Source organism: Amblyomma mixtum, chromosome 1 (assembly GCF_055824585.1).
Source record: "Amblyomma mixtum isolate Tamu chromosome 1, ASM5582458v1, whole genome shotgun sequence".
Lineage (NCBI taxonomy): Eukaryota > Metazoa > Arthropoda > Arachnida > Ixodida > Ixodidae > Amblyomma > Amblyomma mixtum.
Window position 1 is genome coordinate 65,176,001 of NC_143012.1, and position 120,603 is coordinate 65,296,603.

At 48.4% G+C, this 120,603-nt stretch overlaps 4 protein-coding genes and 1 non-coding gene across 15 annotated transcripts; 3 read left to right on the forward strand and 2 right to left on the reverse strand.

The window, feature by feature from the left end:
• The first annotated feature begins 29,252 nt into the window (after positions 1-29,252).
• On the forward strand, positions 29,253-82,291 carry RhoGAPp190 (Rho GTPase-activating protein 190). Of its 11 annotated transcripts, none has more exons than XM_089551367.1 (22): positions 29,253-29,547; positions 35,889-36,648; positions 43,284-43,473; positions 44,525-44,772; positions 46,797-47,145; positions 50,759-50,928; positions 52,481-53,345; positions 54,043-54,509; positions 56,747-56,922; positions 58,634-58,890; positions 59,941-60,079; positions 60,891-60,995; positions 63,049-63,084; positions 66,002-66,123; positions 67,992-68,135; positions 69,653-69,764; positions 71,899-72,105; positions 72,945-73,036; positions 75,271-75,366; positions 77,432-77,822; positions 78,953-79,058; positions 79,757-82,291. In XM_089551367.1, exons 2-22 carry the CDS (start codon positions 35,942-35,944, stop codon positions 79,953-79,955), a joined length of 5,178 nt encoding a protein of 1,725 aa, XP_089407493.1. In that variant the 5' UTR covers positions 29,253-29,547; positions 35,889-35,941; the 3' UTR covers positions 79,956-82,291. The 11 variants fall into 11 exon arrangements, with proteins under 11 accessions (XP_089407493.1, XP_089407495.1, XP_089407494.1 ...); XM_089551369.1 differs by having other exon boundaries at positions 75,274-75,366; XM_089551368.1 differs by having other exon boundaries at positions 72,948-73,036.
• TRNAI-GAU (transfer RNA isoleucine (anticodon GAU)) lies at positions 79,483-79,556 on the forward strand. The gene has a single exon. It is a non-coding gene; the product is annotated as a tRNA-Ile (tRNA).
• Positions 82,292-86,214: 3,923 nt separating the features above from the next.
• LOC149366541 (uncharacterized) lies at positions 86,215-88,077 on the reverse strand. Its single transcript, XM_089571247.1, has 2 exons — positions 88,004-88,077; positions 86,215-87,250 (listed from the first exon to the last, which is right to left on the reverse strand). Exons 1-2 carry the CDS (start codon positions 88,075-88,077, stop codon positions 86,215-86,217), a joined length of 1,110 nt encoding a protein of 369 aa, XP_089427373.1.
• Positions 88,078-91,255: 3,178 nt separating this feature from the next.
• Atg101 (autophagy-related protein 101) lies at positions 91,256-104,300 on the reverse strand. The gene is made up of 7 exons (XM_089562306.1): positions 104,136-104,300; positions 102,339-102,416; positions 100,098-100,181; positions 99,204-99,302; positions 97,282-97,393; positions 93,531-93,697; positions 91,256-91,463 (listed from the first exon to the last, which is right to left on the reverse strand). Exons 1-7 carry the CDS (start codon positions 104,163-104,165, stop codon positions 91,374-91,376), a joined length of 660 nt encoding a protein of 219 aa, XP_089418432.1. The 5' UTR covers positions 104,166-104,300; the 3' UTR covers positions 91,256-91,373.
• Positions 104,301-117,490: 13,190 nt separating this feature from the next.
• On the forward strand, positions 117,491-119,935 carry LOC149366543 (anaphase-promoting complex subunit 10-like). Its single transcript, XM_089562317.1, has 4 exons — positions 117,491-117,611; positions 117,711-117,854; positions 117,946-118,108; positions 119,650-119,935. Exons 1-4 carry the CDS (start codon positions 117,605-117,607, stop codon positions 119,933-119,935), a joined length of 600 nt encoding a protein of 199 aa, XP_089418443.1. The 5' UTR covers positions 117,491-117,604.
• Positions 119,936-120,603: the final 668 nt, after the last annotated feature.

Here is a 120,603-nt window from a genome sequence, read left to right on the forward strand (position 1 = left end):
GTCCCTTGTGAGCACAAATGCACTAACAAGAATACTGAGCGCACATCTAAAAATTCGCGACTTCGAGACGAGAACGGGGACATTAAAGGAGAGTTGGTATCCCATGTTATCTTCGAAAAAATTAGATCGGCAAATAAAACAATACTGAAATAGATCATGGTGTTTTGTTTTTAAGTGTTTCCATAAAAAAGTATGGCAACAGATAAGGAAAGGCTTAGGTGATCGTGATCGAGGAGGTTAGACTGAATTATAGTGCAACAGCTTGAAACAGGTCTTCACATCATTCATATATACTAGAACATTGCAGGAGCCCGGACAAAGCAAAATTACACAAATTACGTTTGAATAGAGATTATGGCAGGAAAGTGGATGAAATATAGCTAAAAGAAGAATTGTGAACCGAAGCAAAGTATGTAATGAGCCAGAAATATGCATATCAAAGAAGACACTGCACTGAGAAAATGGACAGCATGAAATAAATGAGCAGCACAAGTGCAGCGTACAGGCCTTTATCAAAGAATTTATTTTTTGTTTATTTACCACGTCCTGGTAGTGTTAGCTCCATAAAGCATTATCAAAATTATCACAATTTTCAGTTTTATTTCTTAGGAGAACGTTAGAGCAATAAGAACTTGGCTCATAAATGCACCTCAAATATTGCCATAAATCATCGTACTCTTCGTCCTGGGCCACAAGAGCTGGGGCTTCATGAGATAATTATTACGGTGCATTAACGAAAATTTCAACATGCCGTCAGCATGCAAAGATTTTATACTGGCGCTGAAAAACCCGCATTTTTTTAATTTTCGCTGGCAGGAGGGAGTAACTTTCTCGACTGCGCTGCTTTCTTCCTAAGCAAATGAAAGACGTGTATGCCGAGCAAAAACAATTCGAAAATATGTAGCGTAAGATATAACACTAATGCACTGTGAAGCTTGATGCCTTATTGGTCCAGTAGAGTGGAGAGCTGGGCGAGTTAATTGGTTCACGATTGTAGAAAGAAAACCAGCGCAAAAGACGGGGACACAGAACTCGGAACACAGAATACAGGAACACAGAACACAGCGTCGTCCTGTTTTCCATTTGTGCGTCTCCGTCCTTTGCCCTTGTTTTTTTTTTCCTTAATTGGCCATGCACTTGTGGCAATTTAAGTGCACTTCCTGTGAATTTTGCACAAAAGTAGTGTATTTTTGCATTCACCTTTTTTACACGCTGAGTTGTTTTATCTTTTGGTCACTTCAGAAGGGAGGAGTTAGTATAGAAGTAATTTACTTGGAGAATACAAGGAAATATATCTTGCGATGAATTTTCTCATATTTTAATTCTGCCTGATGGGAATGCATTACGCGCCATACGGTGTTACTCACAACCAAACGCCCAAGGCTCTAAGTTGGGCAAAACATGTATCATATATGTGGAAGTGCGAATATGGCTGTGGTGCGCTGGGCGTCTTGCATGCACAGCAGGAAGTGATTTGTGTCTAGACCATCCAGGAGGGCATGTACAAGGACGGGAGGATAGTACAAACGCTAAAAAAAAAAAAAGCTAGCTGGGGCTAGAAACGCATTTTTCGTTCTAGCAAGTACCAACGTTGGGGCAAAGCAACCAGTTTTGGGCGCCTTGTAAGAAGAAAGGATGGTTCTGGGAAGCGGAGGCAGGGCTGCGTACGGCGCACGCGAGGTCGCGGGGTCACGGAGTAGCGCTGCAGCAGCACATCGGGAAAAGGTTAAATTCTTCCACTCGCCACTCGCAGCGCACCGCAGAGCCGGCAGCCTTCTCTCTTGTCCGCCTACCCGGCAGGTTCCGGCCGGGGAGACGGACAATAGTCGCGGGCGAGAGCGAAGGAGGGGGGGGGGGGGGGGGCCCACCACATGAAAGGCATTAGAAGAATGTCACTGGCGCCTCCACTACGGCTCAGCTTGTACTATTCTGGCGCAGTGCTGCGTTTCGCCGTAATCGCTTGTCAGCAAAGTGAACACAGCACCGTGCCTTCCCGTGAATAGTAGAAGCAGGGACGTCGCGGCCACATCGGCATTCGCAGTATAGCGCCGCCCTGTCGCTTATTTGCTCGCTTATCCTCTAACAAGTCAAAAAGTCTTCCTGTTGTGGCACGCCATCCATGGCTTACGACACCACGTCTGTCATTCCCCTTCATACTTCAAGCGTTTCTCTTGCTATGGAAGTATTAGCCGTTGCGGCCACCAATTCAAGCAGCGAGAAAAATTTCAGCGCCGCAGGATTCGTAATGAAAGAGCGCCGCTCTTGTTTCGATCAAGCCATCATCAATGAACAACTTGCATATTTAGAGTGATAAATCTATACCTTTATGCGTTGTGTCTTGTGTATAATCCCAAACTGTGATCTGGAATGCGAGGTCAAAATTTGAATGTCATTGAAATAAACTCATTTTCCTGAAATTCTCTTTTTGTGTCGTCGCCGCTTTGCAGGTCGGGCCGAGCACGAGCGTGCTCAGGGTCCTTCAGTGTCGGGCCGGGCTTCCTGTCGGTAGGTTAAGTCCCGGGCCGGGCGCGGGTTCGAAATTGCGGCCCGTGCACAGCTCTATTCAGAAACCTAATCACATTTCCTTTTGTGAAAAAAGAGCTATGTGCAGAGTTTAAATGGTGCAAGTATGAAGCTACAATGAAGTCAATTACCAAACACATCGAAACATCAGTTGTGATGCCTGAAAAAAGATGTACTGCAACATATAAATACTTAAGTCTCGATAAGCAGGAATACTGAAGGGGAATAAAAACAGTTTTCTTTTGTTCGGGCTCACGCACCTGCTACAAACATATTCTTTATACATAGCAATAAAACTTGAAATAACTGTTTAAGAAGCCTTTTGGTCAAAGTATAGCTAAGTATGACTGAAAGGAGTCCGCAAGAAATGCACGGAAGCAGGCATGCAGTGTGACAGCGCAGCGCGACAGGTGCGCTTTTTAATCTCGCGCGCGCACTGAAGAACATGGGTTTATGGTTTATTGGGGTTTTAACGTCGCAAAACGAGTCAGGCTATGAGGGACGCCGTAGTGAAAGGGGTTCGGAAATTTCGACCACCTGGGGTTCTTTAACGTGCACTGACATCGCACAGTACACGGGCCTCTAGAATTTAGCCTCCATCGAAATTCGACCACCCCGACCGGGATCGAACCCGCGTCTTTCGGATCAGCGGCCGAGCGCCATAGCCACTGAGCCACCGCGGCGGGTCGAAAGACATGACGGGGACACGCCGAGGAGGCAACGCTGCAGTGCACGCTGCCTCCTCGCCTCTCGGCTCCTCGCGAGCAGCCCCGTCCGCTGACGAGCGGTGGCGGGGGAAAATCTAGGGAAAACATGCCTGTCCCCAACCGGACATGACGTCATTGAATATCACGTGACCTATGACGTCACGCGTATGACGTCATATTTTTTTGACCAATCAGCGTTTCCAGCCTGCCGTCCCGCAAACGCTTGTCTTTTAATAGCCTCTCCAGTTACAAGCGTTTGCGGGACGGCAGGCTGGAAACGCTGATTGGTCAAAAAAATATGACGTCATACGCGTGACGTCATATGTCACGTGATATTTAATGACGTCATGTCCGGTTGGGGACAGGCATGTTTTCCCTAGATTTTCCCCCGCCACCGCTCGTCAGCGGACGGGGCTGCTCGCGAGGAGCCGAGAGGCGAGGAGGCAGCGTGCACTGCAGCGTTGCCTCCTCGGCGTGTCCCCGTCATGTCTTTCGACCCGCCGCGGTGGCTCAGTGGCTATGGCGCTCGGCCGCTGATCCGAAAGACGCGGGTTCGATCCCGGTCGGGGTGGTCGAATTTCTATGGAGGCTAAATTCTAGAGGCCCGTGTACTGTGCGATGTCAGTGCACGTTAAAGAACCCCAGGTGGTCGAAATTTCCGAACCCCTTTCACTACGGCGTCCCTCATAGCCTGACTCGTTTTGCGACGTTAAAACCCCAATAAACCATAAACCCATGTTCTTCAGTGCGCGCGCGAGATTAAAAAGCGCACCTGTCGCGCTGCGCTGTCACACTGCATGCCTGCTTCCGTGCATTTCTTGCGGACTCCTTTCAGTCATACTTAGCTATACTTTGACCAAGAGGCTTCTTAAACAGTTATTTCAAGTTTTATTGCTATGTATAAAGAATATGTTTGTAGCAGGTGCGTGAGCCCGAACAAAAGAAAACTGTTTTTATTCCCCTTCAGTATTCCTGCTTATCGAGACTTGAGTATTTATATGTTGCAGTACATCTTTTTTCAGGCATCACAACTGATGTTTCGATGTGTTTGGTAATTGACTTCATTGTAGCTTCATACTTGCACCATTTAAACTCTGCACATAGCTCTTTTTTCACAAAAGGAAATGTGATTAGGTTTCTGAATAGAGCTGTGCACGGGCCGCAATTTCGAACCCGCGCCCGGCCCGGGACTTAACCTACCGACAGGAAGCCCGGCCCGACACTGAAGGACCCTGAGCACGCTCGTGCTCGGCCCGACCTGCAAAGCGGCGACGACACAAAAAGAGAATTTCAGGAAAATGAGTTTATTTCAATGACATTCAAATTTTGACCTCGCATTCCAGATCACAGTTTGGGATTATACACAAGACACAACGCATAAAGGTATAGATTTATCACTCTAAATATGCAATTGATGATGGCTTGATCGAAACAAGAGCGGCGCTCTTTCATTACGAATCCTGCGGCGCTGAAATTTTTCTCGCTGCTTGAATTGGTGGCCGCAACGGCTAATACTTCCATAGCAAGAGAAACGCTTGAAGTAGGAAGGGGAATGACAGACGTGGTGTCGTAAGCCATGGATGGCGTGCCACAACAGGAAGACTTTTTGACTTGTTAGAGAATAAGCGAGCAAATAAGCGACAGGGCGGCGCTATACTGCGAATGCCGATGTGGCCGCGACGTCCCTGCTTGTACTATTCACGGGAAGGCACGGTGCTGTGTTCACTTTGCTGACAAGCGATTACGGCGAAACGCAGCACTGCGCCAGAATAGTACAAGCTGAGCCGTAGTGGAGGCGCCAGTGACATTCTTCTAATGCTTTTCATGTGGTGCCCCCCCCCCCTCCTTCGCTCTCGCCCGCGACTATTGTCCGTCTCCCCGGCCGGAACCTGCCGGGTAGGCGGACAAGAGAGAAGGCTGCCGGCTCTGCTGTGCGCTGCGAGTGGCGAGTGGAAGAATTTAACCTTTTCCCGATGTGCTGCTGCAGCGCTACTCCGTGACCCCGCGACCTCGCGTGCGCCGTACGCAGCCCTGCCTCCGCTTCCCAGAACCATCCTTTCTTCTTACAAGGCGCCCAAAACTGGTTGCTTTGCCCCAACGTTGGTACTTGCTAGAACGAAAAATGCGTTTCTAGCCCCAGCTAGCTTTTTTTTTTTTTAGCGTTTGTACTATCTTCCCGTCCTTGTACATGCCCTCCTGGATGGTCTAGACACAAATCACTTCCTGCTGTGCATGCAAGACGCCCAGCGCACCACAGCCATATTCGCACTTCCACATATATGATACATGCTTTGCCCAACTTAGAGCCTTGGGCGTTTGGTTGTGAGTAACACCGTATGGCGCGTAATGCATTCCCATCAGGCAGAATTAAAATATGAGAAAATTCATCGCAAGATATATTTCCTTGTATTCTCCAAGTAATTACTTCTATACTAACTCCTCCCTCCTGAAGTGACCAAAAGATAAAACAACTCAGCGTGTAAAAAAGGTGAATGCAAAAATACACTACTTTTGTGCAAAATTCACAGGAAGTGCACTTAAATTGCCACAAGTGCATGGCCAATTAAGGAAAAAAAAAACAAGGGCAAAGGACGGAGACGCACAACAGGAACACAGGACGACGCTGTGTTCTGTGTTCCTGTATTCTGTGTTCCGAGTTCTGTGTCCCCGTCTTTTGCGCTGGTTTTCTTTCTACAATCGTGAACCAATTAACTCGCCCAGCTCTCCACTCTACTGGACCAATAAGGCATCAAGCTTCACAGTGCATTAGTGTTATATCTTACGCTACATATTTTCGAATTGTTTTTGCTCGGCATACACGTCTTTCATTTGCTTAGGAAGAAAGCAGCGCAGTCAAGAAAGTTACTCCCTCCTGCCAGCGAAAATTAAAAAAATGCTGTTTTTTCAGCGCCAGTATAAAATCTTTGCATGCTGACGGCATGTTGAAATTTTCGTTAATGCACCGTAATAATTATCTCATGAAGCCCCAGCTCTTGTGGCCCAGGACGAAGAGTACGATGATTTATGGCAATATTTGAGGTGCATTTATGAGCCAAGTTCTTAATGCTCTAACGTTCTCCTAAGCAAATAAAACTGAAAATTGTGATAATTTTGATAATGCTTTATGGAGCTAACACTACCAGGACGTGGTAAATAAACAAAAAATAAATTCTTTGATAAAGGCCTGTACGCTGCACTTGTGCTGCTCATTTATTTCATGCTGTCCATTTTCTCAGTGCAGTGTCTTCTTTGATATGCATATTTCTGGCTCATTACATACTTTGCTTCGGTTCACAATTCTTCTTTTAGCTATATTTCATCCACTTTCCTGCCATAATCTCTATTCAAACGTAATTTGTGTAATTTTGCTTTGTCCGGGCTCCTGCAATGTTCTTTTTATTTTTATTTTATTTAGAACATACTGCAGGCCTACAGTAGGCCCAAGCAGGAGGGGCGAATACATAATATATGCAAAAAAGAACAGGTTTAGCAAAATTGAAAAATGTTAAATACAAGTTGTAACACAAAATACAGCAATAAATACAAGGCTCAGATGCAAAAGTATATATGAATGATGTGAAGACCTGTTTCAAGCTGTTGCACTATAATTCAGTCTAACCTCCTCGATCACAATCACCTAAGCCTTTCCTTATCTGTTGCCATACTTTTTTATGGAAACACTTAAAAACAAAGCACCATGATCTATTTCAGTATTGTTTTATTTGCCGATCTAATTTTTTCGAAGATAACATGGGATACCAACTCCCCTTTAATGTCCCCGTTCTCGTCTCGAAGTCGCGAATTTTTAGATGTGCGCTCAGTATTCTCGTTAGTGCATTTGTGCTCACAAGGGACTATAACAGCCAACGCGGCTAATACGCTAGATTTAATCCTGACAAATCGATCTGACATAGTCTCACCTATTACATACCTGCCAGGCATCAGCGACCACTTGCTAATGCACTATGACATTAATCTAGCCACTCCGAACACTAACAAAAAGAAAAAAAATAATAATACGAGACTACAATGGAGCAAATTTTCAGGCGATAAATAATGAACTATTTTTTTTTATCGATGCTTTCCCATACCTTTGGTGTCCGCAGCATTCCAACCAACTGGAGCATGTTCACAGCTATAATCACCCAACTCACAGAACAATACACTCCTGAACGCACTGCTACCACCCACTCAATAGCTCCCTAGTGTAATAATCACATTAAACGTTTATCTAACAAAAAGAAAGCCTCTACCGCATCGCAAAGTTCTCGCCAACTAGTGAGCGATCGGACTTCGTATTCAGCGGCTTCCAACATGTATGTTCAGGCGCTCAAAAGCGCTAAAAGCACTTCCACTCACATGTAACCACCAATGTCAAAAATTCTGGCGGGTCATTAATCCTTCCACCGACGATAGTTTTGCGTTATCTGACCCGTTAGGCGACCTCATCCCTTCCGACGTTCGCGTCACGATTCTTAACCGCGTAATCACTGACAACTTTACACCCATATCTGATGTATACATATGCCTACAACTCACCACTTCAACTATGTTTTCATGCCACCTATAACTGTTGCTCCTACTGGTGTGAATAAGCTTATTGATGGACTCAGTGTTCATTCCGCTCCGGGTTATGACTGCGTTACTTAAAAAGCACTGCAGCTTATTCGCCCATTATACTAACCAAACTTTTCCAGCATTGACCAGTCAACGCTGCTACTGAGTGGAAGATCGGAAAGGTGGTTACAGTCTACAAATCCGGCAGCAAAGCATCCCCTATTAATTATCGTCCCATATCCCTTACCAATACTTGACCCAAAATGTTCAAACATATAATATTCACCAACCTTGTTAACTTCCTTTCATTGAACAACTTTTTATGTCAGCGCAACATTGTTTTCGAAAACTTTACTCTTGCGAAACACAGTTAATATAGTTTACACATGCATTGCACTGTATTCTAGACCTATATATCATCACTAACTGGCTATATATTTCTAAATTTTTCAAAGGCTTTCGACGATGTATGTCACAACCTTTTGGCTCACAAACTAAAACATCTTAATATTGACTGTAACTTATTGAAATGGATTGAATGTCTACTTAATCGCTCACAATTAGTTATTGCTTACGGTTATAACACCTGTTTTACAGAGGTGTCTTCCGGAGTTCCACAAGGTTCAGTTCTTGGACCCTAGCTACTGTTCCTGATCTAACATTAATGATCCCCGCTCTCTTATGGATTCTCATATTCACCTATTCGCTGATGTTTGCGTCATTTTTAGAGAAATAACCAACACTAACAACCTTACATTACTTCAGTCAGTGGCGGTCACAGAGAGTGGTTTTAGGGGGAGCGGACAGACTGCTGTATATAAAAAAAGAAAAAATAGAAACAACGATTTTTCATTTTATTTGCACAAAAATTTTTTTGCGCTTTGTTATTGAAAAATAAATGGCGAAAGGTATAGACGTTATACCATTATTCAATCTTTGAATGTTAACGCTTACGCGAGCAATATTCATTTCGATACCAGGCGAAACGAGTCGACGTCTGAGATAATTGCCACGACATGTCCACTAAGGTCAAAGCACCTGCCCGGACATTTCACCAGTGGGGTTAGCGGCCTTCATTTATCAGTTCTGGGAAGTGGCTTAATTTGTTCTGCCCTCAGTCCCCAAGGCGGCTGGTCGGCGCTCCTTGTCAAGCCAGAAAGGGATGGTCCCCTCGCTTGCGTCGCTGTGTCCCTGGTGGGATAAAGACATGAATGGGTGGCTCCCCCCCCCCCTCCCGCCGACGAGGTTGCTGGCCACCGCAACCGCAGGTAAATGGCACCGCCGTCGCCGCCGCGCCGGCGGCATGGCAAGACAACGGTGGCGGGAACTTGATTACTTTTGTATTTTGTAAATAGTGTACAAAGCTCTCCCCTGTCCTTTCTTGCTGTCGCTCCCCTCTATACTTCTCCTTACTATCCTCTCCCTTTCCCTGTCGTTTCCGCCGGCTGCAGCTCGGGTGCTTAAGATATTAGATAGCAATTGCCGCAGCCGGCAACACTCTTTTGCTTCCTTTTTTTTTTAAATAAACCACTACCACCAAGGCAGGAACACGATACCTATCAACGTGTAGAACGTGGAATTGTGTGAAATAAGACAGCCGCTAACAAGGTGAACGTACAAAGCAGGGGACTACTTGACGAGACCGCCACTGACTTCAGTGCGAAGAATGGTGAATGCAGCTATATATGAACAAATGCAAAGTCATGCGTGTATCTAGAAAAACTTCCGTCCCACCTCACTACTACATCGATAACATTTCGTTGGAATCTGCCTCATCATATAAGTGCATCGGCGTCCACATTACTTATTATCTTAACTGGTCTCTTCATACCGAGAACATAATTGAAAATGCTAATCGCATGCTTTGCTACTTACGTCGCAACTTCTTTAACGTTCCTTCCAATTTGAAACTACTGCTTTATCAAACACTAATACGATAAAAACTCGAGCATGCAACACGTGTATGGCACCCTGCTCATGACTTCATTAATGATCTTGAGCTGGTGCAAAATAACTCTGTGCGTTTAATCCTTGTTAACCACAACCGCACAGCTATGAAGTCTAATATCTGCCTCCCATAACTGACATCGCGTAGAAAAGTGTTTCGTATCACCCTGTTCCACAAGCTGTACCATCATCCCGCTATTCGTGATCACCTCATCCCCCGTACAATTTCTGTATCCCGCCGCATTGATCATGATCACAAAGTTGGAAGTATGTCATGCAACAGAAAATGCTGCTCGCAGTCATTCCTGCCGCGAACCTCATGCGACTGGAACCACCTTACCGCAGAAGTTGCCGGCACTGAAAATTACGAGCAGTTCCGCGTAGCACTAGCTAATATTGTATTTTCAGGCGCTGTTTAATGTTCATGTAATCAACTGTATTTTTCTCTCAGTTTTAGTATATTTACCATTCCCCCTGTGTAATGCCACTAGCCCGTTGTGCTCTAAGCGGTGCGGGCCGGGCTCTATTATTTTACTTTCCTTTTAGACAAGCCCACCCTAACATCTGTGTAATGCCACTGGCCTTGAGGGGTAAATAAATAAATAAACAGAGTAATATGCAAGCCTCTCACACAACATTCACTAATATTTCTTTCTTTCTGTAATAACAATTTGTAGACAGCCTAAAGGCTCACATTTCACTGACGTGAACGTTCATTTTTCAGTCACAGTTCCATACTGTAGAGCGCAGGATAGCGCTTGTGCTGCATAGTTATTCTTCTGTGTGTGTCATTGTAGGCGCTATTGTTTGTTTTCTCAAGTACTATGCACCGTGTATCCCAAACTGAAGTTCTTCTAAATCTTCTTTGATATTAGCAGTTGCAAATTCAAGCCTTCTGCAGGATTTGAAGGAGGCCCAAGGAGACGAGGACTAATTTTATGCATATGCAAATGTAAACAGCTAATCTATCTGTACTATTGTAACTTGCATTCTTTTTTGCTTTATGTGCTGTTCTTATATTTCGTGCCATAATGCTGAATGTCGTGATTTTTGTATGTATTATAGTGTAAATTGATACTGTATGTCTGCTGTCAAAGTGTTTTCTTTTTCTTTACTGTAATGCGCGATTGTAATGTTTATCTCTTATATTGTTTGGTGTACTTTCCATGTTCTTTTAAAGTACCAACTTGTTTTTCCTACGTTCAAAACTGTCATCTAATGGTCCCCTGGGCCTTGTCAAGCTGTGTGCACAGCTTTTAGCCCAGGGTGACCAGCGAGATTTTTCTGGTAAATAAAGTGCATTGACTGATTTATTAATTCATTGATATGCAACTTACAAATGATTGGAAATGAGGGGAACATGTGCACAGGGCGGAAAGCGCGTGGTCTGCCAGGAAACACTGAGGTGGCCCCGAGAAGGGCCTTTAGTAAGGACGACATCCGTTTTGTGCCTCTTCACTAAGCAGCGACGACACGGCGTGCGCAGTCCTCGTTTTGCACGAGCTGTCGAAGCAATCCTTGGTAAAAAAAAACACGAGGGAACAAAGTCGTGCTGTGTATGCAGATGCGATCGCCTCGTGGTTCCATTCACGGCGAACAACCATCCGGCAAGCCTGGCTCTTTCGACGGATTCAGGAAACGACTGAAAAGAACAAAAGTAAGGAGCGAAGAAAGGTGCACTGCTTACAGGTTAGAACACAAAAACAAAGCTAGGCGCTGCACTCGGTTAACCCATTCAACGAGGCGTGGCGTGAGCTTTAAATCCGATTTCGACAAGGCGTGAGAAGTCGCTAAAGAAGCAAAGGCACACTGCACTGAATGAATGATATAGATAGACTAAGCGCAAGTCATAACTTCTCTAAAGCCACACTGCACTCGTTTAACCCTGCAACGAGGCCTAGCTCGGGTTCTGATGTCTGGCGCCGATTTCGACAAAGAGAGGGAACACGGCCGCGAGATTGATGCCCGCAATCTTCCAGGAAGCAATGAAGCGGCCCTGAAAAGGGCCGTTTGGAGCAGCTCTTCAACGTCAACCTACAGCGGCGTGGCGGCGAGCAGTAGGCCCAGCGTCCGCGGCGAACAATGACATCGGCTTCCGAGAAGCATATCCAGGGAACGACGCTGCAAAAAAAAAAAAAAAGTTTCGTTACAAGCACCGCAATTTGGTGAGTCCTCAATGCACGAGAAAACTTGCGACAATGTAGTTCAGTCCTTACCTCAGGGTTGAGAATGCGCACCCCCGACAAGCGCGTCAGCGTAGCTGTCAAACGGCGGTCCTCAAAGCGCGCCTGATGCGGATCCTTGTAGTGCCGCGGCAAAAACTTTAAATACGAGCACGACACTAGCCACGTGCTCCTGGGGAAACGGCGAAAGCCGCAAGCAAAAACTGCACAGAAATTTCAGCTGGCTGTCGCCGCCGAGCGCACCACGCACGAACGCCATAGCTGCACACGCCTCGAAACGAGCGCGCCGAGGATCACGAAACGAATGCGGCATGCCCGCTCACCACGCACGCGCGGCGCGGCGGGTGCACCTAGCGATTCCCCAGGCGCTCTAGGGAGAGGTCGAGAAAGGCGCGCTGACGCCACGTCCGGTTGAGAACGAGGGCGAAGTCAAAAAACGTCACGGAGAAGCGCATCCCATCGACCAATCAGCGTTTCCAGCCTGCCGTCCCGCAAACGCTTCTCTCCAGTTGACTATAGAAGCGTTTGCGGGACGGCAGGCTGGAAACGCTGATTGGTCGATGGGATGCGCTTCTCCGTGACGTTTTTTGACTTCGCCCTCGTTCTCAACCGGACGTGGCGTCAGCGCGCCTTTCTCGACCTCTCCCTAGAGCGCCTGGGGAATCGCTAGGTGCACCCGCCGCGCCGCGCGTGCGTGGTGAGCGGGCATGCCGCATTCGTTTCGTGATCCTCGGCGCGCTCGTTTCGAGGCGTGTGCAGCTATGGCGTTCGTGCGTGGTGCGCTCGGCGGCGACAGCCAGCTGAAATTTCTGTGCAGTTTTTGCTTGCGGCTTTCGCCGTTTCCCCAGGAGCACGTGGCTAGTGTCGTGCTCGTATTTAAAGTTTTTGCCGCGGCACTACAAGGATCCGCATCAGGCGCGCTTTGAGGACCGCCGTTTGACAGCTACGCTGACGCGCTTGTCGGGGGTGCGCATTCTCAACCCTGAGGTAAGGACTGAACTACATTGTCGCAAGTTTCCTCGTGCATTGAGGACTCACCAAATTGCGGTGCTTGTAACGAAACCTTTTTTTTTTTTTTGCAGCGTCGTTCCCTGGTTATGCTTCTCGGAAGCCGATGTCATTGTTCGCCGCGGACGCTGGGCCTACTGCTCGCCGCCACGCCGCTGTAGGTTGACGTTGAAGAGCTGCTCCAAACGGCCCTTTTCAGGGCCGCTTCATTGCTTCCTGGAAGATTGCGGGCATCAATCTCGCGGCCGTGTTCCCTCTCTTTGTCGAAATCGGCGCCAGACATCAGAACCCGCGCTAGGCCTCGTTGCAGGGTTAAACGAGTGCAGTGTGGCTTTAGAGAAGTTATGACTTGCGCTTAGTCTATCTATATCATTCATTCAGTGCAGTGTGCCTTTGCTTCTTTAGCGACTTCTCACGCCTTGTCGAAATCGGATTTAAAGCTCACGCCACGCCTCGTTGAATGGGTTAACCGAGTGCAGCGCCTAGCTTTGTTTTTGTGTTCTAACCTGTAAGCAGTGCACCTTTCTTCGCTCCTTACTTTTGTTCTTTTCAGTCGTTTCCTGAATCCGTCGAAAGAGCCAGGCTTGCGGATGGTTGTTCGCCGTGAATGGAACCACGAGGCGATCGCATCTGCATACACAGCACGACTTTGTTCCCTCGTGTTTTTTTTTACCAAGGATTGCTTCGACAGCTCGTGCAAAACGAGGACTGCGCACGCCGTGTCGTCGCTGCTTAGTGAAGAGGCACAAAACGGATGTCGTCCTTACTAAAGGCCCTTCTCGGGGCCACCTCAGTGTTTCCTGGCAGACCACGCGCTTTCCGCCCTGTGCACATGTTCCCCTCATTTCCAATCATTTGTAAGTTGCATATCAATGAATTAATAAATCAGTCAATGCACTTTATTTACCAGAAAAATCTCGCTGGTCACCCTGGGCTAAAAGCTGTGCACACAGCTTGACAAGGCCCAGGGGACCATTAGATGACAGTTTTGAACGTAGGAAAAACAAGTTGGTACTTTAAAAGAACATGGAAAGTACACCAAACAATATAAGAGATAAACATTACAATCGCGCATTACAGTAAAGAAAAAGAAAACACTTTGACAGCAGACATACAGTATCAATTTACACTATAATACATACAAAAATCACGACATTCAGCATTATGGCACGAAATATAAGAACAGCACATAAAGCAAAAAAGAATGCAAGTTACAATAGTACAGATAGATTAGCTGTTTACATTTGCATATGCATAAAATTAGTCCTCGTCTCCTTGGGCCTCCTTCAAATCCTGCAGAAGGCTTGAATTTGCAACTGCTAATATCAAAGAAGATTTAGAAGAACTTCAGTTTGGGATACACGGTGCATAGTACTTGAGAAAACAAACAATAGCGCCTACAATGACACACACAGAAGAATAACTATGCAGCACAAGCGCTATCCTGCGCTCTACAGTATGGAACTGTGACTGAAAAATGAACCTTCACGTCAGTGAAATATGAGCCTTTAGGCTGTCTACAAATTGTTATTACAGAAAGAAAGAAATATTAGTGAATGTTGTGTGAGAGGCTTGCATATTACTCTATTTATTTATTTACCCCTCAAGGCCAGTGGCATTACACAGATGTTAGGGTGGGCTTGTCTAAAAGGAAAGTAAAATAATAGAGCCCGGCCCGCACCGCTTAGAGCACAACGGGCTAGTGGCATTACACAGGGGGAATGGTAAATATACTAAAACTGAGAGAAAAATACAGTTGATTACATGAACATTAAACAGCGCCTGAATATACAATGTTAGCTAGTGCTACGCGGAACTGCTCGTAATTTTCAGTGCCGGCAACTTCTGCGGTAAGGTGGTTCCAGTCGCATGAGGTTCGCGGCAGGAATGACTGCGAGCAGCATTTTCTGTTGCATGACATACTTCCAACTTTGTGATCATGATCAATGCGGCGGGATACAGAAATTGTACGGGGGATGAGGTGATCACGAAGAGCGGGATGATGGTACAGCTTGTGGAACAGGGTGATACGAAACACTTTTCTACGCGATGTCAGTTATGGGAGGCAGATATTAGACTTCATAGCTGTGCGGTTGTAGTTAACAAGGATTAAACGCACAGAGTTATTTTGCACCAGCTCAAGATCATTAATGAAGTCATGAGCAGGGTGCCATACACGTGTTGCATGCTCGAGTTTTTATCGTATTAGTGTTTGATAAAGCAGTAGTTTCAAATTGGAAGGAACGTTAAAGAAGTTGCGACGTAAGTAGCAAAGCATGCGATTAGCATTTTCAATTATGTTCTCGGTATGAAGAGACCAGTTAAGATAATAAGTAATGTGGACGCCGATGCACTTATATGATGAGGCTGATTCCAACGAAATGTTATCGATGTAGTAGTGAGGTGGGACGGAAGTTTTTCTAGATACACGCATGACTTTGCATTTGTTCATATATAGCTGCATTCACCATTCTTCGCACTGAAGTCAGTGGCGGTCTCGTCAAGTAGTCCCCTGCTTTGTACGTTCACCTTGTTAGCGGCTGTCTTATTTCACACAATTCCACGTTCTACACGTTGATAGGTATCGTGTTCCTGCCTTGGTGGTAGTGGTTTATTTTTTTAAAAAAAAGGAAGCAAAAGAGTGTTGCCGGCTGCGGCAATTGCTATCTAATATCTTAAGCACCCGAGCTGCAGCCGGCGGAAACGACAGGGAAAGGGAGAGGATAGTAAGGAGAAGTATAGAGGGGAGCGACAGCAAGAAAGGACAGGGGAGAGCTTTGTACACTATTTACAAAATACAAAAGTAATCAAGTTCCCGCCACCGTTGTCTTGCCATGCCGCCGGCGCGGCGGCGACGGCGGTGCCATTTACCTGCGGTTGCGGTGGCCAACAACCTCGTCGGCGGGAGGGGGGGGGGGGAGCCACCCATTCATGTCGGGGGGGGGGAGCCACCCATTCATGTCTTTATCCCACCAGGGACACAGCGACGCAAGCGAGGGGACCATCCCTTTCTGGCTTGACAAGGAGCGCCGACCAGCCGCCTTGGGGACTGAGGGCAGAACAAATTAAGCCACTTCCCAGAACTGATAAATGAAGGCCGCTAACCCCACTGGTGAAATGTCCGGGCAGGTGCTTTGACCTTAGTGGACATGTCGTGGCAATTATCTCAGACGTCGACTCGTTTCGCCTGGTATCGAAATGAATATTGCTCGCGTAAGCGTTAACATTCAAAGATTGAGTAATGGTATAACGTCTATACCTTTCGCCATTTATTTTTCAATAACAAAGCGCAAAAAAATTTTTGTGCAAATAAAATGAAAAATCGTTGTTTCTATTTTTTCTTTTTTTATATACAGCAGTCTGTCCGCTCCCCCTAAAACCACTCTCTGTGACCGCCACTGACTGAAGTAATGTAAGGTTGTTAGTGTTGGTTATTTCTCTAAAAATGACGCAAACATCAGCGAATAGGTGAATATGAGAATCCATAAGAGAGCGGGGATCATTAATGTTAGATCAGGAACAGTAGCTAGGGTCCAAGAACTGAACCTTGTGGAAGTCCGGAAGACACCTCTGTAAAACAGGTGTTATAACCGTAAGCAATAACTAATTGTGAGCGATTAAGTAGACATTCAATCCATTTCAATAAGTTACAGTCAATATTAAGATGTTTTAGTTTGTGAGCCAAAAGTTTGTGACATACATCGTCGAAAGCCTTTGAAAAATTCAGAAATATACAGCCAGTTAGTGATGATAGGTCTAGAATACAGTGCAATGCATGTGTAAACTATATTAACTGTGTTTCGCAAGAGTAAAGTTTTCGAAAACAATGTTGCGCTGACATAAAAAGTTGTTCAATGAAAGGAAGTTAACAAGGTTGGTGAATATTATATGTTTGAACATTTTGGGTCAAGTATTGGTAAGGGATATGGGACGATAATTAATAGGGGATGCTTTGCTGCCGGATTCGTAGACTGTAACCACCTTTCCGATCTTCCACTCAGTAGCAGCGTTGACTGGTCAATGCTGGAAAAGTTTGGTTAGTATAATGGGCGAATAAGCTGCAGTGCTTTTTAAGTAACGCAGTCATAACCCGGAGCGGAATGAACACTGAGTCCATCAATAAGCTTATTCACACCAGTAGGAGCAACAGTTATAGGTGGCATGAAAACATAGTTGAAGTGGTGAGTTGTAGGCATATGTATACATCAGATATGGGTGTAAAGTTGTCAGTGATTACGCGGTTAAGAATCGTGACGCGAACGTCGGAAGGGATGAGGTCGCCTAACGGGTCAGATAACGCAAAACTATCGTCGGTGGAAGGATTAATGACCCGCCAGAATTTTTGACATTGGTGGTTACATGTGAGTGGAAGTGCTTTTAGCGCTTTTGAGCGCCTGAACATACATGTTGGAAGCCGCTGAATACGAAGTCCGATCGCTCACTAGTTGGCGAGAACTTTGCGATGCGGTAGAGGCTTTCTTTTTGTTAGATAAACGTTTAATGTGATTATTACACTAGGGAGCTATTGAGTGGGTGGTAGCAGTGCGTTCAGGAGTGTATTGTTCTGTGAGTTGGGTGATTATAGCTGTGAACATGCTCCAGTTGGTTTGAATGCTGCGGACACCAAAGCTATGGGAAAGCATCGATAAAAAAAAATAGTTCATTATTTATCGCCTGAAAATTTGCTCCATTGTAGTCTCGTATTATTATTTTTTTTCTTTTTGTTAGTGTTCGGAGTGGCTAGATTAATGTCATAGTGCATTAGCAAGTGGTCGCTGATGCCTGGCAGGTATGTAATAGGTGAGACTATGTCAGATCGATTTGTCAGGATTAAATCTAGCGTATTAGCCGCGTTGGCTGTTATAGTCCCTTGTGAGCACAAATGCACTAACGAGAATACTGAGCGCACATCTAAAAATTCGCGACTTCGAGACGAGAACGGGGACATTAAAGGGGAGTTGGTATCCCATGTTATCTTCGAAAAAATTAGATCGGCAAATAAAACAATACTGAAATAGATCATGGTGCTTTGTTTTTAAGTGTTTCCATAAAAAAGTATGGCAACAGATAAGGAAAGGCTTAGGTGATCGTGATCGAGGAGGTTAGACTGAATTATAGTGCAACAGCTTGAAACAGGTCTTCACATCATTCATATATACTTTTGCATCTGAGCCTTGTATTTATTGCTGTATTTTGTGTTACAACTTGTATTTAACATTTTTCAATTTTGCTAAACCTGTTCTTTTTTGCATATATTATGTATTCGCCCCTCCTGCTTGGGCCTACTGTAGGCCTGCAGTATGTTCTAAATAAAATAAAAATAAAAAGAACATTGCAGGAGCCCGGACAAAGCAAAATTACACAAATTACGTTTGAATAGAGATTATGGCAGGAAAGTGGATGAAATATAGCTAAAAGAAGAATTGTGAACCGAAGCAAAGTATGTAATGAGCCAGAAATATGCATATCAAAGAAGACACTGCACTGAGAAAATGGACAGCATGAAAAAAATGAGCAGCACAAGTGCAGCGTACAGGCCTTTATCAAAGAATTTATTTTTTGTTTATTTACCACGTCCTGGTAGTGTTAGCTCCATAAAGCATTATCAAAATTATCACAATTTTCAGTTTTATTTGCTTAGGAGAACGTTAGAGCATTAAGAACTTGGCTCATAAATGCACCTCAAATATTGCCATAAATCATCGTACTCTTCGTCCTGGGCCACAAGAGCTGGGGCTTCATGAGATAATTATTACGGTGCATTAACGAAAATTTCAACATGCCGTCAGCATGCAAAGATTTTATACTGGCGCTGAAAAAACCGCATTTTTTAATTTTCGCTAGCAGGAGGGAGTAACTTTCTTGACTGCGCTGCTTTCTTCCTAAGCAAATGAAAGACGTGTATGCCGAGCAAAAACAATTCGAAAATATGTAGCGTAAGATATAACACTAATGCACTGTGAAGCTTGATGCCTTATTGGTCCAGTAGAGTGGAGAGCTGGGCGAGTTAATTGGTTCACGATTGTAGAAAGAAAACCAGCGCAAAAGACGGGGACACAGAACTCGGAACACAGAATACAGGAACACAGAACACAGCGTCGTCCTGTGTTCCTGTTGTGCGTCTCCGTCCTTTGCCCTTGTTTTTTTTTTTCCTTAATTGCCATGCACTTGTGGCAATTTAAGTGCACTTCCTGTGAATTTTGCACAAAAGTAGTGTATTTTTGCATTCACCTTTTTTACACGCTGAGTTGTTTTATCTTTTGGTCACTTCAGAAGGGAGGAGTTAGTATAGAAGTAATTTACTTGGAGAATACAAGGAAATATATCTTGCGATGAATTTTCTCATATTTTAATTCTGCCTGATGGGAATGCATTACGCGCCATACGGTGTTACTCACAACCAAACGCCCAAGGCTCTAAGTTGGGCAAAGCATGTATCATATATGTGGAAGTGCGAATATGGCTGTGGTGCGCTGGGCGTCTTGCATGCACAGCAGGAAGTGATTTGTGTCTAGACCATCCAGGAGGGCATGTACAAGGACGGGAAGATAGTACAAACGCTAAAAAAAAAAAAAGCTAGCTGGGGCTAGAAACGCATTTTTCGTTCTAGCAAGTACCAACGTTGGGGCAAAGCAACCAGTTTTGGGCGCCTTGTAAGAAGAAAGGATGGTTCTGGGAAGCGGAGGCAGGGCTGCGTACGGCGCACGCGAGGTCGCGGGGTCACGGAGTAGCGCTGCAGCAGCACATCGGGAAAAGGTTAAATTCTTCCACTCGCCACTCGCAGCGCACCGCAGAGCCGGCAGCCTTCTCTCTTGTCCGCCTACCCGGCAGGTTCCGGCCGGGGAGACGGACAATAGTCGCGGGCGAGAGCGAAGGAAGGGGGGGGGGGGGGGGGGCACCACATGGAAAGCATTAGAAGAATGTCACTGGCGCCTCCACTACGGCTCAGCTTGTACTATTCTGGCGCAGTGCTGCGTTTCGCCGTAATCGCTTGTCAGCAAAGTGAACACAGCACCGTGCCTTCCCGTGAATAGTACAAGCAGGGACGTCGCGGCCACATCGGCATTCGCAGTATAGCGCCGCCCTGTCGCTTATTTGCTCGCTTATCCTCTAACAAGTCAAAAAGTCTTCCTGTTGTGGCACGCCATCCATGGCTTACGACACCACGTCTGTCATTCCCCTTCATACTTCAAGCGTTTCTCTTGCTATGGAAGTATTAGCCGTTGCGGCCACCAATTCAAGCAGCGAGAAAAATTTCAGCGCCGCAGGATTCGTAATGAAAGAGCGCCGCTCTTGTTTCGATCAAGCCATCATCAATGAACAACTTGCATATTTAGAGTGATAAATCTATACCTTTATGCGTTGTGTCTTGTGTATAATCCCAAACTGTGATCTGGAATGCGAGGTCAAAATTTGAATGTCATTGAAATAAACTCATTTTCCTGAAATTCTCTTTTTGTGTCGTCGCCGCTTTGCAGGTCGGGCCGAGCACGAGCGTGCTCAGGGTCCTTCAGTGTCGGGCCGGGCTTCCTGTCGGTAGGTTAAGTCCCGGGCCGGGCGCGGGTTCGAAATTGCGGCCCGTGCACAGCTCTATTCAGAAACCTAATCACATTTCCTTTTGTGAAAAAAGAGCTATGTGCAGAGTTTAAATGGTGCAAGTATGAAGCTACAATGAAGTCAATTACCAAACACATCGAAACATCAGTTGTGATGCCTGAAAAAAGATGTACTGCAACATATAAATACTCAAGTCTCGATAAGCAGGAATACTGAAGGGGAATAAAAACAGTTTTCTTTTGTTCGGGCTCACGCACCTGCTACAAACATATTCTTTATACATAGCAATAAAACTTGAAATAACTGTTTAAGAAGCCTTTTGGTCAAAGTATAGCTAAGTATGACTGAAAGGAGTCCGCAAGAAATGCACGGAAGCAGGCATGCAGTGTGACAGCGCAGCGCGACAGGTGCGCTTTTTAATCTCGCGCGCGCACTGAAGAACATGGGTTTATGGTTTATTGGGGTTTTAACGTCGCAAAACGAGTCAGGCTATGAGGGACGCCGTAGTGAAAGGGGTTCGGAAATTTCGACCACCTGGGGTTCTTTAACGTGCACTGACATCGCACAGTACACGGGCCTCTAGAATTTAGCCTCCATCAAAATTCGACCACCCCGACCGGGATCGAACCCGCGTCTTTCGGATCAGCGGCCGAGCGCCATAGCCACTGAGCCACCGCGGCGGGTCGAAAGACATGACGGGGACACGCCGAGGAGGCAACGCTGCAGTGCACGCTGCCTCCTCGCCTCTCGGCTCCTCGCGATCAGCCCCGTCCGCTGACGAGCGGTGGCGGGGGAAAATCTAGGGAAAACATGCCTGTCCCCAACCGGACATGACGTCATTAAATATCACGTGACATATGACGTCACGCGTATGACGTCATATTTTTTTGACCAATCAGCGTTTCCAGCCTGCCGTCCCGCAAACGCTTGTATTAAAAGCGCTCGACACGTTCATCGAGCAGCGATTTCCTGAGACACTTCGCAGTTTTTATTGCGAAAGCAATACTAGTTGCACTTTCAGCCCGTCGCGTAGCGAGGCCGGTAGCTACCATATTAGCATATTGGATTGAATGGGATTGGATTGTATAACCGATGCATCACCACAAGTCTAACCACAAGCACCACGACCAGCTACCAGCTCAACCGTGGCGTAGCTACGGATATTGCTTTCGCAATTAGCAGGCTTAACCAAGCTAAGCGACAGCCATTTTTTACTCTGTTGATATTTGTAACTATGTTTGTCACTTATCGTGTAAATATGTAAATACAGTTTTTCTCTTGTTTCCCTTCTACTCCCCGTCTCCGGCCCACGTTCCTTCCTTCATCGGCACAGCGGCGGTGTTCCTGGAACTGATGCCTGGTCAAACACAACTAGCTCGGCAAAACATATCACCGCGTTTTCGAAATTCGAAAAAGTGATACGGATATTACTTATGGTGGGATACACGCCTCTCAGAGCCTGACAGTTATAGTTAAAAAGTTAACTATTCAATATTAGTTAACCAGCATGCTAGTAAGCACGTCTTTGCTGTATTGTGATGTACTACACCGCTTACAGTTTTATGTCGAAAAAAGCGCTCTTCCAAACCAAGAAGCCTGTTTTTGAAAATTGTGTAAAGTCTTAGGAGAAACACCCTGTATATTGAGTGGGCGCGGATTGTTTTTTTAAGCTCTTTATTTTATAGTTTACATGAGAACCATGGAATAAGAGTGACGTGAAGTGGAGAACCGCACACACTATGTCTTGTTCCGTCGGGCGTGTTTCTGCAAGGACTAAAAAACGCGTTGATACCACAGTAAGCCTGGCCACATAAATGCACAAACAGTACAAGCCGGCTGACCTCCACTATAAGAAGGAACAGTAGCGCAACCAAGACGAACACAAGAGAGGACCACACAGGACTAGCGCTAACTGTTCCTTCTTACAACATGCACCATCTAGCCCAACAAAAAGTTCTTCTAGACCTCCACTACGGCACCTCTTTCTCTTTCTTCTTTCACTCCCACCTTCCTCCCTTCCCTTACGGCGCGGTTCAGGTGTCCGCCGAGAGATGTGAGACAGATACTGCGCCATTTCCTTTCCCTTTCATTTCATTTTATTACCCTCAAGCGCAAAAGCATTGCAGAGGGGAGTGGTACATACATTATATAGCGAGAATAAACAGAGCACAATGAAACCTAAACCAAACGAAAAGGCTAATACAGAACAGCAAATATAGAAGCACATAAATAAAGAAAAAAATACATGTTAGGAATATTAACTGAATATGGGAATAAACGGCAAAAGTATACAGTAGCACAGCAGATGGAACAACCGTAAACAGAACAGGTACACACATAGAAAAACAAGGAGCATGACACAAGATAACTGGATGCTAGGAGAGATGTCAAGAATCAGCTTTAAAGTACCTTGAAAGTGTTGCACGAAATAAGCCAATTAAAAAAACCTCCTTCCTCAAAAAACCAATTTACCGACCAATTTTACCGGCTGAAAGCGACACTTCGCATTGAACCAAATGACATTCGATAATTAGGGAGCGTTATGACTACAGCTGGCAACGCGCCGTCTGACCACCCGAAGATACGAAAGAATGGTGCCGTGCTGAGAAAGAGCCTGCGGGGTCTTCCCACGCTTCTCCGGGCGAGGATGACTTGCCGGCGAAGGACGCCTGGGGACAACGGAGGAAGAAAGGGTGGCCATTCGGGGAAACAACGGGACGGGGGCCATTACCCTCAACATGGACAGCTCGTCGTTGGTTTTCAGTGGACGGCCGCGGCGTCGCGCGAGCCATGTGTTTTTGAGGAGTGAGTGAGTCAACAACTTTTAAGCTCTAGATTTGCTTTTCTTCTGCGGCTGTCAGATGGCTTCGTCCATCTGCTTGTACAAAGGTCGGTTGCCCTTGGTCCAGGGCTCCGCTGGAAGCTGCTGCCAGTTGTGCTCGCCGAATCAGACCTTCTTGGTCGACTCGGCGATCGCTGGAGAGCACTCCCTCCCATTGCTCCGCACTCGGGTTTGTTATAACTGGTACCACGCTTATCCTCTGGCATGCCCACGTTATGTGGTAGCGTGGGTGGTTCTTGGCACCAAGGGCATTTGTCAGTGTATTGTGTGGGATACATTTTGTTGAGTACGTGTAGGTTCGGGTACGAGCCCGTTTGTAGCTGCCTCCACGCGACAGAGCTTTCTCTGATAAGGGAGTTGTGTGGTGATGGATACCGCTTTCTGCAGCCCTTGTAATAATTTAGTATCGCCGAATAATCTTGGGGTACAGGTTCGTTCTCCTCGAGGTCGGCTACTTCGGATGCTCGGTAATAAGTGTACCCTCCCTCTTGGTTCCCTGTTACTCCCGCGTGTCCCGGCGTCCATACTATCGTATGCCTGATTGGTTCTTCGTTTGGTTGTCGTTGTGTTATGTGGCCCCCAGAGCGGAGTATGCGGAGCGCTCTGTGCCCTATTCTGCCGCGTAGGTAGTTGCGGCATGCTGTTTGTGAATCTGTAAGGATTGTTAGAGACCGTTTAGATCGATAACCCTCCGCTGCCGCTAGAGCGACGGCCGCTTGAGACAGTCGTCTGCATCACTGTTGCTACTCTACAGAAGTTAACAGCGGAGTTGCTACCTTCACCCCCGCTCCTCACAGTGGTAAAAACCTTGTTATTGCTGTGGAGGTGAAACTGGTAAACCGGGCTAAAGCAGCAGTTTGGGTCTTGCTCTTCCGAGGAAAGTTTTTGCATGCATTTTGGTGTTGCAGTATGGTCTTGTAATACGTTTTACTGTTCTCCCCTCCTGCTGCTTGGGCTTCAGGGCCTGCAGTATGTCATAAGTAAATTAAAAAAGAAAGATAAAAATCGAACTAAATGTCCCGGCCCACCGACGCGGTACGTGGAAGAGAGATATTGTGTCGCTGTGCGTGTGTCTGTTGGTGGTTGGAGCCATTCTAAGCTGTTTCCTGGGAAACAGAGGCATAAATGCATGGCTTTGCAGTGGGTTATGTAGTGCGGTCGGAGAGTAAGCGGTGACGGGCGTGTTAGTTACGGCGGTTCCCAGCGGCAGTTCCCCAACAGCTGGGGTCACGGTGCTCCGAGCGGTTGGATGTGGGCAGCGGATACTGGAGTGGCAGTACGGCGATAAGACAGAGAAACAAGCAGGAAGGAAGAAAGGCCGATTTTCAAAGTTCATTCTTGCGAGTATAATGAAGGCCATGATGAACGATAGGTCCGGAAAAAAAGGTTGCGGATATAAAAACAATTAAATCAGCATTCTTTGTGCCATGAATGTAAGACATCATTACGCAATTGGTGCTCCAAAAATAGTGTATGAGCTTTTATTACAAAATTGAATAAGTAATAAGTTTTTACTAACCGTTTGAATAAAACTGATTTGATTTGATTAAGTAAAACACATGTGCACTGCCCCTACACGGAAAGGCTTTGAGTCGGCCAGTATGTCCGAGGGCGTTTACTACGTCGGATACAAATTAAAAACGAAGAGACAGGCGACTCTCGAAGGAAACCCTCCAGCTAATGGCGCCGACCGATTCTCCCTCTTGACTGATTCTCCCTCTGTCTTTCTTGACCGATCCCCTTGGAACCGCCAGCGTGAAATCGGAGGGGGTGGCAGTTGAATAGGGAATAACCATTGCTTAATCGGGTTAACCGCGGCGTCAAGGGAGTCGGTCGAAGCCATCGGCAGGAGAGTGTCCTATGAAGGGCATATCTGCCACTTTGTTCTTTAGGTGTAGTTAAGTTGAAACACTGGTCATCCTGGTCACGGCACCAGTTAAATTTCTCCTCCGGATCGCCGTCGGAATAGCCGGTTCGTCTATGATCGCACGTGGTTAGCAGTTCGAAGGGCACTTCGCGCCTTCGTCCACTCGTCCGGCGACACGTTGCCGGTTGGGGCAGCAACTCCAAACTTCTTGAGAAGCAAAACTAGTTTATTCAAGACGAGACCAAAAATTCAAGTAGTAGGAGAAAAAGGCGGTTAAACCAAAAAGCAGTCTAAAAGCGGCCGAGACGGACTCGGCGCGATCATCCCCGCTCTTTGTTTGCAGCGGAGGCTCTCGCCCAACTGCAGATACAAGTGGGCGGAGCCCAGTGCTCGCCAGAGCTTGACTCTAGAGGTGCCAGCAAAGTCCACTGCTTAGCTAGACAGTCGGGATTTTCAGAAGTCGCCGACCTTACTGAACCCCCCCCCCCCCACTTGAGAGCTAATCTCTTTCCAATAGGAAACGGTCGTCGGCCCCTTGGTCCCCGTTTCCTGCGGCCTTGGAGAGCGTCCGAAGAGCACGACGCGACCCCTCCCGACTTCAGAGGGACACGGTAGGGGTAAATTAGCTACTGGCGCCGTAGGCTTCTAGCTTAACAGGTGTATCCGACAGTAGGTACGGTGTCCAGTTACCAGCACGAAGTAAAGAAATATATAAAAAAACAAGAATATCGTAAGGCGGCCGTCGGGCGGGGGTATGGGAGAATGCCCAATGAAGGTAGACAAGGAAGGTTGCTTGGGCTCAACCCCCTCGACTTCCCTGCTGCCGCATTTTCCTCTGGAAGGACGGGAGGAGCAGCTTTTTTTTTTTTTTTTTTTCCGCCCTTGCGCCAGGGCAAGGACGGAGGCTCAAGCGGAGGCGTTGGATGCTGCCGCAGTGGTGGTGGAAAACGTTTATTTGCTCTATTTTACAATATTTTTTTTTTGCGGGTTTAAGATGGAGTCTTCCATCTTCTCTTCAGGGTCGGTTCCCCTAGTCCAGGGCTCCCCTGAGGGCAGCTGCCCTGCGTGCACGCCGTACTAGTCCGTGTTGGTCTTTCAGGATGTCGCTGGATAGCATCCTCTCCCACTGTTCTGCACTCGGGTTTTCTATTATGGGTAGCTCGTCTATTTTCTGGCAAGCCCATGTGGTATGGTATAGGGTTCGTTTGTCTCCACACCACGGGCACTCGCTCTTGTACTCTGTGGGGTAGATTTTACTTAGGATGTTTAGGCACGCGAATGTTCCAGTTTGTAACTGTCGCCATGCTACGGCGTCTTCTCTTTTAAGTTGTTTGTGTGGGGGCGGGTATTTTCGTCTGATCCCGGCTACCGGCCCGGGTTCCTCAGATCAGCGCAGCGGGGAGTAGTATAGTACATGGGCGTCCGGAAGAGGGGGGGGGGGGGGGGGAAGGGGGGGCGGTCCCCCCCCCCCTGGAATTATGGATATTATTTATGCACTAGTTCCGTTCGGTGCTAACCTACCACCGCCCCCATCCCCGGACATCGGGTGCCCCCCCCCTGGAAAAAGTTCTGCGGGCGCCCTTGGTATAGTATACACTCTTATAAAAAAGGTAGTAGTACTTACTAACTTTTGGGGCAGTAACTGGTTGTCACATATATGTTACTACCCTCTTAGTAACTGCAGTTAGTAACGGGAAGGTTAGTAACACTTACTAACCCATTGAGTTAGTAACGGCTGCTTCCCGCAGTTAGTAACGGGAAGCTACTAGTATTTACAAAGAGAAGGAATAGAAACTAGCGTATGTTGCTAGATTCATCGTACGATGGGCTGGCGTGGCTTGTAAAATTTATGCGTACTCGAAAAATAAAAAGCTTCACAGCCAATTCGACAAATTCTGGAATCCAAACAGAGCTATCAGAGCGTGCTGGCCGTAAATCACGCACGTATGTTTAAGCTTATCGCGCATGACATGTATAGATTATGCGAGGTGATGGCATCAACAACCTTACCGTGCGCACACATCGGTTCAGAATGCAGGAAAAGCACAAATCAGAAAGAGTCACACACGCGCAGTGCGCGAGACAACAGTAGCAAAAAAGGCTGCCAGAAGAAGCATAAGCGGAAGTTTGTCCACTGTCGTGTTGGTGTCGTTTACAAGATCCCGACCTCATGTGGCAATTTCTAGATCGGTGAGACGGGACGCTGCATAAACGATCGACTACGTGAACACGCAAAAGTCACGCAGAAACCATCTTGCTTTGCAGTGCGCAGAGTGTAAAGATTGCGAAGCGCATCTCAATCGGACCACTATCATCGCCCGTTATAAAGATGAGACCACGAGGCTCATTTCGGAGATCTGCCATAGGTAACACCTGTATCAGCAGCCCATCGATAAATCTACTATACCTAAGGAACATGCGTATCTTAGTGCCTTTTTTTTCAGTCAGACTGTGTGGTTGTGCGGTATATTTTTCTCATGCTTTTCTTGTGTTTTACTCGTGCCATTTTTTATATGCTGCCTCACCTGTAGCAATAAACCAGTTTGGTTGTTAGTCAGCGCTGGTGTTTGTCCTTCTCTTGTCTCGTCTTCTGTTGCGCTGTTTTATCCAGTTCCCTTTTTCTTCTTTTTTTCTCTCACTCCCACCTTCCTCCCTTCCCTTACAGCATCATTCGGGTGTCCACCGAGACATGTGTGACAGATACCGCGCCATTTCCTTTCCTCAAAAACCAAACCAAACCTGAAGGCCACGCTCCATGCATACCAAGCGCTCTCAACCATGTATGTACCGCGCCATGTATGTACTCAAGAAACTTGTTGCTGGGCGAGTTGGTGCATAGTCTCTGTTAAAAGTTAGCGCAACACAAAAACAATCACGAGAAAGGAAGACAGGACGACACGCTACTGACAACGGAATTCTTTATTCAAAGACACACAGAATATATAGGGTCATCGTCATGCCACCTATCAGCTGCAGTAAACGTCAGAAGTCGGCAAAAAAATGACAAAACGATAAAAGAGCTTTCTGGCTTTTTTCATATCACTTTCGTCCTTTCGGATTCCGTTCAAACATGTTATTTTGGCCACCGCGTCACATCTTTTCGTTTTTTTCTCTTTTTTTTGCTTTTAACGATTCATCAGCTGCTCTTATCGCTTTTAACTCGCCTCGTGTTAAAGGGTTTCTTTTATCGTTTTGTCATTTTTTACCGACTTCTGACGTTTACTGCAGCTGATAGGTGGCGTGACGATGACCCTATATATTCTGTGCGTCTTTCAATAAAGAGTTCAGTTGTCAATAGCGCGTCGTCCTGTCTTCCTTTCTCCTGATTGTTTTTGTGTTGCGCTAACTTTTGTCAGAGACCGCCATGTCAAAGTATCTGATTCGATGCGATCTTGTAAGTACCGCGCTCACGAAGTTCGACGACCATCCTGAAAGCGATCGGTCGTGGAAATCTCCATTCAAGGGGATGACACACACCGTAGTGATGGACAGCTGTGTGAACCCGCGTACAAGTCCACACGAACTGTAGTTGCTGCCAACAATACAATCCAGACCTCCAGACTCCCAGAGGCCTTCCTGTACGAAGTCTCCAATCGCCGCGACCGCGTAGCAATTACCGGCTGTTAGCTATACACCTACGCTGAGGTCGGCGACTTCTCTCTTTCACAAAAACCACCACAATCATGACCGCAACTGAAGCTAACCAGGGAGCGCTGGGCCAGTGGTCAATCACGAATGATAACGATTCCTCCTAACATGCGGAGGAAAACGTTACACAAGCTGAGCTGAGAACCAACGGATGGACCAATGTATGGCTAGTATGGCCCATCGACTGTGTGTTTGTGGGTACAAAGAGAGCACCTAGGCGGCCTAGGTCTATGACACCAGCAACGCTTATTATACTCGCAGGGTCCGTCATATCAATGAAGGAATATATTAGCGAAATTTGACCCGCTTTGTTTTTCGCGGCATTGGCTCGCATTGGCCGCAAAGCGGCTTCGATTGGCTTGTTCGGTCTCGCTAGCTGCCTTGAGAGGAGAAAGCATTCGTGGTCGCATGAAGTCCATCTCCGTTGCGTAAAACTCCGGTGCGGTGTTTTAAAGAGTAATTAAAGTGATGCCTTAGTGGCTGTGCCCGTCGTAGCTTGCTCAATACTGCCGTTTTTGTTGCTGCTTTGCAGCGGGGGCATGTCACTCATGAGAAACCAACATGGCTGCCCTTTGAGAACCGTGCTCGCTGGGAGGAATGCGTGCGCGCTTCGCGTCACTCGCTGCGTGCGTGGAGTGTGAGTGAGCCCCCGACGCCGCGGCGGCAGCAGCACGGCAGCAGCCGACCCTCGACATCGGGAGTCGCCAGGTGAGCGCACGCCCGCCGTCCGGCTGGGCTCCGTCGGCGGCGCAGGTGCCCTGCTCGGGCTAAGCCTATACCGAGCCGAGTACGGTACTGCTCGGCCAGCGAGTCGGCCGAGCATCGGCACGCGAGCCCCGCGCGCTAGCTGGTGGGATGGGCCCGCGGCTAGCGCTCGTGCCGGCGCGCCCACGCGCCTGGCGCCCCGCGAGCAGCGGCTGACAGCGCCCGTGGCCCGTGGGCCGAGTTGAGTCGCGTCCAATGGACGCCTGCTTGCGCGCTGGAGACGGGGTGCATTTCTAGGCTAAGCGATCCGTGCCAATCGCTACTCTTGAGTGGTGCCGACACCCCGAACGCGGAACATGGGACGAGACGTTAGATCGTTCTCTTTCCGGATGCTAGCGCGCCGTCGAGCCGAGTCATCCGCCGGGCGCCTTCGTCGGAGCTTGGAGGGGTCCGCTCGGAGTGGCGTGAAGTCTGCCGACTCTCAACAGTACTGTACCACTCACGGCGAAATACCATTTTCGGAGTGATCGAACTGTTACTCTCATTTTCACTTCGTAGAGAAACGGGCATTCGCTTGGACGCGGACGGCACACGTTCGGGTTGGTAGCTGGCAGGAGTGGTCTGACAGAGACCGCACATTGTAGCAGCCACCGTCCAAGCCGCGTCGCGGCTATCAGAGAAAAGTTTCGTTTTAATCGTCAGACAGGCCTTGTAACTGCGGGTTATTGGGGCTAAAGTCCATCAAATATAAGGAATGGAGTCGTTTCATGAACGGGTATCGTCGCATAGGTAGACCATGGTCGTCAGATGAGGCTATGCCAGCCATATAAACGCTGTGTAGTTCAGGCCCTCTAGGATTAGAAATGGCAGTTATCTCACTACCAAGTATGTAAATGCCTTTCAGACGAATTGAGCCTAAGCCGCTGTGGAGTATGAATGAGGAACTAGCCTGTGTTGCCAATGAACAAGTTCGACTCTTGTGCACTTGCTTCTCGGACCATCAGACCAGCGTTTATCTTCCTGGCGCCATAATTGCTATAACTTTCGTTCTGGGTACTACCACCATTAATGGCAGTGGTATATGTCAAGGTACGGCTAAAGGTTCAGATGAAATCTTAAGGTGCAGTGTAGAAGGCTGTTGTGACATCGTGTATTTCTGTGCTTGATCCACTTATAGGTTTTTTGTGTGTCAGTTTTTTCTAGTTTTGATAGCACTGCTGCTGTGATAGCTGGGTGTCTCTCGTTCAAGTTGACACTGCTTCTTGCTGTCTAGGCCGCAGATACTATTCAGTACAATATGTCGTAACTCAGCTCTTGTGGTGCATGATTTGCTCTTTTAGTGCAGCCTAGCTCCTAGCTTTGTGCCAGCTAGTTTAGATTTTCGTCACCTTCTTTTATTCAGCCTTCTTGCAGGCTTTCCAGAGAAGTGCATTTGTTGTGTAATGTGTCATTAGTGTAGTCTGTATATTTTGATTTTAGTACGAATCCTGAAAGGTTGTCCAAGAGTCAATTCTCATCTTTGCCATGTTTTTCTTCAGTACCTTTTCAAAATGCCTTGCGGCGACCATGGTTAAAAGCACACTTCTTTGTCTCATTTTTGAAGCCAGGACTTTGTATCTATAGCAGGGGTTGTCGAACTGGGTTCCATTGGACCCTGGTGTCTCTTGGGAGTGGCTTCAGGGGTTCCAGTAGTACATTAGGCCATGCTTGCCTCAACCCCCAAATTTCCTTTACACACATTATTCTGAGGTTAATCACACTGTAACTGCATATAGCAGACTGTTTCACTGCCCAGCCGGTCGTTATTGATCGAAATTTGGCATTTCTAGAGGTTAACAAATTATACTGAGGGGTCAGTTGGGCAAACAATGCTTGAACAAAGAACTTGAACTACACAGCTTGGAGACAGCGCATAGAAAAGACGAGGACAGGCCGGGAGTAGTGCCCATTTTGTCCATGCCCTTTCAATGTGCTGCTTGAATGGGACGGTCTTCGTTCAGACATAATTTCTTGAGGTGCTGTGTGTTTGCGCACTCTGTCTCGCATGCATATCAGGCAGGTAGGGAAGGGATACAAGACACACGGAGCTCCACAGCACTTTTTGGCGGCCATTTTAGGAAAGGACGTGCCAAACGTTAAACCTCTTACAACCGTGAGGTCATGGACATATTATAGTTCTGTCTGTGTCACATTGTTCAGAACAGCTGAGGTTATGACAGGAAGGCTTGTAGTGACAATGTTTCTCTACTTCTCCTAGCTATTCATGTGAAGTTTGCATTGTGGCATTCTGTAGGCGATGCTGTTTAGATACCTTTTTTGTGGACATGGGGAAAAGCCATAGTATTTCAGAAACTACATGCAGCGATCAGCAATAATTGTGGAGCTGAAAGTAATGCGCTTGTCCGAAGAGTGGCTGTCTTGGATGCTGAGCTAATTTTGTCGAAAACGTCGTTTATTGCATTTGGGATAGGGAGTTGTAAGGAGAATGCTACGAGAAAGAGTGCATGCAAAAAGAGTTGTAGGCACTGCTCGAGGAAAAAAAAAAAGAATTACAGGGAATGGCTGGTTCTGGCTGCAAGTAATGCGAGCAAGAATTTTCAGCTGCGTGGAGAATGTAAGAAAATATGTCTGGTTTGGTTTGGTTTATGGGGCTTAACGTCCCAAAGCGACTCAGGCTATGAGAGACGCCGTAGTTTCGACCACCTGGGGTTCTTTAACGTGCACTGACATCGCACAGTACACGGGCCTCTAGAATTTCTCCTCCAAAGAAATTCTAGCCGTCGCGGCCGGGATTGAACCCGCGTCTTTTGGGTCAGCAGTCGAGCACCATAACCACTGAGCCACCGCGGCGGGTGTCAAGCACAGTGGTGTTTCCTATGAGACCTCAATCTTTATAACCTCTTTGTTTTAGAGGAACCACAATGGTTCTCAAGAGGTGCTGAGGGACCACATGTTTCTTTGCTTCCATTCCTTACTGCCTGTTATGTGTGCGGAAAAGACCGTGCGACTTACAGCCTGTAAAAAAATCCCAAATGAAATTAATAATGACTGACTGTATAGCAGTGCAGTCTGTTATGAGCAATTACAGAGTCCCGAGTCCTAAAATGAAGTGGGTGGAGGAATGGTGAGCCAAGAGAGCACATGACTCTTGTGGCTTTCTGTGGTTGGTTTTGTGTCCTTGAATTTGCACCAGAGTGGAATAAAGTCCTGCTGGCCGAAACTGAATAGAAAGTTCGATGTTAATGATATCGGTGATCTTAGATATGGTAGCAGGTGTAGCGTATTTCATTCATATGCCCAACCTTATGCCAGGTAAGGTGGAAGGGCACAGTTTTTGCTTCTGACAGTTAACATGTGACACTGAGGATAATTAACACGTTCTCTGCATCAGCGATTATTGGGGTCCTAATCCCTGTGCTTTGTGACCCTCTGGTGAACCGCTGTTATGTTTTCTTGTGTGCAGCGTGACCCATTGCTGAGTCACTGGTGAAACCAGTTCCTTTGAGCCACTAGCAGATAACAGTAGCAATCTTGCATGTGTTGCTTTTATGAGTTCTTTGAACTTACTGAGCTGTCCCACAGCTTCACTGCGTGACAGCATTCGTTGCTGCGCAGCTTGAATACGGGATGGGACCCATCGGTGACCCACGACGCAGTGAACATGTCGAAGTTCATTAACTTTTGTAATCTGAGGACAACAGTTTGGTTCAGTGATATGTTTGATGGCAGAGTAAGCCAGCTGGCATTTGCAGGCTGTGACTGGCGCTGCGACAAATTTAGCGACCTAGTATCTTGTTCATGTTCTCATTGGCAAGGCCTTCACCTTAAGGAAGCAGCAAAGAGAGTGCTTGGTGCCTGCAACCAAACTTCAAGTCTGATAGTGGTAATTTTTAAAAAGGACTTCGCTTCAAGAACAACCCTTTTGATGGGAACTCATCTGAAAGGTGACCCGCCACGGTGGCTCAGTGGTTACGGTGCTTGGCTGCTGACCCGAAAGACGCGGGTTCGATCCCGGCTGCGGCGGCTGAATTTCGATGGAGGCGAAATTCTAGAGGCCCGTGTACTGTGCGGTGTCAGAGCACGTTAAAGAACCCCAGGTGGTCGAAATTATCCGGAGCCCTCCTCTACGGCGTCCCTCATAGCCTGAGCTGCTTTGGGACATTAAACCCCAATAAACCTAAACCAATCATCTGAAAGGAATATTGCTGAAGTATGTGCAAGAATTATTTTTTTCAGACAGAACAGAGGTTTAGAGTTGGCTCTTGATAGTTCAAACTTGAACAGGTTCTAAGGATTTGTTTTATGATGTAGAGATCAAATTAAGGGGCACCTTTTTAAAAAAAATACTTGATGTCGACTGGACTAAAGCATCAGTTTGTATAAGCTGGCAGTTCAGTTGTTGATCTTTCTGCGAGTGTTAGAATGTTATCACGAATTCTGTAGAGAAGAAAAAGCTGCCCAGCTGTGGTCGATCTGGGGTGAAAGCAAGCAAGGATCATCATTACGAGCGATAAAATGGCAGTTTAGCAAGGAGGGGGAAAAAAAAGTGCATGTTTGTTCAAAAGGCCACTTCCGCTTAATGGGGCAACTGACTGCATCTGGTAACATCATTGAAAGGGTATCCACACTTCAGATACCTCTCAAAGGATTTCTTGTGCAATACCCCGCGTAGCTGCAAGGCTCTTGTTACGGTTCCGCGCACTTCAACGTTTCAGGGCACATTGCAACAAATGGACAGGGAAAGATGTGCCACTGTGATTGCTTGTAGCTCTTGCTTGTGCCACGAATCTGCCGCGGGAATTTGGAAGCCCATGTTGTGGTGAATGGTTGAAAGGGCGTGTCTACACCATCATGTAATGCTCAGCCCTGCCAGTGGATGGGTTAATTTCTTCAAATCGGTAGCCCTTTAACATTCTAGTGCGAAGCAGAGGTAAGAATGGGAGTGTCAGAAGCAGTCTCTGAATGTTCTTGTGCATGAATTCTCATTCTTTACCCCAGCTAATAATGCCGGCACATTGAGCTGGAAACAATTATATGTGAGGACATTAACTTATGCACCACACTTGTTGGCTCCTTTGTTCTATGTCGTAGCAGTATTGTGCCAAAATTGCGGCACTAGGAAAGGTTCAAGAAAAGGCAGTTATGGTGGTTCTCTTTGAACTGTAGCTTCAAGGGCGGAGGGAAGAGGATACCATTAATGCTGGTGTCATGTGGCTTACTATAACTGTGGGAGCAAGCTTGACCTTTAACATTGTGCCTTGGATGTAGTATGCCTTTGTTTTGCAAATTGCAATGTTGGCATTTCAGTGTTGGTGTGGGCTGGTACGGCCAGAGACAATCTAAGAATGCATACTCTCGCTAGCTGTGTCTTTGAAGTGCACATTCTGTCTGAAGATGTAAGGTGCTATATGTTGCTGCCACTGTGGTGGAAAATGGAAGCAATTTATTCGTTGAAGATTATAAAGGTATTTTTTAGACAGTGGGTTTGTGAATGCAGTCTGTTATTTTATATTCCTGTGGCAATGTGCATGCATTACAAAGCCAATGGTACAACCCCCTTTTTTAAAAAAATTAATATTGTTTCCAATACTGAAAGACTTATGAGCATTTCTCCTCCAACGTGCAAATAAATAAACAGGCAACAGCTGGGCTAACATGTCTTGACATCGTGTTTATCAAAGTGCTCTTACAGTGCGCATACGTATCAGATGTAACACTTAGTGGGAGCTTGCTTTTCAGGCTAATCTGATTGCTTAATCACCGTGCAGAATCTTGTGTGTCAAAGGACACATGATTCAGCAATACATAACATTCCTCAGTGGTTGGTGAATAATGATGCAATATAAATGCAGTGCGGGTCACTGTGTACAGGTGCGGCCATAAGTAAACGGAGCACGCTATTGCTTTCGAAGTGCAGTCACGCTTTCTCCATTGGTAATGAAGAAGCGTTGCTTGTCTACAAGAAAGCTCACCAACCTCCTCTACTGCATGCACCTGCTGGAAATTTCAATTAGGTGACGTGTGAAAAATATTCGAAGACACTTGCGTGCTCCGTTTACTTTTGTCCGCGCCTGTACATTCTTTCCTAGTATCATGACTGTACAAGACCAGTTCCTTGTCATTTTTTTAGTACACTCTAGGAGGAGATGCAATCTGGCCTCTATGGTCACAGATGCATTGAACCACGTGCCCTGAATTATGTCAGCGTTACAGTGCATTACATTAAAGAAGATGGGCCAAGTGTGGGTGTGCATCCCATCTGGTTTGTGGAGGGACTGGAGGTTGTGAAAAGGTAGTGTGTGTGTTCACGATGTGTCTCATGTTCTCCTGTTGTGTGCTTTCAGTGTTGGGCCTGGCGGTGGCCGGCGGGGGGCCTGGCTGAGGGGCGCGGGGGCGCATGACGAGCCGGCGGCAGCCGGGGGGCCCTCCCTCGGCGACGGAGGCGGCCCCCCGGTCGCTGTGCGTGGCCGTGGTGGGCCTGAGCGGCACCGAGCGCGACAAGGGCCCCACGGGCGTGGGCAAGTCGTGCCTCTGCAACCGCTTCGTGCGGCCCCGCGCCGACGACTACCACACGGACCACATCTCGGTGCTGAGCCAGACGGACTTCGGGGGCCGGGTGGTGAACAACGACCACTTCCTCTACTGGGGCGAGGCGCGGCGCCCCGCAGCGGGGGGCGGGGACGCCGACGGCGCTCCCGAGCTCAGCGTGCATGTGGTCGAGCAGACCGAGTTCATCGACGACTCGTCCTTCCAGCCGTTCCGCAGCGGCAAGACGGAGCCGTACATCAAGCGGTGTGCGGCGCTGCGCCTCTGCTCGGCCGAGAAACTCATGTACGTGTGCAAGAGCCAGCTGGGCATCGAGAAGGAGTTTGAGCAGCGGCTGCTGCCCGACGGCCGCCTCAATGTGGACGGCTTTGTGTGCGTGTACGATGTGAGCCATGTGCCTGGGCGGCCGGCCGACAAGCAGGCGGAGTTTGTGGCCGCCCTGCTGCAGACTCTGGTGCGCACCCGGAAACCGGTTGTGCTGGCCGCCACCAAGACGGACGAGGCCTGCGAGGTGCACCTACGGGAGGCCGAGCGCCTCGTGGCCCGCAAGGAGCTCAGGTGAGCGATGTCGGTGCAGCTTGCGCGTCGGGCAGTGCTGTTGGTCTCATGGGTGTGTTTAAAGCAAAGCTGGGTGTGGGCCTGGGATGGTGCATCCAAGCTTGTCTACATAGCTGGAATGGAAGGTCTAGCTTGCCATTTCTTTGCACCAAAGAACGGAGATTACCATTCCTTGTTCAGTCTGGCTCACCTGCGCACTGCAAGCCAAGTACAGCAGTAGACATACTAAAGTAGCGCTGAACTCATTTGGGAGGTGTGGTATATGGCTATGGGCATTGAGGTGCTGGAGTTACTGAAACAGCTTATCTGTCTAGGCCAACTGGTCATGGCTTGTCTGATCTGGGCCTTGAGAAAAAATTAGCAGTGAAATAAGGATGGGTTGGAATACACTAGGTAGTCACTGCGGTATAGTGAACAGCAGCTTACTGATACCTCTCGAAAGGAAAGCACCTGTATAACCTGTTTCTTGCCATTATTCGCCTGTCACAGAGTGGCGAGATTGGCAAATGTATCTCGTACATGATAAGTGCACCCATAGCTGAGTCTCTGGGCCATCCAACACATGTGACGAAGGTCCTACCCGTTGGGTCCTGCCCAGCCATCCACTGTGGTGGCCTTGTGGGGAAAGCATCCTGCTAGTACTGAGCTCAAAAGTCATGGGATTGAATCCTGGCTGTGGTGGTCCCATTTCGATAAAGGTGACATGCAAACAGGCATGTGGGCTGTGTGATGTCAGCATACACTAATGAACCAAGAATGGTTCATGTTACGATTCTTTTGCTACTTTGGAACAAACTCCAGGTACCCGATCACCACTACTGCCAGTCCTATAATACTACTGGGTGTTGGATACTCGGGTGTTCTCCCACCTGGGTTCCTCCTTCTGCAGTGGCAGCTTATGAATGACAGAGATCGATAGCAAAAAGCAATATGAGGGAATGCGTTAAGTTGGCCAGAAGCTGGTGAATTGAAGAAACGTGACTTACCGGACCCCTTGCTTTGCGTGCTGACGTGCCGTGGTGGCTCAGTGGTTGTGGCGCTCGGCTGCTGACCCGAAAGACACGGGTTTGATCCCGGCCGCAGCGGCTGAATTTCGATCGAGGCGAAATTCTAGAGGCCCGTATACCGTGCGATGTCAGTGCACGTTAAAGAACCTCATGTGGTTGACATTTCCGGAGCCCTCCACTACGGCGTCCCTCATAGCCTGAGTCGCTTTGGGACGTTAAATCCCCATAAGCCATAAGCAGAAAAAAAAAAAAAGCTGGAGAAGAATGCATACACGGAAAGAGGAACCACACAACGAGGACACTAGAACACAGCTTCAGCACCCAACTTGTTTCTTTGTGCTCCGGTGCCATCCTGGTGTAGTTCATATTCATGAGTACAAGTTTGTTTGCTACCACTTTTTTTTTTCTGTCAGAAAGCGATGACTTTCGCATCACAGGATTCCGCAGTATTATGAGACAGCATGTGTAACCTATTATCTGGGAGAACGAGTTGAGGAGGAGTGCTGCGGGTTTCAGGAGAAGATAATATTAAATAAGCTGTAGTTCCTTTCAAACTGAATGGCTAACGAAAATTCCTGTGAGAAAGGGTTGTTTCAGTGGTGCCGCATGACCCCACGTTAGTGTATTCTGTTGCTGGAACAGTGTTCTAGGGGTCCTTTGAAGACAGCACAGCTAGTGATGAAAAAGAAAACGATGACCTACAGGAAAAAGACCAGTGTAGGTTTGAAAATAATTGCACGTTGATGGTACTGTGGTAGAAGTTAAGAGGCGGAAGTGGACTTTGGCAAGATATCTAATCCAGAGAAAGTATAACCTATCGTCTCTCAGAATGACAGTGTGGATACGGAGGGAAGTGAAGTGTAGTTGAGAGCTGAAAAGGCTAAAGGGGAGTGGCAGGGTCAAGTTCACTGGGACAGGGTGGCTGTGGCTGATGCAAGGCATAGGTAGCTGGGGATGCTGGGTGAGGAGTGTATGTGTCTTGCAGCAGAATCAACCTGTATGATGATGATGATGATGTTGAGGATGCTTGCATGCGTAGCACATAGTGGGAGCCTAGTTATCTTGCGAAGGCAAGATAACCGCTGGCGGCAAAAAAGTTAGGTGGGCGGATGAGATTAAGAAGTTTGCGGGGATAGGGTGGCCGCAACTGGCAAAGGACAGGGTTAATTGGAGAGACATGGGAGAGGCCCTTTGCCCTGCAGTTGCCCTGCAGTGGGCGTAGTCAGGATGATGATGATGATGAGTTCATGTTCATGCTGCTTGCAGCCAAAGTTTTAACGTTTGAACTTCCGAGCAAATCATGCTGCAAAGCTGCTGCAGTATACAAATGGTGCTGCATTTTGCTGGGAAATGACCCGAATGGCTGCTGATGGAATGCATCACAAAATGGTGTAAAGAAGAGAGACAAATGCTGGCAACTCTTGTTGTTGTGAATGTCGGACCTGTACATGTTTCATGAACGCTACTGCACCAGCAAAAGTGTATGCACAAAAGAAGCATGCTTCCTCCTTGCCTGCCAGTATCTCTTTCCTAAGCATGTCCGTTTCAATGGCTCAGTTTGAACGATGGTAGGGAACAGTGTATTCAAATAACATGCATGTGGTTGTTTCTGTACATGTTGCACCATTTGGTGCACTACTATGAAACTGCTTCGGTTTTGCTTTTGGTGTTCTAATATTCCTCAAGGTAGCTTCTTTTTTACCTGTCGAGGGAATGTGTCGTCAGAATGCGATTGTACCTAGCGTGGCGTCTTCATCGTACGCTGACTCCTCTCAGTAAACAGCACTTATCTTGATGTTCCGGGACGTCGAACGTTGATTTTTTCTTTATCCAAGTGATAGTGATGGGTCTGAGGACAACATGTTGTGTTCGGCAGCTTCTTGACATTGATATCGAAGGTGTTCAGCCTCTGTCGGCTTGTGAAAAGCTTAAGCTCGACCTTCAGATCACAGAACTCAAACTGCAAGCTTTATTATGTGAAGTGTGAAGTTGAATTCAAATGAGCGTGCCCTACAAGGCCTGTGAAGTGCACCTGTGCTTTTATAGCTGGCAGGGACTACTTTGGAGAACAACTCAGTAGTCTGAGCTTCGAATTTTTTTTGATGATTGGGTAGTTTTTCAGCTCTGTAGGATATTAACTGACCTAATGGCCTATAAATTCAATGTTCTAATTTTTTTTACCCCTTGTATTTGACTCCGTATATTACCTTCGTTGCAAATTTTCATGTCTAGTCACATAAACTTTGCCAGATTTTTTTTTTTTTTTACTGTGTATTGGCTTTCCAGTTTTTTTTTATGTGTTCCGTGAAAGACAGTTGCTTTGGGTGTAGAAATGTTTTTAAATTGTAGGCTGAGTGAATTTTCTGAGCACACCGCTCAAAAATCCCTTTGTGTACCATGTGTACCATGCTGTGTACCAGTACACCACCAGTGTAATCACCGGTACACATGCTGTGTACTGGTATTTCAGCTTGTCTATTGTTGTGGAACAGTGGACTAGATGGCATTGTTCATGGAGCAGCGCTTTGTTGCTAGGCCCTGAAAGGAAAGCACTGTGTGTTTCTTAGTGTCTTGTATTTCAGAAAGAAAGGATAGGTGTATCCTGATGACATTTTTGCCTGGTCCACTTGATCCTCTGACTCAGGGTGTTTGGACTACTAGGAGCCAACTCTGAGTCTGAGCCGGAAGAGGCACCAGCAAGCCATTTATGCAAACCATTCTCAGAGCTGCCACTTGATAAGAACACCCCATTGCTAAAAAACGTGTGTATTCTGTGTTAAGAGCAGTCATTTGCAAATAGCTTTTTCATTGGCACAGTATTGGAATTTTCTGTGATAACCATGTTAGGTCAGTGTGATTGCCAGCTGAAGGACCCTGCCGCGGTGGCTCAGTGGTTACGGCGCTCGGCTGCTGACCCGAAAGACACGGTTCGATCCCGGCCGCCGCGGCCGAATTTCGATGGAAGCGAAATTCTAGAGGCCCGTGTACTGTGCAATGTCAGTGCACGTTAAAGAACACCAGGTGGTCGAAATTTCCTGAGCCCTTCTCTACAGCATCCTTTGTAGCCTGAGCCGCTTTTGGATGTTAGACCCCAATAAACCAATAGACCAAACCAGCCAGCCGAAGGCTTTGTTGGCTGACGGTACTACAGCCATGAGACCATTGCATGTACGCATGGATTTTTGACATCACTCATTGCACTAAAGAGAAAGTCTATTGAGACTGCGGAGCATAAAAAAAGCAGCAGAGAAGATGTATTGTCAGAAACGCAGCCACAAACACATTGCCGAAATGGCTGTGCAGGAAGCCTTTTCTGCTCCTGCGAATGTCGCTGGTTCAGTATTCAATGTTAGCACTTCAATCACTGCTGCTGTACACTCCAGTGAAGCATTTTTTCAATATGTTTACATCAATACTGATACACTTCATCAGCTTGACCCTTTTACGGCACATGATCGCTTGCCATGGTGAGACCGGCATGTGTCGCCAGTGTGACATTGTTGCTCATGTGGATCGGGCTCAGGCTCACTGCGATGAATTTTTTTACAGAAATGTGTAAAATTTCGTACAGAGTGTCATAATCGATGGAAACAGCAACATTGAAAAGCCACCGCGTATCATCTAAACACCTGGAGGATCATAGAATCAGCTTCTGCTTTGAAGGTGCATGTTCCACTTGAAATTGTGGAAAAAATAACTGATATAATCACCTGCCTGCATAAAAATGGCAGATGACCTGCTACCCCACTCACTGTCTTGTGAAAAATTAACTTCTTTCGCTATGTGGCGTAAAAAAAACATCTCATTTGTGGCACGCAGGATTGTGACACGCAGGATGTTAAATTCGCGTGCACCTAATAAATCGCTGCTGGGTGCAGCACATTCTCAGAAAAAGTTGCAGGTTCGCTTTGTACACAGTTTTATAAAAGTGCCTTAAGGGGTGAAGAATCTGCGCAGGCAATTGAAATTAATCCGGAGTCCTCCACTACAGTGTCCCTTGTAGCCTACATGTAGATTCGAGATGTTAAACCCCACATTCCGTATACCACGTTTTTTTAAGCGCCATTGTAATGTATCTTCACTGGGAACTTGTGGAGGCATACTTAATAACAAAAGCAACGATTAGGGTATGCCTGTCGTCTTGCTTGCTGACAACGAAGTATGATTTCTGGAAGGTACATGAACTTTGCCACTAACACTATTTTGGCTGTGAAAATACTTACTTGCATGTGTTTGCCGTTGCTCATCTATTTTATATTTGATGTCCTTTCCAATATAGAACCTGGTTGTGAGTCTGCACATGCTTTGTCTTACTTCTTTTCCAGATGTTTGTTAGAGTAGGACTTCTTTTTAACAATGCTGAGAATAATGTATGATGTCCATACAGTCGAAATGGGCACTAATTGGCCTAAATAACGTTGGGTAGCACTTTGTTGGCTTTGCAGTTTAACGAATAACTGGTACCACGCGTGAAGATATGTGAAGCTCAGGATTGTCGTGGCAGATGAATTGTGGTTACTTATAGTGGCAGATGTTTTAATTTAGCTGTTTCGAGCTGAATGTAACTTGAGAAAGAGATTGCATGTGCTAAAGTACTTATGCTTAGTGAGATTGAAGGTACCCAGGGCAGAAGTTTGAAAAAGTTGGGCCTAGTGACTGATTGAGGTGTTCTTATGAGAAAATGACTTCCTTCAATTAAACTGGAGGTTTTATCAGCTAGATAATGTCAGGAAATGATATGACCACAGCAGACTGTTTTCACAAGCAAACGGCAGTCATGTTAATACATAATTTTTTTTTATGTCGACATAGGAGGCTAGACGACACTGTCGTCAGCTTCCTGCCAATGGTAACAGAGGCCATAATTTTTTTATCATCTGAATCACTGTTAATACGCTTGAGTTGAGTGGGGAAGAAAATGTTCTCTTTTCAACTACAAGTTGCCCGTCTACAAATATGTGTCGCTTGATGCTGAGTGAGCGTCGACTGGACCACAAGAAGCCAAACTATTTATTTGTGCTAAGAACACAAATTAGATGGCGTGGCCTTGAGGGTTCCTTTAAGGCCAACTATATTTGCGGAGGTCCAAGCATTGTAACCAAATTAAGATGCTTAGCTGTTGTTGAAGCCTGCTCAGATTTGCTGTGATGGAATTGGATGCTTTCATTTCTCTTTCATTTGCGTAAACCTTATAGTTTGGCAAGCTTTTGGGCCTAGTCGTCCTGCACAAAGGGTATGGAAGCTAAAATAAAAAGTTGCTTGTAGGAAAAAAATCATGATTCTGTAATTCCGTAGCATCAGTCTCCTAGAATTAATCACGTGCACAGAAAATGAATGAAGGGCTAACATCATTGAAGCTTTTCTCTGCCTTCTAAAGATGTGCGAGTGAAACAGTAAAAAAGAGAATTTCAAAATCAGTGCTTGTGCTCTTGAAAGCCTATTCTTTATTAGCATTCCCATGTGGGAGGTTTTGCATAGATGGGGTAACAAATTACGTTTGTGCTCTATGGACGAATGGTCTGACTTGGAAATGTAGACTGGTGTGTGCGCAGCGGTGCTCATCATATCACGGTGATCCTTCCCGAAACGTTTGCTGACTGAGCCTCTGCTTTTCCGCTGATGCCACAGGGGCCAGGTACCTCTGATAGAGACGTCGGCCCACGAGAATGTGAACGTGGACCTGGCGTTCCTGCTGGTGGCACAGCTGGTGGACCGGGGTGCCAAGGGCGCCAGCCGGTGGGGCGGCCGGGTGCCCTCCTTCCTGGAGGCCAGCCGGGCACGCCGCGAGGCCCTGGACCAGGCCACCGATGCCTTTCAGGCAAGGGGCTCCTCTCCTCCTCCCTCTTCAGTGTCGCCCTCTTTAATGTGGCCCTCTTTAATGTGGCCCTCTTTAATGTGGCCCTCTTTGCTGGGGCCCTCTTTGCTGGGGCCTTGTGGGGAAGTACTTACTTGGTGAAACAGCAGGCATGAGAATCTTTGCCCTTAAGAGTGCAAATTGTGTGGTTGTGGGTGCTAAACTATACAGGTTCTTAACCATATCTGTTGGCGAAACCATGTTGTTCAACTGATTGAAATCTGCCTGTTTGAGCTCTGATTTTTCACCTTCACATGTGATTCGTCACACTTTGAACGAATGCGATGCTCCGTTTCATACAAATCAGGTGCGGTGCCGTTAAAGCTAGCGCTCTTGTTTGGGCTGCCTACCTCCACGATCAAAGAGTAATGCATTCCTTGTGGTGGGCTAAAAAAAATAAATGCTTTGCCTGCAGGCTTATTACATGATCCATTTGTTGTGAGCTTGATTACATACGCTCTTATTGCTGACGCCACACTGTCACGTTCTCATGTTTCAGATCACCCGGCCACAAAACAAGTGTGGAGTAACACGTCTCCCTTTTATTTTTTTCACGCAGTCTACTTCCGCTCTTTTCACAGCGTTGTATCTGACGTATGAAACGGAGTATAGGCAGTACAGAAAGCCCGTGATGAGGACCCATTGTGCTGACCTCTTTATTCATATCATATTGGTAGCCAAGGAACCTGTGGTTTGTGTGACATTCCCATCCGCAGCTTACTGAAACCATAGCATTGTGCATAGCGTAGCATAGGGCATTGAGTAATGCATAGTCCATAACATAGTGCAGTGTAGTTACTGAGAGCTAAACTGAAATTTTACTGAGGACTGAAATTCGATGGAGTTGTACAGTGCCTCTCTCGCTTTCCGCTTGGTGGGAATATGAGGCAGGATGCTTTGCTTTCAATGCGAGCACAGTTGATGCTGATATGTACTGATGTCACTGATGAAGTGCTGATGAGGTAGCCGAGCAGCTCGACTGATCAGGATCATGGGGGCATGTCCGCGTGTGCAGGCGCTGGTGCGGGCCCAGGTGACGGATCCCCGTGCCCAGTGGGCGGGCTGGAGCCAACGGCTGCTGGGGGCGCCCGAGTGTGAGCGCTTCTGCGCCCTCTTTGGTCGGGCGGCAGCACGGGTGGCCTTCGAGAAGCATGTGCGGCGGTTACGCGAGGAGCACACAGCCCGGCGTGTCCGGGGATTCCTGCGGGCCCTGCCCACGGCCCTGGCCCAGCTGCTGCCTAACCGGGATGCCCTGGGAGACAGGTGGGGTGGCAACATTGTGTCCCCCTCTTCCCTTCACATGTTTCGAATGGAGTCTCGTTCTGGCGGAGGTTGACATGTTTTGGAACCCTGTTGGAAACGGCTGTTGATCTCTTCCTTTATGTAGCCGCCTATGCATTGCTGTTCACTGTCTTGTGCTGTGTACTATCAGATATGGCTTTACTTTAGTTGTGGTAGTATTTAAGGGGGACACTGGTCTTAGACCTATCTTCCTTATTTTTAGTCCAATTCTAATGAAACTGTACCACCTTGCTCAGCTTTCTAAACTGATTTAAACAATGAAATTACTTTCTCATAAACTAGTCTGTTCCCAAGATAATTAATTTTAATTAGTCATTCATTAGTACCTGAGTGCAAAAAAATTGCTCAATAAAAAATCATTTTTAATTCATGGCTACATAGTATGGTGAGTAAAAAGTGCAATAACCAAACTATTTTTCCATTTTACCCTCATTAGTAATTCTACAGCACTTGGGATATCAGTGTTCAAGGTGTGAATGTAATGCATCAATAAACTTTGCGAAATTATAAATTTTTGAAGTGTGATTGAACAAATCTGCTTCAATTACTGCACATACTGTGCCTTCAGCTTCCCTTAGCTAACAATATGACATCTCTATCTGTCCTAGATGTTGAGATATCGACATACTAAGACAGCCAGATGTCCAAAATTTCTATGCCATTAAATTGTCTGCTCCTGCATAAATTCAGCCCACATGATGATCTGAATTTGATATTATAGTCAAAATGTTGATTTCTTTAAGGAAAAAATTGGTACAGCTGGAAAATGATAGCTGTAGATTCCACAAATGTCATTTTTTGAGAATAAATTTTTTGGTCATTTCTTGGTCTCGAAGACCAGTGTCCCCCTTAAATTGCAATCTTTTTTTTTCTGGCAGAGGTTGACATGTTTTGGAATTCTGTCGGAAACAGCTATTGATCTCTTCCTTTAAGTAGCCACTTATATGCTGTTCACTGTCTTGGGCTGTATACTATCATATGTGGCTTTACTTCAGCCATGGTGGTATTGAAGCTAAATATTTAATGCTACTCTCCTTTGATTTGTGCCCTGTGCCTCTTATACATGTGTCATTTGGGTAGTTTCAATTGGCAATCGAATCAAGGGTCCTCGAGATTCTCAATCTCAGTCCAACTCTAAGGATTTGTGCTGCTTGTGAGAAATTATTAATTAAGGGGGGACCCTGGTCTTTGAAAAAAAATTTTTATTAATGAAGTCACAGTTATGAAATTTCCAGGCCACATGTAGTTTTGTGTGCCGATTCTGGATATGTCATTTAATTTCGTGTAAAACAATTCCTTGAGCACTTGTGCAATTTTTATGCAAGTATTTTGGGAAAAGTTTTGCAGAAAATTTGCTGCACGAAACTCGCTGAAATGCATGCCATTGGGTTCTCTTGACACCAAGGAATGCAATAAGGGTAAAATTATCATCCTGGCTATTATAGAACTTTAGTTATAGAGTTTTGAAGTTGTCGCTTCAGAAATGAGAAGAAAAGTGTGTATTCCTGTTTGTGAAGTGGCAGCTTCAGTGCCCTGTAACTCAAGTTCTATGATAGCCAGGATGATAATTTTACCCTTATTGCATTCCTTGGTGTCAAGAGAGCCCAATGGCATGCATTTCAGCGAGTTTCCTGCAGCAAATTTTCTTATATGCTCTCTCCAAAAGACTTGCATAAAAATTGCATAAGTGCTCAAGGAATTGTTTTACACAAAATTAAATGACATATCTCAAATCAGCACACAAAAATACATGTGGCCTGTAAATTTCATTACTATATCTAGATTAATAAACATTTTTTTTCAAGACCAGGGTCCCCCCTTAAGCTAGGGCTTTGGATGGTGTTGCAGAACTTCGCACGTGTTGTAATGGCTGAGTTCTGTGCGCTCGGCCGCATGTACGCATGTCGATACGCATGTCGGTACGCATGTACGCATGTCAGTACGCATGTACGCATGTCAGCGCTCCTCCTCTCCCCGATGTGCAGTGACTGGGCGACCGTGAAGGAGGAACTGCTGCGGCCGCACGCGGACTTTGACCAGTACTTTGTGGACGACGGGGGCGAGTGGGAGGACCACTCGCCCGTGGACGACCAGGAGGAGGAGGATGGCCGCATCCCGTTTGCGCTGCTGGACCGTCCCGAGGCGGAGGCCTGCTTCCAGGAGCACCGGGCCGCCCTGGAGGCTGAGGAGCGGCGCCAGGAGCTGCGGCGCCAGTTCCGGCAGCTGCTCGATGAGACGGGCTACGTGACACCTGGCAAGAGCCTGGGTGAGGTGCGCGTCCTCTTCATGGGCCGCGAGTGCTACGAGCAGCTACCCGAGGCCGACCTACTCGAAGTGAGCGCAGCGCCATCTTTGTTCCCTTTTCTCGCGGGGATTTCCCGGTGCTTATCTGCGATAGTCTGGTGCATTTTAATGCACGAAATGCGTTATATGTAGGGGTGTGCGAATATTCGATATTTTCAAATATAATTCGAATATTATATTTTTAGCATTCGTATTCGCTTCGAAATCCAAGTATTCGTGTTGTTTCGATTATTCGACCCGACGCGGATATTCGTATCCAGCCGAATATTCCAGTGCGAGCACCGATGTTCATTTCGGTGCGCAAGTCCTATCGACAGAGACATAACAATATAGCGGCGCCCAGAGCACTGCGCAACATTGGGCCATGCAGTAGCTGACTGCGCTGGTCAGCTTCTTTGTGGCTATACCTGAGAAGCTGGTATAGTCAGAGCTGTGCACGAGATACCTCGCAATGCGTGCCAGGTCAGTGCCAAGTGAGAGGGCATTTTCTGTGGCTGGAGAAGCCATTTCAGCTAGAAGGGAACTTTTCTGCCTGACCATGTGGAGCAGCCGGTTTTTCTTCACAACAACCTTTTATGTTCATCCCAGCAATGCGCCTTTGTGGTGGTTTGGTTTGGTTTATGGGGTTTAACGTCCCAAAGCGACTAAGGCTATGAGAGACGCCGTAGTGGAGGGCTCCAGAAATTTCGACCACCTGGGGTTCTTTAACGTGCACTGACATCGCACAGCACACGGGCCTCTAGAATTTCTCCTCCAAAGAAATTCAACCGCCGCAGCCGGGATCGAACCCGCGTCTTTCGGGTCAGCAGCCGAGCACCATAACCACTGAGCCACCGCGGCGGCTAATGCGCCTTTGTGCTTATGGCAAGCTAGCCTTAATCACTGCTGTGCATTGGCCATCTTCTCTGATATTTCCACTCTTCTAAGGATAATGTTCAATGCTTTGATACTTTCTGTGCAGCCACACACACCTTTTGTGTTCATTTCATCACTGTTAGTTGAACTGTGATGTTCTTGGCTCAAATAATGTTTTGTAGTGGTTAAATTTAGGGGTGTGCGAATATTCGATAATTTCGAATATTCGATCGAATAGCATGGTATTCGATATTCGCTTCAAACCGAATTCTCGGTATTCGAAATTTCGAAGTATTCGCCTCGCGCGTATAGTGTTTCTGGGGCGCTTGACCGCTTGCTTCATGTGGTTTCAGTTCCGAGTATTGCCGCATAGATGGCTTTTTTTTATCGCGCTTTCAACGCTCGGGGGTCAGTCAATACACGAATCACAACCAGGTCGGGGTGCGAACCCAGCTACAAACGAAATAAAGGTGAGGGCGACGCGCTCTTGCGGAAGATCCTGCGTTCTGGCCGTCTCCGAGCCTCCGCACTAAGGCTGCCATAAGCCGCGTCGCTGCCACCGTGTCGAGGCAGACGCAAAGAAGGAAGAGCACAGCCATCAGTCGTCTAAGCTTCAAAACAAGAAACCTCAGTTTACTGTTGTTGTTGCGACTGAGCGAAGGATGAAAAGGAAAGTGTACGAGCCTGCCGACTGGCTCTAGCCGAGCCACCACCGCTGCCACGTGCAGATAGAGGAGAGTTCAAAGATAAGAGGAAAGAAAGAAAAACGAAAAAAGACGCGCGTCACACAACGCAACAACCGCGTCCGCCGCGGCGTACGCTGGCTGGAAGATCAGATAAGCACCGAAGCCGCGCCCGCTCCACCGCCTCTCGATTTTTTTTCCCGTTAGAGTTGCGGAAAAGATTACCAGATAGGACAGATGCGAAGATAAACACGCAGCCCTACTGCGCTATCGCTTCACCCTGGTGACGAATCATGCGTACGGAACATGAGCGACCATTCTCGGCAGCTTTCAAGCAAGCCATCATATTACCGGCGGAGGCGCGAAAAATTCAGCGGCAGCGCGGGGACTCGATGTCGCCGAAGTGTATACTTACGTCAATGGGAAGGGCGCCTTTAGCGTGTGATAACGCTAAGCTTATTGTGCACCCGTGGATGATTACTGCCGTTAACGCTCGGCATCTACGACTGGCGTCTTTTCTTGCTATTCAGACTGCTTGCGCGTTGATGGGAACGGGACGCCGCCGTAATCAGGGCATTGAGCCATCTTCGGTGGTGTGCCGAACTCCGTCGCCGCAACTCGGGCACTCCCATACGTTGGAGGCTGAGAGCATTCTTGATGGAAGCGCGATGCTGAGTGCTGCTCGGAAGTAATACTGGGGACAATTTTGCCAGGACGCGCGAGCGGTGCGAATGACGTTTCGCTTGCGGCGCGAGTTTTGTACAGCCGTTTCCATTCTTGCTCAAGGGAATGCAAGTCTGGGAATGTAAAAGTTGTTCTTCCAGTATAAATTGCCAGTAAAAATTGTTCTTCACTCTAGGTGTTAAAATGTTGAAGTGTGGTTTTAAATAAAGCCTCAGTGCAGTGTGTAATGGCATCGTGTGTTGGGAAAATAAATGGTTTTGGAAATGCCTACTGTCACTCAGCCTCTTTTTAGTGCCAGAAGTACTATTCGAACTATTCGCTTCGAAATTATTCGAAGAAAATTGCTATTCGCTTCGAATTCGCTTCAAATCAAAAAACCACTATTCGCACACCCCTAGTTAAATTCGTCTGTCCTTGATTATTCGATATTCGATTCGATATTCGGAACCAAGTATTCGTATTCGATTCGTATTCGAAAAATGTGATATTCGCACACCCCTAGTTACCTATATGGTTCTGTTTTGACCTTCCTGTGTCCGGTCTCCTGATGTTCAGCCTACCACATACCTTGCCCGCTCATTTCTGTCGATTCAGTTTTCGTCACAGGTGTGCTTCTGAGCTACGGTCAGTCTGTTCCAGTGCTACAATCCGTGCTTATCCTATGCATATGTGCACCTACGCGGATATCTAGTCATGAAATGAGCCAACATCCCTTGCTCGGTTGGTGCTGCACACGTGAGCTTTAGTGGGAGCTACCTCGCCAGTGCAGATTAGAGTTCGCCTGGATGAAAAAGGAGTCACCTATGCATTTTCGTGCATGGGTGACAACTTTGAAGAAAGCATAGCTCTCTGACTGCACAGTTCAGAGAGTACAGTGAGGCGGTATCTGCTGCATAAAGAAATACCGTACCACATTTTTTCTAGGAGGATAACTCAGGTTTAGTGTGAAATATAGTGCCAGCTTTTCCTAAGTGAACTCTCTCTTTATGCATGCGTCCTATATATTGTGGCACATTGGGATAACAGTTGCTTTTGGTGACTCAAAGCAAGCAGCATGCTGCTGGCAACATGTGCAAAATCATAACCACTGTGTTGTTCAAATGTTTGGACATGGTATATGTGAATGAGTACTTGATTTGCTTTGTAAAGTTGTTCTTGCTTAATTTCATAATTCCTGCCTTCATGCCTCATTCATACCTTAGTGCTTCCTCAATCCTCTCCGTACTATACTTTCTTATACAGCTTACATTCATTTAATGATTAATTTTTTGCTTCTGTTCCGTATTTCTGTGGCGAGATCCGCTGTTTGTCAGCATAGCTGCAGCCCAGTCCATGCTGACAGCTGTGCTTGTGGAAGCATGGTGCCCATTAGTAGTTGCGGCTGCTGTCGGGTACAATGGGTGTGTCATCAACCACCACAGGTATACGAGGAGCACCAGCAGGAGATGACGGAGCGAGCCCGGTGCCAGTTCCAGGAGCTGCTGCTGGAGCACGCGGAACTGTTCTACGAGTTTGCCAATGTGGGGCCCGGCAGCGTCATCACCCAGGAGGACATTGCCAAGATCACCGAGGCCCTCCAGGAGGACTCCAGGTTAGGCACCGACCGGTTCTTCGATCCAGGGATCAGGGTGCATTGGATGGAGCTTGGCACGATCAGGACTGAACGGAAATGACGTGCTTACTTCTGAATATCAACAGCAGTTTATTGTTGTTGGTAGAAGCCACTTTGCGAAAACGGATGTGTCGATTTGGATGTCGCAGAGCTTAGGTAGAGGAGACGTGCATGTGTGATGCAGGCAGAGGTGAAGACCTGACAGGGTGTGATCTTTTAGCAGCAGGGAAGATAATCATAGTGTTGGCTGGTCTATTTTTCTTGCTGCATGAAGCTTTTTGCAAAAAGCAAAGCGCCCATCTGTAGTCAGAAATTCTGTGTAGATTTATTGGACATGGTCAGGTATTTTGACACATTACGGGGGGGACGTGGCTCTTTGCTGCCGAAAATTGGTCAAAAAATCGTATTTTCGATCTTTTCTTTGTTCAAACAGTGAATGTACAATGTACAAACAGTGAAAATTTGGTGTAAATCTGTCCATAAATAAAGAAAAAGTTGTGAGAGGGGTGTCCCCCCCTTAAGTTGTCACATAGTGGTGACTGCAGTCCAGCGAACAGGGAAAACAACGAGGATGTCATCGAAACGGAACTCTTTACAGTAGAACCCTGTTCATACGTTTTTCACAGGACCGGGAAAAAAAACTTAACAGCCGGGAAAACGCAATAGTGAGGAAAGCACCGAAAATTAATGAAAACAGTGCAGCTTTGACTTGAAACAATTTATTTCCGCAAAGTGACCCTAGAACTTCAAAAAATCGAGAATGGTGGATTGCAGTTTCTTTCGCTCGCTGGAAAGAACAGCGCATTTCTCAATAGCCTGGAAGGCCGCATTGCTGTCAGCGTCGCTTTGCGGTGCGACGCACATACCTGCGGAGGAAGTCCAGAGCTGCGACGGCTTCTTGGGTTCGGGGAGCCCGGTTGCGACGTATCATGCGGGATCGTTTCCTCGGCTACGACGTAACAGCGGGGTTCCCAATGCATTGGATCCTATGGAAGCTATGCCGGGACCCAAAGAAAACGACGTAACAGCCTGGAAAACGCAGCAGTGAGGAACGTAACAGCGGGGTTCTACTGTATTTGGGCTGACTTGCCCCCGCAAAGAACTGAATCACTTGGCGGCAGCGTAGCAACACGCGTGCTCGGTGGTCGCCGAACAGAATGCCCGCCGCTGTTGGCCGTGCTCTTTTGTTAGCTGATAGCCAACATTCGAGATAAAGCTTGGAAAGTTACTAGAACATTCTGGCGCAGACTAGAACCGGCTCCGCCTGGATGCGATCAATCGAGATAAATCTAGGCGCGTCTTGCATCACAAACGAAGCGATAAAGTGGCGTGTCGGCAGCCTTGAAGCATGAACAAACAAACACTACAAACAAACGCTACAAAGATTCGCGGCAATATGCGGGTGCTGTTTTGCTATTAAGCCATCTGGGGGAACGAAGCTTCAGATGTCTGTAGGTGGACGGTATTCCTCCAGCGTCTTGTTATGGGCCAACAGTGAAAGTGAGGCCTCCGCCCCACTGAATTGCTGCAGGTACAAGACATTGGACCGGCTCGACCAGGAGCGGATGCTGATGCTTCTGCGGCACTTGGGCTTCGTGCACGGCCCCATGCGAGAGCACTGCCCGGCCAACCCGCACTGCATGGACGGCATCATCGAGCAGCTCCTGCGCGCCCACAACGGCGGCGGTGGTGCCTGGAGCCCCCTGGGCAACGGCCGCCTGCTTCAGCTGGTCGTGCTGGGCTCCGGAGGCGCCGCTCAGCAGGTGGCGCAGGCCATGCGTGACGCCCATGGGGCCGCCTTCCGCCTCGACGACAAGGGCGCCCAGTACGCCCTCGACTTCCGCATTGTCGACGGGGACGCGGGCCTGCCGCACCACGCGTTTCGCACCGACCTGCCCCACGGCTGCCTGTGCGTCTACTCAAGTCAGCAGAGCCTGGAGTACATCCGCGAGAGCCTCGAGAAGACGCTGCTGGCCAATCTGGAGCAGGACGACCGGCTCCCCTTCCACGGTCTGCCCCTGGTGATGGTGTACGCGGGGCCCGCGGACCCCGCGCTGCGCCAGGAAGGCATCAACCGGGCCAAGAGCCTGCAGTGCCCCTTCGTGGACGTCGGAGGGCTGGACCCGGCACGCCTGGAGCAGGCCCTGGCCGCCCTGGTGGAGAGCATCCAGCGGCGGGCGGGCCGGCTCCACATCTACCAGTCGCTGCCCCCGCCGCCTCCGGAGGGGGGCACCTCGCGGCCGGACCTGCGGCTGCTGCTGTGCATGCTGTGCGGGGACCCGTACGCCCCGGAACACGTGCTGGCTCCGCTGCTGGCCCACCCGGGCTGCCAGGCCACGGGACCCCACTGCCTCAGCCTGGAGACCTTCCTGGGCAGTAGCAAGCGCTCCGTCCAGGTGCGGCCCCTTCTTGCGCCACATTTTTTGTTTGGCAGTGCTTTTTGACAGTGCTTTGGCAGTAGTGAAGCCTCATTAAGGGAGGACGCGGCCTTCGAAAGCCAAAAAATCACGAAAAAAATCGCCTTTTGGAAAACCACGTATTTGGGTAGACCACATATTTGGGTAGAACGTGTTATAAACTATCTTTCCTGTAATTATCAGCGGTCCTGTAAGTATTCCTGTAAGTATCATGGACATGGGTCCTGACTCATGTCCTTGTAGGTCTGCAGCGGTAGAGGCAGGGGTCCGTTGAGGTATCCCTCCTGAGACTTAATTGCTTGGTTGCAGTGTTGCCTCTGTGCGCCTCTGACGTGTGTGTAACTGCAGGTGTGAAACGGCCGGAGGGTCCCGTCTCTGAAAAGTAGTCCTGCTGCATAGTTTCAGATTTGCTTTTCAAGCATCAAGCCAGTCCGCTGTGTTGGCAGAACCAACTCTGCAGTGTTAAAAGCAGCAGGAAGAAAACTACTGGGAATAGAGCAAACAAGTGTGCTTCCCAATTATGCTTATGGAGTTTATCTTTAGTTGATTGTGGCTAATGTGTTCCCTTTTATGTTGGAGCTGCCTGTAGGTATGGGTATAACAGCTGTGTGGCAATTCTTGTGAGCTGTGTGAGCCTTGTGATGTGGGCAAGCGTTTGGATGGTGCGTGTTTGTAGGTGCGGCTGGCATCGTACCACGAAGCGACGGCCTACCGGGACCACCTGCTCCACGCCGTGGTGCTGGTGTACTCGGCACAGCGGCGAGCGTCCCTGGCGACGCTGAGCGCCTTCGCCAAGGGGCTGGCGGGGGTGCCCATGCAGATAGTGGCCGTGACGGAGGCGTCCAGCGCCAGCGCCTTCTTCTCGAGCGAGCTCACCCAGCAGCTGATGCGGGATGGCAACGCGCTGGCCGACCAGCTGCAGGCGCACTTTGCCACCTCTTCAACGGCTGCCCCGCACAAGGGCGCCTTCTACCAGGCCTTCTTCAAGGAGGCCTGGGAGCGCAAGCCCCACGTCGAGCGGGCCTTCTACCGGGATGACGATGAGGACGACGAGGATGAAGAGTCCCCGGAAGGGGGCGCACCTCCCGTGCCCAGCCGCCAGGAGTCGTACCACCTCACCGGTGGGGGGCCGCAGCATGATGGGTAGGTGGAAAACTCGCTGCTGTCACTGCAGAGAGCCCTGTGCTCCTTTATTAAGGCGGTAGTCTTTCATGCCTCATCGTTGTAAGCAGCAGTTGTCGACAGAAATATCACGCTTTTCAGTTGGGCGAAACGGTCGTGACGTCACAGTGCGCGAATTTCAAACGGGGCCAATTGTACTTTGGCTAATAACCATGCAACCAATTAAAGGGATCGTATAGTGATGCTCCAAGTAAGTGGGACTGAGTTTAGTTAATTGCTTAATTACCCAATTAGCCTAATTAACCCTTCTAGTCAGGCCAGATAAATAAATAAAACCGAGTGGGAAATTTGTCGAGTTCGTGAATCGAAGCCCCGGTCTCCAGAGTGCGAGACGAGCATGCTAACCACTCCAGCTCAGTGGTTTGGAGTGAACAAAGGCGCGTCTATTGAATAGGGTGCCTTCGTTCACTCCCATCTTCCTCCCTTTCTTTCCATTACAGTGAGGTTTAGGTGTCCACCTAGATATGCCAGACAGATACATTTTGTACAACCGAATGGGCGATGGCATTCTATGGACTCCCTGGCAGCGTTACAAGACGCTGTCGGGTTTCACTCTTAGAGGCAAAGCCTAACATCTTAACCATGCATCACTGACACAAGCAGCAACACTGCGCTTAAGGCTTTCGCCTCACCACACTTTAGGTCAACAAAGTGCCCCCCTGAATTTTTGACTGCGTCCTTGACTGTGTGACTGTGACTGTGTCTTGGCCGTGTGACTGTGACTGTGTCCTTGACTGTGTGACTGTGACTTCAGTTTTGTCTTGTTTTGTCTTGATTCTGTTTTTATTTTTCTGATTTCTCTTTTGTGGCCGGCACTGAGTGCTTTCTTAGACTGTTACTGTAACCATGACTTTGCAGTGACTTGGGTTTTCTTTTTTTTTATTATAATGATTTATTCTGCGGACTGCACGTTGTGCTTTGGCTGTCTGCCTGCGACTAACTTTTACTGTGATGAGCCTTTCGTTTGCTTTTCTTTTGAGTTTTTTTAAATGCTCTGTTTTTCGCTTAAATTTTTTTTTTCTTTTTTGGAACATTTAGTTATTTTTCATGTATTTTGAATTGGTGTTAAGCCTGGCAAAGCATTGCTGGTCCAAGCATCCTCTCTCTTTCTTTTATGTTTTTTTACGTTTTTTTTAAGAACCAATAGAAAGGGGGGGGGGGGGGGGACCGCAGAAATCCCGTGTAAAAGCCTCACCGCACAGTTGAGCTAGTGGGAGAAGTTTTGTTTTTATGGCGAGGCCTCTAAGGCACCTGGCCGATGTGATGATGGTGCAGCGGGACTCCGTGCTTATCTTCATAGCGATGTTATCTGATAATACTTTGTGTGGCTATCTTCTAGGGCAGTAAAGCAACAGGGCATTGAGCACGTTCGTGCACGGCATGGAAAGTTGGTGACATTGCATGGTGTAGTCATCGGCAAAAGGTTTTGTTTGCCGCGGCACAAAGTTGTCAAGGCTGCAGAGCTTTGTGGAGGAGATCTTTCAAGGTTGGAGAACGCACAGTTGTTCTCAAAGTGTGCTTCTGGGGACACACTTTCTTTTGTTTCGCATTGGAAGCATTTCACGGTTTGTTCACTGTAGTGTGGATTTTGTTTTAGCAGGAAATGCTTTTAAGCTCTCATTTTTGGCAAACTTAGGTAATCATTTTCTAGGAGTCATGGCGAGTTTGAAGCTGGAACTGAAGCCAGACGTTAGGCTGACCGTGAAGCTGAACGTGAAGCTGAACGTGAAGGTGAACGTGAAGCTGAACTTGAAGTTGAACGTGAAGCTGAACTTGAAGTTGAACGTGAAGCTGAACTTGAAGTTGAACTTGAAGCTGAACTTGAAGTTGAACGTGAAGCTGAACTTGAAGTTGAACATGAAGCTGAACTTGAAGTTGAACGTGAAGCTGAACGTCAAGCTGAACATGATGCCAAGTCTTGCTGAGCCATTTTGAAATTTTCCATCCAAACGGGATCCAGCAGGGAAAATCGTAACCTATGCCATAGCCCTGAGCAGGATTTGAACGAGCACCAGTGCAAACGGAGCAGATTTTCTGATGCTTCAAATCATTCTGCCACTGCCGTCAGGTGCTTAAATCCTGCAGTGAACAGACGAGTTAGTGTTTGAATCCTACAGTGAACAAACAAGTTAGTGTTCAAGCTGGTCATCCTATGGGAAGGTGAGTGTCTCTCAACACTGCTCGTGATGGCAATGCAGGTTGTCGGGCGAGGGCCTCTACGAGCAGCTGCCGTCGGAGGGTGGCTCCTCGTCGTCCCCCCCAGGTGGCCGCGGGGGTGCATCCCTGAGCAGCGACAACGAGGCGCCCCCTGAGAACGGCACCGACCACCTGGTGCGGCCCTCGCAGCTGCGGAAACGGCGCAGCCTGCAGGCTGGTAGGTGGAACCGCCGCAAACAGTGCGGTTATGTGTGTGGCCCGCTTTTGTGGGGGAACAGATGCATTGGCCAAGCTGGTTGCTGTCTGAATGACTGGCTACGTGAGCACATGCCACGTGCAACTGGTTTTAGCAGTCAACAGCTTTGTGCACTCGTTATCAGTGAGTGTGGTATAGTAGGAAGATGTAAGGATTGCGGTGCGGGAGAAATAACTGGAAGCTGGTGTGAGCAGGAGGGCGGAGTGGGTGAGGGAACAAACGCGGATTAATGACATCCTAGTTGAAATCAAGAGGAAGAAATGGGCTTGGGCAGGGCGTGCAGTGCGAAGGCAAGATAACCGCTGGTCCTTAGGGGTAACGGAGTGGATTCCAAGAGAAAGCAAACGTAGCAGGGGACGGCAGAAAGTTAGGTGGGCGGATGAGATTAAGAAGTTTGCGGGGATACGGTGTCCGCAACTGACAAAGGACAGGGTTAATTGGAGAGACATGGGAGAGGCCTTTGTCCTGCAGTGGGCGTAGTCAGGCTGATGATGATGATGATAATGATGGTGAGAGCAGGAAGGGAAGCTCTTGCCGCACCGTAGGCCTCACAACTTTGAGAAACAGAGCGTATTTCTTCTCACAGCTACTCTGGATTGGGTTTTAACAGCCAAACAGTGGCTGTGACATCAAGGTGGACTTGGGTCACATGGGGCATTATAAATAAACTGTTTTGTTACTACTCCTTGTTTATTTGTCACATTCTGGCCATTGGGTCAGAGTTGGAGTGAAGTAAAATGATGAATTGGCAATTATACATTGTAGTTCTTTTATGCCTCGCGTAACCTAACTTCGATCAGATGCCACAGCCACCATTTGGCTGTTGAAGCAAAAGCCAAAACAGCGTGACCGGTAAAATTCGGTTATAAATTATTTACCAGGCGTAGGGGAACTTCATGTGATGGCTGACGTGCACTAATGTTTTAAGTACCGTTTCAGAGCCGGAAACATGCTACCAAAAATTTGATGTTTTTACTCTCGTAAAGGACAACGAGGTGGTCTGTTTATGAAAGCCATCTGGCGAGTGCTCTGGCCAGTTTTCTCTGAGTGAGCAGTTATGTGGGTGGTCAGGGAAATAGTTGATCAAATGTTTAGGGGAATCCCCCAAGGTGGAGTAGATTTGTAATAAGGGAGTAATTGCTCATTGACATTTACCCGAACGCAGCCATACGGCTACAAAGGAAAGCTATACAGTTTTCTCAGAAACTTCACAGTTAAAGAAAAATTTGTCCTGGTCCGGGGTTCGAACCCGGGACCACCGCTTCACCTGAGCAGTCGTTCTACCAATTGACCTAACCGGGACGGCAAGCTTAGGGTAAGGCGAGAGCAATTTGATCAATAACTCGAAGTGGGAATGGTGTTGATCAAATGTTTAGGGGAATCCCCCAAGTAATTACTCCCTTATTACGAATCTACTGCACCTTGGGGGATTCCCCTAAACATTTGATCAACAAATTTTTCTTTAACTGCGAAGTCTCTGAGAAAGCTGTACAGCTTTCCTTTGTAGCCTGTAGCCGTATGTCTGTGCTTGGGTGAATGTCAATGAGTAATTACTCCCTTATTACAGGGAAATAGTTGTCAGGCGATTACTTCAGGGCTGATCGTCATGGCACAGTGAGGTAGTCGCTGGCTGAGTGGTGGAAGACTGAGCAGCTTCCTTTCCTGCGTGCAGAGCTCTATCGCCAGCAGCCTTACCCGAGCTCAGATTCCATGGAAGGCCGGGTTCCCCCGGCGCCACCCACCCTGGTGACCTTTGGAGGGGGCGGCCCCTCGCCCCTGTCGGCACCACCTCCGCTGACCGAGGCGCCCCCGCGGTGCGCCCCGCCACCTCGGCTGTGCACCACGGGTCGCCGGTCGCAGTCTCGGGATGCTCCGCCTCCGCCCCCAAGCTTTCCTACGGCGGGCCTGCGCAAATCCAGCAGCCTCAAGGTGGGAGTGCGCCCAGAAGCTGGGGCTTCAGCTTCTCCAGAAATCGGAATACAATCGATTCTCAGTAATGTGGGCTCGGAGCAGAGCATAAATTTATTCGAATTATGCAGAGTTCGAATTGAAGGCCTTTTGAATAACACTTGGTGTTGACGTAATCAAAGCTTGCATTCATGTAAGCTTGAAGTTTGAATTGACGAGGATTCGCTATTAGACATTGATCAGCGTTCTCTAATTATGCCAGGTGTGAAGGTTTCAAAACTACCCTGCTTCTTTTGTGACTTAATTGGTAATTGGCTGACATATGCTTTTCCTGTCGGTGGTAAACAGTCGGGGACACGTTTGTTTGACGCCGGTGAAAAGTGGCTCATTATGTGTTTTAGTCTCTTCACATATGATACGACAGCATATGGAATCAATTTTTAACCAGTCAAGCACATTCTGGCAGGAAGTTTTTCTTTCTTTCTTTTTTTTTGTTCCATCTTGTAATGAGGTTTTGCTGGCATAAATGTGAGGTCCCAGGTAAGAGTTGTAGAGGGTGCATGGTTCTGGTGTGCAGCTTGTCCACTGCGTTTCCCTTTCCCTCCTGTCTTTTGCACTTGTAACATGTTAGAAGTCAGATGTTCACCTCTTGCATACATCAGTATTAGCTGCAATTCTTCTTCGCTGTTACACACATCATGCTTTTAGCCCTATCTCTGTTGCTGTTTGTAGAATCTGCTGTTCTCTCCTACATGTACAGTCTTTGTCAAAAGTAACCAGGCTGCATGGTTTGCTTCTAGCCCGTACAGTGGAGCCCTTACAGCTTCCCTGAAGCTGAAATGATCGTCAAAGGTAAGGACTGGGGGTCCTGTTACCTTCCAACACCTCTTGATCTCTAGGAAAGCCACAAGGGCTCCGCTATACAAGCTAGAAGCAAACTATGCAGCCTGGTTACTTTTGACAAAGACTATACAGGCACCATGGATACTGTCTTTGTAGGGTGATGGCAGTACGCTGGTTTGAAGTGTGGCAAGGCTTAGTTCATGAGATTTTTCTTTCTTGGCTTTGCAGGCATCCTATGGCCTTGGGGTGGGCCGCGCGGCACCCGTCGTGCCCCCCGTGGCACCTGTGCCCGCGGAGGAACAGGACGCCACGCACTCGGACAGCATCACGGACGACGACGACACCATCTCCTCGTCGGGGCTCAGTGGTGAGTGCTTCGGCTTGATATGCTACGGTGAACAGCTGGCAGTGTGGCTTATGCCGCGTGCTGTGGGTCAGCCTGCGGTGCGCTGAGGCAAAAGATGTTATTGTTGTCGTCACCTGGTTTGAAGAGGAAAGGAATCGCTTGGTTAATTTAGGTAGGAGGTAGTTTCACAGAAAGCAAAACTAACCGCTTGCTGCCGGCGATTTTTTGAACCCGCAACCTCTGCATGTCGCATGCAGTGGTGTACTCACTGAGCTATGGCTCTCTCACCTTCTACTTTCAAAGATGTTGCATGTAGCCTCCTAACCTTGACAGTGTCTGCTAGTGCGACCTCCAACCATGGTGGCATGTGTGGTACGTCCATTTATACCTCGTGCGTCTAGTAGTACGTGATCTAGTGGGGTGTGGAGGGTGGTAGTGTGTGAGAACCCTCATATGTTACCTATTTGTCGGAACTGTCAGAACTAAAACCCTTGCTGTGCTATCAAGCACACAAGGACGGGGGCGCGCATACAAAAGAATTCAACATCCGTTGAAGTTGAAGAAAGCATGGGGTAACACTATTCTTTCTTTATGGCAGTGTTGACTAGAAGAGGGAATTAAGTGCATTGCAGTTGGATTCTACACACCGTCTTCCACTTCGTCTTGGCTTGGTGTTTCGAGATTGCCTCCTGCAGACTTGTGTGTGTTGTGCTGAGCAGTGTTGTCGCCAAGGAGGGAAGAACTCACCTGACTCCCTCTTTGCGTCTCTCTCTTTCTCTCCCTCTTCTCCCTGCTGTACTCTTCCCCCTCTATTTCCCTCTTCTCTGAGCAGCCAGCTGCGACTTCCTGCAGGGGGTGTACCCTCCGCCCCCTGAGCCGGCTCCGCCGGACTTTTCTGCCTCGGCCCGGCTCCAGAAGGGCCCCTCCGTCTCCTCAGGTCTCTCTCACTCACTCTCTCTCTCTTCCCGCTGCTCTCTCTCACCCTTTTGCTTTTCTCAGCCTTGCCCTGTGCTCTTTCACATCAGATGGATGTGCTCCACCAGCTGATTTATGACGTAACTTCGCGAATAAGGAGACGGCAGGGACGACGGCAATCTTGACAGCACACAATGAACAAGGGGGGGTGGGAGTGAAGCCTCACTGTGCTGGCCAGCATTCCAACAAGGAGACTCGTCTTCATCTGTATCTCTCTGGGACGAAGACAAGCTCCCTTGTCAAGAGCGTTGGCTTGTGGAACTGAGGCTCCCCTCTTGCTGCTTGTCCATTCTGTACTGTCACTTGCTCAGAAGTAGGCTATTCGTGAGAGTGCCCTGCAGTCGCACAGCTGTAATGGTCAACGTTCTCAGGTCAGTGGCCCCCCCCACGGTAACGCTGCACATTCACGTGTAGGGCCAAGTATGCAGACTGAGGAGAACCTGGGTCAGCAGTAGTGCTTCCCTTTCTCAATAGCAGTGGTACACTTGCCTGCATCGTATTGGTGACCGCCTGGTCAGGTCTTCAGTCGAGCTGCAGTCTACTTTCTTTGCTGGTCTCCCTGAAGGGGGGATGAGGGGATCGAAGGCAACTTCTCTATTTTTCGGCTTAGAGTGATGAAATTTGGCAGACTGGTTTAAAACCCCATCAAACAATCAGATATGAAGTTTCACAATGACAGCTTCAGTAGGTTCCCTTTTATCATTGTTTATATGTTGTCCCCATGTTGCTTGCTTGTGGACAGCCTAGCATGACAAAAAACAGGCTACAGGTCTGTAAATGCTTTTAATATTTACTAAGAAGTGTGGTGTAAATCAAGATTCTCTTAATTTTCTTTTTAAGTTTCTCTGCTCTGTTTTTTTTAAAGGACACAATATGCGCTTTCTTTTATGTTCAGAATGTATCATGCCCTAATTACCATGTAATAAAAACTTGTGAGCCTAAATGGTAAATCTGAGACTGTCTTGACGCAGACCACATTTCAGTGATCGCAACAAAACAAATGGGGTAAAAATCCATGCACCCATTGCTGTCCTACGCTTTCCATGAACAAGGTATGAAGCTCAAAACAAACTTTCGAGAAAACAGGCCTGAAAGTTCTAAGCTGGCACACACTGTCTATGTGTAGATGCTGACTAATATATTTATTTGGAGCGCTTAAAGTTTATTTTTGGGTGAACTATTTCGGTACAACATAGAAACAGTGTTGGAGATGCCAAAAAGTGTACTTTTGAAAAATCGACTTTTTTTCGCAACTTTTGCGATCTGATCCCCACATCCCCCCTGAAATAGCTGAATTTTCAATCTGCCACAATGGACCACATTGGCAAAATACTGTGCTGGGAAGTAGTGACCGTTTGTAGATAAGGGCTAGTTGATGGCTACAGGAGAGTAGTGGCACACTGCATTAGTGACATCAAGGTTATCGTTTTGTGGGCTGAACTATCTACATTATATCAAGTTGACTTCGAAGTCCACCATGCCGGCTTCCTGGCTGTGCTTGTGAGGCCAGTCAGTTTTTAAGGGTGTCACTGGAGCTGATTTTCTGATGGCAGCACGTGTGTGGAGAACTTTGGGTGCAAACTTTCATGTTGTATTCCTGGAAGGTAGACTAATGTCGACTGTCTGCACCGCTTTAGTGTTGGCACAGCATGTGTCAACAGCTGTGAATTGCCGCTGGAGGGCAAAACATGGTGAGGGTACTGAAGCTGCTGTCTTTTTGCTCTGCGTGTGCGCTAACAGGCAAACACAGCCGCAGTAACTGCATGTAAGTATGCATTCTTCTTACGAGCACAGCAAGGCAAAGCTTATACGCCGCGAGTGTGGTGTGAATAGCCATTCTTCGGCCGTGAACCTCATTGCACAGTACTGCCTTGCTGTGGTTGAGAGCTGCTGGTCTCTGGACCTGGCCGCGCTTCTTGCTGAGCGGATGATGACGGAATGTGCTTGGGGTGCTCTGTGGTTTCTGACGCTGTGCCTTCCCCCCCCCCACCCCGTTTATGTGCATGCTGCGGCAGAGGCGGGATCCCAGGAGTCCCTGGGCATGGACACAGGTGATGCAGTTCATGTTGACGTCACGCCCCTCGTGTCACGCGTACCACATCCCTTCCTCCCTGTCCCCTTTTCTGCTTTTCCGCTGCTCACAATAGTGCTCTTTTGCTGTCAGTGGCCTTGTGGGGTGGAAAGGGTGCATTGGAGGAGAGAGGGGTGTTATGGGGGGGGAGAAATTAAATATAAAAACATCCAAGCGTTCATATCAGCCAGTTTTAGTTTCTCATCATTGCTCGCAAGAAACTGCCTCATGTATTCTCATGGCATCTTCAGCTGGTCGTTTCGGTCCTTTCACTCACTCGTGAGCTGCAGTAAAAGTGGTCATGTGATGGAAGCAGCGAGAATGGCAACGCCTGAACAAAGTGCAGCAATTTGTAGCCGCATTTAGCGAGTTGTTGTTTATCTCACCGCGTTTTGCCGAAGCGCATCCGCGTTCTATTCAACAGCAGACTCTGCCACAATAAGCCATGAAAAGTTGTCGCTTTCGTCATATACACACACACATCAACATAAGCATTGAGGTCGCTGCTGGATGCACTACAAAGAAAACTGCTGCACATGGTAACTTTGTTAGCTTGCAGCTCCTGTGGAACTTGAGCGCAAGAACATCTAAACACCATTGTTAAGCCGCTTGCCATCGAGTCATTATCCTGCAACATCGCCACCATGCTGGCGCAGCACTGAGATTTGGGGGAAGTAGCCTTGTGCCCAAGAGTGCTAGGCACTTGACGTCAAGGCTGAGCGCAACTGAGAGCACTAGGAAGGAACCAGTCAAGTACATCAGGGGTAGCCTATTTCAACCATTTGAGCACAATGTTGCGCACAGGAGTGTCTTGGAGTGCTCGGAAATAGCCAGTTGAAGATGCCATTAGACTGTGACCTGACATGCTTGCGCTGCAGCTTAGTTTGTAATTACCCCAGCACCAGCTTGCCCGCTATGGTACTCAAGTCTCATGCAGGGCTTGCAGTGGGAATGCCATGTATGCCAAACAAGAGCGGTGTGCTGACCGTTCATTTCGCTGCCGTCGCCCGCTTTGTGCTTGTGCGTATAGTCTTCAGTGTCATTTCGAGCTTGCCTCTTGTTGTGGGCGTCCCACCACAGACTAGTAAAGTGATGGGTGTTTTTGCACAGGTTACCCACAGCTTCGCTGCTGTGCTGTTCAACAAGCAGATTTAGCGTTGTGCGTCTGGTTATGATTATGGGCTGCTGTCGGTGTGATGGCGTGTCGGTAGGAACTTGTGGAATTAAAGCAGGGGCTCTGTCAGGTGTGGTTTCAAATGAACCGTCCAACCAATGTTATATAAGCGTTTTGTGTATTCAGATACACCATGCTCTCCTATTTTGGAAGCAAGAGATCGGTAGTAGCTTTCAACTCTCGATGAACCAACAGAACTTTCATCGGTGCCACTCGCCGTGCCATGTATTATGCATGACTGCTGGGAGAAACTGCAGTAATCGCATAATTTCTTGGAAGCCAGGTGTGTGATAAAGACCGTGAAAGTGTGAGAGATAAGGAGTCAGTATGAAGACTGAGTGCGGTAGCATTGTGTGACGGGTGATGTAGCATGCTTGTCCCTAAATGGACACACAGTTTGGAGCATTTTCTGTAATTGGCCATGATATAACAATTGTATGCAAGGGTAGGATTGCTGAGCCAATTGTTCCAAACTGCACCAAAGTCTGATCCTGCTACATGGTGCTGCGTTATGACAAAATAAGACTAGTCTTGCATTTGCATTAAGACTAGTCTGTACAGGAACGTAGCACAGTACAGTAAACATCAGTGTCACGTCTCACAGGTCTTAGGCAGCATCACCGACAATCCTAATCCTGTCTGGAATCCTTCATCCAGCTGTTAGTATGAGGTTGGACACCATACTGACCATGTCCCTTGTCAGCCTGTGTAATGAAGAAAGACAAGCGTAACAAGTGGGCAGTACGCCGGCATCTCACAGGCCATTGAATAGAAAGGTGGATAGGTGGCTTGCATGTTGGGCTGAAAATTGGCTCAGGTCTTGGGGAATGCCAGCTTTCTGGCATCTAACTGACTTTCTCTTCAGTATTTATAGTTCAGCATTGTGGGAAATGTTGCCATTGGTGGGGATTGTGATCCGCTGGAACGGAAGTAAACAAAAGGTCATTTTATGGCATGGCATTATTCACAGCATTTCAGGACAGGAGTGCACTCTGTTTACATGCTTGTTACCCAGGTAAGGTGCTTGCACCATGGATCAGTCAGTTTTGCCGCCGCAGTCCACTGCGACATTGAAGCTGTTTCATTTATTTTCATAACGTGCCCTCTTTCTTTTCTCCTAATTCACTGTGCTGGTGATCAGAAGAATCTCGTGTTCAGTTCTCCGAGTTATGAAAGGAGGAATAGCAGACCTTGTGCTTAGACTTAGCTTGCACAAGTGTGCGCATTTGCTCTACGCCGCTTATTCTGTTGCAAAGGCTGTTGAAACCAGTCTGTTGAAACCAGTCTGTTGAAACCAGTCTCCTGAAAAGGTGGTTTGCATCATTCATTGCATTCAGCGCGAGTCTGCGGCACAGTTCTACGGCTGATGTAGCTTTTTTTTCTTGTTGAGCACAAAGGCAGAGATAAGTTTCAGCTGTTTGTGACCAATCGACGAACCTCGAAACCGAGGGTCGAGGCTTACCAGTCCAGCCTACGTGAACGTGGTAGCAGAGCAGCGGGTGGTCACGACAGAAGCACCAGCGACTTTCCACGCTTGTTCCACAAGCCGTAACCGCAATTACAATGTCCGGGAAATGGCGACGAGCTGGTGGATCCTTTGGCAACTTAACAGGGTCGAAAGGATGAAGGCTGTGCGAGTGACGTGCTTTGGAGCAGTGGGGGTGGCTCTTCAGAAACTGCACTGCCCTTGTGATGCTGACCTTGGGCCATCCTCTCTGTCCAGGTGGTGGCGGATGGGCGGAGGCGTTTCCCTACGCGACCCGCGGTGAGGAGTGGCCAGCGCCCGACCTCTTCTACCAGAGGACGGGCTCCAAGCAGGCACCGCCCCTCAAGCCCAAACCCAAGGTGGGTGGGTTTGTGTCCACGGCTTGGACCCATGTGGGGCTTTCCTGCTGATGCAGGCTGTAGCCAGTATTTGTGCGTCTGAGCCGACTGTCAGAGGTGGCAGACATTAATAGTGTTTGTATTGCAGGCCGGCTTTAGGGTGATTTCAAGTGCAAAATGTGGGGAACTTTTTTCTTGCAGCGTCAGGTGTTATACCGTATTTACTCAAACATAGCACAAGTTTTTTTGCTGAGAATAGAAGTAAAAAGTCGGCCCTTTCATTATAATCAAATATTTGCATTTTATAAATATTATGCAGAGACAAAAGTGCGCTCTGCTGTTGTTGCATTCGGGTTAATATATGTCGCATTCGGGTAAATGTGGTAGCTGGACCTTTCCCCCTGAGATGTTGTGGTTGTTGTGAGTGTGTAACGACAGTGCATAGCAAGGTTACATGGCCCATTGTAGTCAATCACGTCACCAATAGATTGTGTCACCTCTTCGTGATGTGACCCATGGATGATGTGGTACTTTATGTGACCCAGGGGTCATGTGACTTGTGACCATGACCCCCATACATGTTTGTCACCAGCCTAGCCTCCTTCCGCAACATGAGTGCCTGAACAGCTGATGCTGAAACCTGAGTGACATCACGTGATAGGCCCCTTCAGTCTTTTTTCTCTATCAGTGCAATGACTGTACTCATGGCTGCTCATTACACGTTTGCGAAACACCTAAACACATAAAATAATGGAAAAGCCCAGTTCCGGCATGCCTGCTTATGGCAAATCCCTCAAAGGGGAGGAGAGATGGAGCAACTTCATTTCAGTTCCGCATTAAGCATCCAGAACGTCCATAGCTTGCCACCCCAAACGCTAGTTGGTGCAATACCAGGTTGGAGGAGAAGGGTTGGGGACATGGTGGGATTTAAAGGGACACTGAGGAGAAATTGAAGTTGGCTTGTATCGACAGAATATCAACTCCTGATTACAAAAACGCCACTCATACTGACAACAAAGCTCTTGTAACGTAGAAAAGAGCAAGAACCAAAATACAGGTAACGCCGCCACAGGCCAAACTCGCAAGTACAAGCGTGATGACGTCATAGGACAAAGCAGTGTTGCTAGAACCAATGGTTCTAGCAACTCTAGGACCCGAGAAGCCACAAATCACTGAGGCGCAGCCAATGCATGCGCTAATCTCCTTGACGTCGCCAGATGGCGCCACGTACCCGGCAGCTACGCGCGCGCCTGAAGCATCGGGACCAATCAGCGCCTGCTCGCCGGCGTTAGGCGGGCTCCCGGTATTCCGCTAGCGGTAACAAGGTACACGGTATGCTAAAGGTGTCTATTTGCGAGAACTTCGTTGACGACTTCGAGAACGAGATCCATCGTAACGCTGGCAAAACGCCAGTGCAGATGTAAGCGAAGCGACTGTAGCGACGGCTGCAATAGCCGATAGGTGCCTTCAACGCGCGGCCGGCGGTAGCTTTCGTTTCGGCTGCTGCTAGGCCGCACTGCTGGAAGCCAGAAATCACGGAGTCTGCGTTACGTCATGTTCACGTCATGTTTCACGTCACTTAGTCCTATGTCGTCATAGGAGAATCCCAAGTTTGAATCAGAGCGGTGGGAAAAACTTTTTCAACTTCGAATTCAAATTTCTTAGAAATAAATGCATCTTTCGCTACCGCCCAAGTGGCAACAAAGCCATGACATGCCGAACTATCGGATTTTGCTATAAAAAAAATATTAATAGTGCTCCCCTCAGTGTCCCTTTAATGGTGATGGGGCAGAGGTAGAGGTGGTGCCTATGGCTAGCACACAGCATAATCCTGGTCAAGCAGACGGTGTCTGGCGTGCTGGACCCTCAAAATTTTTCTCCGTTGGCAGGGCCACCATCAGCACCAGCAGCCGGGCAAGCTGAACCTGCGGCAGTTTGACCACCTGACGGAGGCCATCAGTCGGCTGCAGCTGTCGGGTCCCGGTCACAAGCCTCCGCTGGCCATTCCAGATGAGGACGCACCCTCACCACAGGTGCGGTTTCACATTCTTCACCTCAATGCACTGCAGGATCTGTTGCAGTCAACCCTTTACCTATGGTAGATTGTTCGTGGGACGATGTTGAGGAAGTCGTAGTGTACCCCACTATCAAGGTGAATTCCAGGAGTGCCTGCCAAGGAACATTCCAGGAATTGCCTTCCCAGTGGTGGTGCATCATCTGCAATTTTTTTCTTAACTTTCTGTCAGAATATTGTCACATTGTAGTGACGGCAGTCCAGCGGTCAGGAAGACACCAGAAAGGCTTGCAAACGAAGCTCTTTATTTGGGCTGACTTGCGCCCGCAATAGAACTGAATCACTCGGTGGCGGCGTAAGCAACAAACGTGCTCGTCAGTCGTCGAACTACGAATGCCCGCTGCTCGCAGCATCGCTCAATTTAAAGCCGGCAAGGAAACTTCGAGATAACAGGTCAAGATCATCTACAGTAATCTGGAAACACGTAGATGCAGCTCTACATGGCTGTGATCAATCGAGATTAATCAGGTCGCTTCTCGTGCCATGAACAAAAATGATAACACCCCTTTCCTGCGGCTTTGAGCACGAATGAACGGACACTACAATGATACGTGGCAATATATGTCTTAGTGGATGAGTTTTAGGAATGTGTAACAGTGCCTAGAGAACAAAATGTGTTTGAGAAAAGCTGTTGGAATTGGTAGTCTCTCGGTCATGAATTATTGAATGTACTCAGTCTGAAATCAGAGCTGTGCTTGGTAATCAACCAGCAGCTCATGGTTATTTTTCACAGGTTACATTTTTTTAGAAAGGTTAGAATTTTTTCTTTCGTTTGAAAGCTTTTGAATGCGAAACTGTGTATGAACTTGTGTGAGACAGAGATGCGGCAGCTGGACAGAAACGTCTTAAGTTAATCTGCACAAGGAGTATTCGACCTTGCGGAGGGACGTGCGCAATGGACCCTTTCTGCTTGTAAATTTAGCTGAAAAGTGGTATAACCACATGCAAGCAGGCACATGCAGATGCTATGTTTCGCTGTATAGTGCTTGGTTATATCTTCTTTCGTCTAATTGTTCCTTTTTTTTCGGTAAGTTTTTAAGCAAACCAACACACCCACGAATAAGTTTTTCAGCAAACCAGCAGCAGCTGCTTGCTGAATTGGGAGGAACGGCATAGTGATTATACAAGAAAATGGGCTAAGCATGCTGTGGATGCTCAACATGCAGCAGAGTGTTCTACAGCGACAGCTGTTAAAGGCACGTTTCCCGGTTCTGCGGTGTTGTTGGCGTAACACTGAGGAGAAACGAAGAGCAAACGGGAGTGGCGCCGTTCGCCGAGCTGCAGATTGTGCCGTTTTTCTTTGCACAGTGGCGGGAACTAGTGCTTGCATTGTACGTGCCTCTGAGCAGAGAGGGCGCATTTTCCACCGCATCCAGCTATCGCCGTATGTTGTGTTACGCAGGTGTGGTAACTGTGCGAGTTTGGGCAACGAGGTTGCCTCTGGGGCTGAGCTCAGAAGTGTGTGTGTGTTGGCAGGAGGCGGTGTTTGGTGGAGGTGCGGACCGGGGTCCTCTGCTGCTGCCTGAAGGCAAACACCGGGTGCGCTCCCTGGCGCGCCGGCATGCCAGCCGAGAACACGCCGACAAAGGTCAGTGGGCCTGCACTCACCGGTGCAGCGGTCACCAGTGCACCGGTCACCGGTGCAAGCTGCAGTGCTGCTTGCTCCTTGTGGTTGTGATTTGTGGGGTTATCCTTACCGCAGCTTCCTCTGAGCTGGGTGAACATGGGTCAAAAAGTAGGTTCATGGAACATTCCTCTCCTTTGGTTTGCTAGTTGCTGAAAGAGGAAGCCCAGTGCTGTGACCAGATTTTGATAAGATTACGTCCAAGCAATGGGGAAGGCTGCTGTCTTCATAAAGATGTGTCCATGGTGCTGCTTTTGTCACGGGTCACAGCTGTGTCTTGCATGATTGTGGTTGGGTCACGTGCTGGTTCTTCCTCTGATGACCCGAGGTGGGTCAAGTTAAGGAGCCGAGACTCGCAGTAGCATGGATGCAGACCAGGACCAGTTTATTGAGGGCATGGAGGGGCTTTACATTCTGCGGAGCCCATGATGCACTAGGCAGTCAGAATAAGACAATACTCCAGACACAGTAGACAACTCACAAGCACATAGAAACAAACTCACTGTTCAACACTTCCCTGCGAGAATCGCACCTCTCGCATGTAACGAAGTAGAACGTTCTTGCAGGCTAGTTGGTTCATTGCAGAAAAGAGTAGTACTGCGAGAATGGGACAGGACAAGAGAACATGGAAACACAGACGACAAGGTTTTAATCAGGCCTTGTGTGATTGACAGTGATGGTTGTGTGCATAGATTCACCCCATATAAAGCGTTTGCCTTTCGGCCTCGAATAAACAGTACTGCGCCTGTATTGTCGTCTGTGTTTCCTCGTTCTCCTGTCCTGTCCCATTCGTGCAGTACTACTCTTTTCTCGCATGTAGTGTGTTGTATTGTGTCCTGAGGTCACTGGGGTCTGCTGTCAACATATCTCTGAGAGACTCAGCAGAGCCGGTCTGTATGTGTGTAGCTTTGACGGGCTACTTTGTGTTTGTATTGTCCTGTGAAGTCTGTTCCATGTGCACACCAGACACCGCGGGCTGTCAGACCCAGCACACATCTGGGTGTGTCCTAACTCTTCTTACCTGGTGCTTTCCTGTGGCTGTGCAAAAGCTTCACTGTCCTCTCCCTTCTCCTGTGATGTTTGTGTGCCATCTCACCTTATTCTTTCACGTTAGTCTCGTGGGAACAGCTTATGTGAACATTGCTGTAGTGAATCCGTCTTTTTCCAAGCTGCTACGCCAGCAGCCTGTTTTAGCTAAAGCTAGGGTCGAGGAGCCATGGTGTTTTTTACAGAAGTAATGATAGTAACAGGCCTCTTAACCTCAGTGGTTGTCACATACCAGCACAAGCGAAATGTTGAAACACGCAGGCTAGTATATTTTTCACAGTAAGTGCTGGCAGTGAGCTGATGGTACCATTGCTAATGCATGATGGCTGCTGTTCTCGGCAGCTCCTGCAGCTAAACTTTGTGCTGTGTAGCAGTTAGCCTTTTGCAGCTATTTGAACAGCACCAGACAGGACTGCTATTTCAATGGATCACATGGCTATCATGCTGGCAGTAGCTAGATCTTTAGCTAGCTAGATTCACGGCTAGTAGCTAGATTCAGATTAGTAGCTAGCTAGATTCACGGCTAGGCCAAACGGCAGTGGTAGGGGCTGCAGCTTTGACGTTTTTTTAAGAACATTAGGTCTTACTCATCACGTTTCGAGATTTCCTGGGGTCTGCTACCACCCTGAGATCACAGCGCCATCTGGGGCAGCAACTAGAAAACAGCACATCTTGCATTGAGGCTTGTAGCGCCGTCTACAATAGCATTGTAGTTGGTTGCAATATGTGCAAGTGAAATGTTTGTGAGTGTGTTTATCATATGGGGAAATAAACGTACAAATTCGTAATCTCATTTCTAGTAAACCAAGCAGCTAAAGCTCGTTACTTCGTCTTCCAGACAGTGGCAGCCTTTTTCATGTTTCTGTGCTGAAACAGCTCTTGGGCCATCGGACTCGTTGGTACCTGAGTTGGGTTGCTGCTTCCGGCTTGGTCTGCAGCTTGTCCTCACCTCAGTTGTGTTCTTTCTCTCTCTCTTTCCTTCCCCCTTCACTCTCTCTGCACATACTGCTCCTTCCTTCCTCTGTCTCGGTGTTGGGTGGTGGTGCGGCAGTGGGTGCGGCGTCGGACTCGGACAGCGAGTGGAGCTCCCTGGAGCGGCACCCCGGCCGCCCACCCGGGTGTGCTCCCCGCCGGCCGCCGGCGCCCCACCGTAGGGGGCGCCACCGTCGCCACCGGGGAGGCAGCATACCCGTGGCGCCCCCGCGCATTCCGGCGCTGCCTCCGTACCCGGACGCACCGTTGGTGCCGTCAGCCACAGGTGCCAGCTGCTTGCCGTGGCGTGCTTGTGTTTGCCAACCAGCTTGTTCTTGACCTCTCCTTGTTTCGTGACCTACCCTCGGTCAGACGAGCAAGAGGGGTGTGGGGATTTAAAATGCCTAGGTGTTGTGCATCTAGCCAAAGAAAAAGAGAAGTTGAGTGTCCAAAGTTTCTCGGTCAATTTTTCCATGCTCGTTATCTCTGCTAAAACAGCGGCACGGCACACTACGGGTACTCACCTATGGGGCAGAAACGTGGAGGCTAACAAAGAGGGTTCAGCTTAAGTTAAGGACAACGCAGCGAGCTATGGAAAGCAAAATGATAGGTGTAACGTTAAGAGATCGGAAGAGGGCAGAGTGGGAGGGGTAACAAACGTGGGTTAATGACATCCTAGTGGAAATCAAGAGGAAGAAGCGGGCTTGGGCAGGGCATGTAATGCGAAGGCAAGATAACCGCTGGTCCTTGAGGGTAACAGAGTGGATTCCAAGAGAAGGCAAGCGTAGCAGGGGGCGGCAGAAATTTAGGTGGATGGATGAGATCAAGAAGATTGCGGGGATTCGGTGGCCGCAGCCGGCAAAGGACAGGGTTAATTGGAGAGACGTGGGAGAGGCCTCTGCCCTGCAGTGGGCGTAGTCAGGCTGATGATGATGATGACAGCATGTTGTGTGTCTGCTGTATTATGTTTCGATGTCTCCCGCTGAGGTGCTTCTGTGTGTTGTGTTGAGAAAGGCCTCTGAAGGCCCGACTGTGCCCAGCTGTTCTGCTGACGGGTGTTGGCGTTGCGGCAGGGAGGGAGGCCGTGTGTGTGACCGGTGCTGAGCGTGGTGCCCTGTGTTGCAGCAGCCAAGACCAAGCTGCCCTGCATGCTGCCTGTCGATGATAGCGTGGCCTATGACAGTGCGACCTTGGGGGAACTCGCGGCTGGTGCCAGGGTAAGTGGGCTGCTTGGGCGTGGGGCATCGTTTTATTTTCTGCGTGCCCATGCCTCGTTGTGACGGTATGTGCGAGTGAGAGATCGCTAAACATTGAAATTTTGTCATGGAACTTGGCGAGCTCAAAAATGTGTTGTAGATTTTGTGGTAGGAGATGCCCTCTGAACAGAACTTTGTGGTTTGCAGATATCTCTGGCTTTTTTTTTCTTTCTTGAGAAAGCTCATGGGAAAGCCTGTAGAAGGTGATGAGCAATTTTTGGCTAATAAAATAGAAAGAGTATGACAACATCATTATTTTTTTTTAATAAAGCATACTCTCTCTGCTGCCGTTAGCCTGCACTGAAAGAGTTTGTCCTGGCAGTGTTTGGAACAATTCATTCATTCTTTCTCACAGTCTGTTGACGCTGAAGCGGAAGCTGTGGCTTACACCAGCAAATCTGGCTGTGATATCAAAATTTTGCACACATAAGAGCAGTGTGTAATTGGCTGATGGCCGTCAGTTCAGCAGTTATGGCTGACAAGCGTATGAACTGCATCGACCACTCGCACCATTCTAATCTGATTTGCTTGTGCCAGCTTCCAGTGCCAGCTTCCTTTTCACTAGCGCCCTCTCGTGACATCACCTGGAACTAGACCCTCCGCCACCACACTGTCCTAACATCACTGTCACAAATTATGGATTGTTATTATTTGGGTTATTGTTTTTACAAACTGTAGAATATAGATGTAAGATGCCGGCTCAATTTTTACGTGAAATAGAGAAACCAGAGGCCTGGGGCTGTTCACACAGCTGGGCATGTGAAGGCTAATTATCAGCGTCAATATTTGCAGTTGTGGGAAAGAGGGAAGGTCCATGGGAAGTGCGTGTTCCGAGGGCAACTTTAGTCATGTCAGTGCCTCCTTGATTACGGTGTCAGCCAAATCGGTCTCATTCGGCAAATCAAGCCATCTCCTAAAACGATTGTTTTCTGCTCTGTCATGTGCGAGCCTTCGTGCAGTTTCTGTAAGGGCAGTGGGAGGGAGGGAGAACCCCATAACTAGAGGCTTACAGCAGGAGAGGAGTGAACAGATTTCTGTTCTCTTTTTTCTTCGTGAGGCAGCGCTTTATAGAGGAGCATTTGGCAGTCATGTCAGCAGCTCGCACTGTGACTTAAGAGAAGGGGCAGTGCTTTCGGCCATATCGCCGCTTTTCCGTGCATCTGAAGACCTCGAAAGAAACTCTGTAAACAAGGAGAACGAGAGTACCTCACGAGCGTCGGTGATAAACAAGCTAAGAGCAGCGCCAGTAAAGATGGAAATCAACTTCCGCGGCCCATGCGACAAAGATAAAAATCAGGTTTCGCGCTCCTCTGTTGTGATAGCGCAGCGGAACCATAACCACGAAAGGGCGCTGCCACAGATAGCGCAACACGAAGCGAGAAATCAGTTCTGTTTATCTCTGCAAGACGGTAGCACAATCAAATTTCAAACGCTTCTTCTAAGTCCTAGGAGGTGGCAGCACCTCTCAGTGAGCATGCATCGTCATCATGACGCGAAATTTCAAACAGAGGGTTGAAACCGTTCCTGTACGGCAAAAACCTTGTGGGACAGAAAAATTCAAGGGACACTTTGACGATCTAAAGTGTGTGAGGCGTAAGCCTTTCCAAGCAACTTTGCTGATGCTCTCTACGCTTGCATTTAAGCTTGCCAGCGCAATCACGCTCCGCCGGAGAATTGGGAGAGCTCTTGGGAGGCATCCAACTGCTTTAAGGCATCTGGCAAGAGAGCAGTGCATGCGACAGTGGCGCCCCCTTAGCGCATGCGCAGTATGCCATCAGTGAGACGACTAATTAGTCATGATTAGTCATGACCTATGACTGACTATTCATGATTGGTTAATGACTAACTAGTTGTGACTAATTGGTTATTGGCTAACTAGTCATGACTAATTAGTTTATGACTGGTTAATGACTAGTTAGTTGTGACTAATTAGTTGATGGCTGGTTAATGGCTAGTTAGTCATGATTAATTAGTTGATGGCTGGTTAATGACTAGTTAGTCATGACTTGTGAATAGTAATGACTAGTTATGACTTCTACTTCAGGTGTAAGGGATGGACAGACAGAGTCATAGCCGCGAGTATGAGCCACTAAAAGCTTTCACCTTAAAACCGGCGTCGTACATGTGTGGCAAACATGTATGGTTAAGGATGTTGAGGGAGTTGTGCAAGAGCAGCGATGTCTTTTGCGTTGCAGCAGTTGCTGAAGGACAAGAGTACAACACGCAAGAAGGACGAGCGCAAGAAGGCCCGTGAGGACGAGAAGACGGAGAAACGCCGCCTCAAGGAAGAGGTAAGCCAGCCCAGACGCTCCCTGCTTCGTGGCACTTGGTCGCATCTGTCATTGTCATCAGGATGACCACGTTGCCTTACATTATCCACACCTGTACCTAGGATTTGTGCTACTCTTTCACTGATTTCGCATTCTTGCTCCAAAGTGGATTCAAAATCAGTGCTTCAGGTTTTGTTGGTTTCTTCCGTCGCCTGTTCAAGTGAAGACCAATGTTTGCTGCATGAAAAATGATAGGTGTAATGTTAAGAGATCGGAAGCGGGCAGAGTGGGTGAGGGAACAAACGCGGGATAATGGCATCCTAGTCGAAATCAAGAGGAAGAAATGGGCTTGGGCAGGGCATCTAATGCGAAGGCAAGATAACCGCTGGTCCTTAAGGGTAATAGACTGGATTCCAAGCGAAGGCAAGCATAGCAGGGGGCAGCAGAAGGTTAGGTGGGTGGATGAGATTAAGAAGTTTGCGGGGATACAGTGGCTGCAGTTGGCAAAGGACAGGGTTAATTGGAGAGACATGGGAGAGGCCTTTGACCTGCAGTGGGTGTAGTCAGGCTGATGATGATGATGAATGTTTGCTGCCATTGCACAGCTTCGGAGACTGCTAGTCAGGCATTCACCGCGTGCAGCCAATCGTGGAGTCGAGAGATCACAGCACACGGAATGAATGTGGTTCGAAAGACAAGGGTGCAGGATGAGTTCAGTGGTAGCGATTGTCAGCCTTTTCTTGTCTTTTGTCCCTTCTTGTTTTGTGCGCCGTGTTTTTGTGCTAACTGCGCAGCAGCAGCTTGCCAAAACTTGTTTCCTACTCAGTCTTGGAAGTCGTAACCGCTGCCAGTGGAAAACATAAAACTGACAAGCACATGCGCTATCCTGTGTAATGTGAGAGACAAGTGGTAGCTGTTGCACTGTTTTACAAGTGCGGTGAAAACAATGTCAGTAAAGGGAAGCAGTATTGCACATGTTGCACATACCCCTCACACTCCATTGCTGTGCGGGCATCCACGCCTACACCATGAATCTTGGGGGTTGGCGCCGTTAACAGCTCTCGCTGTAGAAAGAAATCTTGGGGCCTCTTTATTGGGCTGGAGAGCAGGTCTGTTATGTAGACAAGGCCTCTTCAATGATGTCAAGCATTAGTGAGTCTTAAGTTGTAGCAATGAGCAATGCTAGGAAAGCTAAAGGAAATCTAGCACGAGTGTTCAGTTCAGCTTATTACCTTAGGAGCCCCCTTTTTTCGGGGGTATTACATAAGAGGTGGGATTTTATTCAGATGATCAAACAAACAGCGAGAATTATTGAGCATTGAAGGTGATCGGTAACACATTCTTGAAAAGGAGATCATAAAGCAATGTTGACGATGTCACGGGTTAGGCCGTTCCTGTCTGTTGCTGCTCGAAAAAAGGCCGGCACCGTCTGGAAGACGAAGTAACGAGCGTTAGCTGTTTGGTTTACTAGAGTTGATATGAATGAGATTAAAGGGAGGCACACCATTGGAAATACAAATTTGTACGTTTATTTCCCCATATGATAAACACACTCACAAACATTTCACTTGTACAGTACGGTCCATTGTTAAAGGGAACATGTGATTGCGTGGCCTCCGCGCTTCGCGAAGCCCTGTTGCCTAGATGCGGCGAGAATGGGCGACATCAGGCGGAAAGACCAGTCGCCATGCTTACTGTGCATGCATCTTGTGCCGTTAATTCTCGTACGTTCTGGGCGGCAGCGCTTCGCGAAGCACGGAAGCCACACGATCGCATGTTCCCTTTAACAATGAACTGTACTGTACATATTGCAACCAACTATCACACCAATCACTGCTTGAACATCTTTTCGCGCACCTTCATCAAATTTTTCACGCAGCAGGTGGTTGTTTCTACAGTGTTATTGTAGATGGCGCCACAAGTCTCAATGCGAGATGTGCTGTTTTCTAGTTGCTGCCACAGAGGGCGCTGTGATCTCGGGGTGGTAGCAGACCCCACGAAATCTCGAAACATGATGAGTAAGAGCTAACGCTCTTGAAAGAATGATGCAGAGTGTGTGTGCATCATGGGGACCTTGCGGTTGCAGGAGCGGCAAAAGCGGCTCACGGAGAAGAAGAAAAAGAAGCAGGGTGGTGGCAGCAGCCCTGCCACGGGAGGCGGGGGCTGCACCCCGGCCCTCGAGGAGTTCGCCCAGTCAGAGGCGGTGCGCACGCCCCTGTTCGTGGAGCAGTGTGTGCGCTTCATTGAGCAGGAGGGCCTGGACTCGGAGGGCCTGTACCGGGTGCCCGGCAACCGGGCCCACGTGGAGCTGCTGCTGCAGCGGCTGGATGAGGGCCGGCTGGGTGACCTGGGCGCCGCCGAACTGGGCGCTGAGCTGCCCGTCAACGCAGTGGCCACCGCCCTCAAGGACTTCTTCTCCAAGAGGCTGCCCCCGCTGCTGTCGCATGCCCACATGGCGCGCCTCACTGAGATTGCCGGTCAGTGTGCCTCCCTCGATCGCTTGCGGTTCAGTCGCCTTCCGGCAGCCATTGAGTGAAAAAAGAGGCTGCCACCGTCTGGAAGACGTTGAAGTAACGAGCGTTAGCTGTTTGGTTTACTAAAACTGATAGGAGTGATTGGACCATGACGCCATCATTGGCATGCGGCAGGTGGTTGTTTCTACAATGCTATTGTAGATGGCGCTACAAGTCTCAATGCGAGATGTGCTGTTTTCTAGTTGCTGCCACAGATGGTGCTGTGATCTCAGGGTGGTAGCTGTTTTGTTTACGTGAACTGATAGGAATGATTGGACCATGACGTTGTCATTGGCACGCGGCAGGTGGTTGTTTCTACAGTGCTATTGTAGATGGCGCTACAAGTCTCAATGCGAGATGTGCTGTTTTCTAGTTGCTGCCACAGGTGGTGCTGTGATCTCAAGGTGGTAGCAGACCCCACAAAATCTCGAAATGGTATGAGTAAGAACTAACGCGCTTAAAATTCTTTGAACTGTGAGTGATGGAAAGGGAACAGCATGAAGACAGTGCACGGAAGGGCAGGTACTTTAGCTGAAGCTGAAAAGGGGGAATGGGCATGGGCAGTACATGTCATGCAAAGAACCATTAACCAGTGGTATCTCATAGAGAGAGGGTGGGCTGCATGAAAGGAAAACGCTGTTGAAAGCGATGGAGTAAGAGTGAGTGATGAGTCTTGGACGTATACCCGGTTTGTGCGCCTGCAGGTGGAGAGAGGCTATTGTCCTGTGGTTGACTCATTTCGGCTGATTGTGAAGAATTCCTTGTGTGGCTGTGATACCTAACCAGGAACCAAAGGAAAGCAGTGGTATAGCGCTGCAGTGGTATAGCGCTGCACTGGAGTGCTCTTTAAAATGGAGGACAGCAGTGCTGAGTTGATGTACAAGGGCAACAAATTAAAGGAAACAGAAATCTTGTTGTTCAATGTTCTGCCTCTGGTGCGCCTTCTGCGAAATCAGCGACTTCGTTCGAGACAGGAGCTGGGAATGACCAGCTGTTGCACCTTGTGAATTTGTGCTCGGAGTGACTTTCACGTGATGGGGTACCGTAGCAGCTCATGAAGAGTTCCCTGACACGACCTCATTTGTGGTGTGCAGGGCTATCTGATCGCAGCTGTCGGCTTCTGGCCCTGAGGGAGCTCATCAAGAGCTTGCCTCCAGCAAACTTCGAGATTCTCAAGTTCATCTTCCAGCATTTTGTACGGTGAGTACCAGTGGGCAGGGCATGCACCCCAACATAGTTGAACAGTTGGTCAAATTTTTTAGGGGAAACCCCCAAGGTGGAGTAGATTTGTAATAAGGGAGTAATTACTCATTGGCATCAACAGGAGCGCAGCCATACGGCTACAAAGGAAAGCTACACAGCTTTCTCAGAAACTTCGTGGTTAATTGTCCTGATCTGGGGTTCGAACCCGGGACCACCGCTACACTGGAGCAGTCACTGTACCAATTGAGCTAACTGGGACGGTAAAGTAGATTTGGAGGTGGAGTAGATTTGTAATAAGGGAGTAATTACTCATTGGCATCCACCCAAGTGCAGCTATTCCACCTTGGGGATTTCCCCTAAAACATTTGACCAACACAGTTCCCACTTCGAGTTCATGATCAATTCGCTCTCGCCCTTGCCGTCCCGGTTAGCTCAGTTGGTAGAGCGACTGCTCCGATGAAGCGGTGTTCCCGGGTTCGAACCCCGGACCAGGACGAATTTTTCTTTAACTACGAAGTTTATGAGAAAGCTGTATAGCTTTCCTTTGTAGCCGTATGGCTGCGCTCAGTTGGATGTCAATGAGTAATTACTCCCTTATTATAGCTGAACAGTGATGCGTTGAAAGGCGGCAGGCAGCAGCTGCTTGTTTGTTCAGAGAGGGCAGGGGGTGATGAATGATGACGATGACGACGCAGGGTGGCCGAGAACTGCCGGCTGAACAGCATGGACAGCAAGAACCTGGCCATCTGCTGGTGGCCCACGCTGCTGCCGCTCGAGTTCAGCGACATGGGGGTGTTTGAGCGGGTGCGCCCACACCTGGAGGACGCCGTGCAGACCATGATCGACCAGTTCCGCTTCCTCTTCTGCGACCAGGACGAAGTGCTGAGCGTCTGACCACCCCACCGCATCGTCCCACCGCTCGCCGTCGTGTTTTTCTACGACTCCCAACGGCCTCGGCAGGCCTCTTTGTTGGCAGACACCGCGGCGTCATCGCCGTCGGCGTTTGGGGCCTCTCCCGTGCGGAGGGCCCCTCCGCAAGTTCCTCTCGTGGCCCTGCCGTGTCTTGCGAGACCGGATTCGGGCTTGCCCGCCACCGGACTGCCGCCGCCGTGTCCGAGGAGGAGAGCGTCCTCCTGCAAGAAGAATCTCGTGCGGTCGAGTGAAGTGCTGTTGCCGCCGCCGCCGCTGCTGCTGCTGCTGCTCTGTGTGTGTGTGTGTGCATGTGTGCGTGTGCGCGTGCGATCGTGGTGCTGCGGCGCTCTTAATTTATTTGCCGGCTGGGGGCCGAGGCCTTTATTTCTCGTCCTCGGCACGACCCTGTGATATTTGTACATTTTTTCTCAAAGAAGGTCCCACGTGTACATTCGTTCCCCCCCCCACCACGCCTAGTTTTCCTTCCCCCCCCCCTTGCCATTGTTTCTGTGTGTTCGTCTTTTGTACAGCGAGCATTTCGGCGTCGGCCATGCCTGGAGTGGAGCGAGCAACTTGGCTGGGCGCCAGCTCCCACCGCCGTCTTTTTCTCTCCAGGCCACCTTTTTCGTGTGATGCTTTTTTTTTCTTTCTTTCTTTCTTTGGTTCCTCTTGCCTGGAACAATCTTCCGCTTCGTGATCGAGGACTGCGGTTGTGCAGAAAAAAAGAAGCTCTCATGTCGAGTATAATCTGGCGTGGGTGTGCTTGCCAGAAAAAAAGAAAGAAAGCAGAGGCACCTAATCATGCTGCTGAAGAGTCAGTGACTGGTGTTCTTTTTTTTGTTCTTTTTTTTGTTCTTTTTTTTTGCTTTATAACTGCTCTCAATTTGCGCCAGAGTGTATGGCGGCACACCCCCTGTGAGCACATAAAATTTTCTGGCCTTCGTTTTTTTTTCTGTGAACAAGAATGCGCACGCTAGAAGATGCTGCCTCTTGGGCTATTTCCAAGGGGTGGTGTTTTGCAACTTTGCATATATTTCTTGTGCGAGAGCCAAACGGGGGGGACGTATCACGTTTTTTTTTGGGGGGGTGGAGTGTGTGAAGGAAACGCTGATGTTGTTTGCTCCAGAAGTTTGCCACTTAATATATCACAGAGTTATTCAGCGCTCCAGCGACGTGGTCGGATGTCCGAGATCACTCGAAAAAGAAGGAGGCCGTTTGTTGGGAATGTTGGTAGTAGCGGTACTTTAATTACAGTCTCGTGCAGGTTGTGCCATGGAGAGCTTTCTTGGGGGGGGGGGATAGGAACTTTCTGAGGGCCAGCGACAAGTTGACTTTCGGAATGTTGTGTGACCGATGGTGAATTGCGTAACGATGGGAGGGTTGGTGGGCTACACCGAATTTTGAAAGGTGGGCTGACAGTAAAGTCTCAGTGCAGCCCTAATTCAACGTGACCAAGTTGTGGGATGTGACGAGGTAAAGGTAGCGATGTTCGTGCAGATATCAAACCTACAGTTCTACTAGGAAGTAGCTAGCGGAGTAGTCCCCAGTCTTGTGTTTTTGTTGATATGCTGTGACACTAGCCATGACGTGCGTGCTGACATGAGCAGGCCGCACCCCCTTGGTCACTCGTTGAGAACTGCCGTTGAGCCCCTTGTAGAGCAGCTGTTGAGAAACGTAGGCGAAGGAAGGAAGAATAGAACGGAGAACGAATCAAAATGACTTGGGCGTGAGCTGTGGTGCCAACACGGGCTAGCTTTTTCTTCTCCTTGCTGAATCGCTTGTTAGCGGCGATATCCATGACACGTTCGGCGACCACCGGCTTTCTTGCAGTCGTTGCACTTGGGAAGTCACTTGGTTCAGTGCTGTATGCAGCAGGATTGAGAGAGCCTGACAACTTTGCTTCAAAACTTCTACAAAACATGACTGCATCTTTGCGGTCACCAGGTGCTCGGTGAAAAACTTGGAATGAGTGGAGTATTTGTTGTTAGCCAAAGGCCAACTCTCGTATCCGCCTTCCAGGGCTTTTAGCAGGGCTTTTAGCATTGGGATCTTCGTCATGGCCCGAGCTGCTTTTACGTGCTTTTGCCTATCGGTTGGGCACTATCATCACAAGTGCACTGGAGGCAGCAGAATTACCTATGTCCAACTTGAGTACACTGGGATTCAACTGCACAATTCATCCTACTGGCCCAGGCTCAACAGTGCATCTTGTTTAGGCCACAAAGATTAACGGCAGCGAACTTCGGTGAGGCCAGACACAGCTATGGTTGCACAAATGCTTACTTTGCTTGCGTTCCTTTTAGGCTTGGTGTTGTCAGGCCCCAGTGTATTAAGAAGGCAGAGGAGGGCTGCTTATTATTGCTTGATTTCATTGTGGACTTCCTGTATCTAAGAGGCAGTGGAACTCAATCCAGACGTGTATGTGTGCAGCCTTGCGTGCCTTGGTTGGCCACGGGATTTTCATGTAACGTAACTGTGTGACAAGACACTGTTCAACATAGTACTTTTCTGCTTTCGTTATACCTTTGCAGCAAAGTGAAGAAAGCTAGACCGCCTCTCTCCGTTGAAGGAAGTTAGGGTGCGAAAATTTGCTTCAAGAGTTGTTTCGACTGCTCGGTGTAACTCGTCCTGTGTTCATGAGACGCCGAGGCTTAGGTTTTGCACCCCTGTGGTGGGAAAAAGGATTTATTCGGGAAAACCCAGATGGCTGGCAATTTAAGGACTGAAATACTAGTCCACTAGAGGCGAGGCGTAACTGCTGGTTTGCCCCATAAAACTCGTAGAACCACAGCTTTTGCTCTTTCAACCAGGTTGTCGTGGGTCTGTTCAGTCTATTTCAAGTGCGAGGAATATTGAAGGGAAGCTGCCATCAGTGGGCGTACATTAGGAAAACACACACACAGACATGCTGCACCAACTAATTTACTGCGAGAAGGCAGTGAACTAGACCACCTTCTTGCAACAAATTAGTTGAGTGCAGCATTTGTCCGTTTGTTTCTCTTCCTAATGTGAATTTGGTTTTTGCACTGCAGTTATGTCTGAACTATGGAACCAACTCACCCAAAAGCTTGTTTTACTTCTGCTGCTACATCCATAAGCTAAGAAGTACGCGGTGACTTGCTTCACATCTAAGCTGGTTTTTCTTTTCTTACCACGGAACTTTCGCCGTCAATCACAACTTGCAGCAGTTGCAGTCATTTACTGCAGCACGACTCCTTTCGTTCCAAAGGCCTGAACTGTCAACTGTGCCCCCGTTTGGACGTGGTGGACAGTACTTGTGCATTCCAGCCTACTGCACTCAGTGGCTTCCTTACTGTGACCAAGGGCTACGTATATAGGCCCTGATGCATTTATTTACAACTCTTCCCCCTGTGCTCCTTTCTAGAGAGACCTGCTGCTGTATCCCAGCATATCGCTGTGTGCAGTCTTCCTATCCTGGTAGCTATTTTGCAGCAGCCCTGTCAGTTTTAAATTTATTGCAGTTGTACGATATTTTTTAGAACACTTTATCAATTGCTTCGGAAATATTTTTCTGTTCGTGTATTTACCTGCCTGTTTATAGTGGCACCGAAAAGCAGTAGTAACTCATTTTCACTCACCTTTGCTCGATAATTTTTACTCAACATACATATTGCGCCTCAGTGTTAAGCTTCGCATTACGCCATATCTCCTTTTGCCAGCATTTATTCCGCTTCAAGACAGCGTATATCCTTTCCATCAGTCCTGGCACGGCGTAATGTAATCATTCCATTCGAATTCCATTCTGTTTTTGGTTGTCTTACTCCTAGTCACCAGCCGAAATGACTCGACGCCCTATGCTCACTTAGTTGCTGGCTTCTAGCATCTGTGGTGGCACGACACTGCTCGAGCCTTTGACAAAGAGTGCGAGAAACTAGAATAGAATGGGATTGGCATAGATTCGTTATATTATGCTGGCTCCGAGCTTGTTTGCAGCTTATCACTCATGTTCCTCACTGGATTTGAAAAATGCATGTGTTGTGGCCGTTACTGCATTGTAGGGTCCAGCACTCCACTCCATACTTGCTGTATGCTCACCGGGCTTTGTCCCTACTAAGTCATGCTTCGCCCTGTTCTTGTATGGTTGTATAGTTATGCTCGTGGATGTGAGGTGAATAGGCTTTTTCTTTGCTTATTTCATGGCAGTGTCCAGGAGTTAGGCTTAGCTCTTTCTGTTGGTAACAGGCACTGTTTACTGTCAATAAAGCTGCGGAGCGCGTGAAAGCTATTTTAGAATTTCTGTTCGGATTTTTAGTGTGGCTATACTGAAGGGCTTTTCTAGAAAAGCCTTGGGCCCAAGTTCAAGATTTAGCATCCTGGAGCCAGGCTTGGGTAACGCGACAACTTTATTCCAGTTGTGTTCCTGTTTGCTTTTTTTCCATTGGCTGAAGCCCAGTCGTGCCCTCATTGCTGCTTGGTTGTGTGCAGTGGGCCTCTGGAAAGACTGGAATGTATGTAAAAACAAATTCTTGCATTGTATTGGACTTCTTCTCCTCGTGGTACACATTGTTTTCTTGCTTGTTGTGGTTTTGCATCAGCTTGTGAATGCAGCCATTCAGGTTGCTCTAGAAGCCATGGCAGGGCAGGGCACAGATGCGTGTAGTGCACCAACGGTGTATCATTCCTCCATTCCTTAATCAAAAGTGAAGTGCTTGGGGCCACACGCTCTTGCCCGAGTCACGGAGGCAGCATTTTTACAGTGAACGTCACCAGCTGGACTGGTGTAACGCAGGTAGCTTATGTGAAGCTGGCAGGCACTGTGCAGCGCATTTAAGTTCAGTGTCCGTTCAAAACGACCAACATGTCTGCTTCGAGCTTCCACATATTGGGGGCACCACAATGGTGCAAATGCAATTACAAATGGGGATTTGAGCATTGAAACTGCTATTCATTCAGGTGCGATGTTGTAAGCTGCTTTTTTTTTTTGTTTTCTTCAACTTGTGCATCTACTCTATCGTGCACACCTTACTCCCACTAATTAGTAGGCCTCACAGTTAAGGTGAAGTGACCAGTTTTATGGGTAATGCAGCATGTTTGTATAAAAGGCATATATACTAGGTCTTAGCCTTGTCTGGAACCTTAATCCGAGGAACATTCTTCTGTACCAGTATACCGCCATGGGACCACCTGCCATTGAATGTAATTCGTCTGCATCAGTCCGGGCATCTTGCGCTTTAAATAAAAAGCAACGGCGAACCGTTTCCTGTGCAGATGTCATCTGTTCATAGCTGTAGAGCTGATGTAATTTGGCTGCGTTTAGTGGCAGGTGTCTCACCCCCTCCTAGAAAGCTCTCCATGGCTCTTGACACGGGCATTTTATTTGCTCTGAGCTTGCCTTTTGTTTTAGTGCATTTTACCGGGTCCTAGACGAGCAACCATCCTCCTTTGCCACTCCAGTCACGCTGCAAACAGTCAAAGTTCATTGCGAGCGTACTCATTCCTTGCTGGAGCATGCAACCGTGCCACTGCGTTGCGTGCGCCACACCTGCGCCACTGTTGCCATAGAAATGTCGTCCCAGAACGGTGCAGCTTTTTCTCTCTCTCTCTCGTTTCCAGCGCCCGTTGCTCGAGCGTCGCAATGGGCCAAAACGCAAAGCTAGGGCTAAAGAGGTGTCTGAGATTCTCAAGTATTTTTTCACGGGTGCCCCATACTCTGGCCCTGCGAGTGCTGTCTCGAGGTCACACCAGGAGTGCCCGTGGGGCTCTAACGGTGATACAGAAGAGACTATGTTGTGTGACCACTCGTAGCCGAAACAAAAAAAAAAAAATCGTAGCATGCCTGTGTGTAGAGCTCTTGTGTGTCCCTTGTTCCCCGGAGGCCTTGTGCGTGTGTGTGTGGGGCGCACCTCCTCTGCCGGGCGGAGAGACTGGGGGCGCGACTGGAGTCGAGTGTGTATCATATGGCACGTGCTTTGTGCCCAGAGACGTGTTTGTGAGTGATGTAAAAGAAAAAAAAATAAAAGTGAATTATAGAGCTAGGAGAACGAGGCTGCGCTCCTGTGGAACGGAAACAATGCAACGCTTTTTTTTTGCAAGGAGGTCAACAGGGAAAACAAAACAAAATGTGCCTTGGGGCACAGAGAACCCGGGCTAGTGTAGATGCTGTGTGTGAAGACTTCGTGGCTGCACGCCAAGACGTAGGCAGGGACTGCGTTGTCACAAGAACATGGCTTCGCCCGCAGAAGCTGCTGTCTGGCACGCTGGGGTCATCACCGGAGGTGTTCTACGAGCCGTTCCTGCACCAGAGGGCGTGCATGTAGGAGACGCACCGCTGGTATAGCCTTCGGATGTCCCAGCGAGCGGTGACCGTGTAGAACTCGTCCGAGCTGACGTTGTAGTCGTCGTCCTTGGTGCCCGCCTGGCCCTCGTCACACAGCCGCTGGCTGCCGTCGTTGGCGCGGCGCTTGCGGCGTCCGTGGCGGCGTCGCAGCATCCACTGGTGCATGCGCCGGCAGAAGGCTGCCCACAGGCGCGTCCAGGCCGGCCGCCGGCGCTGCTTGATGCGTGGCTCCAGAGGGTCGTGGAGCCACGGCAGCATCAGCTTGCCGGAGGACAGCGACGATAGCGGGCCCGGGCTGCGAGCGTTGGCGGCACTGCTGTTGTTGCTGCTGCTACTGCTACTGTTCACAGCGATGGTTGCGGGCCTGCTGCAGCTTGAAGAGGAGGACGCTTCGGCACTGCTTTCACTGCTGTTGTTGCTACTACTGCTCGCGAGACTGCGGTAGCCCTGGCCGAGGAAGTAGCCCCGCTGTATAGACGAGGCATCGCTGAGCAGCGACAGCGCGCTCGGGGTGTTGCGGAAGTCGACCCTCTGTCCACACACGTCCAAGATGCGTGCCACGGGCTCGTCGCGCTCTTCCTCGTCCAGAGAGGGCGACGCGGGTCTGCTGGCCGAACACGAACTGCTGCTGGATGGCGTCGACGGGGCAATGTCCCCCACGGATGGTGACGGCTGCTCCTGGTCGTCTTCGCCCTGCTTCTCCTCCTCGACATCTTCCTCGGCCAGTATGTCGAGCGTGGAGCAGAACTCGAGCGAGAAGAGGGAACCGGCCGGGGTGAGGTACTCGGTGGATACGCTGTCGCTGAACGCCTCCTCCGCCTGGTCGACGACGTCGTGGGGCGGCTCCCCATCGGCTGACACGTCGCCGCACTCGCCCGGTGGTCGCAGCGGCCACAGCTCGCGGTCTTCCTCGGAGGGCGGGCCCCGTTCGCACTCGTCGCCGCCGCCCGTCACCACGCACGGCGGCTTCAGCACGCCGCTGCATGCACGACGCCGTCATACTCGCGTATTCTGCACCTACCCCTGTGTAGTCGCGCATATCGCTTGCGGCCTTGGCCACTTTACGAAACGCGTAGGTCTTAGCGCAAGGATTCGGAAGTGCTAAGGGCTCTATCTGCTCTCTTTTCTCAGTCATGCCGCTGAACAGTCGCCTCCCTACCTTTGTCCCCCACTTACCTCCTGGCCAACCTAGCTGGGGTCTTCTTTCCGGCCCGCCGCGGTGGCTCAGTGGGGCTCGGCTGCTGGCCCGAAATACGCGGGTTCGATCCCGGCCGCGGCGGCCGAATTTCGATGAAGGCGAAATTCTAGAGGCCCGTCTGCTGTGCGATGTCAGTGCACGTTAAAGAACCCCGGGTGGTCGAAATTTCCGGAGCCCTTCACTACGGCGTCCCTCATAGCCTGAGTTGCTTTGGGACGCTAAATAAACCCCAATAAACCAATCTTCTTTCCGGAGGACCTACTGAACGCCTAATCTATGTCCTTTACTACTAGTGGTAGCTACTCACGGCCTACTGCAAGCGTGGCGCAGCGATGACTTACAGCCGCGCTCTGTATGACCTAACGCTCCGACAGCGACTATGGTGCGACTTGACCTTTATGCCACTCGAATGCGCGCGAAATTTCACCTGCGCGGAAGGGTCCATCCAATGCAATGCGTAATTTTTCAGGGTGATTGGGCCCCCGCTGCTTCGTGAAGGAAACGTTGGAGGGCGCGAGCGGCCGTCGGGCTCACCACGCGTCATCCTGTGGCTGGCAGGGCGTCTGCCGGTCGGTGTCGGTGGACACCGGGCACACCATGACCTCCATGGCTGGAACAGCTGGTTTCACTGGTTTCTTTGTCCTCTTCGACGGCCCGCCGCCAGACGCGCACGTGCGTGGGGAGCGCAACGCCTACTGCACGCTCTGTGAGAGTTGAAACAGAATCTGGGCTGCGTTGAAACAGCGTGACATTCTGGAATCGCTGTGGGCGGTAAAAGAATGGTGCAGGAAATAGTTTAAAGGGTTGGAGTAAAAGTATGCGATCATTGAAGTGAATGCACATGTAGGGTGAAGGACATAATGGGACGTTAATGAGCGAGGCAGTTGCGTACAGCAATGGCAAATCCCGCTGTAACGAAAGGGGAAGTAAAGCTTTAGAGCAGACATTTTGAACATTCGCAGGACGTCCATGGGAGTTCTAGTGCCCAAAAGCGTGGAAGAACGCTAACATACCCTCCTCACGTTAACCACCCAGCAGGTGGTTTCGTTAATAACTATCCTCCGCCTTCCTCACAACCTCCAGGTGCATAAACGTTCATTCCTCCTTCCACGGTAACCACCTTCCGGGTGCGCATTCCTGCGGTCACGTCATACGTACCTTCCTTCCGCGGCAACCACCCTGCGGATGGTTGGTAGCAACTTTATTGGACCCACTTCAGTGGATCAGGTGAGGGAGGGTGATGAGCAGGACGGCGACGGTCCCTCGGTCCGCTCTAGATGACCGGGCATGGGTTGGGCCGCGGCGACCTTCGAGGCCCAGCCCACGATGCGAAGCTCTATAACTCCGGTTGTGAACTGCGCAGAGCAGCCTCCCATCGCTTCTCTGATTCCATCCCTTGAAAGGGAGGTTTCGGTTTGTTTGGGCAATTTTGGTGCTTATGTTTAAAATCCGCTCTGGTGCTTGGGCATAATTGACATGATGGAGATTTTTCCCCTCTATGTATGGGGGAGAGTTATGGGAATTCTCTCAGATCATGAAGGGCACGTGACCAATATCCCTAAAAAAAGTATACAACAGCTCTATTTTGCCGGTACACACTTATCGGGCAGAAACGTGGAGGCTAGAGAAGAGGGTTTTAAGGACAGCGTACGCAACGAGCCATGGGAAGAAAATTGTTAGGCGTAACTTTAAGAGATCTGAACCGGGCAGAGTGGGTGAGGGAACAAACGCGGGTTAATGACGTCCTAGTCGAAATCAAGAAGAAATGGGCTTGAGCAAGGCATGTAATGCAAATGCGAGATAACCGGTTCTTAAAACGGAGTGGATTCCAAGAGAAGGCACGCGTAGCAGGGAGCGGCAGAAAGTTAGGTGGGCGGATGAGATTAAGAAATTTGCGGAGATACGGTAGCCGCAACTGGCATAGGATAGAGTTAATTGGAGAGACATATGGGAGGGGCCTTTGCCCTGCAGTGGGCGCAGTCAGGCTGATGATGATGGTGATGAGGAAAGGGGATGGCATAGTGGCGGTTTGTAGTCGATGCCATACCACCTGCTCGGTTCTGGTAAGGGAAGCGTGAGCGGGTGGGTAGATTTGGTGGGAGTTTCTATGGTAGATGAGGAGGCGGTCCCTAGCTCACTGCGGAACGAGGGCAAGCTGGGGTGGTTTCGGTAATAGCAATCGTCCACTATCGTCACCTTGCGCGCCTTCCGATTGCACACTGCTCCGCTGTCGTCATATGCTTCTTGCATATGGGAACCATCCGGGTAAGGTTCCCGTGGTAACCACGCGTAACTCAGGGAACGGGCGTTTAACAGCTGTCGACGTAAAAAGTTCAGGGCACGGCGCTGCTGCACACAGCAGACTGGCGGTCCCTAAGGCGTAGTTATTGTCAGTTGGCACTTTTGTGAGAGATTTGATGTTCGTAAGATGCTCTCGCACGCATGTGGTGCCTTATAGCGTAGCCACATTTATCCAGTGGCAAGAATGGAGATTTTGTGAAAAAGCATTTATGGCCCCTCTAAGAGGAATGCTGTATGTGCTAACCAAATCCATAATCACACTCCTCTTGTGCGTTGGTCAAGGTGGTCCAATAGGCTTAGCGGGCGCGCATTCGCGCCGGAGGTGGGTGTCAGCTCTTTGTGCGCGATTTGGGGAAAGCGACGCACTGGCATTCTTGGCCCATGGCTGCCACGACACTCCCTCGCTCTCATTTTCGCGCTCTGCTGCACTCGTTTTATGCGAAGCATACTACTTTAGCTACCACTTCAGCCCTTCACCGTGGTTATGCGCCTCCAAATCACGTGATACATGACGTCACACCACGTGACACGATGACGTCACGACAGTAGAGAAACGGGGGCCCACCTCGCGCCGTCGCTGTGGTTGTGCGCCTCCAAATCACGTGACACGATGACGTCACGACAGTGGAGAAACGGGGGCCCACCTCGCGCCGTCGCTGTGGTTGTGCGCCTCCAAATCACGTGACACGATGATGCCACACCACGTGACACGATGACGTCACGGCAGTGGAGAAACGGGGGCCGACCTCGATACCCTAGTGTATTTTGTTTCTAGCTGGCGTTACTGTTGTAGCAGCAATAAGTCTTTCTGTTTCAGCCCGTGTTGCTACTTTGTTTCCTCAGAGCAAGGCCCGCTGTGGTCGGTGTGCGCTCGCGATCACGGAGTGGGGCTGCCAGCCTGAACTGTGTCAGCTGTGATTAAGCGGGTTTAACACATTTGAGCACCCCCAAATTAATGTACGTGGATCAGTTATATTTTCATATTTATGTACATGTACATTCTGTTATGTGCAAGTTTACTGAAAAACAGTTTAGCATTGCTGTTACATACAGACTTGTGCCATAAGACCCCAGAACATTTGTGCTGAACACTCCATTACTTATGTCATGTACAGTCGGGGACAAAAGTCTCCGGACCACATGTTCCTCAAACGAAGCTTATAGCTCTACTATCAGACAGCGGCTGGAGACCGCACTTGTGGAGATGAAAGAACAAAAATTTAACTTTTACCTCCACAAGTGTGGTCTCCAGCCGCCGACTGAAAGCAGAGCTATCGGCTTCGTTAGAGGAACATGTGGTCCGGAGACTTTTGTCCCTGACTGTACACTGATCGTGCACTCTATGCCAGATTTGCTACCTGAGGCAGGAGGTGCTTCTGTCAGGCCTTGACCTTTAGCTCCTGCTCCACTTTCTCTGTAGAAATATACCGAAAGGAAAAAAAGAGGAAGCAGTAGCCCCACAAGCTTTTTTCACAGAGGCAGGCATAGAGGGAGCTGTGTACGAAAAAGTTTATTCCGCTTGAGCTTAGAAAGAAACAGGCAGTGTGCCGCCTATGTACATGCGCTGAGGTCGTGGACTAAAAATGCAGCTGATGGGGCCCTCTTAGAAGGCCAGTGTATCCTTGAGCAGCTTCCGCATAGTGCTGCCCACCGACGACGGGTTGTTGCTGGGGCCCGAGGTGTGGGAGATCACCTGCGTGTACACAACGTAGGCACTCAGTTTTTGTGGCAGTGCGTGCTTGTACTGCTCAGGTCTTGTAAGTAATACCCCTGTCAAGCGCACAAGTTAAGTGCACTTACGGGGAGTGCGCTTCAGCATCCCGAGTGACACTTTGGGCTACGCGGTGCTAAACGGGAAAGCAAAGTGCACTCGTAGTAAAAAAAATGGCGACAGAAAATGAGCGGAATTTCTGAAGAGGTCACTGGAAAAGAAAAAGGACTCATAATAATTGATTGCTTAATGTGATAGAGCAAATAAAACGAGGTTAAACAGTTATTAACAATGAAAAAAAATATAAATAGAAGAAAAGCCAAGACCAGCCAAGACTATCCAGAATTTCGGCAACAAACAAGATGGCGCCGGGCAGCGATGTTGCATGTGACCACGTTTCCTTGTTTTGTTGCTTCGCCTGTAAAATAAAGTTGTAAGTACTTTTGATGCACTATACATATTGTGCCATTGAAGTCGCTGCTGTCGAGGGTACGCACTCAGCCCTCAAAGTGTGATCTGTGAACGCACTCTTCTGCGAGTGCCACTCCACTTGCATCGTTTAGATGTGGCAAAGTGTACTTACAGCGAGTGACACTCTCTGTAAGTGCGCTTAAATTGCCTTCTTGACGGGTATTATACTGTGACCGAACGTGCCTTTTGGTAACAGACCGCAGGCACATGCAGTAAATGTATTGCAGACTCAGTTAAAAGTGTGCGAAAAAACGAGGACAGAGTAAGGACACACATCACAGTGAAAATACTTCTTCAATTAAAAGGGATCTCACAGTCAACTCCATCGAATTTTTGTTTTGGGTAAAAATGATTGGCTCTTTCTAGGAACGTTGATATTTGTGTTGATAGTATTTGTCCGGCAGCAAAACACACAATTTATTGTTAAGAAAAGTACATGTTATAATTTTCCCGCCATTCGAAAATTCATGAAGTCTACATGTAAAAAGGACTTCGTGATCACCATATTGAAGTAAATGCCGATGCAGCCTGGCCTCTCCGTTCCAGACCCTGAAAACTGTATCGACGCACCATAGTTCGCTTGCAAAATTGGGCAATGCCTCTATTTCACTTTTGGTCTTTTCCAGCTAACAAATACTTTGCTTTCAGTGAAAGCAACTTCTCTGCCATTGGAATCCAGCAATCAGATGATTCAGCGTACAGGTCAACTTCAATCTGTTCTCAATGTCCCTTTAAGGGGGGATGAGGGTCTTGAAAACTTTTTTTTTATTTGTTAACATATCTTTCTGAAACTTAGCACCTGGGTGTATCATTGAATGCTGATTTCGAATATGCATTTAGATTTCAAATATCTCAGCTGGAAGGAAATATATGGCAAAATAAAATATCCTAATTAGGTCATTTCTTACGGGCCTTTTTAGTAATTTATCAGTTAAATAAACATTTTTAAAGAACAAGCAGACATTTGCAAAGGCCCAAAGCACATCCTAAAGCTAACAGAATGTCTACAAACTAATTTTGTTGATCATAAATAAACAACAAATTTGGAAAGAAAAAATGACGTGGCAGTAATTAGCCCACACTTCGCCTAATTGCTCATATATCATGTTTAAAGGAAAAAAGAAAGCTTTAGGATGTGCAGTGGACCTTTGCAAATGTTTACTTATTCTTAAAAAATCATTCTTTAGCTGATAAATTACTATAAAGGCCCGTAAGAAATTGCCTAATTTGAATGTTATTTTGCAATAAATTTTCTTCCAGGTGAGATATTTGAAATCTAAGTGCATATTTGAGATCAGCATTCTATGATACACCTGCGTGCTAAGTTTCAACAAGTTATGTCAAAAAATAAAAAACAAGTTTTCAAGATCCTCATCCCCCCTTAAGGTGAACATGACAGTCGTATAATTTCTTTTTCACCTCATCAGAAGTGAGAAGGTAAGCACAAGCATGTGAAGTCTTGTTAGTAAATCGGGAATGAAGCAAAGATAAGAAAGAGTGGCAAGGAAACATATAAAGGATTCTGTAAAAAAAAAAGAAAGAAAAATTCAGTGGGAAGGAAGAGTGTTTGGTGCTTGCCTTGAAGTGGTATGGCTGGATGTCTGGGTAGTGGGTGTCGAAGACGAGTTCCAAGTCGGGCTCGCTGGGCACCTTGGGCAGGTACTGCTGTCGGTTCAGAGAGGCCGCCACTGCTATCACCTTCTCGGCCAGCTGCTCGCCCAGGCGAACACGCTGGCGCTGGCGTTCTGCGAGCACCACACCGAGCGCCACCGTGACACATCACGAAACACTGGCAATCTCGGGTCAGGGTCTGAAGGATGGTCGTTTGCCAAAGCCAGCTACAGACCACATAATCTCACTACAGTCAAGTCCACTTATAACAATACTGGTTACAACAATATATCGGATATAACAATGGTCAGTCATAGCATCATCAGCTTTGCCATGTGTTCTATGGTAAAATAAACTGCTTATAGCAATGCTGTCAAGGCACATTATTGGTTATAACAATTAAATCTGGTAATTGAGTGTCAACCATTATAGAAAAAAAAGAAGGGAATGCTACAACCACACCAGCAAAACCATGCTTACAACACAAAAGCGCGCACGTGTGGGGCCGACCAATGGACTAAGCTGGCGCAGCAACGCCACAAAAGCAAGAGGCAGGCATTATCGTGTCAGGAGAGCTGCTGCATTGCTGCGTTGGCTACGCACGCCATGCGTACCCCCAATCAGTTGGTGCAGTGCGCGTGCATGCAGCCAGCGAGGTTTTCTTCTCTTGTCAGCTGTCACTGCACCCTTGGTTCTGCATGCTTCTTGAATTTTCCACAAGAATCACTTCCGGAAAGCCGGCTTGATTCCTGTGACGTGGAGGTGTGCGAAGCTCCCGGTGGCACAGTGATGGCGGTGCTTTGGTCATCAGTGAACATTGTTCCGGTTTCCTGAAGTTCGAATTAACGAGCTTTTACAGGCATTAGAACAATCAAACCCCTCCGGGTATTTACTGTCAATAAATGCTCTGAAGTTTGTCATCTTTTATTTTTTTTTTCTGCACAACCCTATTATAACAATTATTGGTTATAACAATGGTATTTCCATGGCACTTGAATATTGTTATAAGTGGGCTTGACTGTATATTTCCTGCGCTCATCGCACCACATTACTATCTGCCATCTAAACAGACCACTTGTTATCAGCCTGCGTAAACGTGCGCTTCCAGATTGCAGCATGAATATCCACAAATGGCATGAGAACAAAGCAGCATGTGTTCCCTGCCTTGCCTGCTCTGTTCTTATCTCTTAATGCTACACCCATCAATTTCTTTCTCATCACCCGTTGTGCTGTCTTTGAAGTCCAATTTGTAGCCTCCATACTTGTTATCAGCCCATGTAAACGTGCTCGTCCTGATTACGGCAGGAATATCCACAACTCGCATGCGAACCATGTGTTCGCTGCCTTGCCTGCTCTATTCTTTTCTCTTAATCTTACACCCATCAATTCCTTTCCCATCACCAGTTGTGCTGCCTTTTAAGTCTGATTGGTAGCCTCTATACTCCCATGTTTTGACTTCACAAGTCGTCACCGAGAGGGCTGTTCTGCTGTTCATTTATAGAAATTCCACCTGCCCCATGCCCCAGTAATGGTCTCACTCCGTGACAGTGGTGCGAAAGCCTCTCTTGTGAGACAGAAGAAGCGTGTACACTTTAACAGGCTCTATGAAAACCCAGGAAGTAAGAACCAAAGCTCATAGACGGGAAGGTGAAGCACTTTTTCGAAGCCCAAAAGGCGCGGGTTCAATCCCGGCCTAGGCGGTCATTTCGATGGAGGCGAAATTCTACAGGTCCGTGTACTCTGCAATGTCAGTGCACATTAAGGAACGCCAAACCCCAGGTGGTCGAAATTTTCGGAGCCCTTCACTACGGCGTCCCTCATAGCCTCAGTCACTTTGGGACATTAAACCCCTATAAACCAAACCAAGCTTTTTCGAAGCCTTGAAAGGTAATTTCGCATCATGAACTACTCTAGTTTCAAGCGTGGCGACCACACAGCTCTGCGCATTCTTTGTCGAGTCAACACAAAAGCTGTGGTTGATTTATGTGTATGCTTTTTAGGTGCTGAACAGGGCGAGCTCCACTGAGTCTATCTACATCCGCAGCTATGAGCGGTGTGACACTGAGCATTGCAAAGCTCTCCACACAGACCAGGGTCAAGTGCAGCATGTTTCCTCAATACCAGATTGTGTCTGTTCTCTAAAATCAGTAGGACTGGCTGTTAGCCCTAAAAGAGAAACATACGGTAAAATATCCCCCCCACTCTGAGAGGAGCTCCACACAGGAGCACACTGGTTACCTAACTGCCCACTGAAACGCATCCACATGTATTGCAATGAAATAATCAGACTGTCCTTGCCTACCTTATTCACTAAATTTTCATGAGCCCATCATTAAAGGTGCACTGAAGAGGTATCTGAATTCGTCTTATTGCTGCGGGAACTCGATCTACACGTTCCGAGAATTCTAAGAAACTTCGATTTATTGTCCTGTGTGGCCGATTTCCCTAATTAAATCGGATTAACGTCCGGCTCCCGCCTTTATTTTTTAAATTCTCCCCGTACGGTGGGCGGAGTTGACCAATGCGTGGAGTGGCTTTCAGCCAGCTCTGTGGAGGCTTTGCTTTTGCTTTATTTTGTTTTTTTAGGTTTCCGTGAATAAATAGTTTCATTCGCAGATAATATAGCCGCAAAATAAGCCCGCAGAAATAAAAATACGTGCGGCCTATTTGCTACTACGGACTACTACGTATTACTCTGCTGATGGCAGAGCGGCAAGCCGCCACGGGACTGGGTGAAAGGCACTCCACGCGTTGGTCGACTCCGCCCACCGTACGGGGAGAATTTAAAAAATAAAGGTGGGAGGCGGACGTTAATCCAATTTAATTAGGGAAATCGGCCACACAGGGCAATAAGTCGCAGTTTCTAAGAATGCTCGGAACGTGTAGATCGAGTTCCCGCGGCAAAAAGACGAGTTCAGATTCCCCTTCAGTGCACCTTTAAGGGTCTACTCATCTGCCCTGCAGTTATTCCACATCATAGCAAAATCTTATGACAAAGTAGCAGCATACAGACTACCCAGGGCAGGCCCAAAGTTGCACAGAAGAGCGCTTTAGGTTTGGCTCATGTTCTCCTGCTTTGGCATCAAGGTCTCTCTCCAACAGTTTGCAGAGAAAGGGAAGTAAAAGCATTTCATGCTTAAAAACACTGCCCCCAGGGATGTCTCAGCCACCCCCATGGACAGTGTCGTTCCATTCAAGGAATTCTCCCTTTTTTGGGAGAATTTTAGGAGCAAAATCTGGCAAAAAGGGAATTTCGGTGGGTTTTCAGGAATTGTTACGAACCGAAATGTTCTTGTTTTTTTCCAAACGGCTGGCCTTTAAAAACTTTAGAAACTGCTGCAGGGAAAAAGGGCCAGAAATAGAGAATTTTGGGTCCAATCAAGCTTGCTTTGGTTGGTTTATGGGGCTTGACATCCTAAAGTGACTCGGGCTATGAGGGACGCTGTAGTGCAGGGCTCCAGATAATTCGACTACCTGAGGTTCTTTAACGTGTGCCAATACCACATGGTACATGGGCCTCTGGCATATTGTCTGTCAAAATGCGACCGCCGTGGCTGGGATTGAACTTACATCTTTCGAGCCAGTAACCGAGCACCATAACTCCTACGGTGGTCGGGTTTAATTAAGGAAATTTTCGGTTACTACATAAAACAACATTGCCTAGGTAATGCCTGCAACCACCCAGTGCAGGTGTGGGCGAAATGGACACACTGCTTACCTTGCTCGTTGGGCAGGGTGAGGATGTTGATGCGGATGTTCCACACCTCCCAGGGGATGTTCTCTAGGAGCAGCCAGCGGCCGCGCCTCTTCTGGTAGAACTCCAGCCCGATCTGAACCCAGCGTGGGGAAAAAGGAAGGCACGAATGAGCATGCTTGAAGTGGAAGCCTCCAAGAGTTTGCCGAGAAATGCTGCCATCACGTTCGCTTGATACAGCATGAAATAACATGTGACATTTAACGTCCCGAAGCAAAACAGGTGTAAAGACGCCAAACATGCCTGCATTCACTCAATATGAAATGCCCGCCTTCAAGACCTACTCCACTGATTAAAGCACCTGAGCATTTACGAAATTTGACTTCAACAAGCGATGATGAGCATGTTGTGAGCTAGATGGAAATAGGGAATGTGGTATACATTTTATTTATGTAAAAATTGTAGTTACTCTTCAGAGCAAAAAACTTCCAGAAGTATGATTAACAATGAAAAAACGACTTCCAACTTGAGAATGGTTTATGGTTTATGTAGGTTTAACGTCCCGAAGCAACTCAGGCTATGAGGGACGCCGCAGTGGAGGGCTCCGGAAATTCCGACCACCTGGGGTTTTTTAACGTGCACTGACATCGCACAGTACACGGGCCTCTAGAATTTCGCCACCATCGAAATTCGACCGCCACGGCCGGCACCGAACCCGCATCTTTCAGGTCAGCAGCCGAGCGCCATAACCACTGAGTCACTGTGGCGACCCCCAACTTGAGAAGCCAGTTGTCTAACCTGTGCCCTTTACAAGGTGACCCTGACAGCAAAACAGAGGATGGAATGTGAGCACATGGCAAGATGCTCATGTAATGTACCTCACTTCATGCCAAGCTCAGCAAATGGCACCAGCTAGCCCAACAAGTTTTGTGAAACCCAATCTGTTCGTTCCACCCTGTGAGTGGTGAATGAAGCTGACTGGGCACCCACTTCAAAATGCGATGAGTGAGAGCTTGACCACAAGCTATTTTATATTGCTCTGAGCCTTGGCTTTACCGAAACCAAACAGTAATAGGGAATAAGTTTTTAAGGTGAAAGCCTTTAATGCCACATCGTTGTCGACAGAAGGTTGTCAGCAGAGGTGCCACGCTTTTCGGTTGGTCTAAATGGTTATCACGTCAGAGCGCGCGGATTCGAAGTAATGAGGTCACCCACGGATGCCTGACGCCCCCTTTTGGAGCACACGGCAACTAATAAAATAGTTGTCGTCCGCTCCGACAAGGGGCGTAAGGCGTCCGTGGGTGACCACACTGCATGCCTCATTACTGCGAACAGTGCCATGGATACAACCGAACTCATCGAAGCAGAGAGAGAGACAGTCGTGCTAAAGAAGCAGTCAAAGTCGGCAGTCAAAGTGTGTTGTTGTAATGTGTAGTCAAAGTGTGTAGTCAAATAAAGCACTAGTACAGCACGCCAGGAAAGGCTTTCGCCTTGCAGCACTTTAGAGGGCCAAAGTGCCCCCGGATTTTTTCATAAGTCAGAGCACCTGTCGGTTATGTGGTAAGCTCTAGTAGATGGAGATTTAATAAATTTCGGCCACCTACGGTTATTTGATCCAAATCAATAGCAAACAAGAGCAATACAGCATTACTCTCCAAGGCATTCTTGGCACATACATACTTCATCTTCAACTACATGTGCTTGCACTAGTTGTATTACCTACTGTTATGTGAATGTGCTTGCAGGCTAGCATGGTTATGTAGCCTTAGAAAGCTACTGGCTTCAAATTATGATTTGCACCATTGTCAGGCAGACCAAGTAGAATGCAAAAGCTAGTGCGTACTACTGTTGCGCGGTCAAGGCTGGTTGCTCGGTTAAGAAGAAAACACGAAACCTAAAGGCTGTGGATTCAATGTCAAGGCAGGCAAGGAGACATGCCAACTCACATTTCCACTGCGTGGTCCATCATGGCTTCGCAGGCGCTCGCTGAAGGCGACAATCTCACGAGTGAGCGTTTCGTTCAGCTCGTCCGAGGCGCACCGCACCTGCATACGGTAAGCCACAGTTTACGACACAGTACAGGAGATGCAGGATGAGAAGTATCTGACAGCTTGTACTTGAACTGCACAAACATCCACCTCAGATTTGAAATGGACACAAGACACTAGGTACCATGGCCCCATTTTAAGAGAACAAAACCTTAGCCACCCAGAATGCTAAAGCTAGACATAAAGGTAGCTGGGCAGTGCTAGTGAAATCTACATATCTCACCTCATTCGTAAAAAGAAGCCCAAGCAGAGTACAAGCTCTCATGCAATGGCCAGTGCAAGGCTGGCAGTAGGCCACTCTGCAATCTAAGATTAATTTTGGTCTTCCACGTGTTACTTAGTGCACAGGCCTGCATTTCAACACATCCCAGCATTGTTATCTATGTATAGTTAAACCTGGATGCAACGAACCTCCATGTAGCTAATTCCTCGATACTACGAAGTTCCTAAATTCCCCAACGTCATGCCCATTGAGGTGCGTGTATTTGTGAATTGCACAAAACCAAGCTATTGAGGTGGTTGTCCCTCGCATAATGAACTCACCACGCTGACTATTAGCTAGTTCTGCATTACATCCAAACTGGACGAACTGTGCGAAAGTTTCATGTCGATACAATACGAACCGCTACGACAGGAATTCTATGACTGCGACAAGCGCTGTGCTCCAGCATGATCGGCGCTTCTCTGTCGCAAGCACAGTAGTCTCCGTAGCTTTCTTTTTCGTAGCTTCACACCAAGTACTACTACAGGAGTCCCTGTCTAATAGTAGTGCTGTCTAAAAGTCGCACTCACATATGTGAAGTCGACAAAGTCGCAGGTGATATCTTCGAAGCCAACAGTGCCCACCGAGTAGCTGCCTTCCTCCTTGTAGTGGAACTGCAGAGGAGAAGGTGAGGCCAAGTATGAGACACGTTGCCACAGGCAGTCTCACAAATGAGTGAAAACTCTCAACTAGGGCTAAGTGCACTTCCCGCCATCCCGAGAGAGCCAAACATGGTGGTTTTAACCACATATTGACTTCTTCAGTCCTGCTTGCCATATTCCCTCATAGATGGCAGTGAGTACAGTAATGTTCAAACTGCACATGAAATGCAGAACAGCAAGGTAAAAGCTTGACAAGAAGCATACAGGACTGGTGACATAGACAGGAGACTAAAGGCAGACATAATGAGTGGTGATTTTTATTCTTCCTCTTGAACACACATGGCCTCCTGTAGAGCTTTGCAGAACTTCTAAGAGACGGCCACATGCAGTGACTAGGCCGATTAGCTTGGCTGCGCTGCTTTGCGCTCGCGCGAAGCTCGCTGCCGCTGGCACGTGTCTCGTGCTGGTATTTGCATGGCTGGAATAAACCTGTCCTACTGGCATCTCAACAACAGCCACTCTCAATCTCCATCTAATACACATGACCCATATTCATAATCTGCCATCTGAAGAGCTTTGCTCTGAAAAGAGCAGAAAAATGTTGGTCCAGAAGCGCTCCATGTTCCCACTAAGACTTTAGTTCCCCCGATGTTGATAGTAAATATGCCAAAATAAAGTGTTAGAGAACCGTTTTCCTACCTGGCTGCAGCAACCAAGGCCAGGTTGTGTCCGATTAAATGTAGAGCAATTACTTCTCACCAAGCATTGTTCTTGTACACTATTACTTTCCACCACAAGATAGTGACGTCCCAAACTGCACCTTGAAAATTTTGCATGACTGCCACATGACTTTCCTCCATTCCACTCCGTTGGTTAGTGCAAGTCCAAAATGTTTAGGAGAATCCCCCATGGTAGACTAGATTTCATATACGGAAGTAATTATGCAATAGCATCCACCCATGTGTAGCTGTACGGCTACACAGAAAACTGCACAGCCCTCTCAGAAACCATGTAGTTTAAGAAAAAATTCCTTCTGGTTCAGGGGTGAAACCAGGGACCACTGCCTCCTTAGGGCAGTTGCTTTACCAATTAAGCTAACCAAGCCGGTCAACAGATGGCAGGGCGATGCAGAATAGATCACCGACTTTAAGTTGGTTTATGGTTTAAGGGGTTTAACATCCCAAAGCAACTCAGGCCATGAGAGATGCCGTAGTGAAGGGCTCTGGAAATTTCGACCACCTGGGGTTCTTTAACGTGCACTGACATCGCACAGTACACGGGCCTCTAGAATTTCATCTCCATCGAAATTCGACTGCCGCAGCCGAGATCGAAGCCGCGCCTTTTCGGTCAGCTGCTGAGCACCATAACCACTGAGCCACCGCGGCAGCTGACTTGAAGTGGGAATGCTGTTAGTCCAATGCATCTAAAGGTGCACTGAAGAGGAATCTGAACTCGTCTTTTTGCCGCGGGAACTCGATCTACACGTTCCGAGAATTCTTAGAAACTTCAACTTATTGCCCTGTGTGGCCGATTTCCCTAATTAAATCGAATTAATGTTCGGCTCCTGCCTTTATTTTTTGCATTCCCCCCGTACGGTGGGCGGAGTCGACCAACGCGTGGAGTGCCTTTCAGCCAGCTCCGTGAAGGCTTTGCTTTCGATTTATTTTGTTTTTTAGGTTTCCGTCAATAAATAGTTTCATTCGCAGATAATATAGCCGAAAAATGAGCCCGCAGAAATAAAAATGCGCGCGGACTATTAGCTTCTACGGATTACTACGTATTACTCCACCGATGGCAGAGCGGCAAGCCGCCGCGGGACTGGCTGCAAGGCACTTCACGCGTTGGTCGACTCCGCCCACTGTACGAGGGAGAATTAAAAAAAAAAAAAAAGGCGGGAGTCGGACGTTAATTCGGTTTAATTAGGGAAATCGGCCACACAGGGCAATAAATCGATGTTTCTAAGAATGCTGGGAACGTGTAGATCGAGCTCCCGCGGCAAAAAGACGAGTTCAGATTCCTCTTCACTGCACCTTTAAGGGAATCCCTCAAGCTGAAGTAAACTTGAAACAAAGGAGTAATTATTCATTTGTGCGCTGCACCCCAAAATGCACTGTAGCTCTCCCAACACAGTCATAGTGTCTCTGTGCAAGCACGCACAGGTCAGCTTACCTTGCCCAGTGTGCGATGGAAGAGCAGCGTGTGGAAGATGCCCGAAACGGCCTCCTGGACCTGGCGCCCTTCCAGGCACTGCACAAAGACCCCACCACCCCGCCATTTTGCATCATACTGCTCCCTAGTCTGATCAACGGGATGAATCAACGGGACGGGTCAACGGGATGGGTCAACGGGATGGGTCAACGGGATGGGTCAACGGGATGGGCCAACGGGATGTTCAGAAGTCGCCAGTAGTGAGCATCGGAATTTCAAAGAACTGCCTGTTTCTTGCAGTGCATTGGGTCCACAGAAATCACATTTAAAGATTTACAATGAGTTTCAGCCAGGGATCTTTTAATTTTTTTTTTTCTATAGTTAGCACTGTTCGACCCGTGAGAGCCGGTTATGGAAGGCAACTTTATTTTTTCCCGATTTGCACAATCCTCCCAACATTTCGGATCGTTGGCATGGCTCACGCCTCGGCGAGGACAACTATTTTTACGCTGAAAACTGCGTATTAAAGCTAAGCAACACAATGAATCTATATCATGCACTACTACAACAAGCTGGAAACGCAATGTCTAGCTCCTCTATATGTCTCACTCTCGTGAAAGCAAGGGTGTATTGCAGAAGCACAGAGCATTGCATAAGCTGGCACCTGGGTGCAGTTACTGGCTGCTAACCACGCAATCTTTTTCTTTTCTTTTTTTTTTTATTTACTCTTTCAACTGCATCTCATTCAAGCTCAGGCACTTTTTAAGTAACTAAAAGTTCAAGTGAAGCTCCACTTGAGCAGACGGGCAACTATAAGAAATCCGACTGTGTGATGTTCTAGATATGTTCAAATGCGAACTCTTACGGATTGAACGGACGCCTATTCGTTAGAGCTCGCCATTATTTGAGCGGCCTTCGGAGCTTCCTCATATCTCCCATATCACGGCTATGTCCACACTGATACAGATGCATGTGCCCTTATCATTCAGTCACAATGATAATCCGTTTAGGTCCACACCGCCCTTCCTTTTCTTGCACAATACGCACGTCTTCGGACACGCAAATCGTTAATTGTTAACCTGAAAACTGTGGTTTTTACAGTTTACTATTAAGCGCGCGTGACGCATCGTTTTTGCCTTTTCTTCTCTGTCAATTGAGAAATCTCTACAAATGAGCACCATTCACGACATGCTGTCGATTTTAAATGGGTTTATGGGTGCTTAACGTCCCAAAGCGACTCAGGCTACGAGGGACGCCGTTGTGAAGGACCCCCGAAATTTCAACCACATGGGATTCTTTAACGTGCACTGACATCGCACAGTACACGGGCCTCTAGAATTTCGCCTCCATCGAAATTCGACCGCCGTGGCCGGGATCGAACCCGATCGGTAACAGTAGACGCCTGTACTGCGCCCAGTGACGAAGCTCCTCTCAATACTTGTTCCAGCTTTCCCGCTCACAGCCCCTACGCAACTAATGAAAGAGCGCTAGGAATGCGCGGTGTTCCCATCTACCAGGTGTTGGACACTGTGACATACGCAGTTAACGATTTAAGCTGGCTCCGATCGCTCCACGCAATTGGAACTTGACTGACCTACACACCGATTGACCTGCTCGTCCCTGATGACAAGGTACCCAAATCCCAAACTGGCTAAAGATCACAGACTCAATCGCTCCCGCGGAGCCACTTTCCCGAGCTCGGTGGAAGAGAGGAGATTCGAGCAGAGCATCTGTCAGCGCGGGCTAGAAAACAAAGAACGGGTTGCTGCGAACAGCTGATCGCGCAGCAAGCGAAAGGGGGCAGCCAGTTATACTCACCAACTCAAAAACTTCGGATCTTGCATTCATGCCTCGCTCATTACCAAGCTGCCTCAAATACGCGTCTCGGAGTAGGCCCAAACCCGAAATTTCGAGCTAAGAACTTCTTTCACGGTCAACACAAAGCGTGCGGTACGCACACTACAGTACAAAAGATTGTCCTTGTGTTGTCTACGAACATGTCTACGAGCGACTTCGGTCGGTGATCCGCGCAGGACGTGATGATGGTAATAGCTGCGGACTCTTGTTTCGTTTTCTGAAAGCACTTGTGTTCGTGCAAAACAGAGATAAAAATGTGAAGAAATTTAGAATATTCGGCCGCGTAAACCCGAACGTGACGTTAAGCGCAGTAGCGGTGATATTAACGTATGGAAAGCGGGTTGGGAACATGGAGGAAAAAAAACTTTTTTTCCTCCCTCCATGGTTGAAGAGTGCTGGCGAGCGCACAACAAAGACCTTGGCAGAATATAGAATGTGCCCACAACAGATGAGTGGACTTCGTGCGCAAGATGCCGATCAAATCAAATCAGAATTTATTATTTCTTTGTAGAAAGGTACGCAGATATGGAACAGCTGCAAAAAGCTACTGCTACCAGCAGCCTGACGAGGCGAATACCGCAACTCGGCACTACAAGATGTCAGTAACCATTTTACAATTTACAGTGTTAGCTCCGCGTTGATTGCGGTGCCCTGTAAAAAAATTGGAAGTGGTTTTAACTCTTCTAAACCTAGATAGAGCGAAAGCTCCGTTACACTTGGCTACGCTTGGTTAAACGCTTCCCAGACAACACCAAACGTCCTGAGGACGTACTCATCCCGAAGAGGACATTCTGAGTGCTTTTTAAGATGTCCTCACTTTGTACTTTGCTGTACGACTCGAGGACGAAAGTTGCTCAAATGCCTCCTCCTTTCGCAGGAGAGTATTCTGGCATTGAACTGAGGTTTTTAAGAACTTTTTAAGGCGGAAGCCTTTATTGTCTCATCGTTGTAAGCAGCAGTTGTCGACAGAAAATGTCACGCTTTTCAATTGGTGGAAACGGTCGTGACGTCACAGTGCGCGAATTTCAAACGGGGCCAATTGTACTTTGCTAGTAACCAATTGAAATGCTTATAGTGATGCTCCAAGTAAGTGGGACTGAGCTTAGTTAATTGCTTAATTACCCAATTAGCCTAATTAGCTTTACTAGTCAGGCCATATAAATAAATAAAACCGATTAAGAAATTGGTCGAGTTCGGGAATCGAACCCCGGTCTCCGGAGTGCGAGACGAGCATGCTAACAACTCCGTCATGCCAGCTCGATGGTTTGGAATCAACAAAGGCGCGTCTAGTGAATACGGTGTCTTCACTAAAGTCCCTTTATGAGCTTTTCTAAAAAAAGCAAAGCTGATCTAGGGACTTTAGTCTTCACTTACTCTCATCCTCCTCCATTCTCTTCCCGCGAGGTTTAGGTGTCCACCGACAAATGAGAGACAGATACATTTCCTTTCCTCAAAAACCAATTTACCGACGAGCGAGGCGTAGTACCGAATGGGCGATGACGTTCTGTGGACTACCTGGCAGCGTTGCAAGACGCTGTCGCGTTCCACTCTTAGGGGCGAAGCTTAACATCTTAACCACACATCAGTGACCACACTTTAGGTCAAAAAAGTGCACCCCTGAATTTTGCGAGACAGTTACTGCGTAATTTCCTTTCCTCAAATACAACTTTCATTTTCTTCATTACGGCTCCTCTTTATCTATCTTCTTTCACTCCCACTTCCTCCCTTCCTCTACGGTGCGGTTCAGGTGTCCACCGAGATGACAGAGAATTACTGCGCATTTCCTTTCCTCAAAAAGCGTTGCGTTCAAAGGGCAAGGCATCGCGCCGAACGGGTGGTGGCGTTCCGTGGACTCCCTGGCAGCGCTACAACGCGCTGTCGCGTTCCACTCCTAAAGGCGAAGCTTTAAGCGTCATTAAATTAGCAGTTAATTAGTATTCAGGCATTAATCAGTAATTAACCATTGATTAGTGATTTCTCATCACTTAGTAATTAGTACTCAATTATATGTGACGCCACCAGTGCCACAGAAACAGCGAAGGTGGTGCGGAAAACGCTTCCGCCTCTACCCACTTTAGACAGTCAAAGTGCCCCCTGAATTTTTGTAGAAGACTGCAGCAGAAGGAAAATCCGACACGTTCCTAAACTTAGCAAATGTAGTGAAAACTACGAACACATATCCGTTCAGGCACCAATCACCATGGCTTCCTTTCTCCCGTACAATGTACGGAAAACAAAGAATAAAAAAATTACCGAAGACACTTTGGAAATTCTAAAGTGTGCTTGGCGAAAGCCTTGTGGTCAACCCACTGCCGCTCCCCCGAGCCGCTTGGCGCGGAATCACTGGGCCGCTTCGGAGCGATGCGTCTCACTCACTCGACTGCAACGAGGCGACTGGCGAAAGAGCGGCGGTGTACCTGTCACCGCCAACGCGCGCGCGCTCGTTGCACCGCTACTGTGTGACGTCACGGTTGCTATGCGCAGCTGCCCCCCCCCCCCCCCCCCCCCCCACCGGCGCGCCGGCTGCTAAGGAGGGGAGGAGGTTGCGCCGCTGCGCGGAGGTGAGGCTACAGTTGGCACGATTCCAGTGCACGGACGGACACCGCGAGCATGAGCTATTAAAGGCTTTCTTTCGCCTTAAAACACATGCTACCGTACACACTAAACTGCCTAGATAGACATCCTGGCAATGCTATACAGAAGTGTTTTCGAAATGGTCTTATGAACTGTACTGCTGAAGTTTGTCGAATTGATTTTGCAAACTTGGTGCACTTTGGCTATTTTCTTTACTCGCATTTTTAATATCAATGCTTTTTAAGAGGTTTTGCACCTACAGACTGCTTAACTGTTCACAATGAACTGCCTGCGTTGTATATGTGACTGGTTTACAGGTGGCTGGAGCCTCGTCAAGCTGTACATGCCACCTTTTTGCTTGTGCAAAATAAAAAGCTCTCGATTGATTGAAGATCAAACCAGCTTTATCTCTCGCACTCAGCTTTCATTAAATAAAAACTGCATGCATATCAAAAGATACTTGTGAACAATAGAGATATAGTGAAGGGAACCATTGTGACTGAAGAAAATATGCGCCTTGAGGAGATATCTTTCGCCTCTCTAATTTCGCCTCCGTCGAAATTTTAGAGGCTGGCGTCGCAACCACCACGTCCGCCACGAACGCGGTTGTTGCGAGGTTTGCAGCCTTCGGGTTGCGGCCGTGTATCTGTTTTGTCAGCCAGCGTCCGTTCCGGCGGACGCGGTTGTTGCGACGCGCGTCTTTACTTCTTCCTCCACATATCTTCCACATGGTGTGGGCATGTACTCAAAATCCCCACCTCCCCCCTTCCCCTACCCCTTCCAGAGAGGCATGGGAGACTGCCCTTCTCAACTGCTCCTCGCTTGAGTCCCAAAGGGCTCTGGTGAAACGGGCTAGAGACGGGGCATTGTCATGCGGTGTCCCGGACTAGGGACGCCGACCATGTAGCGTGGCCACTCTGTGGCTCCCAAACTCTATTTCAGAAATTAAAAGTTTTCACCACCACCACCACCGTCTTTACTCTCTCTTTTACTCTGTCCTCTTTCAACTTTCTCTCTATCTGCACGTGGCAGCGGTGGTGGCTCGGCTTGAGCCAGTTGGCAGGCCCATGCAATTTTCCTTTTCATTTTCCTCTGTCGCAACCAACCAACCGGTTGTTGCGACGCGCGTCTCTTCTTTCACTCTTCTGATCTTTTAACTCTCCTCTATCTGCACGTGGCAGCGGTGGTGGCTCGGCTTGAGCCAGTTGGCAGGCCCGTGCACTTTCCTTTTCTTCCTTCTCTCAGTCGCAACAACAACAAGCGACGACGCCGGCTGTAACAGATTAACCCAATCCAATCGAGCCTGCAGATGCCGCGGCTAGCAACATCTGTTCCTTTCGTATTTATTTTTTTTAATTTTCTTAATAAATAGCCACTAACAACATACCGCTTTCTTTTATAGCGAAAGCTCTACTACTCTGGGTGCAACTTCCTATTTCGATGTGCATGGGGCAATGACCTTCAATGCCTGGCAAGGTCAAACCGAACTTAACTGCGAGGTGATGGCTCAAGCTGTGGTAATATGGCCACTTGATCATATGACTATAGCCATTAGGTACCTGACCTTGACATTTGATTTGAGACAGTGGAGATCATGCTTAGCACGGCTATCGCTCGTATAACGTACAATCGGGGACAAAAGTCTCTGGACCACGTGCACCCGAAACGAAGCCGATAGCTCTGTCAATAGCCGGCGGCTAGAAACCACACTTGTGGATATAGACCTTCTCCATGTTTGCAAACAAGCGAGGTGGCGCTGCAGTCGCGAACGGGCTCGCGGTAGGCAAGAGGCCAGGGAGTAGCGTCGAGTTGAGGTGGTGCAGCGCCGGTTTTCAAGGCTTGTATGCGCGTTTTGAGTTTCTGAGAATCATAACAATGGTTGATGCTTTCAACTTAGTATTCCTCGAAGTACACGGGCTCGCGTTGGCCATGTACGGCGTATTTCGACACGGTGTGTATTGTATTACGGCTAGAAAGCGCTGCAGTTGGTTTCTACCCCAGGCATTCAATAAAATGATAAGTTTTTGACACTGAACTAGCAAGAATGATTTTACCTCGGGACAGTGCTGAGGGAAGCACTGGCGTTTTTTCGGCAGAGCCGACGTGCGCTCATCGTCTGTTGACACACGTGTCGCAGAGTGCGAAAAGTGGGGACAGCGTCGATCGTGTCCCGATCTCATCTGTCTCGCGTAGCCGCTCTTTTTAGCCGTCAGATCAGGCACCACCAGGCTGACTTCTCCCCTTCTTAAACTGGTCGATTTGGTGAAAAGTTTGGATTCCTGAAATTATATTTCTTCCAGCCCTGGGTCTTCTGTTTGGTTACTAAAAATTCTAGCAAAATATTCAGTACAAATTCATAAAATTACGGTTTTTAGATCTGTGGTCGTCAAAAATTGTGAGGTAATGGCGTTTCTGATGGTCCTGGCACGTCGCGAATCCTGTGGGTTTCCGACGACGGGGCACCACAATGGCATCACTACGAAGAACAGGGATCAGAGGTTTCGTTGATTTCAGTGCAGCATTTCTTTGACCAAAGCGAAAGCGAAGAGGCCATAAACGAGGGAACAAAACTTAAAGGTTTGTTTTCTGATCTACCACATTTTCTGATTGGCATCACTCACCCCTTCGTAAATTTGTAAGGAATGGAAATAGAATGATTCTATTTGTCGCGAACGATTCCAGAGACATTGAGGAGTGCAATAAATCTCTCGACTTTTTTTTTTGCTACAGGAGCAGTAGTATGCTAGTTATTTTTGATAAGAAAGGTACTGCGAATCTAAAAAAAAGAAGTAATACCGCCATCATAGAGAATAGGGCGTTGGCAACGTGCTGGCATAAAAAATTTCCGCATTTTCTACTTAATTATTCAAGACCCGTGGTGACTTGATGAGGGTGTTAATTATAATTATCCAAGAACTTTACCAGGTATAGCTGAAAATTAAACGCATCGCTGAAATTAGCAGAGCAATTTCATATTTGCACCAAATTTGGTTACATATCTCAAGCATCAATAAAGAAAACACTTTTCATTGCCTCATCCCCTGTCAATCTCGCTACGTGCCTCTGTTGGTAGCCCGCCTGCGGTTGCTTCTTTCCAAACAGGCTTCGCGATCATGTACTATTTCATGAAGAAGCTTATGACACATGCATGATGCAATGAAAGTACGCTGTTCGAAGCATGCCAACGCGACCGCGCAAGATTGTCACAACTTACCAGACTTTTCTACTACACTCAAATAATTATGTCGTTCATGTTAAGAAACATTTTGAAGTATATATACTAAATGCCCTAAAATGCGTCATTACACGTTCGCATAACTTCTGCGCACGTTAAAACATGCTGTGCTATCAACAAAATAACGCACTTCTCGATGTGGAGAGTGACCCTGCCGGCGCACGTGCACACCAGCTCAGGGTGATAAATACGTTCGCAGCTACATACATGCTTTTTCTTTTCCTTGCGCAATTTTAAGCGTACCATGCGGTTTTTCAGGTGAATGAGCGCGGCAATTTCCGTGCTATGAAGTACGTTGACTGGCAGCGCCGGTCTACACCCAGACTTCGCGATTTTAGTACCGCGGCTCATTTCCTAATGCGGCATTTATTTCCGAGAAACCTATTAAAGCTAATCTAATTTTTCATTTTATGATACTACGCGGATCCAACAGCGACGCAGCTGGTCAGTACATGCTGCTTCTGCAGTGCGCAGCCACGATATGCAGCCGCCGGTAGCTGCAGCAGCTGCGGTAGGCACGGCCAGGCGGAACCTGTTTTGCCTACCACGCGAAAGTCGCTACTGACATCAGCGCCACCGCATCTCCGTGACGTCGCGGGGTGAAGGAGGTCTATAGTGTACTAGAATTCTAGTACACTATACATGTGGAGATGAAAAGACAAAATTTTGTCTTTTATCTCCACAAGTGTGGTCTCCAGCCACTGGCTAATAGCAGACCTAAAGACTTCGTTTCAGGAACACGTAGTCCAGAGACTCTTGCCCCGACTGTACGTTCAAGCCACGTTGAACTACACGGGACTAGCGTCTGTCCTATTTGTGTTCTTTGTCTCGTGTGTTCACTAAGCGCTAGCAAAAAATGATATCGAACTCCAGCCATTTTTTATCCAGACGGTGTCTAAGATTTTTTCAAAATTTCTTTCAGTTGACTGCGTTCCACCAAATGGGTGAAGAAGAAGAACGCTTCAAGACGACGAAGAAGAAGCCAATCGAACGGTCGACGGCACGCGCAATCGTCGTAACCGGCAGAAGCCATGTTTCATCGCGGAAGAAGGGTACGGTTACGTGGATCTCGGCGCATTGGTGGCGGCGTGTCCCATTCAGCCACCACTGATCCGCTAGGGACACAGCAGAGCGCAGCAGCTTCGCACACCGCGGACTTGGAGACGGCGACCGACGGCTCCCAAATACCGCTCGAGCCAGCGTCCCAAGAACAGCCCCCGCCCGATCTACAGGCCTCCGCCTTGCCAGCTGATAGGGAGAAGCGGCCAGGACGGCAACCGCGAAGCTACGTCACACTGCGGGAAAGCGGGGACGCAGGACGTCCGAAGGCTGAAGTCCCTGCCGTCGGCTCAGGAAGCGGATTTTCTCAGAGATGCTCCGTTGGCAGCCTGAATCAACATGTGAATGTCGCGGAGCAGCACCAGGAACGCGCGTCTCCTTCCAGCGGCGAGGCGCTGGAAGAACGGCTACGCACCTCACTTGCTGCAACGGCTAATCCTAATCCCACTAGGGTAGTCCCTCCGGCGGCACCACAAGCCAGCCCATCGGTCGCGGCGTCTACTCATTTTGAGGCCTCGAGTGGGCAGTCACCTGTTCCCAGTCATCGAAGCGTACAGCTCGCAAAGACGAAGAACGCTTCCGACGCTGGTTCGGCGGGTGTTTTGACAACAGACGAAGCGGCCATGCCAGCTGTCCGCACACGCAGTCCAGTTCCTTCTCCTGGGCATTCTTCGACAAAGGTCACTTCGGCCGCTGCTTTCTCCAAGAAAGAAAAGACCGTGAGCAAAGCGTTTGTTAAGAACCTCATCTACCGTTTGACAGAATCCGCAGCGAGCAGGCCTTGCGCTGGAAAGGAAACGACGGGCGCGATGCGCCCTCGCGGTACTCGCGGTGGCCATTGGCGAGGAAGAGTCCAGGCGCAAGGCGAAATACAAGACCCCGATGTCGACAGCAACGCGGTGCAAGCTTTACTGGAAAAACTCAACGCGGCAACTTCTTCCAAGTCAGCGTGGAGCCGGCGTGGTGCTCGCACTCAAGGTTACGCAACACGGCCAAAGACTTCCAGGGGACCAGCTGACATCCCAGTTCGCGTGGCCCCAAAGCGGAGGGCTCGACAGCCGGCCGTCACTTTATCTCCAGATGAGGCGAGTACAATACTTCATTGCATATCCAAGTTGAGAAAGCGGGAACTTGCACGTGTTGCTGGAAAGGAGCAGCTAACGGCACAGCCTAAGGAGCAGGAACCGGAGGAACAGGCCGATTTGTCTCCCGCAAAGACGAACCGTACATGCCGTACACCAATAACGAAACAGCACCAAGGAGCAACGGTTCGCAGTGAAGATTGTACTGAGCAAGAAAAAGTTAAGGATGACGGCACCAGAAATACCGACAGTTTGAAGCTGAGCTCCAGGACCCTGGCCTTCACCGAAAAAAAGCGCCCAGGGCTGCATGCTACAACCAAGCTGACAAAACAGGAACCGGAACTTGGTGCGGGAAAGGAGCAGCTCACGTCACAGCCCGCGGAGCAGGATCTGAAGAAAGAGGCTAGTTTACTTACTGCAAGGACTTATCGCAGCTGCCGTCCACCAATAACGAAGCAGCAAGGAGCAGTAGTTCGCAGGGAAGAATGTATTGATCAAGGAATTGTCAAGGATGATAGCTCGAGAAACGCGGCCAGTTCTAAGGCGAACTCCAGGGCACTGGTGTTTACCGTAGAAAAACGCAATGAGCTGTATGCAACATCCGAGTTGAGAAAGCGGGAAATGGGACTTTGCGTTGGAAAAGAGCAGTTGGCGGTACAGCCGACGGAGCTGGGGCCGGAGGAACAGTCTGGTTTGCTTACCGCATTGACTCACCGCAGTTGCCGTACACCGATAACGAAGCACCAAGAAGCAGTGGTTCGCAGTGAAGAATGTTTTGAGCAAGGAGGGGAGAAGGATGACGGTACAAAAAACAGCGACAGCTTCAAGCTCAGCTCCAGGACCTTGATGTCGACCGAAGGCAAACACACTGAGCTAATGAAATGTTGGAAGGAAGATCTAAGGAGCAGTGACTCTGAAGAAAGGATATATGAAGTGAGAAGAGTAGAGAAGACTTCTGGGCCGGGCGCACTTCTTTTGGAGAACGAATCGCCAAGCAAGAGCGCTGAGTTTCGTTGGCCGAGTCACTTGAGCAGCGAGTGGACGCCGGATCCGGAACCTCCGCAGGATTTTTCTGGAAACAGCCCTCACCGCAACAATCTGCAGTCACCGCGTTACCGCGCCCTCAGGCAAGCCTTCAAACGAGTCTCCGACTGGACTGTGCCGCTCTCAACACAAGATCAGTTTAACGGAGCGTCCAAGTTTGATGACACTGGACCTCGTCAAAGCCTAGGGTTCGCTGCAGAGTGTTTTCGCAGTGGGGTGATTGCTGTGGGAATAGTGGTGGTTATCAGGTTCTGTTTCCTTGCACTCTTGTACAGTTTCTCCTAAATCCCTGTCTAAAGATAAATAAAAGTAATTGCTACTTACGTGTTTTGTTCACTACATCTTCAACGAACACTTCAGTGTGCTAGCCCAGACATTTCGTTAGGCCACTTGTGAACCACTTATAAGCCGAGCATATTTATTGATTTATTCTACCACCTCCCCAGTCACTCTTTACAGCATTCTGTGGCTATGAGCGCGTGCCACCGGCGTCCACAAGCGCTCTGTTATCGCGCGCGCGCTTACGAGCCTTGCGACGCTGTTTAGGTGTCCACCGAGTAGTGGTTAGTTGGTTTTAAGGCGAAAGCCTTTAATGCCTCCGTTGTCGATAGAAGGCTTTCAGCAGAAGCATGTCACCAGAGGTGTCACGCTTTTGACGGGTGTCCACCGAGATATGTGAGACAGTTATTTCCTTTCCTCAAATACAATTTTTATTTTCTTCAATACAGCCCCTCTTCCTTCTTTTCTCCCACTTCCTCCTTTCCTGTACGGTGCGGTTTCGGAGTGTATCGCACAGCACACGGACGCCTCTTGCGTTTCGCCTTCATCGAAACGCGGCCGGATTCGAACCCGGGAACTCCGGCTCAGTAGCCGAGCGCCTAACCACTAAGCCACCGCGGCGGGTCCAGTTTTGCTGAGTCCACACCATTTAAGGAAATAAATAGAGAGAGCGTTTATTCAAATGAGCTGTGTTCAGGCCCCCAGGTTTTTCCGCCGCGGCGACAGGATTCGCTAGCATTTTCGCTTGCATGTGAAACAGGCTTTATAGTTCTAATATGGTTACTTGTTCCAGGATTACTGGTTTGGCTTCACGCCCCGAAGCGACACATGGGCTATGTGGGGCGGCAATTTGGGAAGCGCCCGTGTGCTGTGCGTTGTCAGTGCACGTTAAAGATCCCCAGGTGGCCGAAATTATTCTGGAGACCTCCACTACGGCACCTCTTCCTTCCTTTCTTCTCTCACTCCCTCCTTTATCCCTTCCCTTACGGCGCGGTTCAGGTGTCCGCCGATATATATGAGACAGATACTGCGCCATTTCCTTCCGCCGCCGCGGTGGCTCAGTGGTTATGGCACTCGGCTGCTGGCCCGAAAGACGCGGGTTCGATCCCGGCCGCGGCGGTTCAATTTCTTTGGAGGAGAAATTCTAGAGGCCCGTGTACTGTGCGATGTCAGTGCACGTTAAAGAACCCCAGGTGGTCGAAATTTCCGGAGCCCTCCACTACGGCGTCTCTCATAGCCTTATAGTCGGTTTGGGACGTTAAACCCCATAAACCAAACCAAACCAAACCAGCCATTTCCTTCCCTCAAAAACCAATTTACCATTTTAAATTGTAATTTTGTAAATTCTAATTTGTAATTGTAAATTGTAATTTTAAAACCTACTCCACCCTGGGGGATCCCCCTAAACATTTGACTATCCTATGACGTCGCGGATACTGTCACAAGACCTACCGCGTGTGCGTTGACTGCCCAAAATGGCGCTGTAAGTCAGAGCCCAAGTCGTTATTTATCGGAAATTACTAAACGCCTGCTCGAAATTTTGTTTTTCAGCGGAGAGGGAATCTCGATGGCCGTGCGTCCAGTGACGCCACACACACAAGGTTTTCCGTAGAAATCTCTCCGATGGAGGCCACGAAATGGGAAATTTTAAAAATCATTTGCTCAGCAACAAAACATAGTCCCGCTGCAAAATTTAGCGCAAAGGACCGGAAACTGCGGATAACTTACCTGGAAGTTCCCCTAAAATCAGAGGAGGTAGGAAAAAAAATCGCTGTGGCTTAGCTTGGCTAAGCCCGGTAATAGCGAAAGCAATATCCGTACCTACGCCATGGTACAGCTGGTAGTGTAGTGTAGCTGGTGGTGGTGCTTGTGGTTAGACTTGTGGTGGTGCATCGGTTATACAATTCAATCCAATCAAATCCAAACCAATCCAATCCACTTCAATCCAATTCAATGCAATCCAGTCCAATCCAATGCAATGCAATCCACTTCAATCCAATCAAATCCAATGCAATGTAATACAATCCAATCCAATGCAATCCAATGTAATGTAATTCAAACCAACCCAATCGAATCCAATGCAATTCAATGCAGTTCAATACAATGCAATCCAATCCACTACAATCCGATGCAATCCAATCCAATGCAATCCAATGTAATGTAATGTAATGTAATCTAATGTAATGCAATGTAATCTAATGTAATGCAATGTATTCTAACCTAATCTAATCTAATCCAATCCAGTCCAGTCCAATCCAATCCAATCTAATCTGATCCAATCTAATGCAATCTAATCCAGTCTAATGCAATCAAGGTCAAATGAAGGCCAATGATGGTCACCGCCGCGGCACGATGGTGGCCACCGGCCGCGGCACGGCAAAGGCGTGAAAGTGCAAGTAGTATTGCTTTCGTAATAAAAATTGCTGGTGGTTTAGCTCCAGTAAAACCTAATGTGTATGCGATAGCTTCGCACACATGGTTGGACGTCTTCCCGCAGTCGCCGTTGATATCGGTCGCAGTATACAAGCGGACTTTCCGCTTCTTCACTCATCGTTCATCTAAAGAACGAGCGCTTCGCACCCTCACTTTATAAAGTGGCCCAGTAATGACGCGCATCTGTATCAACTGCGCATGCGCGACGCGCGCAGCGAAGTTCTGGAGTCGGCGGCGGCAGCGGCGCAGCGAAGAAACCGGCGGCGGTGGCGCACCTGTGACGTCGCGCTCGGCGCATGCGCAGTAGTGGCTTTGGCTCGGCCCAGTGACCTTGGCTATAGATGGCGTAGTGAAACTATCGCTTCAAAACACCGGAGTTGGCCTTTAACGTGCGCCGACATCGCACAGAACATAGGGGGTTTTGCATTTCGCCTCCATCGAAATAAGGCCTGTTCAACCAGAATTCGACCACGCGACCTTGGAATCAGCAGCCGAACGGCGGAACCACCGGTACATCGCGGCGTGTATTTATTTGAAAGATGCTCGGGCAAACGTAAGTGGGGACCCGCACACTTAGCAGTGGGGCGTATTTGCGTTCAGCTGTTATATTTTATGCATAAAATGAAATCATTCGGTAGTGAGTGGTTTTGACCTTGTCTAAGGAGCGCAGCGTGCCTTCGTAGGAGGTACCCAAATGGGCACTGTCACTTCCTTGGATATCCTCTAGACTTCATGAACGTCCTCAGGATGTCCATGGGAATTTCCGTGTAGGAATTTTTGTCGGGCTATGGGCGGTGCGTTGAGGTAAACCCTTCGTTTTTTCTAACGATCAGCCCGGTTCACAGCTGGCAGGAACGGTTTTTTCCAAGCCTGGTAAGTACGTGAACACCTGGGGATCGAGGCCTCGGCGTGGACTCCGGTATCACCTGGGGAGGAAGAGTGGGCTGGGGTCCATTCTATGTGCACTGATACGGCTGCGTGACATTGTCCGCATGAATGTCTAACATTGTCTTCCAGCTTTTAGATTTGGACGCGCGGAAATTTTCTGCCGCTCGCAGAATATGTGCTGAAGCCCGAATAAAATACGCCGGCGTCAAGGTTACATGCGTGGCACTAGGATTAAAAACTGCCATCACTGTGGAATTCAACGCCTGGTCATGGCCAGTCCCACAAGGGTGTATGCGCCATTTGTATGAAGCCAACAACAACAACAAAAAAAAGAAGTGCGTTCTGGTTAGCTACCCAGCACTGGGAAAAGGGGATGAGGAGATTAAGAAGGGAAAGAGAGAAGGGGCGTGGGGCACAGCCACAATTGGTCCCTTAAGCCGGTCACTCTCAGGTAGCAAAACAGTGTCTTGTAGGCCTTGAGGGCAGTCGATTGCTGCGGCCACGCGCTCGAAATATATCAGTGAAAAAATGTATGGAATTATGCACACCGTGTATGAAAACTTCAATGGACAGTCATCATCATCGCTTTACCGAATCACGGAAGACAGTGAAGAACGCAACCCGCTGGCACGAGGCAATCCCCCGCCGTGGGCATGTGCCATTAAGTCTAAGGACATCATCACCATCATCATCATCACGAGGCTCACTGCCGCACGCTCCATCGCTCTGCCATGGTTCAGCTTTTCCGCCGTGCCTTCTCTCACTGAAGCCCATCGGCACTTCTCCGAGTACCTCCAGACTGACGAAGTCACCCCAGCAAGCAAGCCTGTACCACCATGTCATGTAAAGTTCTTCGTAACTGTCATCCTGACCGCATCCCGCTTTCTGCAGGAACCTGCTTAGAATAATGCCGCAATGCATTTTCTTCTCGTTTCTTTCCAGATGCGTGGGATGATTCCGGGGCGTCTTCCCCTAGTGTGGCAGTGGAATCCGGCGATGCCTGCGATCCTACGCATTTGGAGAAGGAAGGCAAAGTCCTGGAGGTCGGCGCCCAAGCCATCTGGTCGCTCTCGTCTTTTAAGCCCGGTAAGCTGCCGAGCCACTGGATGTTGGGGGCATCTAAAATTGAGCGTGGAGGTTCTGAATTCTGTGGTCCTCGATGCACATCTTTCTATAGAGTATGGCCTGGAAAACCTGCGAAACAACTCCGTTGACACTTACTGGCAGTCGGAAGGGCGGCCACCGCACATGGTCAACATCCAGTTCCAGCGCAAGATGACGATCGAGGCGATCTACATTTATGTCGACTACACGCGCGACGACAGTTTCACCCCCAAGAGGTACGTGTTTCGGATAAGCTGCCGGGTCAGCATTCTTCGTATGCTTTAATTAGTTTCCGGCCAGACGCGGCGAAAACGTTTGGATCAGTGTGAACTGCCAGCCCGGAGCTAAGTATAAAGAGTACCGGGAAAAATTTGGCAGTGTTCTGTACAGGATTCGCCGATATGGCATTTAATGGGAATACCTAGAAGTATACTTGCATGGTTGCTGACCAAACGTCGTTGTGACTGCGGACACCGTGGACCGCACTTAGCGGTAACACTTGAGCACGTGGTTTTGAGGCTCGAGTGGCGCCATCTACGGGCTCCTCGCATAGGCAAACGAAGCCATACAGAGAGACAGGGAGCTTTAGAATAAGGGTCTCTATCGGTAAGGGGATATGGGAATTGCGAGGCGCTAATGCGCATGCGCTGAACAATAATGCCCCTCGTGTTCTTGTTCTGCACATGCGCACTGGTGCCGCGCTATTCCACAATGACCCTAACCGACAGGGTCCCCCTGTTACAAAAAAAAAAAAAAAGCTATTTGAGACTTTTAGAATAGGGTGACGCTATCGGTTCAGGGCATAGCGGTAGGGATTGAGCAACCCATTTTGCTCTTCCCGAGCGACCTCTCGCGACCAATAATTTAACTGCCACCTACCTCCCATTAGCGACTCTAAGATTGCAATCCAAAATCATAAAAAAGGCCTGATTTGCTCTGCAGCCGCAGGTCTAATCAAACACAGCCAAAGAATAAGCCACGTAGAAATTACTTGGGTCCCTGCACACGAGGGAAATGCGGGAAACGAGAAGGCGAACTGATATGCCCGAACTCTAGCAAGGCGGGAGGGATCGGGGAGTGTCTCGGAGTCTCACATCAACGAAACTTTCACTTACCAAGAAATGACCAATCAGCTCCGTGAGGCGCGGAAACTTTACCCTGCACCTCACCCGGACCTTACCAGGCAACAGGCCAGAAACCTACGTACGGCCCAAACTGAGACAGTCATGACCTCCATTCTTATGTCTAGAATTACCGCACAACCCATCGATCCCAACTGCATACATAGCAACAGACGAACACATCCTGTGGGACTGTAAGGAAAATCCACCTGCAAAAGACCTTCTACCGGCTCCCTCCCGGGAGGCCTGACTTAAGCTCCTGAGGGAGCCTGACAAGAACACGCAAGCCAAGCTTGCGGACTTGGTGGGAAAGGTCGCCCTCCGTCCGGGGGCCATTCATCCCGCCCCATTGATTTTTTAGATAAATAAAGTTTCTCCAATCCAATCCAATCTAATCCATTGGCTACAGCTGGCGCGTAGCTCCTATCTTACCCGAGCTTACTCCCATTCGCTACAGATGGCGCGATGCTCCTCCGAAGTTACCCGAGCTTGTCCGAGCTGGCTCGAGTAAGCTCGGCTTAGCTCGGAGCACAAGACAAGATGAAAAGCTTCTTGCTTGGGGTTGGTACGTCTGGAGCAGTGCATTCGCACTATAAGGACCCAAATTAGCTTGTTCCACTTCAGAGGATGCACATTCGCGTGATCTCTACTTTCAGGATTTCCGTGCGTGTGGGCCGCCCATTCCACGACCTGTACGAGCTGATTCGTTGCGACCTGAACAAGCCTTCAGGCTGGGTTCGCATCCCAACGCGGGACATGTCTGGCCACCCTGTGCGCACGTTTCTCGTGCAGATCGCCGTGCTAGCCAACCACATGAACGGCCAAGACACGCACGTGCGGCTGATCAAGCTGTACTCGCCATTGCAGCACGGTGACGTATCCGTGTTGCGCAACGTGCACTTCACCAGTCCAGAGTGCCGCATGTTCAGCTGTATCCGTTGAGGAATCAGAGCGGAAACGTCACCCGGTGAATAAACGTGCACTTGAGACGTATTGGCGCATTTTTTTTTGAGCGATAGCTCTATTCAATGCAGAGACTCTGGTTTCAGTCGGTACGTAGATTTGACATTGAAGTGACCTTCCGGGTTTTCGATTTCATAGCAAAGCCTTAAGTCAGATGTCGAAGTCCACTTTGACTATGGCCAATACGATGGTGTCCCCAAATGGGTTCTCGATTTCATAGCAAAGCCTTAAGTCAGATGTCGAAGACCACTTTGACTATGGCCAATACGATGGTGTCCCCAAATTTGGTCCTGAGCATTATCAACATTGCCCCCCCCCCCCCCCCCCCAATTTGGCCCACCCCCCGAAATTTGGCCTTCTCCGATTTGGACCAAAATCGATATCCAGGCTAATTGTAATGTGACCAATACGGTGGGGACCTTAAATTTTGGCCTTGCGTCGATCCCTGCAAAGATTACCATAGTCGAACTGCAAAACATAGCCAACTACTTTACGGACCACAAGACGGTGTATGCCAGAATCCGTGCGAATCAAGAATAATAACTTAATAAATAGTTAAAGGTGCACTGAAGAGGAATCTGAACTCGTCTTTTTGCCGCGGCAACTCGACCTACACGTTCTGAGCAGTCTTAGAAACTTCGATTTAT

Excerpts from the sequence above, each read along its gene's own strand:
- RhoGAPp190 (XM_089551367.1), top strand. The coding sequence starts at position 35,942 with ATGACGAGCCGGCGGCAGCCGGGGGGCCCTCCCTCGGCGACGGAGGCG. Across the intron at positions 50,929-52,480 it reads GCCCTCCAGGAGGACTCCAG|GTACAAGACATTGGACCGGC; the intron begins GTTAGGCACCGA and ends GAATTGCTGCAG. Across the intron at positions 60,080-60,890 it reads CTCCTCGTCGGGGCTCAGTG|CCAGCTGCGACTTCCTGCAG; the intron begins GTGAGTGCTTCG and ends TTCTCTGAGCAG.
- Atg101 (XM_089562306.1), bottom strand. The coding sequence starts at position 104,165 with ATGAATGCAAGATCCGAAGTTTTTGAGTTG. Across the intron at positions 97,394-99,203 it reads ATGGACCACGCAGTGGAAAT|ATCGGGCTGGAGTTCTACCA; the intron begins GTGAGTTGGCAT and ends CGCTGGGTTCAG. Across the intron at positions 91,464-93,530 it reads TCCAGCCATACCACTTCAAG|GTGATCTCCCACACCTCGGG; the intron begins GCAAGCACCAAA and ends GTGTACACGCAG.
- LOC149366543 (XM_089562317.1), top strand. Across the intron at positions 117,855-117,945 it reads GCTCTCGTCTTTTAAGCCCG|AGTATGGCCTGGAAAACCTG; the intron begins GTAAGCTGCCGA and ends ATCTTTCTATAG. Across the intron at positions 118,109-119,649 it reads GACAGTTTCACCCCCAAGAG|GATTTCCGTGCGTGTGGGCC; the intron begins GTACGTGTTTCG and ends CTCTACTTTCAG.
- LOC149366541 (XM_089571247.1), bottom strand. The coding sequence starts at position 88,077 with ATGGAGGTCATGGTGTGCCCGGTGTCCACCGACACCGACCGGCAGACG. Across the intron at positions 87,251-88,003 it reads CAGCCACAGGATGACGCGTG|CGGCGTGCTGAAGCCGCCGT; the intron begins GTGAGCCCGACG and ends TCGTGCATGCAG.